The sequence below is a fragment of the Labeo rohita genome, chromosome 17 (assembly GCF_022985175.1).
Source record: "Labeo rohita strain BAU-BD-2019 chromosome 17, IGBB_LRoh.1.0, whole genome shotgun sequence".
Classification (NCBI taxonomy): Eukaryota; Metazoa; Chordata; class Actinopteri; order Cypriniformes; family Cyprinidae; genus Labeo; species Labeo rohita.
Window position 1 is genome coordinate 13,801,106 of NC_066885.1, and position 127,166 is coordinate 13,928,271.

General features: G+C 35.9%; 7 protein-coding genes across 10 annotated transcripts; 4 read left to right on the forward strand and 3 right to left on the reverse strand.

The window, feature by feature from the left end:
• Positions 1-2,947: 2,947 nt before the first annotated feature.
• On the reverse strand, positions 2,948-19,397 carry LOC127179632 (uncharacterized). Its single transcript, XM_051133294.1, has 20 exons — positions 19,287-19,397; positions 16,147-16,533; positions 15,959-16,062; positions 15,593-15,747; positions 14,878-15,046; positions 14,222-14,345; positions 13,607-13,716; positions 13,320-13,534; positions 10,575-10,683; positions 10,283-10,489; positions 7,679-8,069; positions 7,267-7,370; positions 5,616-5,770; positions 5,173-5,341; positions 4,982-5,105; positions 4,784-4,896; positions 4,469-4,683; positions 3,501-3,609; positions 3,211-3,417; positions 2,948-3,039 (listed from the first exon to the last, which is right to left on the reverse strand). Exons 1-20 carry the CDS (start codon positions 19,368-19,370, stop codon positions 2,973-2,975), a joined length of 3,318 nt encoding a protein of 1,105 aa, XP_050989251.1. The 5' UTR covers positions 19,371-19,397; the 3' UTR covers positions 2,948-2,972.
• Positions 19,398-20,295: 898 nt separating this feature from the next.
• Positions 20,296-51,767, reverse strand: ttbk1b (tau tubulin kinase 1b). 2 transcript variants are annotated; one of them, XM_051133632.1, is made up of 16 exons: positions 51,522-51,767; positions 47,748-47,842; positions 46,431-46,574; positions 44,321-44,468; positions 43,282-43,355; positions 43,067-43,207; positions 42,877-42,981; positions 40,579-40,644; positions 40,249-40,341; positions 39,962-40,087; positions 38,438-38,592; positions 38,108-38,315; positions 37,824-37,999; positions 36,137-36,644; positions 23,802-25,132; positions 20,296-22,582 (listed from the first exon to the last, which is right to left on the reverse strand). In XM_051133632.1, the coding sequence occupies exons 3-16, from the start codon at positions 46,536-46,538 to the stop codon at positions 22,153-22,155; spliced, it is 3,669 nt and encodes a 1,222-aa protein (XP_050989589.1). In that variant the 5' UTR covers positions 46,539-46,574; positions 47,748-47,842; positions 51,522-51,767; the 3' UTR covers positions 20,296-22,152. The 2 variants fall into 2 exon arrangements, with proteins under 2 accessions (XP_050989589.1, XP_050989590.1); XM_051133633.1 differs by lacking the exon at positions 47,748-47,842.
• Positions 51,768-53,496: 1,729 nt separating this feature from the next.
• Positions 53,497-54,172, forward strand: LOC127179866 (mitoregulin-like). 2 transcript variants are annotated; one of them, XM_051133643.1, is made up of 2 exons: positions 53,497-53,783; positions 53,865-54,172. In XM_051133643.1, exon 1 carries the CDS (start codon positions 53,583-53,585, stop codon positions 53,751-53,753), a length of 171 nt encoding a protein of 56 aa, XP_050989600.1. In that variant the 5' UTR covers positions 53,497-53,582; the 3' UTR covers positions 53,754-53,783; positions 53,865-54,172. The 2 variants fall into 2 exon arrangements, with proteins under 2 accessions (XP_050989600.1, XP_050989599.1); XM_051133642.1 differs by having other exon boundaries at positions 53,499-53,783; positions 53,881-54,172.
• A 684-nt stretch (positions 54,173-54,856) lies between these two features.
• Positions 54,857-65,743, forward strand: nphp1 (nephronophthisis 1). 2 transcript variants are annotated; one of them, XM_051133638.1, is made up of 20 exons: positions 54,857-55,077; positions 55,160-55,224; positions 55,318-55,378; positions 56,601-56,719; positions 56,861-57,113; positions 57,226-57,327; positions 58,680-58,765; positions 58,929-58,971; positions 59,359-59,443; positions 59,939-60,036; positions 60,766-60,894; positions 61,521-61,595; positions 61,786-61,896; positions 62,375-62,457; positions 62,551-62,627; positions 63,632-63,734; positions 64,180-64,292; positions 64,484-64,557; positions 65,252-65,296; positions 65,398-65,743. In XM_051133638.1, the coding sequence occupies exons 1-20, from the start codon at positions 55,012-55,014 to the stop codon at positions 65,644-65,646; spliced, it is 2,037 nt and encodes a 678-aa protein (XP_050989595.1). In that variant the 5' UTR covers positions 54,857-55,011; the 3' UTR covers positions 65,647-65,743. The 2 variants fall into 2 exon arrangements, with proteins under 2 accessions (XP_050989595.1, XP_050989596.1); XM_051133639.1 differs by having other exon boundaries at positions 59,942-60,036.
• A 10,953-nt stretch (positions 65,744-76,696) lies between these two features.
• LOC127179634 (myelin and lymphocyte protein-like) lies at positions 76,697-82,181 on the forward strand. The gene is made up of 3 exons (XM_051133295.1): positions 76,697-76,777; positions 79,426-79,590; positions 82,107-82,181. Exons 1-3 carry the CDS (start codon positions 76,697-76,699, stop codon positions 82,179-82,181), a joined length of 321 nt encoding a protein of 106 aa, XP_050989252.1.
• A 1,880-nt stretch (positions 82,182-84,061) lies between these two features.
• Positions 84,062-87,293, forward strand: LOC127179865 (myelin and lymphocyte protein-like). Its single transcript, XM_051133641.1, has 4 exons — positions 84,062-84,321; positions 86,229-86,396; positions 86,472-86,612; positions 86,799-87,293. The coding sequence occupies exons 1-4, from the start codon at positions 84,130-84,132 to the stop codon at positions 86,871-86,873; spliced, it is 576 nt and encodes a 191-aa protein (XP_050989598.1). The 5' UTR covers positions 84,062-84,129; the 3' UTR covers positions 86,874-87,293.
• A 513-nt stretch (positions 87,294-87,806) lies between these two features.
• Positions 87,807-110,797, reverse strand: mrps5 (mitochondrial ribosomal protein S5). The gene is made up of 11 exons (XM_051133640.1): positions 110,706-110,797; positions 109,586-109,714; positions 107,793-107,918; positions 104,004-104,237; positions 103,264-103,298; positions 95,565-95,655; positions 92,675-92,721; positions 92,357-92,414; positions 90,994-91,056; positions 88,574-88,710; positions 87,807-88,321 (listed from the first exon to the last, which is right to left on the reverse strand). The coding sequence occupies exons 1-11, from the start codon at positions 110,752-110,754 to the stop codon at positions 88,097-88,099; spliced, it is 1,194 nt and encodes a 397-aa protein (XP_050989597.1). The 5' UTR covers positions 110,755-110,797; the 3' UTR covers positions 87,807-88,096.
• Positions 110,798-127,166: the final 16,369 nt, after the last annotated feature.

Consider the following 127,166-nt stretch of genomic DNA (forward strand, 5'->3'; position numbering starts at 1 on the left):
GTATGTTATAGATTTTACTGTGACAATGCATATGTTTATTTTTTTATTTAAAATTTACTTATTTATTTATTTATTTATTTGACCTTGAGAAAATGTAGCTATACTGTGCCACTGTTAACAGAATATATTGCTGGTATTATAAAATACCATATATTTTTTCACAGGAATTTTAGATTTCCTTCTGGAAATTCAATGAGATTCTCTCACCTCAGGTTTTATTCTGGCAAAAACATCCTTTTTATGGTTCATGACAGCACATTTCTGAAGATAATAATGAGCTTTATCCACTCTCCCACTAGCGATCAGCCACCGCGCTGACTCTGGAACCCACCTATAACAAAAGGCATATTACATGTACAAATAATTTTCAGAGGTTTTTTTATGACCTCTGATTTGCTTTGGTATATTTATACTCACCACCAAGTGATTATGGCAATAACGGTGGGCAGTGAAATGGCAACTGTCAGCCATTGCCAGTCTCGAATCAAATATGCAAACAGTGGAAAGCTAACGAAGCCAAATGTCCAAGCTAGGCTTTCAATCACCCCTACCAGCTTTCTGTGTTCAATGCTCACCCACTCCACATCTGAACAAAAGAACGTATATAACACTGTGACAATTACAATGATACAATGATCTCCATGTGCTAGAGCCACAATAACTATAAAAACAAAAGAGTTTATAAAGAGAGAGAGAGATTCTCACTGAGTACAGCGGAAATGATGACAGTGCCAGTAATGGTGAATCCAGTGAAGAATCTTAGCACTGCAAACATGATGAACGAGGAGGAAAAAACACTACACAATCCAAAACCCATTCCTAATATATGTGACACCAGCAACATTGGCTTCCGGCCAAACCTGTGCAGAAACAGACATGTATCCATTTAGAGACACCAAAAACATTAAGATACCTCTTGCTTATTATTTGGAAATGTGTCCAGTATGTTTCTAATGCAACTGAGATTATTTTAAAGGGACAGTTTACCCAAAAATTAAAATTCTGTTGTTCCAAACCTGTATGACCTTTCGTTCTTCTGTGGAACTTAAAGGAGAAGTCCACTTACAAAACAAAGATTCAGATATAATGTACTCACGCCCTTGTCATCCAAGATGTTCATGTCTTTCTTCAGTCATAAAGAAATTATGTTTTTTTGAGGACAACATTTCAGCATTTTTTTTTTCATATAATGGACTGATATGGTGCCCCGATTTTAAACTTCCAAAAGATCATTTAAATGCGACTTCAGACGATTCCAAATGCGGTTGTAAACGATCCCAGCCAAGGAAGAAGGGTCTTATCTAGCGAAACGATCCGTTTTTTGTAAAAAAATACAATTTAAATACTTTTTATTCTCAAACGCTCGTCTTACCTTGCTCTCGTTGAACTCTGTGTATTCTGGCTCAGGACAGTTAGGGTACGTTGAAAAACTACAATTGTATTTTGCAAAGTAAGACAAGATGAGAATTTGACATTAAAAAGTATATAAATTGTATTAATTGTATGAAAGTAACCGATCGTTTGACTAGATTCGACTTTCTCGGCTGGGATCATTTACAACCGCATTTGGGATCATTTGAAGCCGCATTTTAACTGCTTATTGGAAGTTCAAAATCAGGGCACCATATCATATCAAAATGCTGATTTTTTTTTTCCTCAAAAAACATAATTTTTTTACGACTGAAGAAAAAAATACATGAGCTCTTGGATGACAAGAGGGTGAGTATATTATATCTTAATCTTTGTTTTGGAAGTGGACTTAAAAGAAGAAATGTTTCAAAACTGTTTTTTTCTTTTGTGTTCTGCAGAAGAAAGAAAGTCACATAGGTTTGGAATGACAAGAGGGTGAGTAAATAATTACAGAATTGTCATTTTGGATGAACTATTCCTTAAAGTAATCTTGAGATGGTAAAATGGTAAAAGATGAGATACTAAAAGTACATTTCCATAATTATTTTAAACCTCATGTAAACCAATGTAGTTGCACCAACATTGCACTCAAGCTCCCGAAAGCACCTGCTCCAAACATGACCCCAATAAAGAAGATGGTGGTTGTCAATCTGCTCATTGTTTTTTTGTCACACACTAAATCCCACTAAATTACACACAAAAAAGAGAGGAAGAAAGAGGTCACAACTAGAGAAAAGTACAGTTTATGAATCAGAAATAAATAAATAAAAAAGCAAGAGTCTTCTCACCTGTGTGGCAAGGGTGCTGATGAACGTGCTGTTGTCATACTCCCATCCATTCTGGCACTGGACTACAGCAACCTCTGAGGGGCTGGAGGAGTTTGACAGCAGGTGGAACTGAGGATGGGAGAACATGTGACAGGAAGCAAGAGTCCCGTCTTCCTGTACTGGAATACTGACAGTCAGTCTCTCCTCCTGAGTCAGGTTGGCAAAGATCTCGTCGGCGTCCAGAGAGCTGATGCTGCAGTGGTGAGAGGGGATGACGGCGATAAAATTGCCTAACAAAAAATGACATGCGATACTTAATCGCCCAACGAAATTGATGCACAGGACCATCTTCTGGAAACGTCCAAATCCATTAATTTCTGAGAGAAGATCTTCGAACTTCATCCTTGCGCTCTGTTGTGTTTGTCCCAGTTGAGGATCTGTCTCACCAGGCTCTTGTTTATACCTTACAGTCATAACACTCTAAAGAAAGAAAATGGTTAACAGGGGGATGTCTAAAGCTTTGTGGAACATTTGTAAAAATTAAACCATTTGGTTAAAGCTTTTGGCAATTGAAGTTCATTCTTGCTTTGTCATTCTGCCCTCAAGGCAGCCACATTCTGTCTGAGACTTATTTCAAAAATATAAATAAAATAAAATAAATAAATTACCAACCCTAAACATTTGACAATATATATATATATATATATATATATATAGTAAGTTATTAAATAAAGACCAAGACAATTCAATGATGAATTTGATTTTTATTAGATTCATCTTCTCTACAGTTTAGATTCACTTTGTCTGCTTGTAGGTCTTCGTTCCAAGCTGATATTCAAGTTGTGAACACACAGATCTTTTCCTGAGTAAAACAAATTAAACACAAATATGTTTTTATATTTTTATATCAAGTTCCTTTAGAACACAAGATATTTTAAGCATCAAAATCACAATTTTATTAGCTTAAATATGAAAAGATTAACTGAGCAATTAAAAATAGAAATGATTATTTATGTAGTAAATGTTTATTCACCTAGTCTTCTCAATGTCCTCAATGGTCTCAGGAAGCCGCACATTGTGGGTCTCAGGGAGGAGCAGCGAAAGGAGACCTGCACTGATGGCTACAGTGCCAAACAGGACCTGTGGCAGAGGAAGCCAGACCTCATCCAGGAGGCTCACAAGAGGTGCAAGAGAAACACCAACACGACCAACAAAAGAGCTATAGCCTAATCCATTCTGCCTAAGGTCAGAAGAGAGAGAATTTAGTCAGTTTTTCATTTTATGTACTGACACCAGTAGACTTGCAAATGATAAACAACTGACCTTAACACAGTCGGATAGAGCTCAGTGGTATAGAGGAAAACACATGTGAAGGAGGCCTCTGAGAATCCTTTACCCAGCACAGAAATGACTGTACGAGGCAGCCACAAATCTGAAGACAGGACCACAGATTCAATGACTGAGATGGATGACTAAAATGTGACTAATATCTTCAGAAAATCCACAGAAAATGATTTTATATTTATTTATTATATTTTATTTTAATTATGCAAGTCCTTTTGAATGGCATTAATGGTGGCTGGATGATCTACTTTAAACATTCAATACCAGTCAAAAGTTTTTGAACAGTAAGATTTTAAATGTTTTTTTTTTTTAAAGAAGTCTCTTCTGCTCAGCAAGCCTGCATTTATTTGATCCAAAGTACAGCAAAACCAGTAACATTTTGAAATATTTTTACTATTTAAAATAACTCTTTTCTTGAATATATTTTAAAAAAGATACATTCTGATTTCTGAAAGTACATATTACTTATTATTAAAAGTGGAATCTATCCATAAATGCCCCATTAGTAGGCTTTTCAAAATAAGCTGGGAAAGAATTGAGTATTTTAACACTGAAAAAAATCTACACTTATTTTGATATCAAACATGTGATTTTGACATCAGAAAGCCTTTTAAAAGTTTACATTTAACAATGACAGATATGCTGAACACAGGACTTTGACATCACAATGAATAACTTCTATGAATTTACATTTAGTCTTTCACAACTGTGGCATTCCAGTTAATTATTGTTCATTTATTTAAATGGACTTAAAAGCCAGACAGATGATTGTGATGTCATAATAAATGACTGACAGTAAATACAAAACATTTACATATTAAATTCAATGAAATGCCAGACATATGGTGACAACATTGTAATGAATGGTTGTTGTGTAACAAAATAAACTAAGCAAAACAAACAGTCACATGACTGTTAAATCATAATGACTGTTCTCTGTCTTTTACCTCTGGGAATGAGGACAGTGATGCCAATGCAGACCCCTGTTGTGACCAGAGTGCCCACCTGGCTGTACCTGCGGCCCAGTTTATTAAGACACAAATAGGCCACCAGTTTTGATGGCAGCTCTATGGCACCATAAATAAACTGGGTCAGGTACAAGTTCAGCCCAAAACCAGTGATGTTCAAACTGATGCCGTAGTAAGTGAATGCCACTCCGAACCTGCAAAAACACTTTACTTTAATAACTTATACCTGAATTTGAAGAGTAAACCATGATTTTATCTATTATAAAGTCTGTACTCTAGACAAAACGTTCCCACCAGGTGATTCCAGTAAGCAGAGCCAGTTTCCTCATCTTAGAAGTCCCCACAAGATCCAGACACGAGTACTTCCTTTCACCTCTGTCCTCAGTGATTATAACATTGGCAAGGGTCTGAAAGGCCGCAGTGTCAACAGCTTTAGGAAAATTATTAGAAAAAATTCGATTGCTTCCTCAATATCACGTATTAAAATGTCACCTCTGGTTTGATATCCCTAAGATTGTGTTGTCTGTTATTGGCTGAGGCACATTTGCTCAGGTAAAAATGGGCCTCTTCCAGTCGTCCATTGGCTATGAGCCATCGTGCTGACTCTGGGATCCATCTAGAAAACGGGAATGTAGGTGATTTGGGAAAACTGGACGTCTGAGTCAATCATAGTAATGTCTTACCTCCATGTGAGCACTGCCAGTCCGAGAGGAGCGGTTACTGTGAGGATCAAAGGCCTCCAGTCGTTGACGAGATAGGCAATGCCAGGCAATACCATAGTGCTGATAGACCAATCAAAACTGATTATGACACCAGCAATTGTCCTGTGTGCAATATCAGCCCATTCCACACCTGATGAACAATAATAAGTTTTATTATTTAACATAGAATGTCAGTTTGTGTATTAGTGGTAGGATTTTTAAGTGACTTTAAGTGACTTTCCTAAATCGTTATGATAGTAAAGTGACTTCAGTTCAAAACACTGATTCATGCAGGAATGACACAAGTGAGTGAATGTGTTGTACTGCTGACTGAAAATGTCTACTGCATACTACATTGGGTTTGAAGCATATTAATTATAAAATACATAAATTGCTCAATCCCAGGCATGTCAGAAAGCACTCACATAAGACGATGGAGATGATGCTGATGCCTGTAAGGCCAATTCCAGTGAAGAACCTCATTATAGCAAACATGATAAAGGACTGAGAAAATGCACTGGCCACCCCAAATGAAATGGTAATCAGGTAAGACACCATCAGCATTCGTTTCCTTCCATACCTGGAATAAACAGAATCCATGAGAAATATTAAAATATTAGACATCAACTTTCTTAGCATTCCTCAATCTACTTGTTATAAACAATATATATATATATATATATATATATAAGGATGTCTGTTTTATGATTTTTTTTTTTTAATTTATTTATTTTTTTTATGTGTATAGGGTCACAAGGTACACTACCAGTCAAAAGTTTTTGAACAGTAACATTTTTAATGTTTTTTAAGAAGTAAAAAACTCTGCATTTATTTGTTCCAAGGTACAGCAAAAACTGTAAAAAAATTAAATATTTTTACTACTTAAAATAACTGGTTTCTTTTTGACCAAAATCAACATGTAATTTATTCCTGTGATTTCAAAGCTGAATTTTTTTAGCATTATTACTGCAGTCACATTATCCTTCTTAAATCATTCTAATATTCTGCTCAAAGAACATTTATTATTATTATTATGTTGAAAACAGCTGAGTAGAATTTTTCCGGTTTCATTGATGAATAGAAAGTTCACAAGAACAGCATTTATCTGAAATAGAAATCTTTTGTAACATTGTAAATTTGTTTATCATTACTTAAAAAAAAAAAAATCCATTTAAAGCATTCTTGTTAAATAAAAATATTATTTTCTATAATCCCCCGCCCTCCCCAAAAAATCTGATGGCTCAATAAGTGTATTTCACCTTTATTCCTCAAGGTGGCACTGTTTAGACAATGATGACATTATGTTTCACTCATAATTACCGCAGGCATAAAACAAAAGAATATCATGCACAAAAACTGAACTGGCCTGAATGGCTTTACTGCAGAGCAATTACTGTACGCACTGAAATATTATCTCACTGTCATTTCATGGTGGATGTGGTGAATAAGTTGCCAGCGATCAAAATATTGATTTTGAAATTAATTGAAAAAGGTCTTTGTGACAATGAATCAATTTGTCCTGAATGATTCTCTCTCTCTCAAATGCATGTACCATTGTTTGTTCATTACAGTGAATCGATTCTTCTTAAACAATTCTCTCGTTCATATGCATGTAGCATTGTAAGACTGGTTCATTCTAGTGCATCGATTCATACTAAATGGTCTTTTCTTTTATATGCATGTAGTAGTGTTGGAAGGTAGTTCATTCATCCTAACTATATATATATATATATATATATATATATATATTTTTTTTTTTTTTTTTTTTTTTTCTGATTCATTGTAGTGAATCACTCAAAAAATGAGTCTCTGTACTGTATCTAAATTTTTTATCCAGTTATGTACATTGGAATTTAACTTACTCAAATTTATACTTTAACCATTATTGAGTTGTCCATTTATTCAACACCTCAACACAAAATTTGCTCTCTTATGTAACATCAAAGTTTTGGTGTAGCTAACTAACAGTAAATTGTAGTTTAACTACTTAAACTTATGATTAGCTTATAGCTTGGCATGCTGTTGTAGCATCACTGTTCACTACATCTCTTGAAGGCCCAAATCTTTACGTCTCACCTGTCACTCAGCCAGCCAAAAATGGCTGCTCCTATCATCACACCAACAAAGAAGATGGTGGCTGTGGCTTTATTCAGACCTTTCCTGTCGCACACCAGTTCAAACTGAAAGAGGAAAACATAAGCAGAATTACAGCTATGTTTTATTGAAAACTTTCATATCTTTGTTGCACTGGTCAGTGAAACAAAAAGTCCCGCCCCCAAATATACACCATTGGTTGAGGCAACTGTATGGGGAAATCAACCCCCAATAAGATTACTAATTATTGTCTCTGATTTTTAACATAAAAAAAACTATACACTTCAACTTTAAAACTTCTTCAGGCTAAGTGGAGAGCATATTTTACAGTCTTAAAATTAAATTACATAGTTATAAAAATTGATTTGAATGAAAGACAAATAAAGTGAATTACCTCAGTAGCCAAGGCTGATCTAATCGTGCTGTTGTCATACTCCCATCCATTCTGACACTCCACTACAGGAAGTTCTGTGCTGTTGGAGTAGTTTGTCAACAGGTGAAACTGAGGATGGGAGAACATGTGACAGGAAGCAAGAGTCCCATCTTCCTGTGCAGGAATACTGACAGTCAGTCTCTCTTCTCGACTCAGATTCCCAAGGATCCCGTTAGCATCCAGAGAGCTGATATCACAGTGATGAGATGGGATGGCAGCGATGAAGTTGTTTAACAGGAAGTTAAACGGCAGCGTGACTCTCGGAATCACCAAAAGGGCGATGATACTGATCTGGTATTTTCCAAACCCCCCAACCTCAGCCAGCAGGTTCTCAAACTTCATCTTTGCCGATCAAATCTTCTGATGTGGCTCAAAAGAAGCAATGAGGGCGATATAAACTTGAGTTTGTTCAATCATAAGTCTACTTACACATTCACTGCTCTGATGTAGATCATTAACCTCTCATATACTGACATTAAAGACATTCATACATATTCTTTTTTTCAAACACAGACACACACATGCACACGTAAGTAAGTAAAGCATCTTGACTTAATGTAACTTAACACAGCTAAAGTACCAAAAAAAAAAAAAAAAAAAAAAAAAAAAACTTAAGAAAACTGTTTATATACTTCACAAATGGACAAAGGCTGACACCCTGCACTGTAAGATTGTACTTTAGTGTTTTCTTTGGTTGACCCTAACACAGAGGGTGTTGAAACCATAGTGATTGAAAGCCCTGAGCTTCTGCTAGTCATCTAGATAGACTTCCTGTTTAATAAATGACAGTAGTGTTAGACAGTACATAGTCAAACTAGGGAAAAAGGCTGGTTGAATGAATTATTATTACAATTTGAAACTACTTTTTTCTATTTCTAGTTGAGGTCAAAAGTTTACATACACCTTGCAGAATCTGCAAAATATTAATTATTTTACCAAAATAAAAGGGATCATAGAAAATACGTGTTATTTTTTATTTAGTACTGACTTGAATAAGGTATATTACATAAAAGACATTTACATATAGTCCACGAAAGAAAATAATAGTTGAGTTTATAAAAATGACCTCATTCCAAAGTTCACATACACTTGATTCTTAATACTGTGTTTTTACATGAATGATCCACAGCTGTGATTTTATATATATATTTTTTTAGAGTCCCTTGCTTGTCCTGAACAGAAAAATTCTTCAGGTCCCACAGATTCTTTGGTTTTTCAGCATTTTTGAGTATTTGAACCCTTTCCAGCAATTACTGTATGATTTTGAAATCCATCTTTTCACACTGAGGACAAATGAGGGACTCATATGTAACTATTACAGAAGGTTCAAACGCTCACTGATGTTTCAAAAGGAAACACAATGCATTAAAAGCCGGGGGGGTGAAAACCTTTTGAATGTGAAGCTCAGGGTAAATGTAACTTATTTTGCCTTCTGGGAAACATGTATCTTCTGTAGCTTCTAAAGGGCAGTACTAAATGAAAGAAATAAGATATTTAGGCAAAATAAGAAAAATGTACACATCTTCATTCTGTTCAAAAGTTTACACCCCCTGGCTCTTAAGGCATTGTTTTTCCTTCTGGAGCATCATTTGAACCTTCTGTAATAGTTGCATATGAGTCCCTCAGTTGTCCTCAGTGTGAAAAGATGGATCTCAAAATCATACAGTCATTGTTGAAAAAAAAATGTGGGACCTGAAAAAAAGCTGTTCAAAAACAGCATTCAGGTAACAACACAGTATTAATTGTGTGCTGATTAACATTTTTGTGGAAACCATCATAAATAAAAAATATTTCCAGAATCCTCTTTCCAAGATCCTGGGAAGAGTTCAAGCTGTTAAGCCACATCTAAAGAATAACTTCTCTTCCTCCAAAATCTGTCACTACTGCCATCTAGAGTTTATGTAACATGGTACAATTATTAGAAGGACATCAGGTATGTCTTGGTCAAGCCTTCCACAGCTCATTAACAGAGGTCAGATTCAGGTAAATGTGGAGCTGTCCAGGGTGCTGTCAAACAGAGCTCAGATACTAATATGGAATGCTGGTGCTGTCCATGGTGCTATGTGCAGGGGAAAATGACTATAAGAGAGAGATTAACTATAGAGATTAACTAAATTTGTATCTAAAGTTGCGTAATGCATGAGTAAAAAGACTGAATTTAGATTCCTTGAATACTAAGAAAGCAAGTAAATCAGTACAACAAGACTCCATGACTCAAGAGTTTTATTGCTTATATACTTAAGCAGGATGTGATGTTAAGTACAGCTTATGAAACTCGTCACTATGACAGGATGTCTTTTTGTGCTTGTGAAGTTATTTTGAATATCACTGTGTTGTGTCCTCAGAGATGGGCAACTTTAAAGGGATGTTCTGATCCTCTGTTGTAAAATAAATAGGATTCTTTCTGTGAAAGATAAATAATGAAGCAATTATTGTACATTTAAAAATGAGGTTTCGTGTCAGGTGTAAAAGTTGATGTTTCCAAAAAGAAAACAAAAAACTAAAGCAGAAAACATTTGCAAAGTGCATTCAAGATCTTTTATTTTGTGTCATTTTTTCTTATACCTCATCTCTTCAATATCTTCTATGGTTTCTGGCAATCTTGTGTTGTTTGTTTCAGGGAGAAGCCAAGCGATGAGACCAGAAAAGATGGCCACCGTGCAGAAAATGACCTCTGGAAGGAACTTCCACATGTCTTCTAAGAGCATGATAAGAGGAGAAATGGATGCCCCCAAACGTGCCATAAAACTGGCGTAGCCAAGCCCATTCTGCCTATCGATGTGAAGGAGAGTGAAAGGAAACATTTTCGAAACTGAGTGAGCTTAATAATTAAAAACAGAACATGGCAGACACTAACCTCATGACTGTAGGATAGAGCTCAGTGGTGTACAGGAAGACAGTCGTGAACGAAGCTTCTGAAAGTCCTTTACCCAACACTGCGATCACAGTACGAAACGTCCAGTATTCTTCACCCGTAGACACATTTACAAAGAGGCCAGAGAAAATCATCATATAACACATACTAAAGTACACAATTCATAGAAAGTTAAGGGCAGTGATTGCAACCTGATTCCATGCAGTGGTTGCAACCTGATGTACATCAAAATTAATAGAGTTTGAGGTAACGCTTTAGATTACAACCCGCAAAGAACTACGTAAGTAAACTGAATTTACGGTGTATGTTTCTGTAATTATAGTGTACCTATAAAGAACGTACATGTAGGTATAAGGGACCAATATGTTATATTTGGGTAATAAGGGGATAACAAACCAGATATTTAACCTGCAAAGAACTACATAAGTATACTGAATTTACGGTGTACGTTTCTGTAACTATAGTGTACCTATTAGTACGTATGTGTAGGTATAAGAGAACAATAGGCTATGTTACGTTTTGGTAATTCGGGGGGTAACAAACAGATATACAACCTGCAAAGAACTGCGCTAGTAAACTGAAGTTACAGTGTATGTTTCGTATTTATATTGTACCTACGTGTAAGTATAAGGGAACAATATGTTACGTTTGGGTAATAACGGGGTAGAAAACAGATATACAAATAATTTATAATGGATTAATTTAAAAAAACTTAACAGGTACCTGTTCTATTAAATCGTAAATTTGGTGTATCTATACGTAAGCTTTTTAAAATTACTGGGAAATTATACTCTTGTTCCATGTAGTTACAGGGTAATTGTGCCCTCTGCGGGTTGTAAATTAAAGTGGCGATTGTTCCCCTCTTGTTCAAGGAAGTTACAGGGTAGGTTCAATACATAAACACACAATCTGAAAATATATCTAAAAATATTTTTTTATAGTCGCTAATCCCACTTCTACCTCTAAACCTAAAGTTAACTATGACTGAACAGTTATAAAAATATAAAAAACAGGAAAGTGCAATCACAATCATTTATTTATTGCAAAAATGTCAACAGCCATACAAAAAAGTAATCCAAATAACGATGCGTTTGCAGCCGCAGTCCTCTCTGGCGGAATACAGTAGGTTTGAGGTGCAGTAGGATGAGAGCAGAATTTAAATTGTTAATCGCTGAAAATATTATCCAGATTATTGTCTTGACCCACTCCTCGAAGGCGCCCGCGCGTCATTCCAACACATCTCACCAGAAACACGGCATATCGTAATCTGTGACGAATGCAGGCGAGAGCCAATGAACGTCCGATTTTCCTGTCGCAAAATGCACTTTAGCACGGGTTTATGGCTGTTGCTGCTGGACTCGCTGCTAGAGATGGAGATGAAGATCGCCGGACAAAGCCTTGAACTTGGTTCTGGTCCTCGCAAATCGTATGGATTCTGAAGATCTGGGTTACAGCACACAAATAAAATGGTTTATTTGTAATTATGATGCGTGTTCGGTGTATTTTATGGTTCTATTGTTAGTCACAGCATGTTAGAGAAAACGCCTTTGTGTTCCACCACGGCAAACGAAGTTAATATTACATGAATGATTAAACGATTGCAGAAATATTATTTATTTTAAGGGTTTACCGTGTAGTCATGATAACATTATGTAGACCTATTCTTGGAAACGAGCTGGCAACAGAAATCACACAGAACAGAGTTAAATGTTATAATTTCATATTAAGTAAACGTTAAATGTTTAGATGATGTAAATATGTCAGTATTGTACATTTAATGTTTGTAAAAATGTAAATAAATGTACATTTTGTAGAACCACATTTTACGTCGCGTTGTTATATGTGTTGTACCCTGTAACTTCGTTGAACAAGAGGGGAACAGTCGCCACTTTAATTTACAGCCCGCAGAGGGCACACTTACCCTGTAAATACATGGAACAAGAGTATAATTTCCCAGTAATTTTAAAAAGCTTACGTATAGATACACCGAACTTACGATTTAATAGAAAAGGTACCTGTTAAGTTTTTTAAATTAATCCATTATAAATTATTTGCATATCTGTTTGCTACCCCCTTATTACCCAAAAGTAACCTATTGTTCCCTTATACTTACACGTAGGTACAATATAAATACGAAAAATTCACCGTAACTTTAGTTTACTTACGCAGTTCTTTGCAGGTTGTATATCTGGTTGTTACTCTCTATTACCAAAACGTAACATATTGTTCTCTTATACCTACATGTACGTTCTTTAATAGGTGCACTATAATTACAGAAACGTACACCGTAAATTCAGTATACTTATGTAGTTCTTTGCATATTGAATATCTGGTTTGTTATCCCCTTATTACCCAAATATAACATTTTGTTCCCTTATACCTACATGTACGTTCTTTATAGGTACACTATAATTACAGAAACATACACCGTAAATTCAGTTTACTTACGTAGTTCTTTGCGGGTTGTAATCTAAAGCGTTACCGAGTTTGATTGTATGGCTTTAACAAAACATGGAAAGTGTTTTCTCACCCCTTTTAAAAGCTGATGCACATATGTATTTTTCTATCTTAACTAATTTGCCTTAAGCATTGTTTTTCCTGAAGGCCTTGACTTCAGAACCACTATGATGAAATGGTTTTTCAGTTGAGAACCATTGATTTAAAGTGCATTTGAAACACTTTTGACTGTTTTGTTAGAAATTTAAATAACACATTTGTTATACAAACCTGTAGGTGTGATGATGTTAATGAGTATGCAGAGTCCTGTGAGCACCAGTGTTCCGGTCTGAGTGATTCTACGGCCGACCTTGTTGAGAATAAAGTAGATGAGGATTTTCGCTGGCACTTCTATGGCTGCATAAATGAAGTGTGTCAGGTAAAGATCAAGCCCAAAGCCGGTGATGTTTAAGCTGATGCCATAGTATGTAGAAGCAACTCCGTACCTACAAAAGGGAAAGTGAATGTAGCTTCTCTGAACATAAAATACTTAAATTAGTACACACACAAAAACCTACCACACTATGCCGGTGAAAAGTGTGATTCTTCTCAGATGTGGGGTTTTGAACAGGTCTAAGTAAGTGTAACTGTGATCCTGGTGTTCCATAGTCGTTACAGTGGACAAAGTCTGTGAAGGAAACGGAAAGAAAGGTGTTTTTAACCATTGTTGAAATGTACAGTTGAGGTCAAAAGTTTACATCTCCCTTTCAGAATCTGCAGAATGTTAATTATTTTACCAAAATAAGAGGGATCATACAAAATGCATGTTATTGTTTATTTAGTACTGACCTTTTTAAGATCTAGAACTTCTAAAGTTTTCACTCCCCGGCTCTTAATGCATGGTTTGTTATTAATGCATGGTTATGAAGTATCAAGGGGATGTAAACTTTTGAATGAAGTCATTTTTTTATAAATTCAACTGTTTTTTTCTCTTGTGGACTATATGTAAACATTTTTTATGTGAAATATCTTATTCAGGTCAGTACTAAATAAACAATAACATGCATTTTCTCTTATTTTGATAAAATAATTCATATTTTGTAGATTCTGAAAGGGGGATATAAACGTTTGACCTCAGCTATAGTTTTTTTTTAACTTCATGCTTCATGCAAATAGATGATGTTTATGTTTACCTCTGGTTTAACTCTAGATGTAAAGTCTCGTTTCTTGTTAAAAGCAGCACATTTTTGCAGATACTTGTATGCTGTTTCTGCCTTTCCATTGGCTATTAGCCACCGCGCTGATTCAGGGATCCACCTATCAACATATCAGCCAATCGTTCTTGATTGTTAAAGTTTGAAATGATTTTAAGAATTTTAAATCTCAAGCCAATCTCAGTAACAAACTTTGATTTGAGGCTAAGCCATATATATATATATATTAGAGTATATATGTAAAGTGTAAAATACAAAACATCTAACGCAAAATATATTATTAAAAAAGACAGAGAGACTTGATTTTGTCATTCATTCATGTCATGCATTGACAGCTCTTTTTAATAAAGAACAGAAATATATATGATATAATCTGGTAGAATGTAAAAAGGCTCTTTAAGGTCATTTAAGAGGAAGAACATTTGCTGAAGCTCATGGATGTAGCCAGTACTACACGAGTTTTATTACTGTTGAATTTCCTGATTGGTGTGTGAGAGGAACAAATGAAAAAAAAAAGCTTTCCAGCTGAGAAAAACATGACATGACCTTACATACAGGCCCTGACTGTGAGGAAGACTCAGGATTCTCATAAACAAACACATTTTTTTCTATAAAAACAATAATGGTTTCCTTACCACCACATGGCTGTAGCAAGAAGAAGAGGAGAAGTGACAGTAATAACCAGCATCCTCCAATCAGTGACTAGATAGGCAAGACCGGCCAGCAGCATGTTGCCTATACTCCAGGAAATACTGCCAAACACACCCATAAATGTACGGTGTTTAGTGTCTACCCATTCAATACCTGCAGAACAGATCACATTTATTCATCAAACAGAAACATTAAAGGGTACATCAGATGTCCATTTTCCACAAGTTGGTATGATTCTTTAGGGTCTTTATGAAATTTCTGTAACATACTTTGGTTAAAACTCCATGTCTACCATGTCAAAAACAGCTCTGTTCACAGTGAGCAATTTTGGTGCAAGTCTCTTTAAATGATAATGAGCTACTGGTCACCCCATCCCCTCTCTTCTGTTTTTTTGTGTATTTGGTGGTGCATGACATCATACTACTGAGAAAATCAAAACGGCTTGATAATTGAGACTGTTTAGGTTTTTATCATTGTAGGGTGGTTGTGTCCACACACTGCTAAGACACATTTATATGCAAACACCATGTAAAAGTGAATTTTGCATCTGATGTCCCTTTTGTTTCAAAACAGGCCTTGTTAATTGACTCTTTTTATTTCAGACCCTAAAGTCTTAGACCCTAAAGACTGGACAAACAGTTCAATGCCTCTCAGTCTTGGATAAAGAATAATGGCAGTTAGGCTTCAGAGAAGACTTACTGAGAACAACTGATATGTTGATGATTCCCGTCAGTGCAAATCCAGTCAGAAAGTGAAAGGCGGCAAACATGATGTAGGTGCTTGAGAAAGCACTAACAACACTGAACACTATAGATGACACATAAGACACCAGCAGCATGCTCCTACGACCATACCTGAAAAACAACACACAGATGAACAATGAGCATACAGAACATCAATACTGCATTCATGACATGATTATGTTTCTTGGAACTCTTTCTGTTAAACCCCTTTCTCACTACGTACACTTTAGTAAGATTTTGTACCTTAGGATACCACCCCCTGACAGCTTTGTACCTTTGCTAGAGTCTAAAAGTTTCTAAATGGAGGTTATTGGTGTTTTACTTATCACTGAGCACTCCAAAGAACACAGCTCCAGCCATGACGCCAACAAAAAATATGGTGGCTGATGCTTTGGCCAGTCCCCTCTTCTCACAAACTAAATCAAACTGAAGAAGAAAATAAAGAGGAAAAACTGTGAGCGGTGAGAGGGCTGAGTAGGAACTACAGGATACACCATCATTGGACATTACCTGTGTGGCGAGAGTGCTGATAAACATGCTGTTGTCATACTCCCATCCATTCTGGCACTGGACTACAGCAACCTCTGAGGGGCTGGAGGAGTTTGACAGCAGGTGGAACTGAGGATGGGAGAACATGTGACAGGATGCAGGAGTCCCGTCATCCTGTACTGGAATACTAACAGTCAGTCTCTCCTCCTGACTCAGATTTCCAAAGATTCCCTCAGAGCCCAGAGAGCTGATGTTACAATGGTGAGATGGGATGGCGGCGATAAAGTTGTTCAGCAAGAAGTGACACGGAATTGTGATGCGAGGTATAGACAGCAGCAAGACCAGCGCAATCTGGTATCGCCCAAACCCATCCGTCTCTTCCAGAATGCTCTCAAACTTCATTGTTACCTGGAATGTCAAGGACAGATAAAACATCAACACGGCGTAACTGATATAAAGGTTTACATGATTTGATGACATTTACACTGCTGTTCAAAAATACTAAAGATTTTTATTTTTAAATACAGTTGAGGTCAAAAGTTGAGGTTGTATACACCTTGCAGAATATGCAAAATGTTAATTATTAGATCAAAACATGCATTAAGAGCCAGGGGGTGTAAACTTTTGAACAAAATGAAGATGTGTACATTTTTCTTATTTTGCCTAAATATCATATTTTTTTTTATTTAGCACTACCCTTCAGAAGCTACAGAAGATACTTACATGTTTCCCACAATTCAAATCCAAAAAGTTCTCACCCCCGGCTCTTAATGCATTGTGTTTCCTTCTGAAGCATCAGTGAGCGTTTGAACCTTCTTAATAGTTGCATATGAGCAGGGCCGCAGGAGACATTTTCAAAGTGCGGGGGACCAAACTGTAAGCAAAAGCCCAGATAGTAAGATCAGATTTCCAGATTTCGGACCACCACTTCAGGCTCACTGTGGGACCATCATCATGTATTAAACTTGCCAGATAATTAATAGAATAATTTTGATTATTATTACAATGCAAAGTAAGTGAAATAAGAAGTAATTAAGTTAATTAAAAACTGTACTGTGCTTAAATGTAAAACAAAGAAAAAAAAACTTTTTTTTAACATTAATTTATATTTAGTGATTCCTCTGTGTACCAATAGAAGGAGCCTGAGTACCACACTTTGGGAACCACTGACTTAAACGATTATCTCTTTGATGAACTCGTTTGGAATTTAAGGCCATCACAAATAAACATGGTTTAAAGGCATCTGGGGAAATGATGACAATTGGCATTTCATATAGGGTGGGCATATATAAAATTTATGTCAACTTACCTTATTTGTCTTTTGAAAAAAACGAGGCAATACTTTTCTGTTTCGTTGGCTTCATCTTTCTTGTTGTGCCAGGCGGACTACAAGAAACTCGTGTTGCAGCTGAGACAGGCACAAGTAAGAAAGTTATTAAATTTCCTTCCTGTTTAGGATTGCTATCAGAAGCACCATTGAAAGATGACCAGTGTTGTCAAGTCCTCGGTTTTCCTGCAGAATTGGGCTACTTTATCACTGTTAAGGTCATTGCACACTGAGTCTAAAATTTTCGTATGCATTTTTTCGTGGGTTTTTTTTTTTTTTTCGAATTCGTCATCCTGTCTTATCAAAATGCTTGCTACGGATGCGAAAACGCAGAAAATCTAACCTGATCCGAACTTTTTTTATGACGGCAGTGCGTAAACTCGATTGACACCAATGTGAGGTCATATTTATTTTTTAACGTGTGAAAAATTCGTACGGAAATTTCGGACTCAGTGTGCAGTGACCTTTAAAGTGAGCCCAATAACTTGATATTTATACCCTGGAATGCAAATTTACCAGGGGAAACCCACCAAAACACGCGTATTGACCCAAATCAAACCGTGATTGAGTTAGTTTTGGGCTAGTTTGGAGTAGCAATTTTGCGGGTTTTGTTGTGAAAACCTGGCAACCCTGAAGACAACATGCCGTTCAGTGTAAAATAGGAATAGGCTAACACCAAACGTAATTGTAATTTATTTATTTTATTTTTTTGTAACTAAAGATGTCTGAAATTTACATTTTAAAACTTAACATTGTGTATGGCTTGAATTACAATGAATGTGATGTTTGTTGTCGGAAGTTTTAGGCTATTTTCCCTTATTAAAAGTGCGGGGGTCGATTGCTGTCTTTAAAAAACCTCGGGGGTCAAGACCCCCTGTCCCCCGTTGGAAAGGGTTCAAATACACAAAGATGCTGAAAAAACACAGAATTTGTTCGACGTGAAAGATTTTTCTGAAGGACGGGGCAGTTTAACTGTTCAGGACAAACAAGGGACTCTCCCAACAACTCAGGTAACAACACAGTATTAAGAATCATGTAAACTTTCGAACAGGGTAATTTTTATAAATTCAACTATTATTTTCTCTTGTGGACTATATGTAAATGTCTTGTATGTGAAATATCTTATTCAGGTCAGTACTAAATAAAAAATAACATGCATTTTGTATGATCCCTCTTATTTTGGTAAATTAATTAACAGTTTGCAGATTCTGCAAGGTGTATGGAAACTTTTGACCTCAAATACTGTTCTTTTCAACTTTGAATTTGTAAATCAATTAGTAAATGGTTAGTACTATCTGTGATGCAGCTCAGACTTTTTCAATGATTTTTATAGGACCTTGTATTAAGCTCAAGTGTGCTGATGGACTCTGAAAAAACTCTGTGAACCAGCATGAACTCTTTTTAAGTCCATTCCTTCACCCTACATTAGCCTCATAGCAGGCAATGGACCACAGGCAGTACAGTACTCTGTTTGAACGCTGTGCACAGCTGTGGAGACACACCAGCTGGACTAAAACACGACCCATCTTAATGCATTTTATAGCAGTTTGGATTGATATTTGTCTGATGGAAAAGATTTCATTCCATTATCAATAACAGTGGATACTTTTATTTTCCAGTTACTTCTCTTTTTTACCTTCTGTGCAGATATCCTCAAATAAATCAACAATTTATTCAGCTTCCAGTCAAGACATTAAAAAGTAATCAGTATTAAAAATAAAAAGAAATCACTAAAAAGCAGTCCACAGTGAAACTGTTGACTTTTTTGTTCATTAATTGATCACATGTATTAAAATAGATATATCTATATATCCAAGAGTGAAAAGACACTCACCTCTGCTTTAGCTTGATTTTTGAAATGTGTGATTGATATTTGTCGAGTGCCGTGATGGTCAAGAGCAAACCTAGAGTCAAACATAGACAGAAGGTTACTGGAGGATATGAATGACCAGTACTAGTCATAAATGAGGCTAAATGTAGCCCCTCCCCTAACACCCTTTATCTTTCTTCCCTCTCTGCCTCCTTCAGCCATTGAGAACGATGACGTTTTTGACTAAGTAACTTTATTTCTGTCAGTTCTGGCATTTCTGCTTTCACTATCCATTTGTTTATCGTATACCGTATAGTACATGTCTCTAGTTACTATACTGTCATGATAACAACACCAGAGTTTAGAATCACAGCTTTTGCTGTGCAATCCTCAGAGGAAATGGAGAGAGACATTTCACCATGGGGATTCGCTGTAGAAACCCTTCACACAAAAATTCCAATCAGAATAATCAGTCAGGAGTATGCTGACGAGCGATTAATTTGCAATCACTGTAATGGCCACTGACAGGTATTATACAATCAAATTATTACACAAAACCACTTCAGCAACATGAACTGAACAATTAAAGAACTCGCTAACCCATCATGTTTGACTATACATAATACCTGTTCATCACAGTTGTCAATTAATCGCAATCATGCAGACAGAATCCAAACCTGTAGAGGTAAGATTAGACCAAGTTTTGTTGAAAGTTTGAGAGATTGATGCGGAAGAGAAGTTATTTTTGTTTTCTCTGTGCACAAAAAGTGTTCTCGTAGGTTCATAACATTACGGTTGAAACACTGATGTCACATGGACTATTTTGGCAATGTCCTTACTACCTTTCAGGGCCTTGAATGTCTTTGAAGGGTCAGATAGATCAGATAGATAGAGATTTCATCTGAAGTATCTTAATTTGTGTTCTGAAGATGAACGAAGGTCTTACAGGTTTGGAACGGCATATTGGTGAGTAATTAATGACAGAATTTTCATTTTTGGATGAACTATCCCTTTAATTCATCACATCCACTGAAGTTTTCTGGAAAGAAAGAGACAGAGCATCAACCGAAACAGTGATGGATCTTGCGTTTATTGAATGGCATCATTGATAATTTGCAATAATTTTTAATTGTATAACTCAGAAAGGTTGCTTCATAGTATAAGTTAGTCAATCATGATTCATGAAACACATTCATGCAAATTCTCTCTATCTCAAAGCAACACACTGAAGAGAGATGACCAACCAGGAGGAGATGTCTTTCTTCATATCTCGTCAGTATTAAGAGTAGAGAGAGTCTTTTGGGTTCTTGGCAGATGGAACATTCTGGAACATACCGTAGAGAGTATTTTCCTGTTATTTCATCCAAACAACAGCATGCAATGGTTCTGCAGTGGGTATGGTCCAAATATAGCACTCCCGTTAAGTTAACTCACAAATAACACTGGCTAGGACATTTTTCTCTTCCGTTGATTTGACAGTCTTCATAGATGTTTGGGTTTTAATCCAAGAACAGGACGAAAAAAACACCAATGACTAGCAGGCATGAAGAAACACTCTTTGATAGCACCTTAGTCATTTAAACTCCACGTCAGATTACCAGCCTTTGAACACATGCTGTGAACACCCAGGAGTAGCAGTACTGCATAAAAATAACATCCTAGAGCACATTTACAAACCCCACACATGCTGCCTCAACACACATTATTGGTTCCTGCTGCCTTATCCTTATCCACCTTGGTGTGTCAGATTTTTGAGAAGCTTTCATGTTCTTTTCGACCTTCATTCAGCTTCCTCAAACGTTCTTTGAACTGTAAAGTTTGCATACAGATCAGAATGGGGCATTTTCAGCCTGAGACTGAGACAAATGCAACTAGGTTAGTCCTATTTTATCCATTTTTTTGTTGTTTTTTGGAACAAAAATATAACTTTGTTTTTCAAAAGTACTGCTTACATTATCTACAGTTTTGCAAAAGACAATAAACAGAAAAGCGGACGAGCATTATCAAATGCATGCCGCTGGTCTGGGATCCGGTTACAAATAAATTTAGCAGACGAGTGTCACGGATGGATTGACCCAATCACAGAGAGTAGACGGGGCCAAGATGATTGTATGATTGACATCAAACTGTAGCAGCAGGTTAGTCACTTTATTCCGTGTAGAGATTAAATTTAGGTATTTATACCAGATTTGTGATTTTTTTCTTGATGTTCTGCACAGAACCACCACGTTTTGGTGCATATGACTATTTGAGATAAATACAAATTTTAGCACACACAAATTGACTGCGGAAGTTGATATAAAAGGCCCAAACACAAGCTAGTTGAGTAATCAGTGCATTTGGGATTTTGAAACATTTTAGGTTTTTGTAAGCTTTTTTTTTCCGATTCTGTGAAATCTGTGGTCAAAAATGTGCATTTTAGAAGTTATATTCAATTAAAATAAGTAGCATGTACTGTAACATATTTAAAAGCTTTAAAGCTGCAGTAGAACCCGATTCTAACGTGTACAATGTGATTGGTTGTATTATTGAACATGATGGCGTTTGTGCTGTGAACAGGAGGGTAGAGCCTGTGGAAGCTTTGTTGTGATGGCAGCAATTATTTCCTTTGCAGGTTTAAGGCATATGAGGTGTGTTTATCTGTCCAACACACTTCAATAATGACAACTCGCCCGGACACACACTGTGTGTGTGTAAATGTCAGAGGTTTTCCTCATTAGAGGTATTTTGTAGCTGCTGCAGTCACTTGGCTGAATAACAAACACGTCCATCCATTGTTCGGTTGATTTTGTTGTGTGTAATGAGAAGTACAGTCCAACACTGATGATTTAGAGAGTGATTGTGATGATGATGATGCTGAGGATGAAGATCACCTGCAGTGAAGTCTTAATTATCTTGTTTTAGTCTTTGTCTCCAGTGGATCTTTCTTTGCCTTTTGCGATGATGGGTGGGTTTTGCTCTTCTTGAGGGTGGAATCCTGAGCTTTGGATTTGGACTGCGGCGGGCATGGAGGTTTGGGCTGTCGTTGCGTTTCATTGACGGCAGGCTGGCGGCGAATGCGCTGAGGCGAAGGGCTGTCGGTGCGAGAGGTGGCGTAGCTTCGAGGGGAGGTGCTGATGCTTCGGGTGGCATTGAGAGCTGAGGTACGAGTAGCGGTGCGTGTGGCCGTCCGACTTGCCTGTGCTTGGGAAGGGCCCGAAGATGGAGGACGGGGTGGAAGGGTTTTAGAGGGACGGAGCTGAGGTTTAGGCGGCTGCTGATGGATATTTGTGTGCAGACTTGCAGACTTTTGAATCCTGGGATTGACAGAACTGTTGGTTCTGTTGGCAAGAGAGAGAAGAATGAGTCATATCAATCAGAGGTATTACAGGACAGTCTGCATAAATTTCTTTATATAGTTTGCCAGTAATGGTGCCAAGCAAAATCTGAGGTAGACCATTCCTTGTTCACAATTTTGCAGCAAGAATATTTTATAATGAACACCCAAATGTTTACCAAGTATATATATTTGTTAACTGAACTAAAAACAAAATAGATAAGGTTTAATGCTTTTATCAAATCACAATTTGAGGAAAGATGATTATAGCATTTTACTAGATTTGTAATAAGAATCATTTGTAAACCTGTTGTTACAGAAATGTAGTAGTTTTTCTCCAAAATAAGTTTGTAGGATTAATTCTTGTAAGTGAAGAAATTAAGACAGAAATATAATAATTCTACAACTGTACAGTGAAGTACAATAATTATTCTTAAATATATATATTTTTTTTACAGTGCAGCTGTATTACAATAGTAATGAATATTAACAGGAATATTAATAATAGAATGTTGTTGTTATTATTACTTTATTAAAAATGTTGGGCTTCCTAAAAACATAAATCTAAACACACACACACACACATATATATGTACATAATATACATATATACATAATAAGAGTCAAGTGTGTCCAAACCTCTGGTAGTGTTAATTCAAATAAGTAACATTTAAAAGAATAGTTCACCCAAAAATAAAAATTACCCCATGATTTACTCACCCTCAAGTCATATATAGGTATATATGACTTTCTTTTTTTCAGACAAATACAGTTGGAGTAATATTAAAAAATGTCCTGGCTCTTTCAAACTTTATAATAGCAGTGAATGGCTGCTGATTTTTTTTTAAGTCCAACAGAGCATTCATCGATCATAAAAAGTGCTCCACTTTCCACCGGATGACGTAGGATATCGGTGTAAGCTCAGCTGAGAATACATTATGTTAATATCGATATTTTTTAAACAAATGCATCACTTCAGAAGGCATGTGGAACACTTTTTATCATGGATGGATGCACTTTATTGGACTCAAAAAAACAACAACTGCCATTCACTGCTATTATAAAGCTTGGATGAGCCTGGAGAGTTTTTTTATATAACTCTGATTGTATTTGTTTGAAAGAAGAAAGTCATATATCCCTAGGATAGCTTGAGGGTGAGTACATCATGGTTATTTTTATTTTTGGATGAACTATCCCTTCAAGTTGAATTCCTGTCCACCCACCTGTATTGAATGAAAGACACAGATCTCTGGGTTTGCGGAAGGGTCGTGCCCCCTAGTTGGTCGGATGACCCCCTGATAGGTGTAACTGGACGAGGGATCCTACTCCTAATTCTGCCATCTGCTCCTCTCTCTCCTCTTGCAGAGTCGTCTGATTGGTGGGCTTCATCTTCTGATGCTGTGGCTGAGAGTGTTGGGGAGTGCGAGGAGGCGGAACGAGAGCGAATCAGGTGGGTTTGTTTACGCTCCAGGACGAGGCGGGCCAGCTGTTGCTGTCGGCTTTTGCGAGTTCGCTGAAACTGCTCTTGACTTGTCTGCGATGACTTATCTGAACCTGTTTCCTCCTCCGACATAAGCACAGGAATACGGCTTCGTCTCTGTGGGAGTGGCTTTCTATCAGGTGATTCAGCCTCTGGTGGAGACATATCCTTCTCATCCTCCACCTCTGCATCTCTGGTTTGTTCAGGTGTTACTGGTGGACTCTCTTCCCACTCCTGTTCCCTTTGTTGGTCTTCTTCTGGTGCGACACCGTCTGGTCTGACTTCCAGTTTGGCTTCTTTGGAGACTTCTTCTGTAGTCTCTGGCTGGTCATGTGACTCAGCTAAAAACAAAGCCTCTGGTTCCTCTTTGTCACTCTTTACACTTTCTTCAGCCTCTCTCTCTTTTCCAGCTTCACTTTCTTTCTTTCTTTTCCCCTCATCCTCTTCTCTTTCTAATGTAATCCCCTCACTCTCCTTTTTCTCTCGTTCACTGACCCCTTCCCTCTCCTCTTTCTTTCCACCCATCTCTTCACGCTCAGTAGATATAATCTCATCCAGTCCAGGCAGACGTGGTCTGGCTGTCATGACATTGAGACGTGTCGTCTCAGCAATGTGGATAAAAGTGCGTTCCACCTTGGTGAATGGCGGTGAAGAAGAACCGCCGGTGATCACAGCTGCAGTTGTCATGACAATAGGCCTGGGCTCCGACCTAATTACGGAGGAGAGAGTCCCGGGTTCAGATTCATCCGGCACGGGTCGCTCTCCCTGCGGTGTCAACGCGGCGAGAGTTCCCTGCCCGTCTCCAGGTGAAACCTGGCCATTACCAGCAGACACAAGCACCAGTGTGCGTGAGCCCTCTTCCTGGTCGTGATCCCGGTGGGCTGGGGCGAGTAGGGTGGATGCAGCACCTTCAGGGCTTCCTTCGCTACTGCGAGGGCTTCCATCACTTCCTGAGCCTCCAGTCTTCACACCCTCCTCTCTTAGATCGTCAAACATCAACACACCAGACACGAAGTCGACTCGCTTCAGACGCGTCTGAGAGGAAGAAGGTGAAGGTTCAGCCACTGCGGCCTCCTGTAGCGATGCAAGACAAAGAGAAAAGAAATTGGTGAATTTATGCAACAGTTCTTTCTGGTTCTCGAATCTGATTGGCTGAGAGGAGTGCAATATTCTAGTGATATCAGAACTCCAACCATTTCACTGTTTGTATCACTCCGCGTGTCACAGTGGATGCCCAAATCCACTATAATTTTTCAAATAATACCATTTTTGTGTTACTGAAGGTAGGTGTTAAGAGTTTTTTAGATGAGAATGTACTTGTTTAGACTTCAAATATAAGTTTGTTAGTAAAGATAACGTCTATTTGAAAATTTCGATTTCCAAATGTTTTCAGAGATGTGAGCTCCAGAGTGTCAGCGGCTGACAGCGCTAATGAACCCACCGAGAGCAGCCTTACCTCAGCCAGTTCTTCTGGAATTAGCAGCTGCCTCTGATTTGTCTATAGTGGTTAAACATGAGATGTAATTAGTTTTGGGTAAGTATAAGGTCCCATTAATCTATTATTTGTTCTAGAGCAAATATTTTTGCTGAGGACAAAATCTCATCCCATTATATTTTATGTAAATTTAATGTTGTATAAAACTGCAATTAACTGAATTGCCTAGCTTTTATGATGGCTGTTATTTATTATTAATATTACTATTCAAATAATAATAGTAGTATTTAATAATAGTTTTTAGTATTGGGAAACAGTGTGTCTTTGTGATGATGATTGTTACATTATTCCACCAATAGACGGCAACAAGAGAGAGTGAGTCAGCACTACGACAAAGATATTGCTTTCCTCAGTGGTCATTCAAACTAATGTGTTATGTTGAAGATGAGATTGAGCTGAAGAATGATTGTTGTATCAGATGCAGGTAATCACACTCGCTCAGTCCATCTCTCTCTCATAATACTCTACATAATACAGCAAGCTTTTAATACAGTGATATAATAAGCTTTCATTGAATCAACTCAACATTCCCTTCTTACTAGTTCTAAAATGACGTTTTCGAATTAGTAACGGAGGCTGGGGCTCAACTGTTAAACTGTCAATTTGACATTTGTATCCATGGTGGAAGAAAGTAGTTCGCACCAAAGACCATTTTTAAAGACACTCAGTTGTTGTTTCTTATACATAGAGTGTTTTCACAACACGTCATCAATTGGCATATTGGCATCACTGAACGTACAGTAAACATTGGCAAAGAACGAAACTTGCATATTCTGCTGATTATTGCTGTTGAAAATGATCAATTTTACTCATGTTTTGGGCTGTACTAATCGGTCGGACCAGGAAAAAACATTTGAGGTACTAAAGACTGCCAAACATTATAACATATCAATAAGAAGAGTGCAAAAACTGTCTGATGAACAAAAGGCATTTATGGTTGGCCAAACTAAACCAGGATTTCGAGAGCAAGAATCCAGAGAAAGAACAATTTGTGTTTGTTCTTATCATTTCCAGTCAGGTAGGTGAAATATTAGGCTAATATTTCAGTGGTTCCCAACCACGTTCCTGGAGGCCCCCAAACACTGCACTTTTTTTGGCATCTCTCCTTTGTCTGACACACCCATTTCAAGTCTTGGAGTCCCTACTGATGAGCTGATGATCTGAATCAGGTATGTTTAATTAAGGAGGCATGGGAAACCAGGAACGTGGTTGGGAACCACTGGTTTAGACAGCATAAATTAGCAGAACAATGCATTCAGTAGTACATTAACTGTGCAATCCGTGCTGTTGTTTACATCCGAGTATTGACAGTATGGCTGTGCATCCGGGTAACTGACCAAATCATGACATAAGTGCAAACCCTCTATTTACACACTCGTGCTGTCAAACTGTTGTATAAACGCAATATCACACTTTGTAAGAGAAGAGTCCACTCTTTAGTCATTTTTCAGATTATTTACTTGTGATTTGGTTGTATACAAGCTTTGCAGGATTGTCTTTTAGAATGACATACATGGTTAAAAAGGCACAAAAGTCCATTTTACAGTGTAATATTTTCTCTCTATTTTTTAAATGATTTAGCCCGTTTGTGATTTCAAGTGTAGACTCAAAGACAGTGCTCAGCCAACAGTATGTACAGCGGTGGACACACACAGAGCAATGACACAGAGGAATGTGTTAGTACAGCAGCATGTTCAGCTATCTGTCCGAAGACTTACAATTTTACAAAAGCCTAAATTACATGCTTGTACATATTACAAGTCTAATATACAGTCCCTATAGTGTTTATTGCACTAGCTATTTCGTGAAAGACTCTTGCTGTTAAACGTTGACCCTGATTTACACATGTAATGCTTCTATGAGCAGGTCTGGGATCAGCTGATGAGTAACATTTTTCAGCAATAAAAATCCAGCGTATGATATAAATTTTGACTCATAAAATTCCTTAAAATTGATTCATAACAATACTGATCTGTGAGAAGCCACCTACATGGTTTTAGGTTTTTCTCAATATATTATTAAATACATAAAAGAATACATTTTGACGGTTTTCTATACAAACAGATGTTGTTAAACGCTGTTGCACACTGCTCAGAGCTTAAGGTTTTTTCTCTGGGGAGTTCTGACAAGCTCAAGTTTGACCCAGTTAGAGACAGAGAATGTGAGAGGTTATGAATGTTGAATGGCATGAAGCTGAGTGAATATTGAATTTAGCATAAAATATAGTAGTACATGGAACACCATTTAGATTCAGAAGTAATGGACAATATTATTTACAATCTCTCAGTAAAGCAGAGAAGACATTTGTGAAACTTCCTCTGACCTTCCTCAATCTATCTGAACGTTACCACACATTATAAATCTTCACCAGCTTGGAAACACTACATTTCCTGGTAAATTATTTTCTTCATAAGAAATTTTCAGAATTTAAATATACCAGTAACAAGATATTTGTCAAGATTTGAATGTGATAGAATGCGCATATACACTACTTTTCAAAATTTTGGGGTTAGTAAGATATATATTTTAAAGAAATTAATATATTTAATTACGCAAGGATGTATTAAATTGATCAAAAGTGACAGTTTATAACATTACAAAAGGTTTTTGCTGTTTTTGTCCAGCTTTCTATTCATCAAAAAATCATGGATCACGGTTTCCACAAAAATAATAAGCATGCCTAACTGTTTTCAAAATAATACAATTTTTAAAATTTGAACATTTAAATTTCAAAAATAAATAAATAAATAAAAAATCTTGAAAACCAAATCAGCTTATCACAATAATTTCTGAAGGATCGTGTGGCACTGAAGACTGGAGTAATGGCTGCTGAAAATTCAGCTTTGCCATCATAGGAATAAATGACATTTTACAGTATATTCAAATAGAAAAGAGTTATTTTAAATGGTAATAATATTTCACAATATTACTGTTTTTATTGTTTTTTTGTTTTGTTTTTTTCAGTTAACTACATGTGTCCTTAACAAGCATAGAAGATGCCTTTCGAAAACACAAAAAAAAATATCACAGACCCTAAAATTTTGTATGGTAGTGTATGTGATATAGTTATCTTTGGGATGCAAAAATCTATTTGCTTACTTTTTTCCTGCATTAAAAAATTAAATAAAAAAAGGTTTGGTTCGGTTACAGCCAAGCTTTTGTGTCTCTATCTATAGTCATTCTTTCTAGGCTCATCTTCTCCATTAGGAAGACATTTGGATCAGCTTTCTCACACAGTTCACACTACAAACTCTTCTGAACATACACATTACAGTACATTGGTTATTCCATATAAACAGTGGTTGGTGTAAATTGCATTAAAACACCCAAAGCAGCACAGACACCAGGAGCCAACTGCAACCCATTATGAATGAATGTATTTTTGTATTCATATATGTGTTTTTCAACATTCAGAGTTTGTTGCAGTTGGCCCAGCGAGGCAAATTATAGTAAAAGAAGGAACTCTGCATCTTCAGCATGATTCGCATATGCACTGATCCAGCATTGAGTCGTATAGCATTTTTACAGCATGAATTTCAAGTGAAACATTAATACACTGACAAACAATCAATCTTAATTTCCTCCCACAGATATGTATATATCTCAAATGAACTGAGGAGAACTGCTGGAGGACTTTACAATACAGATAATGCAAAGATTTATGGTATTAATGCTACTTTATGTTTCATAGGAAGTATCTAACACTGAGTCCCAACCAGGCACAACCAAAATATCCATCCATGAAAATGTGACATAATCAACCAATCGTATATAAACATAAAAATATTAGATGAGAAACTTAAATTTAAACACACGTTACCTTGACAAATATAATTAAAAAAAAAGTTTAATTTGAAGTATTAAAATGCTTAAAACTTTAAGACTTTTCTAAACTGATAAAAGTTAATTCAAAACACTAATATATAGAATATATAGTTTCCACCACTGAATAAAAAATAAAAACTTTTTATTTTTATTTTTATTTATACTTCTTTTTTTACTTTTTTCTCAGAATTGTGAAACATAAACTCACAATTTTAACTTTTTTTTCGTGCAGTTGCAAATTTATATATCTTGCAATTCAGACTTTTTTTTCTGCAAATCTGACTTTTTTTCTCAGAACTATGAGATATAAACGCGCAATTGCAAGTTATAAGGTCCAATTTTTAGGGGAAAGATTGATATTTTCTCAGAATTGCGAGTTTATCTTACAATTCTGACTTAACTCCCACTTGCATTATATAAAAAAACAATTTTGAGTTTATGTTTCACAATTCTGACTTTATAACTCGCAGTTTTAAGTTTGTCATGCAATTCTGACTTTTCTCAGAATTGTGAGTTTATATCTCACATTTCTGAGGAAAAAAAGTCTGAATTGTGAGTTCGTATCATGCAATTTGAGAAAAAAGTCAGAATTGCGAGATGTAAAGTCGCAATTTCATAAAAAAGAAAATCAGAATTGTAAGATAAACACTATATAGAATTGTAAGATAAACACTATATTAAACTTTTTTAATTTTTTATTCAGTGGCGAAAATGGGCTTCCATATTAATAGTTAATATGATAGTATATAAATACTAAAATAACACTGATGAGATCATAAGATGTCTAATGTGCAGTTATGCAAAGCATAATTTGGACTAGAAATAAAAACTATGTTACTGACAAAATGTTGTGTTTGTGGCTATTGTCGGTTAGCACAAAAACACTTGTCAGTTTATTGCGTTGTGCCTGGTTATGGCACAGTGTGTGATCTAATTTCTATGACAATGATGCTGCACTTCTGCATTCAAAAGCTTATTATGCACTGATTTATGACTATTATGATTTTAACACTGAAGTAGCATGTCAAGTCTATGGCCATGAATAAAAAAAATGACAACATTCATTTGCCGAATCATAAACTATAGTCAAGTTCAAATATCTGCATATGTGTATCCAACCACTAATGCACGTGTGACAAAACCAAAGAAAGAGGCTCAGTCTTCCTTTTACACACCTATTGCCTTAAGCTCTATTGCACTTCAATATATAATCATTTATTTAATATATCTCTATTCCAGAACTTTAATCGATTCTCAACTCCCTATTATTCAAACGTCTCAACATCGAGGATGTCGTGTTTATGACGTTCTTGCCCTCAGATAAGCACTGCTTAAGTTCACATGGAACCTAACATCATCCGAAAGCAATATGCATATGTTTCTGTAATACTGAAAGACAATAATTACAGTCGAGAAAATTATCTTTTTATAGCTAACATGGAAGACAAAAGTGATATCACAATTAATCTACATAGCCAAAAGTATGTGAACACACACCAAACCCACATTCATTTATTAAGCATATCAAGGCCATTCACCTAAAAATGTCTAAGGAGGTTGTATGGCTGTATATAGATGTTTCTGCACCTGTTAGTAAAGGATGTAACTGAAAATTCATTAATTACTCACCCTCATGTCGTTCCAAACCAGTACGACCTTCGTTTATCTTCATAACGCAAATTAAGATATTTCTGATGAAATCCAAGAGCTTTCTGACCCCAGATTTCATCAGAAATATCTTAATTTGTGTTCCAAAGATGAACAAAGGTCTTACGGGTTTAAAAACAACATGAGGGTGAGTAATTAATGATAGAATTTTCATTTTTTGGGTAAACCATCTTCAAGAAATGTGTGTCTATATACTTTTAGCCATGCGGAGCATTTAATACAGACCTAATACTCACACCTTGGTTACACACAACTCTTTCTCTCCATCTTTGTTTACTCATTTTCTCTTCTACACACTGAAAACACTCTCCTTGAAATGCCAGAGGATCCAAGCAACTAGATTATTTTACAGGTCCAACCCTGTGAGGATACAAACGCTGTATGTGGTTAACATCAAGCTTTCTCTCGGCTACGAAAGGCGGCTATAAGAATCTATATAAAGAAATCCATCACTTCACATTCTGTCATGTTTGCTTGAAAAAGCCATATATCCCGCCTGGAGGTGTGCGTTGTGGCGTTTGACAGGTTCTATATGTGCTGAGACCGTATTGATGCGAATAGACTGTGCAAAAAATAGCTTAGCAAGCACTCACTGTCCTTCTAGTGTCCTCTACTAACACTTAGCAGGGGAACGCATCTGCTTTAAGCCAACATTCACTGTAATACAATGACATTCAACCCTGAAAAACATAATCACACTATCCTGCATCACAACTGTCCTCCTACACAGATGACGACGGTGTTGATGGGAATCTAATAGGCCTAAGCAACAACAAAAGAGAAAAACGATATTCTCGTCACTTTAGTCAAAGTGCCTGTCCCACCAGACACCAGCAGCTCTGCACTAAACATCCTTGATGGAGGTAAAAATGTGTTGTCTTTGTGTTTGTTTTCTCTTTTTTAGAAAAAAATGTAGTGTACAGTGTCTCTATGAGTAAATACATCATACAGCATTGTACAGAATTGCTTTGTTTTGGAGAATACAATATATTTGATGTTTCTCCAATCATCCCAAGTGCTTAAAGGGAAATTCATCCAAAAATGACAATTCTGTCATCATGTCGTTCCAAACCTACATGAATTTCTTGTGTGGAATATAAAAGATAATATTCTGAAGAGCTGTTTTGTCAATGTAATGAAAGTCAATGGAGACATTTTTCAAAATACCTTCTTTTGTGTTCCACAAAAGTCATAAAATGACATGAGGTTGAGTAAATGGTGATAGAATTAAAATTTTCAGGTTAAAAGGTCATTAATTGCTCACCCTCATGTCATTCCAAACCCATAAGACCTTGTTTTCTTTGCGCACAAAAAGTATTCTCATAGCTTCATAAAATTACGGGTAAACCACTGATGTTACATGGACTACTTTAGCAATGTTCTTACTACCTTTCTGGGACGTTGCTGTCTACGCAGGGTCAGAAGGCTCTCGGATTTCATCAAAAATACCTTAATTTGTGTTCTGAAGATGAACGAAGGTCTTACGGGTTTGGAACAACATGAGGGTGAGTATTTAATGATAGAATTTTGATTTTTGGGTCAACTATCCCTTTAACTATCCCTTTAATTGCAAATATCCAATAAAAAAAATTCACTTTAGCTGGATTAGTCTCAAATCTCTCTTACACACACACACACACACACACACACACACACACACACACACACAAAATCTCACAATCACAGACCAAGTTTATTGCCCGTAATAAACTTTGTTCATCTATGGGCACAAAAGTGGGCACCCGTGCTCCCCTTCTACTAAACGGCATCACACGTGTGCGCACTGATGGTGGGGGAATCATGTCTTGTTCATAAGTTTGGCCAGCATTTGCTGAATGTGTAGGCGTGGGAGGTTTAGTACTGAATGCCGGGCTCTGGGATTGCCTGGCAACAGGGGCATGTGTCTGCGATGGGCGTGGCGGTGGGCGGGGCTGCTTTCAGCCGAGCGGCTGCGCTGAATGGCCGCTCCCCCCGAGGGCGGGGTCGTGGGGGAAGGGCTCCGTGTCCATGGTAGCGGAGGAAAACACGTACGACGCCAGTCTTCTCAAATGGGCGGGCCTCGGGAATGAGTGATGTGGGTGTGGCCTGTCCTCCTCCAACTGAAAAAGACCAATAAGAGCGGAGGAAAAGAGGAATCAGGCTGAGGAAAAAACTTAAACGCGAAGTATTGAAAAAAAAAAGCGTGTTTTTTTGTCTAAGATTGTGTGTGATGCACACACAAAAACACACCAATAAAAAACAAGAGAGAAACGAAACATTCTATCAAATGGGTGGTACAAACACATAGATGTGCTGTAGCTCGTTCAGAGGACAAGACCAGCCCACATCTGTCTGAACGCTAGAGACAGGCTTGTTTAAGCTTACGTACGGGTGAATGTATGTTCTATATGTTGTGAAGGAGCCAACGTGTGCACACAGAACCCTGTATGACCAATGAGCAAACTAAGCTTGGTTGTGAATTGTTGAGCATGACTCGCACACACACTCACACACAAACACGCAACCACAAAAACCTAAAACATGCAGCTCAACATGAATGCACAAGATTACATAACACACATACTGTACAGCAAGGATGTATACAAACACTCACATACAAACAACATATGCTAATTATCTTGCAGTACAAGTTATGAAAGGCTTAAATAAGCTTTCTTGTACTGGTGATGTCATTATGTAAAAAATATTCAGCAGCTATGAACAAATGCTAGTAGTATATCATAACAGTACAGCCTTAATGCAACCTAAAGACACACAGAGATATTACAGCACCTAGCACACAGTGATTTTCAAGATGTAAGAAACATCTTAACAGAATCTTATTTAAAGGAGAAGTCAACTTCCAAAACAAAGATTCACATATAATGTGCTCACCCCCTTGTCATCCAAGATGTTCCTGTCTTTTTTTCTTCAGTCGTAAAGAAATTATGTTTTGTAGGGAAAACATTTCAGGATTTTTCTCCATATAATGGACTGATATGGTGCCCCGATTTTGAACTTCCAAAATGCAGTTTAAATGCGGCTTCAAACGATGCCAAATGCGGTTGTAAACAATCCCAGCCGAGGAAGAGGGGTCTTATCTAGCGAAACGATCGGTTATTTTCATTAAAGAAATACAGTTTAAATACTTTTTAGTCTCAAACGCTCGTCTTGCCTTTCTCTCCATGAACTCTGTGTATTCTGACTCAAAACAGTTAGGGTATGTCGAAAAAACTCCAATCGTATTTTCTCGCTCAACTTCATTTCAAAATCATCCTACATTGCTGCAGAAGTACCAACCCAGTCTTTGCAACGTGAACACACAAATAAGATTAAACACACTTAACAAAAAAGGTAAAACAGAGATATAGGTTGATTTCAAAGTTAAGGGAGAACATGAGATGGGAGTTTTTCAACATACCCTAATTGTCACGAACCGGAACAAAAACAGTCCAAGCTGTGTAGGACAAGATATATATATATTATATATATATTGATATATATAAATATATAATTAATTATATATTTAAATGAAAATAACCGATCGTTTCGCTAGATAAGACCTTCCTTCCTCGGCTGGGATCGTTTACAACTGCATTTGGGATCGTTTGAAGCCGCATTTAAACTGCCTTTTGGAAGTTAAAAATCGGGGCACCATAGCAGTCCATTATATGAAGAAAAATGCTGAAATGTTTTCCTCAAAAAACATAATTTCTTTACGACTGAAGAAAGAAAGACGTGAACATCTTGGATGACAAGGAGCTGAGTAAATTATCTGTAAATTGTTGTTCTGGAAGTGGACTTCTCCTTTAAGCAAGATACACTTTGTTAAAATTAGTCAATGCATTAGGTATCATAAACAACAACACTCCTACTCCATTTATTAAAAGGAACCCTGGGTATTAAGACTTGTATGGCTTAATATAACATAAATGATGTATCTTACTAAAATATGTAGTAGAAATCCCATGACAGATTTATGTTATTTAAAAAATCTACATCGTTTTATACATATTTTGGATTATGGGGCGCACCACTATTTTGATGATGTAAAATGGCTGCACCCGGTGAGCTACTGCCACTACCAGTTGCTATTTTTACCTCAATACAACTCGAAAAAAAAAAAAAAATACTGATACAATTACCTCAGCTACTAAAAGTGCTTACAGGTGGTCATGGATAGAAGCGTAGGCTTAAACCACATGCCACACCATCGATTTTTCCCTTTAAGGAGTCTAAACGCCCCCGGACATAGAGTAAAATCAGCCCTAAGAAACAGCGCTTCAGTGACTGCAGTGTCATGAGAAGCGCTGCATCTAGGATTTCTTGACTTTGCTGTTTGTAAGCTCTTTCAGTAGATGTGGTCTACTAAAAGCCTTAAAGACATCAGGGCTAAAGAGGAGAGGACAAAGACGCAGGTCCATGGACATCCTCCCATTCTTTTCTCCTCTTCCTATTACTAGGAAAAGCAGTGAAGATCTACATCGCTTCTCTTGTTGGCTTTCGACTGAAAATTACAACCAAAAGCCGCACAATGTGGCATTGTATCAGTATTTTATTCTTAGAGCTGTGTTGAGGTAAAAATAGCAACAGGTAGCACCAGTAGCTCATCAAGTGCAGCCATTTCACGTCATCGAAATAATGGTGCCCTCCCATAGTACAAATTATGTATAAAACTTTTTTCTAAAATAACGTAAGTCTTTCATGGATTTTCTACTACATATTTCAGTAAGAGACATCATTTACATTATACTAAGCCTTAATACAAGTCTTAATACCTGGGGTTCCCTTTAAGGTTTTTAATTCTAAAAAGTCCTAAATAATTTGCTCTTTCTTAAAAATGCCAATCATTTGATTTAGTTTTTCAGCCTTTTAGCTGATATCCTATTTCACTCAGATATGTCACATTACATTGCCTGCTAAAATTCACACTGACTTTGATGATAACAATGCACTTGCAGACCACTGGTGGGTGATAATGTGATCAAATGTGATAAATTATATTTCAAACTAGAATTAAACAGCTGTGATGCAGCTACCATCAACCATATTAAGTGATCAGGATAACGCATACACACATGCCCACACATACACACTCAGGTGTGTCTTACCGGTCCATCAGGTCCAAACGGCTCCGACTCCCTCCGTCTATGAGGCAACGAGTGACAAGGTGAATGGGCGGGGCTCGGTCCCGCCCCCTCCTCCTCTGCTACAATCATCATCCCACGTTGCGTTTTGGGTCGTACCACAGCCTCAGCTCCGCCCATCCCATGCATATGTCCTCTTCTTCTCCTCTCCTCATGGTCCTCAAGGGGGCGTAATTCCTCTGGTTCCTCATCCGTGGTGCCTGAGGTGGTGGGCTCTGCCCCAGGATGGAAGTCTTTCAACTCTGTTTCTTTATCAATCATCACCCACTCCCTGCTGTCAAAGTCCTCTTCCTCTGCCAGCGGGACTGAGCGGATGAAGGCATTACTGTGGGCTTCCTGGTCACCGTCTGCAGAGACATCATGGTGGCCACCGGCCAGTCGTTCTCCCTGTCCAGCTTCTAAAGAGAGCATCTGAGCAGGCTGGGAAGAGTAGACGTGCCTGGATGGAGAACCCAGCATGTCCAAACGAGAGCTGCCACAAAAGACACAAAGGCTAAGATATAGAATCAACTGGACAATGGCACATTTAACTACAAACTTTAATTTGTAGGAACACTATTGTTCAAAAGCATGGGGTCAGTCAATTTAAATAGCATTAAATTAAAAGTGGCAGTAAAAACATTTATAATGTTACCAAAACTATTTTTAAGCAAATGCTGTTCTTTTGATTGTTCTCTTCATCAAAAAATATTAAGCAGCACAACTGTTCAACATTGATAAGAAATGTTTCTTGAGCACCACATCTGCATATTAGAATGATTTCTGAAAAATCATGTGACAAATGTATTTAATAATTAGTTTAAAAAAGCGCTGTCAAATAGATCCATTGCAATTAATCGCAAAGTAAAAGTTTGTGTTTACATAATATATGTGTGTACTGTGTATATCTATATGTGTATATTTAGGAAATATAATGTTATATATATATATATATATATATATATATATTTTTTGTATATAAAATAAATCATATAAACACACATACACAGTACACACACATTATGTAAACAAACATTTATGTTGGATGTGATTAATCGTGATTAATTGATTTGACAGCAATAGTTTAGAAATTAATAATTATGTTATTATATTAAATATTACAATATTTATAATTCTTATAATTACTTCATAACTTTACTATAATTATAATTACTTTATTAATTTATAATTATTAATAAAAATCCAGTCTGATTAAAAGTCCTATGAAATAAATGAATAACTATTTCATTAATGAAAGATTATAATAAAAAACAGTTATCTCAAGATCATGCAACATTACAATCTAATTATTTATTTAATCTAATAATTTATTTAATTTAATCATTAATCTAATAAAAAAAAATTTAATCTGTTCTTATATATATCCATATAAAATGTTTCTTTAGCATGCCAAGCCATTTTGATCAGAAAAATGCCATTATTACGATAAGAAGAACAACATGCACTTCCCTTTCATTAAATTCACAGATGCCATCCAAAATGTCAGAGCAAAATGCTGTATAAAAACAAAAAATGTATATGCTTTCTTATCAGAAAGCCACTTTTCCACGCTTTTCTTACTAACAAGACACATGCGGTCAAATGACCTTTAGAATAGCTAAATGTCAGCCAGAAGAACAGAGATAAATTTTCAAGCACACGCTCTCCTCACCGTTTATCTGCAGCATCTCCTCTATCCTCTGCAGCAGACAGGCGGTCAGATTCTGGGCTGTTGACTCTCCGGTCTCTTGGAGGGCGGGGCTGAGGTTCTGCTTCTCCACCCCTCGCTGGGGAAACTGACCTTCCTCCTCCTGCAGGCTCCTCCCCATCCTCTGCTGCTACTTGCGTCTGAGAAGAAAAGCAGTATTAAACACTCAACTGAGGTAAAATCATGTTTCATACTTATTAGATTCAAATTAAAGTGAATAATTTAGCATAATACATTACACATAGTACCTTACTGATGCTGATCCTGAGTTTGTTACGGTTGAAGTCAGTTTCATCCCATCCTTCACCAGCAGGTGGGGCTGGAGCAGGTTTGCTAGGCCTGCTGGGTATCAAGGCAGGTGGAGCGTTCTCTTGGTCACTCAGGTGTTCATCTTGCAGAACGTCATCAGTGTTTTCCCTCGGTAATTCACCAGGTACCGGTGTCACATTAACCACCCTGAGAGAGGCAATTCAGAGCCATATCAGAATCACATCAGAGAGTAATTTCAGAGTCCCAAATCCCACCATACTGTGCAAAAGGTCTGATACTGTTGTAAGAGTTTGTGTACATATTCTTACCCCACGATGGCAGCAGTTTGCCTTGTGTTTTGTTGTGGTGGTGTGTGTGTGCTTGTGGGGAGGGCCGTATCTGTTCCAGATTTTTCCCAGTCATAAGGCTCATTTTCTGTTATCACCCTCTCTTTCATGCTGTTCTCAAATACTGACATTAACAGCTACACCAGAGGAAGGAAGAAGAAAAAAAGAAAATTAATTTTTCACTCACAATTGTTGTTTAACATATAAAAGAAATTACATATACATTATAATTATATATATATATATATATATATATATATGTATGTATGCATATATATATATATATATATATATATATATATATATATACACACACACACATTTGCCTTTATTATGGTAGGACAGTGTAGACCTGACAGGAAGCAAAGCATTTTATTCTCAACAAGACTTCATTTATTTATGGAAGCCCTTTTCCGCCACTGCATAAAAAACGTAAAAAATGGTAATTGCAAATTTTTGTCTTACAATTCTGACTTTCTTTCTCGCAATTGTGAGTTTCCTTTTTTTTTTATACAACTTGTTTTCTAAAAGTCAACAACTTTTTTCTCAGAATTGTGAGATATAAACTTGCAATTGCAACTATAAGGTCAGAATTGTGTGATGTAAACTTGCAACTGGGAGAAATAAAGTCAGAATTGCGTGAGTTGTACTCAGAATTGTGAGAAATAAAGTCAAAATTGCAAAATAATAACTTGCATTTCTTACTTTTTTCTCACAATCGCAATTCGGGCTTTTTTTTCTTCCAATTCTGACTTGTTTCCTCAAAAATGTGAGATATAAATTTGCAACTGTGAGTTATAAAATCCAGTTATAAAATACATCTTTATCTCACAATTCTGACTTTATAACTTGCAATTGTGAGTTTATATCACGCAATTTTGAGAAAAAGTCAGATTTGCAAGTTTATATCTCATAATTCTGACTTTTGTGACTCACAATTGCGGGTTTACATCTCACAATTCTGAGAAAAAAGTCAGAATTGTGAGTTTATATCACGCAATTCTAAGAATTGCAAGATGTAAACTTGAAATTGCAATAAAAATTAAAACAATAAAAATTCACAATTACCTTTGTATATTTTATTTAGTGGCGGAAACAGGCTTCCATATTTATGTGATTAAAAATACAGAAAAACAGTAATATTGTGACATGATTACAATTTAAAATAGCTGTTTTCTATTTTATTATATTGTAAAATATAATTTATTCCTGTGATGGCAAAGCTGAATTTTCTCCAGCCTGTACTCCAGTCTTCAGAAATAAACATTTTTTATTATGGATGTTGGAAGCATTTATGCTTGTTATGTTTTTGTAGAAAGCATGTTCATTTTTTCAGGACTATTTAATGAATATAAAGCTTAAAAGAGCAGCATTTATTTGAAGTAAAGATCTTATACATTTCATTTATTTGAAGTAAAAATATTATAAATGTCTTTATTGTCACTTTTGATCAAGTTCTTGTTGAAAAACAAAAGTGGGTGTTTGGAGGTGTGTGAGATGGTTTACCTGATAATCAGGTTTGGTATAGTAATCTAAATCCAGCACATGGTCATAGAAGACATGAAACTCAGCAGGCATGTGTTTCAACAGCATCCTGTGCTCATAACGCTCTTTAATCTGTCCCACCTGCTCCTGTTCATCAGATGCACATTATGGACACAATTAACAGCAAAAATAGCCCTGAAGGCCTTAAATATTTAAAACAAAAGCTCTTAAGACTGAGTACAATGAGGATTAATTCATTCATTTCAGTTCCATTATGTTCATATTCAGTGACTAATGTGATACCTTACCTTATCTTTTATCTTACGCCATGGTAACTGTCCAACAGTAAACTCTACCAGCATATAAAACAACGACCACAAATCATCATGACGACCCATTTCCTGTAAAAAAGAATTAACATTTTTAAAAACTGCTCTTTTTTAAAATACATGGTTCTTAAAGTAACTAATTCCATCCAAGAATCACCACTTAAGATTCATTAGAGTCAATAAATCAAATTCAAACTGGCAAATACAGCCAGCGCTCACCAATTATTATACGTAATATGCTTCAGACAGTCATTGAATAGACTGCGTACAGTCTGTAGGCGTCCTCTTTGAAGACAAGACTACACTTACCTTGTTTTTATGAGCGTTAATGGAAGCATAGCGTACTGTCCCTCTGAACCCAGCCACCGTCCTGGGCTAAAGCAGAACATTTAAAAGAGTCTCATAATAAGAATTCATATCACTTTCATTTTATACTTAGGTTGGAATAAGTAAATGCATAATCAAAACAAAGCAAACAAGGGAAGGAAATATAAGAAATGGTGGAGCGACAGGAATTTGATACATTTTTGCAGGTTTTTATGACCTTTTGACCTCTTTTGGAATTACTAGACTGATTGAGCACAATTAATTGAACACATGTACAGGGAGTCTCTTACACAGAAGAGGATGTAGGATGTGGGTATGAGACACGGGTGTCGATTTCAGGATTTAACATTTAGGGCACAACCATTAGAGAAGAGTGGGTAATTTCTAAGAGCCTTCGGAGGGTAAGGAAGGAGTCTTTTTTAAGATTTTGGAAAACTCACAATATGATTGTCGCTATGGTAACAGGGACAAACATCTTTGGCGGGGGAGCATGCGATTCAACATGAGAGCCAAAACAGAACTGCAAAACAAAACTGAGAAAAGTGAAACATAAAAATGAATTCAAACACACAAATAACAAAATTCATTAGTAAAAGGCAAATAATAAAATAAAATAAATAGGAATGCCTGATACTTTGGTACCATATTGTTTTTTGGCCGCTATTAATTGCTGTAATTTCCTAAGCCTTTACTTTTAGACTATCTTTGTCGCTATTGTACATAAGACTCACATAAAATCTTAAAATATAATTGAATAGCACTGTTGAAAGTAATTTTATATATAAGGATATATAAGATTCTATATATATAGTGCCCTTCACCAAAATTGGCCCTTGGTAAATTTGAGCAAAGGTGGCTGTGAAAATAAATCTGCGCTATTTATCCTTTTGATCTTTTATTCAGAAAATTCACAAAATTCTAATGTTTCATTGAAGTAAAACAATTGAAAGTGGAGGAAACTTACATTATGAAATAAATGTTTTTTAAAAGCATTGAAAACTCCCATTTCCACCATCAGGGCAATAATTTTGTTACAGTTACAATTCTGTCTGGAAGAGGACGTGTCTATATCGTCCTAATGCACGGTGAGGCAGACTTTGAACGACCAAAGACCCTTCAAGGATCACAGCTGGAGAATTGCAGAGATTAGCTAAGTCTTGGGTCAGAAAGCCTAAAAAAATAAAAATAATAAAAATAAAAAAAAATAAGCCCCTACATCACCACATGCTGTTCAGGAGGGTTTCAAGAAAATCCTCCTCACTCATCCAAAACCAAACTCCAGCACATTCAGTTGTCAAAACACAACTGGAACTTCAAACAAGACTGGCTTCTATGTTAAGATTAGACTAAAAAAGAGAGCTTTTTGGCAGCAAACCCACCAATCAGAGATAAAAAGTACCCCATGCCCACGGATACACATACTACTTGATCTTCAATGTTGTGGGCCTAGTTTTCTGCCAGAGGTCCTGGATACATGGCATCATGGATTCTATCAAATTTCAATAGATAAAAAATATAAACCTTACTGCCTCTGTTAGAAATCCTATAATGGGCCGTGGTTGGATCTTCCATCAGGACAATGATCCAAAACAAACATCAACAGAAAAATGTGCCACTGAGGAATGAAGCTTGAAGCTTCTGCCATGACCGTCCCAGTTCCCTGACGTAAACCCTATAGAAAACGAGTGGGATGAACTTAAGTGAAGAGCTGGGAATCTGAAGGATCTGGAGAGATTCTGTATGAAGGAATGTTCTCTGATCTTTTGTCAGGTGTTCTCCAAACTCATCAGGCATTGTAGGAGAAAACTCAGAGCTGTTATCTTGGGAAAAGGACGTTGCGATAATTGGGTGCCAATAATCGCAGCCAACATGAACTAGAGAAAAACATTTATTTCATAATGAAATTTTCCCCGCACTTTTCATTGCTTTACTTAATAGGTTAGAACTTCGTGAATTTTTTGAATGAAAGATCAAACGGATAAAGCATGCAGATTTTGCCACCTTTGCTCATATTTACCAAGGGTGCCAATATTAGTGAAGGACACTGTAAATTATTACTAACTTAAAGGTACTGGCCAGTGACTATAATTTTAATATCAGTGCATCCCTTGAAATAACTCTTCAAACATGAACATCACAACTCAATATAAAAACTGCACATGCATGAAACAGAAATGTGAAAAATGCTGCTTATTAAGCAATTTCCATAAAAAAAATTAAATAAAACAAAAAAAAGAAAAAAGAGTGTATCAGAAAATAAAACAAAAAAGAAATACTTACAGGCCGCACTTCCCCATTCGTATTAGTGTACTGTCGTGCCAAACCAAAATCCAGCATATAACACTTCCTACAGGTAGACGGCAATCGGCCCATGGCAAAATTAGACTAAGAGAAGAAGAGAGATCAGTATCAGCTGACAAAAGCCAGATAAATGAATTGGGAAAGAGAAAAGAAACACAGTAAGACATACAGGTTTAATGTCTCGGTGCAGGAAGCCCACAGAGTGAATGGCTTCAATGGACTCCAGAATTTGTTTCCCCAACCGTAGCGTCGTGCTCATGCTGAACGTCCCTCTAGGCTGACTCCTTCTGAGATCAGCGAGATTCCTTCCCTACAAAAAAAAAGATAAAATGTGCTGCGTTTTTTTCAAACGCATAAAAACAAAAGTAAAAAAAAATACTCTACCTGCAGCTGCATGACAACGTAATTGAACTTGTCATTTCTTCCACATCCAATAAATTTGCAAACATGATTCTTTCCTGCAGAAGAAATGAAAGCAGTAATGTTATAGATATTACAAATAAGTCATGCATATTACGGCTGACATTTTCCTTTCTGTGTGGACTGTGAATACACACACAAACACTCACACATACAAAACACACTCAGCAAGCAGGTAGAGACTGAGGCGGTGACATTTGGAATTCCAGCATGTCCTTTTATGAAGGTTATGAAGACATGAAAGAGCAAAAAAAGAGATGGAGAGAGAAAAAAAGTGTAGTAATCCCACTTTCCTTCAGCTCTTCACGCTCATTACCCTTACAGACTCCCAGTGGTATGTCTGAACTACAGCTGAGGCAAACTGCCTTGACAGGCATGAAAGTCACAGTGTGTCTCTGTGTGCGTTTCATATGTGCACATCCAAAAAAAAAAAAAAAAACGTGATTGGCATTAACAGACAGGTTGTCATGTATCATCACAGATACACCATCCTGCTTGCTGCCTTATTATCTCAAAACAAATATGTACTGTACACTACCATTCAAAAGTTTGGGCGTCGGTACATTTTTTATTTTTGAATGAAATCTCTTAAGCTCAACAAGGCTGCATATTTGATCAAAAACACTGTGAAATATTATTACAAATGAAAATAACTGCTTTCTTTTCTAAAATACTTTAGAAAATGTGATTTATTACTGTAATGGCAAACCTGAATTTTCAGCAGCCATTACTCCAATCTTCAGTGTCACATGACCTTTCAGAAATCTTTCTAATATAGATATTTGTGCCCCAGAAACCATTTTTTATAATTATTATCAATATTGAAAACAGCTGTTCTAACTGGTCAAGTGACATATGCAAGTAAAAATAAACTTTGACTAGTGCATAGTGCAAAATCTTGAACACCAGCCAGTAGCTTTAGAAACAACCACATAATGTTTAAATCGAAATGTAAAAATGATAAAGTATGCAAAATATATCTGCATTCTCTCCATTTCCTCACCTTGTAGTTTCTTTAGCACAGCAACCTCCATCTTTAGCACTTGTTTTGGCTGTTGGGCGGACTCCACCTTAAGAGCCACATTCTCTCGTGTCAACAGATCATAGGCCTCATAGATCTCTCCGAACCCTCCACCCCCAATCTTCTTCAGCTGAATACACAAACAATAGCAAGGTCAGTCATGACAGAGCATTGATTTAACCTGTGTGTCATCTATTCCACACGCTTTTGACTCAAAGCTGGTTTTGCACAATATATGTTGTTTAAAATGGTTCTGAAGGTTCCAAAAGAGGGTTTTCACAGCGATGGCATAGAAGAACTTTTTTTTAGAATCTCCTAAGAACCTTTCAGTAATCAGGTCTAAAAAGAAGCATTTTTTCTTAGTGTGAAGAACAGTTTAAAGGGATGGTTGTGTCATTAATTACTCACCCTCATGTCACTCCAAACCCACAAGACCATAGTTTATCTTCGGAACACAAATTAACATATTATTTATGAAATCCGAGAGCTCTCTGACCCTCCATAGACTGCAAGGGTCCTTTCAATGTTTCTGGACCTTGATTATGGAAGGACCCCTGCTGTCTATGGAGGGTCAGAGAGCGCTCGGATTTCATAAAAAAAAATTGTGTTCTGAAGATCTTATGAAGGACTTATGGTTTTGGAAAAACATGAGGGTGACTAATTAATGACAGAATTTTCATTTTTGGGTGAACTAACCCTTTAATAATCTAAAGAACCTTTTGTCAATCTAAATAATTTTCTGTGCAATAGAAAGCTATTCATGGAAACATAGATGCCAACTAATACAAATAAAGGAATAGTTCACCCAAAAATGAAAATTCTGTCAATAATTATTCAATAACTCATGTTGTTCCAAACCTGTAAGACCTTCGTTCATCTTCAGAACACAAATTAAGATATTTTTGATGAAATCCGAGAGATTTCTGACCCTGCATTGACAGCAACGCAGCTGACGAGTTCAATGCCCAGAAAGGTAGTAAGGACATGGTTAAAATAGTCTAAAAATAGTCAACCTTAATGTTATAAAGCTATGAGAATACTTATTGTGCACATAGAATGCAAAAATAATGATTTGTCCAACAAAAAACAGATTTCAACAGAGAGGATGACTTGCAATTTTTTGCCCAGCCTTACTGAACCAAAATATACAGATGATTAACTAAGAAAGATGGACGTTCTATGTCAGAACGCTGACAAACTGTTGAATAAAGTCATTATTTTTGTTGTTTTTGTGCACAAAAAGTATTCTTGTGGGTTCATAACATTACGGTTGAACTACTGATGTCACAAGGACTATTTAAACGATGTCCTTATTCTGTGCCTTGAATGTGGTAGTTGCGCTGCTGTCTATGCAGGGGCAGAAAGCTCTCGGATTTCATCAAAAATATCTTAATTTGTGTTTTGAAGATGAACGAAGGTCTTACCGGTTTGGAACAACATGACGGTGAGTAATTAATGTCATAATTTTCATTTTTGTGTGAACTAACCCCTTAACAGCATACTGTACATCATAAATAAGATCTGAGAGAGTCCAGTAGCTAAACAGGACAAATACATCAGCTAAGCTAGCTTTTGTAGATTTTCTGGCTAGATTTGTTTGACGTGCAATAAATTGTATGATGTAATTAGATTGGCTGAGGTACTTTAGCTGCTCTAATCACAAAGCATATAACTTAACATGAAAGATTTAATTAAATTCCATGCAATTCAGTTCTAGCATCATGAACTAAGCATATTGATTAATCTTGGCTTAAACATGCTTTATCACATGAGTTATGAAAGAATTAAGTTTAAGCCAGATGAGTCAGACTCTGTTTTAAGGACAGCTACAATCCCCATCAAAGATATTATTACAGTACAACAGCCACAGATCATTTCTAAGGACATCTGCTTGTAGAAGAAATGCTATGAACTGGCTCACAACCAAGTGGTTTGGGCGCATTTTGGAGGGAAGCCAGACTGAGTTGATTTAAGAGCATCTGTTGTCATACGTGGACCATTTTGTCCTGTGTGATGAGACTGCAAAGGCAACAGACAATTTTGGCATCTTTATTTCACAAACACACTCCCACCTAAATATAGACGCACTTACCACTTTCCAACGGTCTTTTACCAAGCAGTTGGAGGGCAGGATGTCGACCTGCTCCCCCGCCCCGTTCATGTTTTCGTCACCTTGGACACCGGGCCCTACGCACTGCATCGGCTGGCCAGCACTTTACCAAACCCTGCCATTTACCTGCAACACAGTGTGCACACAAATGCTAAACCTGCATGCTAAAATATTGAATTTTTATACCTTGCACAGTGGGATCAGATTATAATTTGAGTGAATATTTTAAGAAAAAATATAACTGAAAAATAACATAAGTTTAAGAATGCTGTATTTGTAATGCTATCCTTTGGCTTATATTTAATTAGTTACCATTAGTTATCATGAAATTATATTAAATATTGTTCATATTCTTAAATATAATTATTATTTAAATAATGACTTTTCTATGGTTTTTTATCTTAAACTTTCTGGGTATTTTCAGGTTTAAATATAGTTTTAAATCCCAGATTTTCAAACATGTTTTGCTGGAACATTTACATATTCTAAGACTTCAAAAACAGGCACCCATTAAATTAATAATGAACATTCAGGAAAAAAAAAAAAAAAAAAAAAAACACTTGAAAAAAAAATACAGTAATTAGAAAGTATTTAAGCTCCACAAACCCAACACAAGACAAGACAAGTGAAAAACTGACAACAAAAACAGCATTGTGTCCATCACAATAAGGAATACAATACAGACTTCAGAAGGAACTGACATATGTTTTTCTGGAAGTCATTATCCAGGGCTGGGCTGTTTTGCATAATCAATGATCCCATTTTCAGATCATACAAAGGCATCCACTGCAAAAATGTGGTTGAAATTACATTAATTTATTTCAACAGTCTTAGACCATTGTTGAACGGACTGTTTACAGAAACACAGAATTCTGAAAACAATCATAAATCATTGATTGTCTTAAAATTATTCAAAGACCCTGAAAAGGAAGTAAAGCCTCTGAGATTTCTGTAATGTCTGCAGAGTATCAGGTATCCACAAGAGTCAGTCAGACACAGAGTCCTTGCCTGACAGAAGTAGACTACACCCTTAAGCATGCTCTCATAATGTTACAGTCACTTATCAACCTCAGTAAAATGGAAACGCACCAGATTATTTTTCACATGAGTGTGTCTACATTTGCAGGCTCTGTGTGTGCTTAAGTTAAATCCTTAAAAGAAACATTTCTTTCTGTTTACCATTATAAAGCACAATCACTCTCACCTTCTAAAATGAATCAGCTCTCTAAGGAACGTGATGGGTTATAAATGGGTCTAACTCATTAATAAAACTGATTACACACATTAAAAGACTCTCACCTTAAAACTTCTGTCACCTTCATCTGAGAAAGTGGATGCAGAGACACATAGATATTTCAGGAGATTGCAGGGAATACCTCCTCTCATTCTACACCCTAAAAAAAGGGACAGCCTTAGGAAGGTATCTCAGCATTCATAATTATGCCATAAACCATCAGAACTATTTTTCCCCCTATTTTAGAATACAATGGAAAACGTTGAAATGTGATTGCTAAAAATGTGTGTATGGTAACAGGATAATACTTTAAAACAGATAAGATTAAATATTTATACAAAGAATGTATATGTGACCCTCGTCCACAAAACCAGTCATAACGGTCAGTTTTTGAAATTGAGATTCATACAGCTGAATAAATAAGCTAAATAAATAAACCATTGATGTATGGTTTGTTAGACAATATTTGGCCGAGATGCAACCATTTGAAAATCTGCAAAAAAATCTAAATATTGAGAAAATCACCTTTAGAGTTCTCCAAATGTTGGAGTTATTAGTGATGCATATTACTAAGCAAAAATTAAGTTTTGATTTATTGACAGCAGGAAATTTACTAAATATCTTCATGGAACCTGATCTTTACTTAATATCCTCATGATTTTTGGCATAAAAGAAAAATCGATACTTTTGACCCATACAATGCATTGTTGGCTACTGCTACAAATATACCCATGCTACTTACTTTTGTGGCCCAGGGTCACATATTATTGTGAAATTGTAAAGCTCTTTGCACCATGCTTCTTGAATCTACTTTTCTCTGTTCTCATGCGTTTTTACTACAAACTGCACACTGATTCATTATCAAATGTAATGTTTTAATTGAATGTGCAAAATAATCATTGTATTTTCCATTACTAGAGACGTTTCACCCTTTTGAGATCCAGGGCCCCCACCCAAACTCTTAACAAACTTAGGGGGTCAAATGTACAGTAAAAACTACTGTCACTACATCATATAATGTTTACAATAAACATCAAAGTACTACGAATTAAGTAACAAAAAAGCACAATAAAACATTTTGATTACAAAATAGGCTAACTTTTAAAATAAATTACAAACAAATGTTACATTCATTCAAGGAGTACTGGAAATGCCTATTTGTCCATTACTTTACAAGTTGATTTTTACTTTTCACTAATAAAAACGCAAATTTAACAATATGTTATTGCAAGAATGTAACCTTGTTTTATGTACAGGTGCTGGTCAACGAATTAGAATAATTTGAAATAGTGCAATCATTAAATTCTTTGAATGCATTGTTTGTGCAGAAAGAAAATCAGGTGTTCACCGCACCTGTCCTACTCGTTAGAGTAATCACAGAACTCGTTACCTGTAAACAATTTGCTCAGCTGACCTTTCCAAAAGGCCCATTTAGGCCATTTAACTGTGAGATTGTTGTTTCATTGAATTAGAATAAAGGAGAAACCGTTTCATTGAATTAGAATAAATGCTAGAATTTTTGTTTTCTGTGAAGAGTGTTCACTGTGCAGTATAAAGTCAGGGTTGAGTAGAGTTTCTAAGTAGTAAAATCAATCATGGGTAAGCAGCACGACCTCTCAACCGGAATAGTGGCTCAAATTCAAGCCCTTCGCCAACAAGGCTTGAGGCAAACTAAAATTGCTGAGCAGCTCGGCATCAGCCAGTCTTCCGTCTGCAAAGCTCTCAAGAAAAACTGCAGCAAGCGCACCAACTGTTCCGGCGTCCGAAAAACTTCTGCTCGCGACAACAAGCAGCTGAGAAAGATCGCAGTCAGCAACCGGTTCAAGTCCACTTCTGAGCTCACCTACTTGTGGAACAAGCAGACCGGCGCTGACATCTCCAGATCAACCACTTACCGTCGTCTGCGCGAACTCGGCTTCAAATCTCGCGTTCCAGCAGTAAAACCGATGCTGAACAAGAAACAAATGCAGAAACGGCTGAAGTGGGCCAAACAACACGGCGAGTGGACTGCTGAAGACTGGCAGAAAGTGGTCTTCAGTGACGAATCACGCTTCTGCATCTCCTTCGGTGACCAAGGTCCTCGTGTCTGGCGTCGTGGTGGCGAAACCTACAACCACGAGTGCGTGAAAAGATCCGTCAAGTTTCCCCAGAGCATTATGGTCTGGGGATGCATGTCCGCTCGGGGTGTAGGGAAACTCTGCTTCCTCAAGAAGACTGTCAATGCTGCCGTATATCAAGATGTTCTGGAAACGTTCCTGATTCCGACTGTTGAGGAACAGTTCAGCGAAGAAGACTTCATATTTCAACAGGATCTTGCACCGGCTCATGCAGCAAAGTCGACCAAAGATTGGTTCACTAGAAAACAGCTTGAAGTTTTGCCATGGCCGGCCAACTCGCCTGACCTCAATGTCATTGAAAACCTTTGGGCCATCGTCAAGCGGAAAATTCGCGACAGAAAGCCGACTACGCTGGACCAACTGAAGCAGAACATCGCCACTGCCTGGGAAGCTGTGAGTGCGGAAACTTGCGACAAGCTGGTCAAATCGATGCCGCGGAGACTTAAGGCAGTCATACAAGCCAAGGGGGCAGCCACAAAATACTGAGAAAGTGATGATTCTAATTATAATAAAAATTATTCTAATTCAATGAAACGGTTTCTCCTTTATTCTAATTCAATGAAACAACAATCTCACAGTTAAATGGCCTAAATGGGCCTTTTGGAAAGGTCAGCTGAGCAAATTGTTTACAGGTAACGAGTTCTGTGATTACTCTAACGAGTAGGACAGGTGCGGTGAACACCTGATTTTCTTTCTGCACAAACAATGCATTCAAAGAATTTAATGATTGCACTATTTCAAATTATTCTAATTCGTTGACCAGCACCTGTAATACACATTTCCAATGTAAATTAGAAGATATAAAGCATAGTATTTGTTTAAAAAAACAACCATGTTTTACAGTATTGTACATTAAAACGACATGTATTGTCTATTAGAGTATAAAAACACAAAAAAATATAAACCTGACTTTATTAGATCAAGTGCAGGGACCAAAGGATAAACCTCAGTCGCATGGTGCAGCAGGCTCTTCACCTGTTTGCTGGGAAAACTCGTACACTTTAACAAAATGATAATGAGATTCTGATTACATAAAGCATTTGCTGAGAGCGCTTCATTATTCTGACTTAACTAAATGTCAGGAGCTCAGGGCTGCGTGGGCCCAGTCTCCTGACATCTTCAGCTTTCTCCGCAGTGCCAAAGGATCCGTCGGAACGGACCCCACCCAAACACGCTGTGCTCCAATGAGTAGCCCTGAATGCTAAGCCCCGCCCCAAAAATATCGTTTGATCACCGTCCATTGGGGCAAAGCCTAACAATCAGCAGAACATTCCCCTGCTCGAGCCTAGAGCGAAAAGCACTTTGGGATATGTCGTTCATCCATGAGACAATAGATACAAACGGCATTGGACATAGTCACCTTTAAGAAACTACAACTCCCACTGATAGGCCACGTGAGCTGTTGACGTACAGCTGCATTATGTAGCATGTAATGTAAATTATTCATGATTTTCCTTTAAGCATAAATAATATATAGAAAAATGGGTGAGTTTCTATTTTTGACTCCGGCCCAAGTGCCTCAATAGTTTGTCAAGGCCGTGACAGATTTTGTTTTCGCGTGCCCGGTTGGGCACCTGCACGCGCATCATATTTGGAAGCCTGCGGCTCGCGCCAGCGCAGCATCACTATTGACAAGGTGCCAACATACACGGGACAAGCGGATTGCTACGGCAGCGCTTTGTTTAAAAATATAACTTGACGGACAAAAAACAGTCCACTAACCTGTTCTTCTGTCGTCGGAGTAAAATCTCAAAGTGAGAGTTCAAGCAGAGCCGCATAATTCCGTTGGCGCGACCGCTGCGCCTTGTTCCCTTGTTGATGCTGCACCATTTTCAGCCTCCTCTGCTCCTCCGCTCCTGCACTGATTCAGCATCGCTCGGATACTCCCACTATGCACCGCGCACATGCGTGACAGAAGACGGCTGTTGCGTAGCAACCTGAAAGGCGTGAATCCCCCTCATCTGCAGACTTACACCATTGAGGAAATTCCTTCGGAAATGTCCTATTAATACTACTTATAAACAAGACGAAGAAGAAATAACCGTTGTTAAAGAATAAATAAATGTTATTAAAATAATGATTTTAGTAGGCACCTTGTTTAACTTGTTAACGAAGGGTGATGCTTAAAAATGGCATTTAGATTCCAGAAAATTAACAAAAGGGCAAGACAAATTAGTTTTGTGATGGATTGCTTCTTGAACTGAACTGGGTTACATGTAATCTGGATTAAGTACTTGTAATTAGATTAAATTACATTTTAAAATACTCGTAATTAGACTACAGTTAATCTTTTATGGATTGCATGATTACATAATATTTACATAATAGCGATAAATCATCTATAATTTATTGGTTCCCCCTAATTATGAAATCTTTTTAATCTTTTACATTTTTTCCTAACTACTTTTTTTTTCTAAGTTCTACTGCTTACAGTATATACATTCAAACAGTCTTCAGGTTTTGTGGACATTCACACAAAGGTTGTTAGTCATCAAATCATTTCACGTTTAAGAAATGTTTCAATATTGCATCAACTACTGATGAACACATTAATGTTTATTAGAATTATCACTCTGTAGGTTAACTATTTCCATGTCTTTGGAAGGCGTTTGTCTTTCAAACACATTAAAATGCACAAATTCACACACTTTTTTGTCATCTGGTCTTCTTTCACCTAATATATTTACTTGAAGTACCCCTGAGATTTTAATATAAATATTTTAATAATTAAGTATCACAGCATGTTCATTGGTTCTGAAGTAATGCACCTCATGTTGTTAATAACAATGAATTGAATATATATTTTTTACTGTTTATATTCTATGTCAAGATGGTACAAGACTATCCTATTTAAATCAATGTGATAAACGTGTTAGGGCAAAAGTAATCTAAAAGTAATCTATATTTCCTAAAATGTGTAATGTATTGGATTACGTTACTAACTACAATTTTTCTCATGTGATTTAAAATCAGTAACACATTTGCAAGTTATCTACCCAGCTCAGGTCTTGAATGGTAAGAGAAAAACAATCTTCAACAATTGCCATAAGGGGTCCTTCATCATTCTGCCTAAAATCATCCGGTCCTGCTTCAACATCTCTGATCTCAGCAAGCACAAATTAATTAATGAAACATATTATTATGATCAAATATGGTAGCTTATGGGTTAAACTTCTGATGGCACTTGGCTTTACTTTATTGTTTCAATACAATTTTGGGTTGTGGCGTTACACATTACAAAAACACACAAAGGATGAATGCATTACATTTTTATCAGTTCTCCATAACAAAAACTGTCCCTCCTTTGCAGTTCACCCTACTAGCCATGTCCCTTATCTCTTTTTCTCAGACAAGCTAAAGGCACAGACACTGCACGAATTTAATGATAAAACATACCCTTCCTAACTGAAGGAATGAAACTTTTAAACACTCTAAATTAACAAATATTTCATTGTAGTCCTAGAACCGAAAAACAATTAGCATTTGGGTTTGAGGTGGTTTATAATGATGGTTTATAAAGTCTGTTTTATTCGACAACATTAATGACGCACAGTCGTACCTGAAACATGAGTTTTGCAGCAGCTGTGTTTTTGTCAAGCCAGTAAATTCATATGGTAAATAAATGTGGTAGATGTAGTTTTTATTTAGTTGGCCTACAAATTTACGTCACGGCCGCGCAGCCGGTTACGCCCAAGTCACGTGATACGGCTGCCATTCACACTCGTGGTTCCACCAACAGCAGCGTTCCTTCCAAATTCAAGCTGTGGCCGAACGGAGGTGAACATGGCCGATGTGTCGGAGAGGACGTTACAGGTTGCTATAGTCGTTTCGTTTGCGGCAGGTTTTATCGCCGGCTGGCAGGCAAACAGAATGCGAAGAAGGTTCTTGGACTGGCGGAAAAAGAGGTTACAAGACAAGCTTGCAGAAACACAGAAGAAGCTAGACCTGTCATGACACATACAAAATATCATGCAGCCCGACCTGGTGAGACATGTGTCTTTCATAATGTCATTATTGTACTTAAAATAAATGACTTTCGTTTTGACGCTATAACCGGTTTACTAGTTCTTTCGCTTTCTAGGGTCTCGGTCATCAAGGCCTCATATAGTATTCCTGACTTCACAAACAGAATAAGGAGTCTGTCAGCACCTGTCCAGCGATCAACAGTGATCAGGCGTTCAACCTTGGATCAAGGAAACAATCTACAGGCTGGAGCAAAGCAATACAACTTTCTCAAAGACTTTAAACACTCAGCAGAATGTTGTATTTATAAGATTTTTGCTTCAATGTTTGTTCAAGCCATGAATTATATTACCACGTCTGTGCTTTTTCTTTGTATCTGTCAGTTGAAATAAATGCAAATATTTTATTAACTATTGACTCATACATATAAAAAGTAATCTGCACGTTGTTGTGACATTGAGCTCACGTTTGATCCAACAAAAAAAGCTGAAAAGTGATCAATAGTGTCACTGAGTGACAACCTCAAATCAGGGAATGTGGTTCTGAAACATCTTATTATATTCATATTGTGTTTAAAAGTTTTGCATAGCTTTTCCATGTCAAGAATTTAATACAGAACATTTTTAGAACTGGAATTCACAGATTTGTGTTTTTAAATGTTCTGTATGCATAATTTATTTACTTAAACAGAAGCACTTTTAAGACAAACCTGTTGTTCCAGATTAAACAGCCAAAGCCCAAAACAAAAACAGCGTCAGTCATAACAAAACCGCATAGCAGGAATTAAGAGATATAATATATAAATGAAATGAACAAAAAAGGACAGCAAATTAAACTCGTACTCTTCGATTATTTTAGCAAATAGTGCATTTATATATATATATATTTTTTAAATAAATATATTTAATAGACCCAAACAAAACATTAAAAACATGGTCTGGATTTGCAAAATTTCTTTTATGCATATGTAATTTATCGAATAAAATCATATGGCGCAAAAAAAAAAAAAAAAAAAAAAATCACATCACAGGTACTTGCACTTCAATGGGCTTTCGCGCGCAGTGATGATGTCATAACAGCGTCGCGTAAAAGTATCTTAGCAACCCTGTTCGAAGCGTCTGTCATGGCGCCTCCGTTACATTACGTTTTGCTAAATCTGAGCACGACTGGGACGTTTCATCAGCCCGCACTTTCAAAACACCACGTATGATCAAATTTTCTGTTGCGTCGTGTTGGAGACGACTAGAAGATGCCTCCAAAAAGGAGAGGACCTCTTCAGACGGTCCAGAGAGAGACGGATGACATCAAGAGAAAGGTTGGTTGAATCATGTTTGTTCTTTTGCTAGTGCGCGTTCGATTTGACATTACATCTCTACCTAGTATTATCTGTCCTGCAGGTGGATGCTTTGGTGCAGCAGGCTGCTAAACCAGATGCGTCAGACAGGACAGATACCTTGGAGAGGTAAAGAAGACTTCCGTCGGTTTTGTTTTTGAGCGCGTAGTCTGATTTCTACTGTGCTTTGCGGTGATTTGATGATTTGTGTTTGCATTTCAGGTGCAAAGAGTTACAGCGCGCAATGGAGGAAATTATGAAGACTCTGAAGAAATTATCTAAAGTAATGTTAATTTATGTCTGTGTATTTGTGTTGTCACTTCATCTCACTTAAATTCTCTCATGCTCATGAAAGTTCCATTTATTTGATCAAAATACAGAAAAAAGGATATTATGAAATGTTAGTGCAATTTAAAATAGTTGTTTTCTATTTTAATATGCTTTAAAATATAATTTATTTCTATGATGCAAAGCTGAATTTTCATCAGCCATTTCTCCACTCTTCAGTGTCACATGATCCTTCAGAAATCATTCTAATATGCTCATTTATTATCAATGTTGGAAACAGTTGCAATTGCTGCTTAATATTTTTGGAAGCTGTGATACTTTTTTCACAATTCTTTGATGAATAAAAGGTTTAAGAGAACAGCAGTTATTCAACATAGAAATCTTTTCTAACAATGTAAGTCCTTACTATTACTTTTTATCAATATAACACATCCTTGCTGAATAAAAGTAACATTTTCTTTCAAAGAGAGAAAGAAAACTCCAAACTTTGAACAGAAGCATAAATTGTTACAAAATATTTCTATTTTACACCAGTGCTGATCTTTTTAATGTTTTTTTATTAAATAATCCTGAAAAGAGTATTACAGGTTCCACAAAAAATAAATAAATAAATAAATAATAATAATCATTAAAAATTAAGCAGCACAACTATTTCCAACATTGATACTTAGTCAGCATATTAGAATGTTTTCTGAAAGATCATGTGACATTGAAGACTGGAGTAATGATGCTGCAAATTCAGCTTTGCATCACAGGAATAAATTCTATTTTAAAGTACATACACTATTTTACATTGTAATAATATTTCACAATATTACTGATTTTTCTGTATGTTTAATCAAATAAACACAGCCTAGATGAGCAGAAAAGACTTCTTTAAAAAACATTAAAATCTTACTGATCCCAAACTTTTGGACAATAGTGTGTGTATAGAATTTATACATACACACACATATCAATTGTGTGTCTTTGTTTTTCAATAAAAGTATTATAATATACCTGAAATTGAGTTACATTGCTGTAGCTGCATCATTTTCAGCTATTACTGCTGATGTATTTGAAATGTAATTATTTAATTAAAAAGCCATTTCTAAAATAAATATTTATCTTGCACATAAAGTGTCTTTTTTTATTTAACTTTTACTGAACGCTATAAAATGTATAATGTTAGATCCTACTATTTGTGTACATTTTTATGCTGAATTCCATGTGCGCAGGCAGATGAGCCGGCTCCAGTGGGGAATTATGACCAGTGTAAGAGGGAAGAGGAGAAGCGTTTGTTGACTTTACATGAGCGTCTACAGTCTCTAGCTCTTCAGCTGCAGCCTCATGAAGAGTATGTAACCTTATCCATTCAAACAAATCTTACTCACCTGACCAGCACAGATCCCAGAGACTTTATCATGCATTCAAACCATTGTTAGATCTGCTTTACTATTTTACTATACTATTTACTATTTTTTTCTTGGCCATGTAGGACGGCTGGTCCTAGTTCGTCCCAGACAGAACAAGAGAGCGAGGAGGAAAATAGTGATGAAGAAGACGAGAGCTCTGAGAATGAAGATGCTGAAGAAGTAGTACAGGATGATTATGATGATGATGACGATGATGATGCTGACAGTGGTGATGAGGATACAGATATCAGTCCAGCTGCCACAGAACAGGGTTCTGTCTCTTACATTGCTCTCAGTGCATTTACAGGAGAGGAAGAAGGAGACCTCAGCATCCAGGTAACTGTCTTAACATTTTATTTTAGTTATTGAATTTAGGTTATTTTCTTGCATTAAGTCTATTTGTCTATTTTTTTTTTTTTTTTTTTTTTGTGTGTGTGTGTATTTCCAGAAAGGAGAGGTTTTGAAAGTTCTCTCTAAGAATAAAGATGGATGGTGGCTAGCTCAAAACTCAAAAGGCCAGAAGGGCCTGGTGCCCAAAACCTTCCTGAAGGTCTGTATAATAACACTGGCACTCAATGAGTCCATTTACATGCACAGTGTAAATATCTGATAACATTTAAGTCAAATACACTCTTAAAAAAGTGATTTGTTAGGGAACAGCCATAAACGATTTAAACAAAGCTTAAACAAAACCCTAGATTTTTTTTTTCTTTTAATTCAGTTTTGCATTTTCTATAAGCAAGTTTAACTTTTTTTTTGGTTTTCCTAAGTGAATTTTGACATAAAGCTTGAAGAAAAAAAAAATACATTTAACTACAAATCTCATTTAATCCTTTAACACATTTTTGAACACAGACATAAAAATGCACTATCCAGACTTAAATTTTTATAATTCATGAATGATAACATTTTGTAATATGATTTTAATGTACATATTCCATGGTAATGCAATGTCTGATTTTAAAATGCCTTTAAAAGGATGAATTTTGAGATTTTAAGTTTTAAACTGATATATAATTTCTTATGATTTCTAAAACGATAGGGAAAAAGGCAACGAAGAAAGTCTTTTGTGACAAAGGTCAGAACTCATGTTATGATGTAGATTTTTTTTAAGTTGCACTCGACATATATTAATCTATTACTTTTCCTACAACATTTGTAACACAAAAATATGTTAAAATATCTGTTTAGAAGTCTTAGACCTTTCCAACGATGTATCATGATGTCAGCATATGTGTTATGATTAGATTAGGATTTATTTGTAATATGGTAAAGTAAACTTAGGTGTCCCACAGAGGGGATGGGGACAGTTAAAGGGTTAAACACTATTTTTTTTTTTTTTTGTAGTGTACTTCTTTAATAGTGCTTTACAGTATTATGGTTTTAAATGACATTTTCACATTATGCATTTAAAGTATTTTTATATTATAGTTTGTTTACATTGTCTAAATTGTATTCCAAAGCAGTTAGGGATTGGTGTAGGCTGTGCACTTCTATAAATATGCAAATTAAACTCTTGAATGAATGAAATAAAAAAAAAAGTCTAAGCACTAATTTGCATTCAGACTTGTATTTAGATCATTAACATGGATGAATTACAGGTGTAAATGTGACCCTGGACCATAAAACCAGACATAAGGGTCAATTTTTCGAAATTGAGATTTATACGTCATATGAAAGCTGAATAAATAAGCTTCCCATTGATGTATGATGTATTTGTTAGGATATGACAATATTTGGTCGAGATACAACTATTTGAAAATCATGGAACATGATCATTACTTAATGTCCTAATGATAAAAAAAGAATCAATAATTTTGACTTGGATATTGCTACAAATATACCTGTGCTACTCAAGACTGGTTTTGTGGTCCCAGATGTATTTTACCTGTGTGTTTTCAGATGTCTGCTCCGCAGGATAGTGAGAGAGAGAATGAGGATGATGGGGAGAGTGAAGAGGAAGAAGAGGAACCTGACATCAAGTCCAGGTGATATTTTCTCTCTGTCCACTAGATAGCAGCATTGTTTCTATATTTTGTTGTGTTTTGTGCTCGTTTGTGCTATCTGAAAATAAAAGGAATTACACAGAACCAAATTTGCAGCCTTTATTAAACATTTTAAAATTTATTAAATATTGTCTTTTTCAACTAGCAAAACATCCAACTGGAACACAGTGCGTAAAGCTGTTAATGAGGTATATTTTATGCAGACAGTTACACCCTTAAAAGGATAGTTTACACAAAAATAAAAATTTTGTCATAATTTATTCACCCTCATGTTGTTCCAAGCCTTTGTGAATTTCATTTTTCTGCTGAACACAAAATAAGATTTTCAGAAGAATGTTGGTAAGCAAATAGTTGTCCACATCCATGCTTACCAACATGTATCAACAGAAGAAAGAAACTCATACAGGTTTGAAACAACTTAAGGGTGAGTAAATGGTGACAGAATTTTCATTTTTGGTGTGAACTATCCAATTAATAATCAAAACACTCATTCACATGTTTTATAATACACATTACCATAACTTTCTAACTAGCACTCACACATACTGAAATATGCTTGTGTGTTGTGTCTGCAGATAGATGCTACTGATGTACTTTCAGCGATGGGTGCAATCCCACCAGGCTTCAGACCCTCTACTCTCTCCAGACTGCTAGAGGAAGGTCACTACTTATCCCTATGTTTTTCAAAACCTATCCACCTTATTCTTTAATGTGGAAGTAAGCCTATGGGCAACACTTCCTGTTCATTAGCCGCTACTGGGAAATAGCGAAAAGAATAATAATGTTCAGTAAACGGTAAAACTGTCTGCACTACAAACCAGTGTGTATATATAATACATTAATATGGTAAGACACACCAATTTGCAATTTCATGCAGCAAAATGAGCTGCTTTGTACAGCTACAAATAGCTGGACGCGGATGAAACTGGAAGTCAGATCCATAAACTATACAAATGCCCACATCCGCTCTTACGGCAAAAATAAGGTGGATAGATGAAATTCCATTTTCAGTCTTTAAAGGGCTTAGTTACCTTGAATGCAGTTTGTTTGCTTTGTTCTACATTATAACATCTGACAAGAATTCAGATTTTAAAACTATATTTTACACTTTTATCATACGTGCTGTATACGTTTTCTTCCTGTGTTTGTGTCAAGCAGGGAAATCTTACAGAGCAAGTCACTTCATTCAGCCCAAGCTTAGCCAATCACAACTCTCCTTTAAAGATCTTCATATGGACCCAGACTCAGGCAAGGTACAAAACTGCAAAGCACACACTAGCTACATTTACTAAGATTTTAAAAACAAAGTACATAAATATAATTTATATAAATATATCTTTAAAATCCTGCAATTATTTGATGATACATAATAAAAAACAATAATATTGTGAAGTATAATTACAATTAGTAGTCACAATTAAAAATTGTAAAATGTTTTCAGTTTTCCAGCAGCTGCTAGTCTAGTCTTCAGTGTCACATGATCCTTCAGAAACCATTCTAATACAGAAACCGTGATCCTTTTAATTAGCAGTGACACATTCAATTGTTCAAAAGTGACAGTAAAGATATGTATTATATTAAAAAAGTTTTGATTTCAAATCAGATCTGTTCTATTGAAAAAAATCCATAAAAATATTAAGCAGCAAAAATGTTTTTAATTTTTAACATTATTAATAATTGAGCACCAACAGTAATTGAGCAGCAAATCAGCATATTAGAATGATTTCTGAAGGATCATGTGACACTGAAGACTGGAGTAATGACTGCTGAAAATGTAACACTGCCATCACAGACAATTTAAAATATATTAAAATAGAAAATGGTTATTTTAAATTGTAATAATATTTCACAATTTTCCAGTTTTACTGTATCAAATAAATCTTTGAGACTTCTTTCATAAACATAAAAAAATGCAATTATTCCTAACTTTTGACCAGTAGTATATATAGAAAGACAGAATATGTATGTGTGTATTTGTCCAGGTTCACGGACGCCCATCTAGAGTGAGTTTAACCCTGACCCTGTGGAGCTGTCGAATGATCCCACCCCCTGGGGTCGGGTTACAGGTGCTCAGCAGACACGTTCGGCTCTGTGCATTTAACGGAACCCAGGTAACACATACACATACACAGTGCTGCACCTAAAACCAGAGTGAATGCCCTTTATGATCGTAAAAGTGACATTTGCATACAAATGTTTTGTGGAAAAGCTTGAGTAATGATTTCTGATTAGATTCTGACATCACGTGTTGCTCATGTGGAACAGTAATCAGGGTGGAACCAACCTAAAACAAATAACAAAGCATCATGGGATTAACAGCTGGGGTGTTTGAATGAATACAGTTTCAATCCAAAAGCATGACTGTAAAATACTACAGCATATTTGAGTCCTGAGTGTGAACAGTTTAATGATTTTATTACTTGGTATCTGTACATTATATTTGTCTTTCACAACACTGGATTTTATGTCTACACACTGTTAGATATTAAGTGAAGTGTTATAGTGCAATGCCCAGCGTTTATTGTGCACAGTTCACCTTTCCTTTGACGTTTCTGAATGAGTCACTTAAGTCATTGTAAACGGCTGAACAATTCTAACGCACATTCAAAACCGATTTGTCTTCTCAACGTTTACTGTAAACAGGTGTCGTGTGACACAAATGCAGTGTACATGGTGCCATTTTTTCTCTCAGTCTTTGTTTTACTTGTTAAGTTTACTTTCAAATTTTCCTTGTCAGGTTTTAAGTAACATTCACACAGTCAGAGCTACTTACAACTCCAAGAGCCCAAAGACCTGGAGCTTTTCTCCACGGGTAAGACTAAGACTTAAAAGCTCAAAACGTCACCTGTGGTGAGAACATAAATATTTTTTGACCTTTGGAGACATTTCACAAATTGTGATGCTGATAATATAATTTGTAATAAAAAAATGTGAAATAAAAAATACAACATTTTCAGTAATCTAATAGTTTATCCGTATTTTTCCCTGTGCATGTATTTCAGATGACTGGGATGCTGCCCTGTCTGCTGGATGGAGACTGTTTCCTGCGTTGTGATTCTGAATCTCCTGATCTTGGAATTCTGTTTGAACTGGGTGTAACCTACATAAGAAATGTGAACTATTTCTTGCAATAAAAATTCTTATCATTTAAACAATCATATGAAAGTACCACCCAACTCTGATCAAAGAAGGCACAGCCTTCATCTAACCTCAGAAAGACAAAAGATCACTTATCTATTACCCTCTCACATATATCCATAAACACACCCAGTGATCTCTATTAAAAAAAGTAGCTCACCCAAAAATAAAAATTCTGTGATTTACTCACTCTGGAGTCATTCCAAACCTGTATGGGTTACATTCTTCTGCAGAACACAAAAGAAGACATTTTGAGTAACACTGAAAACAATTATAGAGTTCATTGACGTCCATTGTATTTCTCAAAATAACAACAACAGTAAATGTAAATCATGACACCATGTTCATTTTTGGGTGAACTAATAATGGAAACAAAATTATAGTATCTAGTAAAAATCTTCTTCCGCTGGAGTAAGAGGGTTCTTTGAAAAAAATGTTTGTGCTCTCTTTCAGTCCACAGGAGAGAGAGGAGACCTCAGCTGTGGCTGGGCGTTCCTTAAACTGTTTGATGAAAGCGGAGCCCCCATTGCTCTACGGTACACACTGATTAACTTATTAGATTATAACAGATGCATGCATTGTATTTTTTCTTACATACTTACTCACAAACTATATGCGTGTGTGTGCAGGACACAAGAGCTCACTATCCATGGTGGCACGCCATTTGAGAAAGACACTGATATGGATACCACATCTACCAAAAGAGGTAACATTCTTTTACAAAAATACACACACACACCAGGGCCGTTTCCTACGTGGTGGCAACGGATCAGTGTCTCTACAAAATATAACATTAAAAAGTGTGTAAACACTTGTTTTTCGAAAGAATTTTTGTCCAACAGCGACACTAGCAGGTAAAGTTACAGTTGGAGTCTGCATCTCTCTTGTCTCCCCATTGAGTTTTAACAGACCCCCCTAAGCATACAGTGAGTTTGGTGGGCGGTAAGTGAGAATGAATGGTGGAAAGTCATGTGAGAGGAGGCAGTGCCTCTATCATGATATGATTGGATATGACTGGTTACGATCGGCTATGATTGGTTCATGCAGTTAAATCTTGCCTCTTGCGTTTGCGCACGTTCGCGAATCAGTCTGAATCAGTGTTGCCAAGTCTGCTGTTTTCCCACCAAACTGGGCTACTACTCCACACTGTTGCCACAGGTTGTTTTTGATGTCCACGGGTTAAAGTGACCCCAATAACGTCATTTTTAGCCCCTAAAATGCTAGTTTTGAGTAGCAATTGGGGGGGTTTGTTGTGAAAACCTGGCAACCCTGGTCTGAATGAACAATATAATGCCATTAATGAGAAGACTCATTTTAAAAAGTAAGTGAACAACTCACACACTTAGATATAACCACTTTGTTAAGAAATTATGAAATGGCATGAAAACATGATCTGTGGGAGAATAACTGAACATACGTTCACAAATAATATATATTGTTGAAATGATTACTGCCTTGAGTTATTATTTTGGAATAAATGTAAAATGCTTAAAAACACTAACTTGATGAAATTCATACTTGGGTTTAATAAATAGAATATTGATTACATTGTTAATGTAAAATTATAGTTTTCTTTCTTTCTTTTTCTGATGTCTTTCTTTCTTTCTTTCTTTTTCTAATGTGTGTTTAACCAAGGAAATGTAATCAAATTTTCATTTGATTAAACTCACACACATATATACAAATTGATTTCTTCTGTTCTGTCCTCAGGATATCCCACCGGTGTGTTTCAGCAGATGTTGCTGTCCAGGAAGATCCCTAAACTTGTTGTTAAACTCAAATCAGTAAACACACGCAGCAGAGAGCTTCTGAAGTAAGAATGCCTACACACTACACTAGAGTATACTATTTTTTGAAGTTTGGGTCAGGAAGATTTTTTAAAATATTTTTGAAAAGTCTCTTATGCTCACCAAGGCTGCATTTATTTGACCTTTTTTAGTTTAATTTATTTTAAAATGTAATTTATTCTTGTAATGGCAAAGCTGAATTTTCATCAGCCATTACTCCAGTCTTCAGTGTCACATGATCCTTCAGAAATCATTCTGATATGCTGATTCGGTGCTCAATTATCATTTTTAATGTTGAAAACAGTTATGCTCTCATTTTTGATCAATTTAATGCTTCCTTGCTAAATGTAAATATATATTTTTTTAAAAAAAGATCCCAAACTTTTAAACAGTTGCTTAGATTTTTATTGTCAGCTGTAGGGTTCCAACAGTGTTTTTGTTACTACATTTTTTCCCCCTATATTTTATAAGTTTGCTTCCAGACACTATAGTAGGAAGTCTGTCCACATTACATCTCCTGGCAACATACAGGCAAATACTCGCTGATGCTCTTTTATTGGACAGAGTCACCATGTATAATGCAGGTAACACACACACATTCCATAGGATCTTCCTAGTTTTGTCTTTGTGCTTGATGTGTATGTAATGTGTATCTGTATCACAACACTAAATATAATTGTTTTGGTTAGTAAAGGTCATGAAAGAAAGCAAATGTAAATGTTTAAACATAAACGGAAATGAGAATGTAAATATCTTGGCTCTGTGTTCTACTTAGATCTGATCTGCAGCTCGGTTCTAGCCACTTTCCCTGAGGTTCTAGATCAGCCAGACCTGATGGATGCATTTAGGGTGAGACTGCTCAAACAAAACACAAAACACACATTTTTACTCACCATGTTCTCATTTAGTAAACAATATTTAGTTTCTATATATAAAAATAAGTATAGTTACCACCCTGTACCTGAACCCTACCTTCAAAAGATTTTTTGCATTTTTAGAATGTATTATACTGTTATTAAAACTGATATTATTATTAAATATAAGATTATTTTTGAAATGATTAAACATTAGATTAATATGAATTATTAATTCTTTAACTATAAAATAAATTATTGTTAAAAATATTTTATTTCTACATTGATTTGAGGACATAACCGAAGGGAATTTTTATTTTTGTCTAGTTAAATTAAAGGGATAGTTCACCCAAAAATGAAAATTCTGCCATTAATTGCTCAGCCCTCATGTCGTTCCAAATCCATAAGACCTCGTTCAACTTTGGATCACAAATTAAGATATTTTTAATGAAATCTGAGAGCTTTCTGACCCTGCTTAGACAACAATGCAGCTGACACGTTCAAGGCCCAAGGCCTCATCAAAAATATCTTAAAATATCTAAAATATCTTGAAGGTCTTACTGGTTTGGTACAACATGAGGGTGAGTAATTAATTTCTGAGGGCAAAAACATACCATCATGTACATTGAGGTATAATGTTATAGATGGGGCAGATGTTAAACGTACTTAACTTAAATCTGATTTTACAGAAATCTTGGGCGGAATCAGAAAGTAACCTGAGAAGATCTGATAAGGTACAGTTGAGTGTGTGTTAATGTCACTCGATTGCCTCAGTACTGTTTCAATGTATTTATTCATCCTGTTTACATGCAATGTGTGTTTCTGTGTATTTCAGAGGGATATTAAGGTGTTAAAGCAGATGTTTGTGAGCGTTTATATGGGCAGCGTGTTTCCATTATTGTACTCTGCTGAAATGCCTGCTCCCTGCTGGGCAGATGAGGGAGTGGAATCTCAACGTGCTCGTATCATCTACAGCCCTTCCCAAAAAACCTCAGTGGAGGCTCTGCTGTCCCCTCAATGTTCTCATCAAGCCTTTGACATCACACAGGTGACCTATGACCTCATCAGCACTGCCCAGCCCTGAGTCCAAATAAGTGTCCAAATAAGAGTGTATTTTTTAGTCTTTTAAAAATGTGTATTTAGATAATGAACATATAAATAAAACTTTTTAGTCTCCCATACCCAGCCTAGAAAGCTTATTCAAGCAATGCTGATGAACCGTACTGTACATACAGTATTTGCCCATGTGATTGTTTTCTTCTTCCATGTATTTGTAAAGCATCCCACAACCGCCCGTACCTTATATAATGGTCTATTTTTAAGAACCACACCTCCTAAATACAACTCCTCCCTCTTTCTTTCTCTTATTTTGTTTCTCACACAAATCTATAACTACATGGTTTAAGTACACACCTCTCTGTCTTTAACACAAGCCTCTTATTTGAACATATTCCACTCCTTTAAAACAAGCTGTACACTTAGAAACCTGTTCCCTTTCTTTCCATGTCTGACACACCGCCTCGCCCAGCCATCCCGAGGCGTGGTGTCAGATGCTTATAAAGATGGAGAAATGAATCAGCATTAATTGTTCTGAAAAAAGATCTACCATAGTATCGCTGATGGATAGAGGTGTGACATAATTCCAGCTGAATGTTTAATGTCATACTGCGTTATGTAAGCTACCTGCTCACACATAACATGTTTCTGAATCACAACCAGCACATAGTAGACATTGAGGGGGATATGTTCCTCCAAGATCCAAATAGTGGTTAATCAATATGGGTTACATGGTTGCACTTGGTGAGGTACTGGCACTACCTGTTGCTATTATTACCGCAACACAACTCGTAATACACAACTCAGAAAATAAAATACTGATATGATGCCACATTGTGTAGCTTTTGGTTGTAAGTTTCAGTCTAAGGGCAACAAGAGAAGTGATGTAAGCTTATATCCATCGCAACCTGTAAGCTCTTTCAGTGGCTGAGGTCTTCGTACCAGTAGTTTATTTTCCGAGTTGTGATGCGGTAAAAATAGCAACTGGTAGCGGCATAGAGTGCAACCATTTCACGTCATCAAAATAATGGTGCCCCCCACACTCCAAAATATTTTTTTAAATAACGCAAATCTTTTATAGGGTTTCTACTACATATTTCAGTAAGAGACATCATTTACATTATATTAAGCCATACAAGTCTTAATACCCGGGGTTCCCTTTAAATATTTTTAAACAAGGTATAATTCCAGTCAGAGCAGCTAAAGAATCAGATATGCTGCTTAAAAATTTAAACTAAATGAGCTACTTTTAATTACTCCTTGATACCATCTGTAGTGTTTTGTTGTGTTGGCATGCTTTTGACATGAAGACTGTTAAAAAAAAGTTAGGTAACTTAATTATGCTGACTTATAAGATTTTGTTTTTGGTCAAATTCTAAAGCTGCATCACACTGTATTGTAAAGTTAGCCAATCTGAAAAAACACTGCAAAAAAAGAATCATTCAAGAGAAATGTGTTATATTCATTCAGTACTGCCAAGTAGGGCTGTCACTAATGGTTATTTTGATAATCGAGTAATCTGACGATTATTCTGACGATTAATCGAGTAATCAGATATTTTTTTTGGTAATAAACATAGACCTAAGTGAACAATAGCCTTCAAAATGACTTAAATACATACATAATTACAATGAGGCAATAATAATTAGTTCATAAAGCAAGAAATCATATGGTTTTGTTGAACAAAACTGTTAAAGGGGTCATCGGATGCCCATTTTCCACAAGTTGATATGATTCTTTAGGGTCTTTATGAAAAGTCTCTAATATACTTGGATTAAAAATTCTTAATGCTTTTGTAAAACAACACCCTTTTTACCTTGTCAAAATGAGCTCAGCAAAAATCATCTCATTCTAAGGGGTTGTTCCTTTAAATGCAAATGAGCTCTGCTCACCCCACCCCTCTCTTCTCTCTGTGGAATGACGATCTTGTTTACTTTAGCCGCATTTTAGCCGCTAAACTTCCTAACTACCACGTTATAAGGAAAGGCGATCGCAAAGATTCATTAAAAAAAGGCTTATACACACTAATGCTGTAAGTGAAGCTGGATCATGAATGATTCGCGCGAATATAGACGGACATATGTAGATCGGGAGGCGCATTCCCTTCACAAACAAATGTGATCAACTGCATCTTCAGCAGCTCAGATGTGGGGAGTAAATGACAACCACTATGTTCATTATTACATCCAGCAACACAACACCTCAATCGCTCAGTTGGAGATATTCTTGTCTAACTTACATCCCTGCTTCCAACTATCGTGGGAGCGTCCTCTGTCGGTGTGACGCCACATCGACAGGCATCTGAGAACGGCTCGATTTGAAAAAGGGGATATTATTTTTACAGATTAATTAAAAACCACTGCATGGATTTGTATCATTATAGGGTAGATTTGTACATACACTGACAACACACATTAATGTTCAAACAACATGAAAAAGTGAACTTAGCATCCGATGACCCCTTTAAAACACATAATGTATTATAGACAATAGACCTAATGTACATTATGCATTATAACAAATGCCTGCAGAGGGCGCCAACGGCCTGTCAATTGTTTTTACACTTTACTGCGCGATCTTATCCGTGTTTAATATTGACTCAACAACATTTAATTCAAATGTCCACTTAATCTTTAATATTCAGTCATTTCTTTATGACAGAAAAACTACAGTCACTGTAATTTCTTGAATATGTGGACATAAAAACGTGTAAACTCAGAGTGAGGGTTTAAACTTTTATTTTGACAAAGATCCCTGGTGAAAAAACCAGCATATGCTGGTAGGTATGTTTTGATGCTGGTTTAAGCTGGTCCTTTGCTGGTTTATGCTGGACCTTGACCAGCTAAGGACCAGCATAAACCAGCGGAGGACCAGCTTAAACCAGCATCAAAACATACCTAACCAGCATCTCAGCATCAAAACATACCTACCAGCATATGCTGGTTTTTTCACCAGGGATAATGATGTATTCTCCTGTGCTTGAGTAGGTTTATAAATGATTTACCTTACAAATCTGATGAAATACCGCACGTTGTGTTCCCAGATGCACGTTCATAAACCCAAACTCACAACAACATGCAGAGATGGAGTTTGAGATGCTCCACACTAGTGATAGGAAGTTCGGATCATTTTACCGACTCGGTCCTTTGAGTCTCGTTCAGCAAAATGAACGAATCTTTTTTCGAGTCATTTCGTTCATTTTAGCAAAATATAATTAAAATGTTACGTTTTACCTCCCTAACACATCTACTGCTTACACAAACGTTGATCACACTACAAACAAAACAAAACTATAATGCTATAAGAAACAGAAAAGATTCATTCCTTGTTTACCTGGGTCTTTAGTCTATGATTCGCTCACCTCGCCTCTTATCTGACAAGTTTTCGGGTTTGAGTTGTTCGTTCATTACGTGACAGCCCAATTAGCTAACCAACGCAGTCTGAGCCAGAAAGAGAATTGATTAGTTCATCTTTTGAGTCTTCGGGTTTGAGTCGTTCGTTCATCACGTGACATCCCCGTAATGTTAACCTATGCAGCCTGAGCCGGAAAGAGAATTGATTAGTTCATCTTTTGAGTCTTCGGGTTTGAGTCGTTCGTTCATCACGTGACAGCCCTGTAACGTTAACCTATGCAGCCTGAGCCGGAAGGAGAATTGATTAGTTCATCTTTTGAGTCTTCGGGTTTGAGTTTGAGTTCATCACGTGACATCCCCGTTCATCAGCCTGTGACATCCCGGGTTTGAGTCGTTCGTTCATCACGTGACATCCCCGTTAACCTATGCAGCCTGAGCCGGAAAGAGAATTGATTAGTTCATCTTTTGAGTCTTCGGGTTTGAGTCGTTCGTTCATCACGTGACAGCCCTGTAACGTTAACCTATGCAGCCTGAGCCGGAAAGAGAATTGATTAGTTCATCTTTTGAGTCTTCGGGTTTGAGTCGTTCGTTCATCACGTGACATCCCCGTAATGTTAACCTATGCAGTCTGAGCCGGAAGGAGAATTGATTAGTTCATCTTTTGAGTCTTCGGGTTTGAGTCGTTCGTTCATCACGTGACAGCCCCATAAGGTGAACGAACGACTCTAAAACAGGTGACTAATTCCAGTACAGAACCTAACAGGATGTTGCGCATGCGCGACTGAACGAATCACTCCCCGAGGCGACTCGTTCGTCCCAAGTCACATTAAAGATTCGTTCAAAATGAACGAATCGTTCAAGAACGACCCATCACTACTCCACACATGTAAATGATAACAGCTTGTGTAGCAGCATTTAATTACTGTGAACCTACGGGTATGTAAACAACTAAAGCGCATATATTAAACCTGCATCGCATATATTTATTTAAGTGAATCATAGCGTTTCTGAATTCTTAATACTATTATGCTTTATTATGAATTTTAAAAGGGTTATATTTGGAATGCGCCACTTCCGGTATTGAGCGATTACTCGACGGGCAAAATGAAATCGAGGATTTTTTACAATCCAGTACTCTAATAGAATCGAGAATCGTTGCAGCCCTACTGCCAAGTGATAAAAATTGTTTAGTGTAACTAATTTTAGTATTTTACTCAGTATTTATATGCGCTACGTTTTCTGTGTGGTTAGCTTAGTAACATGCTAATATCTCCACTCCACTATTTGTGCAATAAAAGAATAGTTCGCCCAAAAAAGAAGAGTTTGCATCATTTACTCACCCTCATGTCATTCTAGCATGATTTTCCTTTTTTTTTCCCCTATGGAACAACTAAAACAGAAATAGTTGAAACATTGTTCAAAATATCTTCTTTTTCTCTTTTTGAGAATAAATTATGATAGATTTTTTAATTTAGGTGATCTAATCTAACAAGATGCTTCTGACATGAAACACCAGGACCAAACAAGCTGTTACAATTTCACAACATTATATATATAATTTTAAATTAAAAACCTTATGAAGAAAAAAGCTTTATGTAATATCAAATTATATAATTAATTGTGCAAAAACAGTCTATGTGTGCGGAAAAAGGTAATTGACCGGGAAGGTATTTTTCCCTGCTGGTTTCTGTCTCCACACTCCCAGTGTTTAATAGAAATAATAGAAAACTGGTTTGACAACATTCCATCTTTTAATATCAACCTGTTAGAATTCCACCCTGTCTGTAAGCATAGAGTTTCTTCCCTGGAAGCTCAGTGCTCATCCAGTTATAATTGGCAGTTGCATGCAAAACAATTCAGTCTCCCATACTGTTTTTAATGCAACACAAACAACTTTTAATGAGTTGTTGTATGACGAGTAAACTTCTTCACTTCATTGTTGGGGAAAATTTGAGTATTAACGTGTGTCCGGGTGTGTCTCGGGCCTGTCTGAAGGTGGGATTCCAGACCGTTCATATTTCACCACTGCACAGGAAACCCGAGTTAGTAAGATGACACGCCCGGGTGACCTGCTGCTGTGGTGAAAGAAAAGCATTGGAGCCCAAAGTCAACACACACACATAGACATTGTCTGAACAGAGAAGATAGATGTTCGATAGATAAATTATTCCAGATGAATTCAAAAAGAAATTGTGTAAACTCCTACCTCAAGAATAATACAGACTGCACCCGTCTTAATAGTCACTATAGCTAAAATCAAATTTGCGTTCATTGAAGCAGAACAGTGTGCTTTCAGATCAAAACACATTGGGTCTATTATACCTAAAATCCCCTAAATGTTGTTTAGGATGCATGCTCAATTCCTCAACCCTTAGCAAAATACATTAGGGTGCATTTGCATGCTCAATCGCATGGAGCAGTCAAATTAGCTCAAGGTCAAGAAGTTAATAGGTCATCCCTCCTTGGGACTGAATCATTCACCTTGGTGGCATTAGCTTTATTTTGTGAAATATGAGACATCTTGAATCTGTACTGTTTTCTAGGGCTGTTAAGTTTTATTTAGCATAATTAACAATGTGTAAAATGCCTTTTTCTTCATCAGAGAATGCCTTTAAAATGCCTTTTTCATAATTTCATAATTGTAACCTAATGTCTAGTGATAGTGACTTAATATAACACAATTCCATTATGTATCTAACAACTGCACTCTAAGAAAGGACCATAAAGTGCACTCTACAGAAGTACCCGCATTGATGTTTCACATCCGTCTATCCCATGTTTTGAATTATACATTGATTTGTGTTTTGTTTTAGGGTTGAAGGAAATGTCTCTTTACGGAAAAGGTACTACTTTATATCTTACAGTTATGACTTTACTGCTCACACTGTGATTTTGTTTTAAAGGAGAAGTCCACTTCCGGAACAACAACATACAGATAATGTACTCACCCCCTTGTCATCCAAGATGTCTTTCTTTCTTAAGTCGTAAAGAAATTGTGTTTTTGAGGAAAACATTTTCAGGATTTTTCTCCATATAATGGACTGATATGGTGCCCTGAGTTTGAACTTACAAAATACAGTTTAAAAGAGGCTTCAAACGATCCCAAATGCGGTTGTAAACGATCCCAGCCAAGAAAGAAGAGTCTTATCTAGCGAAACAATCTATTATTTTCATTTAAAAAATACAATTTAAATACTTTTTAATCACAAACGCTCACACCGACCCAGTCTTTGCAAAGTGAACACCCTTAACAAAAAAGGTAAAACAGCAATAAAACACAATTTCTTTACAACTGAAGAAAGAAAGACATGAACATCTTGGATGACAAGGGGGTGAGTACATTATCTGTAAATTGTTGTTCTGGAAGTGAACTTCTTTAAATGTAGGGTTCTACAGTGCAACCATTTCAGTCGCATTTGTGACTGATTACTGTGTGCGACTATGAAAAAACATTTAGGAGCACCAGTGTGACTGACCCGATCAGAAAATTTGCGTTTGCGCTGAGGGGAGCTTCAAAGGTTTCTACGAGTTTTTGCAACATTGAGTAATGTATCACAGACCTATCTCACAAATCCTTTCATAAAGTGTAGAGAAGTGTAGTGTAAATAAGAGATTCATTGTGCAGCGTAAAGAGTTTTGTTGATTATAAAAGAACTTTGTGAGATTGCGATGAACTAAGATGAGTGATAGCTTTTAATGATTTTTAAGGGAGTTTTTAAGTGAGACATTGATTTAATACAACAGCTGAATAAACAAGAAGCTAATATTAAGTGACATACACTGTATTACTATAACACTATTGCTTAGTTTTGCTATTTCATCATCAAAAATTGTTTAAAATAAGTCACAACTGAGCCGCAGGCATCTCCGTTCAAACACAGTGGTGTTTTGTTTATGAATGAACGTGTGTTTTTAAACAAATCTAGTGAGTTTAAATTTCTTATTCATAAAGACAGTCATTTGCTTTATTCTTGAATGAATCAGCTGTTGGAACGAATCAAATGAATGAATGATTCAGTAATTAAATCAGTGACTTGCCACCACCTACTGGCAGTTTTAGTTTCATTTTTAAAGTATCTTTTCAGTTATTTAAATCATTTAATATTTCTATATTCCAAATTCTATATTTAAAACAATAATCTCAACATGAATTTAGGAATTTGATTGCATTCATGCCACCTCTGAGCTTAATTAAACAAATGAAAACACACCTACAAGCCACTTTTGTGTTCTTCTGTGCCACCAGGGTTGCCAGGTTTTCCCAATTTTTCCCAACCCGCCCAATTGCTACTCAAAACTAGCCCAATCGCATTGTGCAGGGGGTCCCCAGGTAAAACTCTGGGGGATAAAATACACATTTTATGGATGATTTTCCCTGGTAAAATTTGCATTTCATGGGCTAAATATCAGTTTTTTAGGTCGCTAATTTGTTGTTTTGTTAATACTTATTTCATTTGATTGGTAACTTCTTATTCTACTTGTTCTTATTCTGTTGTTTTAATTACAACTTTTAATAAGCTTATAAAATGTAATTTTAAAAAAATGACATAAAAGATGACATCTTTTTAATAAAGTTAGAAAAATGCCATTACAACTGTAAAAACAAAATTCCCCTGTAAATCACTTTAGGGAGTCAAATATCACCTCGTAATGGAAAGGCTCATTTTTAATCAGATTTTTTGATTATTGATTAGAAGGTGCTACTGAAATTTTGACTGTATTCCAAATTTTTTAAGTTAAAAGAAATGTAAGCGTAGAGCCCTGTAATGTGTATATACATTTTCATTTTTTTATTTTCATAGTTACTTATTAAGTAAACTGATGAACTGTGCGGCCTGTATGAATTCGGCTTGTATCAATTCGATGCTTGCGTAGGTCAGCATATTGTAATTATTTTGATTCAACGTTTTAATCAACTGTCAGTTCTATTGTTTACACAGCAATGGTGAACCGTGGCTACCAGTAGAAGCAAAAGAAAAACACATCATTCATAAAAATTTCATGTCATTGTTACCTCTGGTAACCAGATCAGAAGAGAAAAACAAACAGGCATTGTTTGGAGCTGTGCAACACTACGAGTGTTCCCATGAGCAACCAGGTGTGTGTATGTGTGTCTTCATCAGACACAAGATCCACCAGCCACTCAGACAAAGGTAAGTTTCTGTAAGAGCCGATCTGTTCGACACACAGCCTCTCACCCTGGGGAAAGAGAGAGAGTGTTTGTGAGTGTTTGTGTGTGTGTGTGTGTGTGTGTTTGCAGACATCTCTCTCCTGGATTGCACAAGCCAGTGAAACCTTACATTTTATCAGTGAAACGCATTATATTTACAATCCACACACACACACACACACAGGCTTGCTGTTGGATGTTTAACAGGCTCTGGTGTAAACTAAGCACTAAGCTCCCTGGATCTGATGGTTAAACATTCACATGAATTGTTATCTGGAACAGAAGCACCTGAAGGGTTTTTGTTTTATTTGTCAATTTTTTCAACTAACTCAGGGGCTGCTTCTAAAGTGTTTTCCCTCTGGGCAAAAGTGTAATATACAATTCTGCTAATGCATCTCAAGTTAACTTTCAAGTTAAAGCACATTATATAAATGTTTTTGAATATCTTTTAGATGCTTAGTTAACCAGTCAGATTAGATCTACACTGAAAATTGCTTTTGCTGCTTGTTTGTTTTACTTAATGAGCTCAACTCATACATTTTGTCCTAACTTAATTTCATTGTGTTTAAATATTTGCAAAAACTGAAGTTTACAAAAACCATTTGTATTGGGATTACATGAATCATTTTGGTTCCATTAAGTGAAACTGGGAAGTGGATTTTTAGTTTCCAGCATGCTTTGCATAGGGCTGCATCAAGAGAGCAAATGTTGAAAATAAGTTGTTTTATTGTTTTTTAGTTGAAGGGAAAGACCAGTTAATGTTTAATGTTCAGTTATGTTTGGTATTTAAAACCATTTTTGCTGTGCAAAAACTGTTTTGTGCTGTTAACGTTTTTTTTTGTGGTTACCATTGTGCTGACTTACAAGTGCTGTTCTAGCCACAGAAACAAAAATGAATGTTAAACACTTAGCTGTTATAACTAAAAAACAGGCTAATTAAAAAAATAAATGTTTCAATTTAAGATAGATACATTTTTGCAACCACTTACCTTAAAGTATTTGTTCACTTACCCCCATGTCATCCAAGATGTTCATGTCTTTCTTTCTTCAGTCGTAAAGAAATTAAGGTTTTAGAGGAAAACATTCCAGGATTTTTCTTCATATAGTGGACTTTTTTTAAAGTTATATTTTGGGGTTTTGTGCCTTTAATGGACAGGAACGTAGACAGGAAAGTACTGGGTGGAAAGAGGGGAGCAGGAGTGGCAAAGGACCTTGAGACGGATTCGAACTCGGGTTGCCACGAGCACAGTTAGTGTGTATGTCGGCACACTAACCACAAGGCTGTTGGCGCTGACCGTATAGTGGACTTTAATGGTGGCCAGGTTGAAGGTCCAAATTGCAGTTTCAATGCAGCTTCAAAAGGCTGTACGCTACGTAATCACGCACATGTGACGCAGGTTGGAATACCAACCCAGTGTTTACAAAGCAAACGTGCAAAGAAAGTCAGACGTCATTTACAAAAAAAGGTAAAACAACGTTGGACGATTTTGAGGTTTGAGGAGAAAATGAGAGTCTTTCCTGCCTTTTTGAACTGAAGTACACAGACGAAGAACTAACCACACGTGCTAGATGAGTATTTGTCATTAGAAAGTATAGAAATTTTAATTTTTTTTAGAAAATGACAGATCATTTCACTAGATAAGACCTTTATTCCTCAGATGGGATTGTGTAGAGCTCTTTGAAGCTGCATTGAAACTGCAACTTGGACCTTCAATCCATTGATCCCCATTGAAGTCCACTATATGAGGAGAAATCCTGGAATGTTTTTCCCAAAAAACTTAATTGCTTTCCAGCTGAAGAAAGAAAGATATGAACATTTCGGATTACTTGGATATGAGTACATTATCAAGATTTGTTTTATTCTGTAAATGAACTAATCCTTTTTATTTTTTAATAGGCTTCCAACATTTTCCTACATCAAGTCAAAAATACATCTCACTTCCTTAAGTTAATGATGTCATCAGTCTGACTTTGCATTATGTCCTGCAGCACCTGGACAGCTCTCACACTTACATTATGCTTAGATACCAACACTATGCTTACAGTTTGTAAATATATACAGATTGTAACTCATTTATTTATTTGAAGTTAAACAAAACATACTTATAGTCTAATATAGTTTCAATAAAAACATCTCTGTGGATTGTGGCTGTATAAATGTAAATACAGCAAGCAAACCAAGCATATTACAATGTTGTTTCCATTTTAAGTTAACCTAAAACATTCTAATATTTATGTACATTTACAGCTTTTTTTGTCTGCACCAGAAAACGTCATCATATAAATGCTCCGTTGAGGAAACACTTAATTTCTAAAGATTTCATTGTTGTACTTTGTTGTTTAAACATTCAGTTTTTAGGGATTTTAAATGTGTAATGCTTTGAGGAAACGTTTCTTTGTCTGAAATCTAATCTGACCAGTTCTACATAACGCAAAAAATTGAATATTTGAATAATGAGAAGTTCAAGTAATGCAGAAAACAGGATAGGGAGGGACGTTATAGAAAAGTTTAAAATGTCTCAGTTCATCTCCATGTTTTTGAAACCACACACACAATGGCTTCTTCAGTGAGCATGATGCCAAGTGGCTGTAAGATTTTCACCACCATGCCTGATATTCTATTCATTCCAGAGTTTGTAATCAGCAAGATCAAATCATACATTCCATTACTACCTTAATTATTTACCACCTAAATGATTTAATCCTGGTGGTCTCAAAGTTTGGATGAGAGACAGAATGAAGCTCAGGGTTAAGAGTATAAAAAGAGACATTGGAGGTGATGGAGAACAACCAGTTTAAATGGTGTATGGTGAAACTGCTGCTTTTTTGACATTCTAGTTCATTTAATGTGAGTCAGATGAGTCAAGGCAGTTATTTCCTAAATGTTTTGGATTAACTTTGCTAATCAAACTTTATTGTGTGACACACCTTGTGACAATTATAGATTTTTTCTTGTAAATGTAGCTATGAAACATTAAGAGACTTACGAGAAATGGCATGTATTGCGTTTTTGACAGTCGCTTAAGCGGATAGCTAAAGATTTGTGTCAAAACTAAACCTCAGTGTCAAGAGCACTAAATCCATTCAGTTGCAAGATGCAAAACAAGCTATGAATACTGAGAAATGAATTACAGTAAAATGAAATGACTTTATTACGTTTTATTTAAGAGAGAACTGAGTCTATTTATAGAGCCTACTGTGCTTTATTACAGGGCTTCTCAACTGGTCTATTGTCGCACGGAGGGGGAAAACAATGTTAAGTGCGAATGATAGACAGCAGCTAACCTTATAAACGAGCATAGTTATGATAGCAAAAAGGGAGGAGAAAACCCTTCCCATATCTTTTGTTGTTGACATCACAAACTATGTATCCAACAAAACTCTACAATATCTTGTGGTATTTTAGTGTAACTTATCTTCCATTTGGTAGAAGCTGAATCAGATAGATGCCTATGGAAAGGTTACATGACAATCCCTCATTCTTAAACCATGAAACAACACAAGAGGCAATGACTCTAAAAATGCAACCAGGAAGTCAAGACCAGAATGAATCATTTTAAGAAAATTATTTTTTGAGTCATTAATGTGTTAGTGTTAATTTGATCTAAATAAAATAATGATACAGTATTATGTAAACCAGCACTTTTTAATACAACCTCTATAGTTACACCACGTCTAGTGTTTTATTTGCCAAAAAAATCCTTAATTTAATGCAACAAGCAAAGACTTGTGCATCTAAGTTATTGTCTGTGTGAACTGCATAGTTATGCATTTTTGAAGAACCTGATAGTGTCACATGACTGATCAACATGTTGACATAAAGGCAGAACATTTCCTCCAGTAAAAAGCTATGCAGTGAAATGCTGCCAGATCAGGTGACATCATTTCATAAGAAATTCCTGGCACGCCCAATAAATTACAAATATCCTGCCTGAGCCGGATGATGAGAGACATTATACATTTAATCCACTCGAATGCTGTATGCAAGCTACTGTGTGAATGAGACAGTTTGAGATTCTTTTATAACATACTGTTTTTAAAGGAGAAGTCCACTTCCAGAACAACAATTTACAGATAATGTACTCACCCCCTTGTCATCCAAGATGTTCATGTCTTTCTTTCTTCAGTCGTAAAGAAATTATGTTTTTGGAGGAAAACATTTCTGCATTTTTCTCCATATAATGGACTGATATGGTGCCCCGAGTTTGAACTTCCAAAATGCAGTTTGAATGCGGCTTCAAATGATCCCAAATGTGGTTGTAAATGATCCCAGCCAAGGAAGAAGGGTCTTTTCTAGCGAAATTATCGGTTATTTTCATTCAAAACAAACAAAAAAAAACAACAACTAAAAAACTAAACTTGAAATTAAAACTAAACTAAAACTATTTAAATACTTTTTAATCTCAAACTCTCGTCTTGTCTTGCTCTGCCTGAACTCTGTGTATTCTGGCTCAAGACAGTTAGGGACTGTCGAAAAACTCGTATTTTCTCCCTCAACTTCAAAAATTATTTCAAAATCATCCTACATCAATGGAGAAGTACCAACAGTCTTTGCAAAGTGAACATGCAAAGAAGATTAAACACCCTTAACAAAAAAGGTAAAACAGCGATATAGGGCGATTTTTGAAGTTGAGGGAGAACATGAGATGGGAGTTTTTCGACATACCCTAACTGTCATGAACAGGAACAAAAACAGAGGTCGGGAAGAGCAAGACGAGATAAGCGTTTGACATTAAAAAGTATATAAATTGGATTATTTGTATGAAAATAACCGATCATTACGCTAGATAAGACCCTTCTTCCTTGGCTGGGATCATTTACAACCGCATTTGAGATCGTCTGAAGCCGCATTTAAACTGCATTTTGGAAGTTCAAACTAGGGGCACCATAGCAGTCCATTATATGAAGAAAAATCCTGAAAAGTTTTCCTCCAAAAACATAATTTCTTAAGGGGGTGAGTACATTATCTGTAAATTGTTGTTCTGGAAGTGGACTTCTCCTTTAATTCCATGAATCAGTGTTGCCAAGTTTAGCCTTTGGAATGCGAATTTTAGCAGGGGAACCCCACCAAAAAAAAAGAAGTGTATTTTACCCCCAGGAATGCATTTTTACCAGGGGACCACCTCTGAAACACGACACCGTGTTATGAAAACCTGGCAACCCTGCCATGAATGTAACCAGCTGTTTAATAATGTGTGCCTAGTGTTTGTAGGCCTATACACATGTATTTGTTTTTATATGAGGGACTTTTTTTTCAGGTGTGCTGTGTGTTTGTTTGTTCCAGGTGTTTGGTGGATTGGTGTGGACCCTAGTGGCCTCCACCAAGGTGGATCCAGCAAATCCTCAGGGCTGGGTCATGTTTGTGTCTCTTTTCTGCTTCCTTATAACAACTCTCTGGTTTATCATATTTATTACCGGCATAAACCAGAGCAGCATCTGGCCTGGCTTGGTAAGAAACATAAGTTTGTCGTTTTACCATGTTTTTTGTTCATAGGTTTTAGATGGTAATAAATACAATATTATTACCATGGTAGTCTCTAAAACCTACGACTAAAAACCATGGTAAAGCCACAAACTTATGTTCCTTTAAAAAAAAAAAAAATTCTTGGATATTACCACATAGCACCACTACAGTACTTTTGTTTACTGTATTATGGAAGATAATATAAATAAATACTGTAAATAGGCATTCATTTACAGGGTATCCTACTAAAAATTGTATTGCACTGAGGGGGACCTTGGGAGTCATTTAAGAGTTCAGTAGGGAGATGGCCTGTGGGGAGAAGCTGTTTTTGTGTTTTGATATTCTAGTGAATAATGTTCTGAGTTGCCACTTAGACAGTAATTGTTCATATAGGTTGTGGCCAGGGTGGGTGGAGTCTGTAATAATTTTCCTGCACCTGGAGGGTGGGCAGGGGAGCACAAATAATCCTTTCAGCAGTCTGGACTGTCTGTTGTAATCTCCTGATGTCTATTTTGATAAGATGAACCAGACAGTTATAGATGACAGTTAATCAAATCAGACAGTTACAGATGACAATTACAATCTCACCTTTAGGCCATCCAAGATGTAGATGAGTTTGGTTCTTCATTGGAACAGAGTTGGAAAAATGTAGAATTACATCGCATGCTCTGCTACAGTCCAAACAGCTGACAAAAACATCACAATTATTTATAATACTACAGTCAATCCATTGAGAAACGAGCAAAAACTAATTCCACTATAACACATTTTTAACTTCAAACTGTTTCTTCCGGATAAAATAAAAGTCCTTAATCCATAATATTGCTTGCTATAGTGAAAAAGACAGCTCAGGAGAGAAATATGCATAGTTCAAGCACTGTCTACAAGTGAAAATAATAGTTGAATTTATAAAAAATGACCCTGTTAAAAAGTTTACATACCTTAATTCTTAATACTGTGTTGTTACCTGAATGATCCACAGCTGTGTTTTTTTGTTTGTTTAGTTATAGTTGTTCATGAGTCCCTTGTTTGTCCTGAACAGTTAAACTGCCTACTGTCCTTTAGAAAAATCCTTCAGGTCCCACAGATGATTTGGTTTTTCAGCATTTTTGTTTATTTGAACCCTTTCCAACAATGACTGTATGATTTTGAGATCCATCTTTTCACACTGCGGACAACTGAGGGACTTAAATGCAACTGAATAAGAAATAAGATTCAACCACTCACAGATGCTCCAGAAGGAAACACAATGCATTAAAAGCAGGGGGGTGAAAACTTTTTGAATTTGAAAATTAGGGTAAATTTAACTTATTTTGTCTTCTGATCAACATGTAAGTATCTTCTGTAGCTTCTGAGGGGCAGTATTAAATGAAAAAAATATGATATTTAGGCAAAATAAGAAAAATGTACGCATCCTCATTCCATTCAAAAGTTTTCACCCCTGGCTCTTAACACGTCGTTTTTCCTTCTGAAGCATCAGTGAGTGTTTAAGCCTTCTGTAATAGTTGCATATGGGTCCCTCAGTTGTCCTCAGAGAGAAAAGATGGATCTCAAAATAATACAGTCATTGTTGGAATGGGTTCAAATACACAAAAATGCTGAAAAACCACAGAATTTTGTGGAAAATGAAAGATTTCACTGAAGAACAGCAGGCAGTTTAACTTTTCAGGACAAGCAAGGGACTCATGAACAACTATCACTTAAAAAAACAGCTGTGGATCATTCAGGTAACAACACAGTATTAGGAATCAAGTGTATGTAAACTTTTAAACAGGGTCATTTTTATAAATTAAACTATTATTTTCTCTTGTGGACTATATGTAAATGTCTATTATGTAAAAGATCTTATTCAGGTCAGTACCAAATAAAAAATAACATGCATTTTGTATGATCCCTCTTATTTTGGTAAAATAATTAACATTTTGCAGAATCTGCAAGGTGTATGTAAACTTTTGACTTCAACTGTATTATTATATTATAGAAAGGACAACAGGGAATGGGCATTTTCATTGGAGGAAGCGTGACTATGTATTATGTGTTCTTTATGTATTATGGACTATTTTAACCAGAAGCAACAGTTTAAAGTAAATGCCTTAATGATTAATTTGTTTATTACAAACATGCATGCATTTCACATGATGTTGGATGGATTACTTGTGGATTATTGTGATATTTTTGTGTTGTAATGCTAAATTTCTCCATATCTGTTCAGATGAAGAAGCAAACTCATCTACATCTTAGATGGGCTGAGAGCAAACTAATTTTCATTTTTACTTTGAACTATTCTTTTAACGTATGCAACGTTTTGTTTGTTTGTTTGTTTGTTTGTTTTGCATGGAACTTACTTTAAACTTTCTGATTGCCACATTACAACTAAAACACATTGTGTTTGGATCTAACATAAGTAGCCAGATTATTTAAGGCCTAAACATAATGATAATGATGGATGTGATTTAAGTGGAGCTTAGCATAAGGCTTGATTACATTTCATTTGTTTGCAGGTGATGGCGTTTATTGTCACATTACTGTACTGGATTCATGCAGTCCTCTCTGCTCACCCATGTAAGTCCTCTTGAATATTTGAAGTCCAATTTAGAGCTACAAAAGAGAAACACTAATTCAACAGAACATCACTGCCAAATCCCAGATGAACCAAATAACAGACCACAGATCAACTGAGATTTTATTTATAAAGCTATGCTGATGTGCAGAACAGATTTTTACTTGTTTTTTTTATTGTTCCATTTCTGCTGTTTTATACAATATCTAAATCATTAATCACTAACATCTGAAGATGATTTTTTTTATATAAATATTAAGTTACTTCCAGTTGAATGCACAGTGGTGTAATGTCATTGTTGGATGCTGTTTTTAAATAATAACCAGATGATGGCATCATCTGTAAACCTGATACAATGTAAAAAAAGTAGTTTTTACAAAATAATTTTGGCAGCTGTGGTTGCCAGAATAATTGTGTACAAGATATGGAAAAACTGTACATTTTATAGTATAAAACTGTCATTTACAAACAAGAAAATTTGAATCTAAGCCAGTAAATTCAACAACACCCACTGCTAATAAAATCTGTTTTGTACCTTTAATACATACTGACATCCACTACAAAAATGCAGGTGGCAAAAGAGGAAGCCACATGAAGATTAAAAATTCATCACAAGCAGCTTTTTCACAAGCTGAAGTAGAAGTGAGTCATTTCCGAAAACACAAAACATCATCATGGTAACACACGACACTTAAATAATGCAAAAGAACATTCATTAAATGACTGAAGATGTAACATAAAACCCAAATGTACATAACTGATAATAAAAACTATTAAGACACATGATTATTTTAACAAAATACTTTTAAATGTGGAGTGTCACACAGTGAATTCTGGGAATATTATTTTACAGTTTTTGACTGTAAATTATTTGTTAATTTGTTTTTTGTTTTTACTTTTAAAACTGTACAATTAACATAATTTTACTGTAAAATTACGTGAAATGTCTGATTAGATCTTTTACAGTATTTCCCTGTATAGTACTTAAATATATAGTTTATAGTACCTATTAGGTTTTTTTTTCTGTAGCGTTTTTACAATATTTTACAGTTAAAAATATTTTTTTTTTTTTTTTTTTTTTTTTTTTTTACAGTGATTTTTACTTTTAGGAACTGATTGAGTGGAAAAAGTGTGAATATCTGTAAAAGATATCAGCCAAACTAATTTTCTCAACAGCAAACCAACCAACGTCAGACCAATCAAGAGAATATTAGAAATAGATCCTTACCTCAACTAGCCATCTAACCAGCAGAATATCAGGAACACACCTCCTACTTTAACCTGCCACCCACCCTAAGCAACCAACAATAGGATTTTTGAGGAGGTGCTCAGTATGAAACTAGGAGGTTTCCAGTGCTTCTGTATGGCCAAATACTTCCATTCTGCAAAAATAAGTAGAAAGAATTAGATCTTCTTTTCTGAACTAAATTTGACCTGAAGTTGGCATTCTGGTCTAATCTGATGTCCATACATGAAATGTAGCTTTGTTTGAGCTGTAAAAACAAACATAAACAACGCAGCAAAAGACGTAATTTCACACGGGTCAAGTTCCTACAAGTTCTAGGCCTACTGATTAATGGACCTTACCCATATTTGATACATGTTTATTTAAAGTTATGATGTCGCCATTTTTTAAAACTATGCTCTTGAAGAAAGAGGACACTCCTTGTCCTTATCGAATATACACCTAAAATGTTGCCACACTGTTAGCCTAACTGTTTTTGACCCCAACTTTATTCACTCGGCAAACATTTTCCCTTTCACAAGTACTTGGTCAGTCGACTGTTTCTCTGTATTTGCGAACACCTGAGCTGACTGACCTGTTCAATATTACTCAACCTGTTGCCACACTGCACCCATATAAACAAAGCACCGGCGTTCCTCAAGCTCACATCCCGCTCAGTGAAAGTGGAACGGCCCGCTGCTCTCCTCACTGAGGGTGTGTCCTTACGGAAGTTTAAGTAATGGGAGAGCAGGTTTTTTCAAGTCTCCAGTGGACATTGAAAAGACGAGCCCGTGGCTCCGTTACTCCACTCATTCTTCTAGAGAATAGCGGAAGCGCGACCATGGCAGCGGCCACCCAGCAGATGTCGAGTCTGCCCAGCGGAGTCCGGATCTGTAGCACCATACCGGACATCTTCTACCTGCCCGAGCTGGTGCGTGAACGGAATATTTTAATGCTCAAAAATGACTATTGGGGTTTAACATAGGTTTATCTGGTTATTGTAGAATAACCTGGTTATTTTGGACCACTTAGAGTATTTGTGTTTTTTTTTTTAGTTTCGTAATCATTTTCATTTTTGGTAATTTTTTTTTCTCTATTTAGATTTCTTCCTGTATTGTAAGTTTTTTGTATTATTAAATTACCATTTAAAGAAAAAAATGGAAATAGGAGAAATGCAAAACGGGCGAAATAGCTAAAAATCACTGTTTTTTCTTTTAACTGTAATAGCATATAATTATGGAAAATTAGAAATGTTTTGAAATGTTAAAACTTTAGACGTTTAGAAATGTTTGTAAAGATACAGTACGTTTATTTGACTAAAATATTTATATTTTGGAGTAACGATTTCTATAGTTCCAGGAAAAAATTGATACGTTACATGTTTTCAAAACATTATGTGTTTGTGTATATACCTACTGGTGGTTCCGCCTCATTTTGTTTTATTTATTTGTATTAAATAGTAGAGTAAAAGAGAAGATGGTTATTATGGTTATTACTCAAAAATATTTTGGATATTATTATTATTTTAAAATATTAGAAATGTATTGTTATTTTTATTATTATTATTATTATTGGATGCAACCGCGGGTTTCTAGTGACAAGAGGTCTCAGTCCAGCACCCCCACAACAGTAGCATTTGACACCGAGGTTAATGAGGGACACACAATACAGTTCACCTACAGAACCCATACGCTTGAATTAACCTGTAAGGATGGATCAAAGAATGGTGTTTGAAAGAAAGAGTTTGTTTTGTGGTTCAGGTTCTTGTCTGAGCTCAGTGTAGGAGCTTTGAAGGGCATGAATGTGAGCTCAGGTCATGTATCAGTAACTCAAATGAAAGGCGAGATGAGTCTATGTGTGTTTGGAGGATTAGTGGAACAGACAGAGAAAACAGAAACGGTGTGTGAGTCTGCGTGCTTTTTCATCAGCTCCTCTCACTGTGTTAGTTTCATTTGGTCATTTAGACTCAATATATTTAAATGATAATATGTCTCTATAAACACACCTGGTCTTTTTAACTCTGTCGGGAAAATTAAGTGTAGCTCTGCACACTGTTGATTTAGAAAGACGTTTTTATTAAACGTTTTCTTTGCTGATTTGTGCACGTGGCTGGTGAAATATTATGACATTTTAATGGCGTATTGCCCGTTTGTGTATAATTGATTCTGGTGGTGAGAGTAAATTAATCCAAGGGTGTGTAAGAGAGAGAGAAATGCATGAATAATGTGTTATCGTAAGAGGAGAGTGATTGTCGCATCGCATGTTGTTTATAATGCACAGTCAGCCTATGTTAATAACATAAACATTATTTAGAGATTAAAAAATAACTCCAAAAAGTGTGCTACAATATAACTGATAATGCAATCATTCTGTCAGCCATGCATTTATTTATTGATTAATATGTGGACATGCATTGATGCGAGTTAACATTATCTTAAAAAAAACTGACCACTTCAGAAAATATGTATTGGATACGGACCAATCAGAATCGAGTATTTGAGAGCGTTGTGTAATAAATTAGTAGGCCTACTATTGGGCAACTTTTGGGCTAGTTTTGAGTAGCAATTAGGCTTTTTTTTTTTTGTTTGTTTTTTTTTTTTTGGAGGAGCTGTTATGTACATTTCAAATAGACTGCGCTTACCTGTGCTGGTGTGATGAGCTGTAATTATCAGGGAAGGTTTGTATTGTTTATATACAGAAACATTATGTGGGGTGAGTTTATCATTAACAGGTGTGTTCAGAAAGGTAAGGTTTGGTTGTGGTTGGTTGCACCATAGATATGCACAAATTACAGTACCACACTGATTTTCCATTTGTGTGTGTGTGTCTGTCCTTCAGGTGTTTGGAGGGCTGGTATGGATCCTGGTGGCGTCTACACATGTGACACCGCCAAACCCTCTAGGATGGGTGATGTTTGTATCAGTCTTCTGCTTTGTGATAACCTCACTCTGGCTCATCATCTTCATCTGCGGAGCGCACAAAAACAGCAGCGCCTGGGCTACAGCGGTGAGCAGAGAATTCTGTGTATATGCGTGTTTGTGTGTGTTATGAACTGGACCTGACAACGTCTTCTGTGTGCAGGACTTTTTTTATCACCTGATTGCTGTTATATTCTATCTGAGTGCCTCAGTGATCCTGGCCTATATCACCATCGGCATGAAAGACATAACGTTACTGCCTCAGATTCCCTTTAAGTACTACCAAATTGACATCGCAGCTGTGGTAAGCCCAAAATACACAAACTTTATTGGTAGGCTATCTGTAGTCCATTTTTCAAGCTCATTTGTCCTGTTTTTACATTAGGATTACATTTGCCATCATCTAATGCTCACTTAATCTCTAAATAGACTAAGTTTTAAACAAACTTTTATAGCTTATTTAACTGAATTTTTACCCTCTCTCCCTCAGGTGTTCTCGTTTGTTACCACATTGCTTTACTTCCTCCATTGCGTCTTTTCTGCTGTGCGGTGGAAATCCTTCTAATCAAACAATCTGAGCAAAAGGAAATCAATTTGATATAAATTGTATAATAAATTGAAAATAATAAACACTGAAAGACCACTGGGACTGAAAGAAGAATGTCAGGGACCAGTCCTGAGTGCCCTCTACACAGAAACACAAACCACAGCAATCCTGATAGAATAAACCCACTTATTTTTTTCGTATTAGATCGTTCCGGCCTTATTACTTTTCTAATGATGATGCATTCTTATATTTGGGGGAAGGGAAACTTTCTGAAATGCTATCTGTACTAGGACAATGACGCTCAGTGTAGATGTGGATGAAGAAATAATGTGGATTTTTGTATACTTCTTGTACCTTTGTAACAGATTAACTAATTTTTGTATATTTAGCTACTAAACACTATGAACAATACAATATTTTAATAAAAGAATATAAACTGGACATAATTCCCTGTCTTCCCTTCTGTTTATGTATTGCCTGTATAAATATGACTACATAAATTATGCATTTTCATACAAATCACGCAATCACAGTATTCACTGATATTGAGCGCATTTCATGATGTTTAGATCCCAGTAAGAAAATATACTACATTAACTACATTAAACCTATGACTGATATTATTGTTTCATTAAAAAAAATTAAATTGTAATTACCTAAAGTCCCAATGAAAATTGATTCACTAGATCAAATGGAGCAATAGGTCTTAAATATTTAAAAAAAAAAAAATCTTGAATAGATCTAAGATTATTTATGTAAAATAAATAATTAAAAATTATAGATAGCCCCAATTTAACCCCCCAATTGTTGCGTGAATTAGCCTTAAAGAGCTAAAGAAAACTGCTAGGATAATAAACAGCAGACCCTTTTGATCACAGTATATAGCTGAAGTTACGCTACTGTGACCGTATACACAAAACATGCATAAGATTAATGAACTGACACTGAAAGTGGGTTTATTGTAGATTTATTGGTGCTCCTCCAGTTATAAGTCATGTGTAGGTATGTGAGAACATAGTTTCTCTTTATACATTCACTTCCACGCTCCTCTTTCATGGGTTACCAACTCATTTCTGGCGTTATGTAGCAGTTTAGGAACTTCACTGTGTGGTGAAATGGTAGTTTAACAGCACGTTTCCAATCCAAGCACGTGCCCCAATACTCTCCCCAGCAAAAGGTTGTCAGTTTTGCACTAAGAGAGTCAGCCCACAGTACGGTTTGGTTGTACGCTGCTGTTCAGATCACCAGATGGTTCTTTTAACCCCTGCCCACACTGATCTCTTAACGCCCTGCGAGGCCTTTACATCAGCCCAGTGTAGACGCGTGTTAGGCACATCATCCTCCACTTCAGGTTCCTTACGGGCACCGAGCTGCGGTTGCGCCACCACAATGGGCAAAGCGCCTTGTTCTGCCCTGAACTCCACCACATTCAGCTGCTTTTTATCAGCTAGATTTTGATGAGTCTCCTGTAATACAACAAAGGAGAGGAAGTCAGCAATAAGCCTGAAAATCGCAGTGACACACAGTTTAGAGGGTCATTATTATGTTTAACTAAAACTAACAATGTATGAACATTAGTTAACACTATGCTTGACAGAAATGTGGTTCCGGGACTACTGTAAGATGCTGATTCCAAAATCATGTTCACTTATCAAATAAGCTACTGAGACGTGTATAAAGACTGATATGATTGGTTATTGTAGAGTGTAATCTCTCACCTGATTGGCCAGGCCGTGAAAGAGAGCCCTAGTGATGTTGAGGAGGTTAACTGAACCATCTACTTTGGCATACATATCCTCTATTCCAATCAGCTTACACAGTGTGATTACTGCCCGATGACAACGCAGACCATAACCTGCAAGAGAGAGAAAATAATGTCTAAAGTAAGAGAAGGTAAAGGGTTTTTTTTGTACTTACAATTTTGATCACAACTTTATATACTGTATGTTTTAAACATTTTTACTTTGTCATATTCATTAACTTGCTTTTGTCAGTGGAACACAACACAAGATATTTCCTGTTTCCATTGATATCAACTGTATTTTTTTTCCAAGTCAAAGGAAAAACTGTTTGGTTACCAATAATTTTCAAAAATCTTGAACTCCTCAGTATTACAGGTTTGAAATCACATGAGGGTAATGAATAAAAATATTCATTTTTGGGTAAACTATCTCGTTAACTAATGATAATATTTGAAAAAAATACCTTGCAGATACACTGCCGTTCAAAAGTTTGGGATCAGTAAGACTTGTATTACTTTTTAAAGAAGAATCTTATGCTCATCAAGGCTGCTTTTATTTGATAAAAAATACAGAAAAAAGACAGTGATATTGCGATATGTTATCACAATATAAAATAATGCCTCCTATTTTAATATACCTTAAAATATAATTTATTCCTGTGATGTAAAACTGAATTTTCATCAGCCATTACTCCAGTCTTTAGTGTCACATGATCCTTCAGAAATCATTTTAATATACTGATTTATTATTAGAATTATCTATGTTGGCAACAGTTGGGATGCCAATTATTTTGTTGGAACCTGTGATACTTTTTGAAAGATTCTTTGGTCAATAAAAAGTTAAAATGAACAGCACTTGTTCAAAACAGAAATCTAAAAATAGAAATAAAAGTCTTTGCTATCACTTTTAATCAATTTAACATCCTTGCTGAATGAAACTATTATTTTCTTTCAAAAACAGCAGTGTATATTGTTAGAAAAGATTTCTATTTTAAATAAATGCTGTTCTTTTTAACTTTTTATTCATCAAAGAATCCTGAAAAAAGGTCCAAAAAAAATGTTAAGCAACACAACTGTTTTCAACATGCATAATAAATTAGAATATTACAATGATTTCTGAAAGATCATGTGACACTGAATACTGGAGTAATGGTGCTGAATTACTGATGCTGATCACAGAAATAAATTAGATTTTAATGTATACTGAAATAGAAAAACATTATTTTACATAGTAATAGTATGTCATAATATAAATTTTTTCTGTACTTTTGATCAAATAAGCGCAGCCTTGAGCATAAGGAAGTTCTTTAAAAAAAAATATTAAGAAAAAAAATAAAAAATAAAATCATCAGCGCTGATAGCCTTGTGGGCAGCGCGCCGACATACAGCGCGGTTGCACTATGGGCGTCGAATGGACCTTTCCCGATCCCGCCCCTTTCTCTCTCCCAATTCACTTCCTGTCACCTATGATCTGTCCTATCATAATAAAGGCCAAAAATAAATTAAAAAACAAAACACAAAAACATTAAAAATCCTCCTGATCCCAAACTTCTGAACGCCAGTGTACACTAAAAAAAGTTGTGGAATTATGAACAAACATTTGTCAATATCATCACAATGCATATTTTTCATCTCGTTTCAAGCTGAAATAAAAAAATCCTGTCAACAAATATTGTTATGAGTGAGATTAACAATGGAGAAAAGAAGGTAAAAGAAAATATGTCCAGGGTAAGTGTGATCCCATGGCTGTGCTCAAGAACAATATTAAACGCACATTACACAACAATGTGACTCTAAATATAGGAAAGGTGAAAGATTATGGTTGCCAGAGTTCTAGGTCCAATCATAACAGCTCCTGCCAGGTTTCATTACTCAATTGTCAGCGGTGAGATGTGGACTCTGAGAATATGAGTCACATCAGAGCTCATAACTCAATTACCATCAGCCCCATCTCAAATCTGAACATCATAATTTCAGCTCTGATGTGAGGAATTAAATAAACCCCATTGTGGCTCAATGGATGTGAAAGGAAATCTGATACTATATGTGGGTACTATTCTGGATATCAGGAAGACTTTTGCTTGACTGTTTGAAATGACTGTTTAATTAGCATTTTTACATTGTCAACTTGCAGTAACACACTGACGTCAAAAGTGATGCATGAAGCCACAAAATTAGAGATATTCCCCCTCAAAATCCAATCCAAGGTGGGCACAGGAAATGTACACTACGAGGATCTGGGGTGTGGTACGTCTATGTGCAAACACACCCCTGCAAATTCTCTTTTAAAACAAATCATATTGCAAAACATTCATGATGAGCTCAGTAACATACTCAGAGCTCTGTTAACAAGCAAACTGTGATAGTTTACAAGCGTGTGTGAGGTCAGCGACTCACCTTTGTTCTGTTTCTTCATTCTGAGTGTGGTCCTTTTAAACTTAGACTCGATGTCATGATATACTGCACATGAAGATAAAAAGATTAGAAAAATTAGAAATTAACAACAAATACGAGGAGGCTGCAAACTCAGCGTCATAAAACATAACACATTTCTACGTGAAACATTTCTTATTGTGCTTAGGAAATAGGGTTCGTGACAAAAAAAAAATATATATACACATATATATATATATATATTTATTTATTTTATTTATTTATATATATATATTAATTTTAAGCTCAATGTATGTCTCTGAAATCAATTAAAAGCTTTTTCTGTAATTAGAGAAACAATCATTTCTTTGCAGTAATGTAAATTTGATCAAAATGTTCAGAATAAAAATCAAATAATAATATTAATGACGCTGCTTAATTTTATACCTCCAGCAAAATCAATGTTATGAAATATTATGAAATTAATAAATTATCACCCAGCCCTAAAAGAGAGGTTCTTAAAAACACAAATAGCAAAACCCATATATTGTGTAAATAATTAAAGGAGTAGTTCACTACAAAAATTTACAGATGATGTACTCACCCCGTTGTCATCAAAGATGTTCATGTCTTTCTTTCTTCAGTCGTAAAGAAATTATGTTTTTCAAGGAAAACATTTCAAGATTTCTCTCCATATAGTGGACTTCTATGGTGCCCGCGAATCTGAACGTCCAAAATGCAGTTTAAATGCAGCTTCAAAGGGCTCTAAATGATCCCAGCCGAGGAAGAAGGGTCTTATCTAGTGATACGATCTGTCATTTTCTTTATAAAAATGTGATGCGCATGTGTACTCTGTGTAATCAATACATTTAGAGTAGGTCGTAAAACTCGATAAAACAGCGATATAGGACGACCTGGATTACACAGAGTACACAAGTGCATCACAAAGCTAGACAAGCATTTGAGGTTAAAACGTATAGAATTTAAAATTTATTAAGAAAATAACTGATTGTTTCACTAGATAAGACACTTATTCCTTGGCTGGGATCGTTTAGAGCCCTCTGAAGCCATTTGAAACTCGCGGGTCCATTGAAGTCCACAATATGGAGATAAAATGTTTTTCTCAAAAAACAATTTCTTTATGACTGAAGAAAGAATAGCATGAACATCTTGGATGACAACGAGATGAATACATTATCTGTAAATTTTTGTTCTAGAAGTAAACTACTCCTTTAATGCTGTGACACAGTAGATTCCTTCTCTGAAACCACACACAAAAGCAGACATATACACAAGATTTACGATGTCTGTTTGTTATATGATAGCCAGTGACGCACGTGTGTAACACTCGCACACAAGAGTACCAAAAGAGTACTGTGTGACTCACTTGTATGGTTGTTGTATCTCTCAATGTAGTAGAGATAATGCATGGCTCGGTTTTTGGCCTGTAAAACAAAGCAGAATGTTTAATGTCAAGATGATTTCATTGCAAACTGATCTGGTAGCTCTAACAGAGGTTCAAATCTTGTAAGTGTGTAATGGGAACTGAGGAATTATTAAGCTCACAGCCCCGTTCTGTCATTATTGTGCCCTTGAGCAAGTCATTTAACCTTAGGTTGCTTCAGGGGGGAATCGTGCCTGCAATTAGAGTCCGGTATGTGACTTTGGGTGCGAGTGAATGATTGTGCATCTGACCGTGGCTTACTTTTCTAAGTGCGGTGTTCTTGTCTGCTGCTTTCCCCAGTGCAAACCCTGCAGAGAAGTGAATAAAACAGCTCATTAACACTGATTATGGGCATTGTATTTTTACCAGCCACATATTAAACTACTGTACTGTTCTAAATACTCCAGAGCGGATATGTGCAAAACTGTATATTTACTAAATCAACTAGTCAGCAAGTTGCATTAACTAGTTGAGCTAGTTTAATAAGGCACACCTGTTTTCAACACACAGAACTTTCTTCTATCTTCAGTTTGCATGTTCGCTCACTTTATGAAGGACAGGAATAAACTGTTATTTAAAAATTACAAACAGATTTTATACTATTAATAATAATGAAAAATAATGTATTATTTATAAAGTGTCTGTCCCAAGCTCAAGGTTGCTGTACAGAATAGCAATAACAGAAACATAATAAAAATACACAAAATACAAAGTAAAAAAAACCCTATAACATAATATACATATAATTATAATTATTATTAGTAGTAATATTATAATAAATTTGTTTTAGACCAATTATTATATAATGTTTTTAAATAAATAAATAAATAAATATTACTTTAAAAAAAAATACTTTTTTTGATATGAATTAATTTCACATATTGCTAAAATATATAACTCGCCAAAAGTTTGGGATCAGTAAGTTTTTAATGTTTTTTTTAAATTCCGTTTATTTGAGCAAAAATACAAAAAAAAAGTAATATGAAATATTATTGCAATTTCTATTCTTTCTATTTTAATATACTTTAAAATATAATTTATTTCTGTGATGCAAAGCTGAATTTTCATCAGCCATTACTCCAGTCTTCAGTGTCTTACAATTCTTCAGAAATCAATCTAATATGCTGATTTATTATTAATGTTGGAAACAGTTGTGCTGCTTAATATTCTTCTGGAACCTGTGATACTTTTTCCAGAATTCTTTGATGAATAAAAAGAACAGCATTTATTAAAAATAGAAATCTTTTCTAACAATATAAGTCTTTACTATCACACTTTATTAATTTAACATCCTCGCTGACCCCAAACTTTAAACGGAAGTGTGTATATTGTTACAAAACATTTCTATTTTAAATACATGCTGTTCTTTTTAATATATTATTCACCAAAAAACATATCACAGGTTCCAAAATAAATTAAGCAGGACAATTTTTTCCAGCATTGATTATAAATCAGCATATTAGAATGATTTCTGAAGGATCATTTGACACTGTAGACTGGAGTAATGATGCTAAAAATTTAGCTTTGCATCATAGGAATAAATTCTATTTTGAAGTATATTAACATAGAAAAACACTATTTTAAACTGAAATCATTTTTCACAATATTAGTATAAGTTTTTTTTCCTGTATTTTTAATCAAACACAACACAACCTTGATAAACAGAAGCCGTCTTTAAAAAACATAAAAAATCTTACTGATCACAAACTTTTCAAGGTGCTGATTAGACAGCATGATTATTGCACAGGTGTGCCTTAGGCTGGCCGCAATAAAAGGCCACTCTAAAATGTAGAGTTTTACTGTATTGGGGGGGTCTGGGGGAGTCCGAAAACCAGTCAGTATCTGGTGTGACCACCATTTGCCTCACACAGTGCAACACATCTCCTTCGCATAGAGTTGATCAGGTTGTTGATTGTGGCCTGTGGAATGTTGGTCCACTCCTCTTCAATGGCTGTGTGAAGTTGCTGGATATTGGCAGGAACAGGAACACGCTGTCATATATGCCGATCCTAAGCATCCCAAACATGCTCAATGGGTGACATGTCCGGTGAGTATGCTGGCCATGCAAGAGCTGGGATGTTTTCAGCTTCCAGGAATTGTGTACAGATCCTTGCAACATGGGGCCATGCATTATCATGTTGCAACATGAGGTGATGGTCGTGGATGAATGGCACAACAACGGGCCTCAGGATCTCATCACGGTATCTCTGCGCATTCAAAATGCCATCAATAAAATGCACCTGTGTTTGCTGTCCATAACATACGCCTGCCCATACTATAACCCAACCGTCACCATGAACAACTCGATCCACAACGTTGACATCAGCAAACCGCTCACCCACACAATGCCATACACGCTGTCTGCCATCTGCCCTGTACAGTGAAAACCGAGATTAATCCGTGAAGAGAACACCTCTCCAAAGTGCCAGACGCCATCTAACGTGAGCATTTGCCCACTCAGTTACAATCACGAACTACAGTCAGGTCGAGACCCCAATAAGGACGAAGAGCGTGCAGATGAGCTTCCCTGAGACGGTTTCTGACAGTTTGTGCAGAAATTCTTTGGTTATGGAAACCAATTGTTGCAGCAGCTATCCGGGTGGCTGGTCTCAGACGATCTTGGAGATGCTGTATGTGGAGGTCCTGGGCTGGTGTGGTTACACATGGTCTGCGGTTGTGAGGCCAGTTGGATGTATTGCCAAATTCTCTGAAACGCCTTTGGAGATGGCTTATGGTAGAGAAATGAACATTCAATTCATGGGCAACAGCTCTGGTGGACATTCCTGCAGTCAGCATTCCAATTGCACGCTCCCTTAAAAATTGCAACATCTGTGGCATTGTGCTGTGTGATAAAACTGCACATTTTATAGTGACTTTTATTGTGACCAGCCTAAGGCACACCTGTACAATAATCATGCTGTCTAATCAGCATCTTGATATGCCACACCTGTGAGGTGGATGAATTATCTTGGCAAAAGAGAAGTGCTCACTAACACAGATTTAGACAGATTTGTGAACAATATTTGAGAGAAATAGGCCTTTTGTGTACATAGAAAAAGCCTTAGATCTTTGACTTCAGCTCATGAAAAATGGGGGCAAAAACAAAAGTGTGGTGTTTATAATTTTGCGTGTATTATGCATCTGTATTCACCTGCAGCTCCATTTCCATTGCCCACAGCGACCAGGGCGCTTATGGATCTCTTCCTGCTCTCTTTGGCTGTGACATTGAACACACTCTTCACCTGTCAATCAATCAAACAAAAAACATCACATATGATGGCCAATAACTGCAGGGAATCAATTTCATGTGTGCTTTCTTCAATCAACCAGCAGGAGGCAGTACAAGCCTAGTGGAAAAGGCTAATACGGATCCCAAATACTGCAGTCGTTGTCACACACTCACTTTCACACACATTCTCTCTCCCCTCAGACTGCAGATGTGTGCGTAATTGCATAGTATAAAGTACTTGTACAGAATAAAAGCATTCTTCCTCCTGCTCCTTACTGCAATCCGTTATGTAACATTTGCCGTAGGAGTATTATTGATATGATGAGATCTTTGTGCTGAAAGAAAAAGCCACCCACTGGCAAGAACTAAACATGTTCAGAGGAAGTTACAAGGTGGATTTCAGCCTATTCAAAGAGCTCAAGCACAAAAGTTACATAGCTGATTATGTCCTAAACCAGCAGTCAGCAACCTTTTGAAGTACCATATCTTGTTTTGTTATAATATCCGTATGGCGAGAGGTACTCCTGCAGAAAGCCTCACTTTAAAACAGTGCCTGTGGTAATGTCTCCTCTTTTAAATAAAGTATTATTCTGACAGCAAAAAAAGACATCACTTAAAGTGTCACAACATATATATATATTATGTATATAAACATTGCTCAGAAAGAAAAAAAAAAAAAAAAAAAGTCACCCACAACCCTATCTGTATCTCTAGTGACCCAGGATGAGAACCTCTATTGTATAAGTGCATCCACTCAGACACAAATGGCTGACTGATCAATACGCTTACAGGAATCGCTAGAGATTGTAGCATGTGACACTCTCTCTAAGATCCTCCGCAATCGTTCCCTCAGTTTCTAAATCACTGAGGTCTCAGTAACGGGACACTGTGTGGTTCACTGAAAGCACTAAACGAAAATGATGATGGGGACAAAAAGAATAAGAATGTTTACTTAAAAACAGAGAGAGAGATGGGTGAGGGACTCCCACCTGCATTCTGTCAGTGTGATGCTGAAACACATGCCATCTGTTCAGACCGCTCACACAAGCGCACACACACACTTCAGTAAAAGCAAACCAATTCTCTTCTGATGGAAAACTGAACACAAACAGTTCCAAACAATGAAAGAGGTTTGTATAGACACACATGCACATCTGCTCATTAGCTGTACTTGGTCTGGGTCATGTCATTATTCAATCACTACAACCGTTGTCTCAACCCCAATTATCATTTAAATGAAATGCAAAAATCTCTGTACGCTGCTCAGGGACAAAAAAAATGTATAGGAGTGTATTTATCTTTGCTGATTAGCTATTATAAATTACATGTACCACAATCTCACAATAAAGATATAATGTCAGACATATTAGTTGGCAGGATTATTAAATCTAACTCTTCAAATCCCCATTGTAATTACAGCAATTTTACTATATTGTTAAATATTGGTGTCGCAGAACTCATTTTGTATCTCATAATACCTACTGAAGAGAACAACACATAATATGTAAACCACTTTGGTGAGAAATTGTTTGTGCAATGGAAAAACAGAGATGATGAGATCTGATTTTGAGATCTGATGCATGTTGTGGGTCTAAGCATAAAGTGAAAATTATGTCTACAAAGTAACCTCGACCACAGTGGAAAATATAATCACACCATGTAACTAAGTACAGTACAGCAACACAATGTAAGTATGGTGTAAAATATACTATCAATTTAACCTTGATTAATGTGAAATATGAAGACATAATGCAACCTTGACTACAGTGTAAAATATGCCAATACAATATAGCTACAGTGTAAAAGATACTGATAGTTTAACCTTGACTAATGTAAAATATGAAGACAATGTAATCTTGGCTACTGTGTGAAATACAACACAATATAACTTAAAATATGAAGACAAATATAAAAAATAAGAAGACAATGTAACATTGACTACAGTGTAAAATATGCTAACACAATGTAACTTAAGTGTAAAATACGCCAACACAATGTAATTACAGTGTAAAACAGGACAACACGATGCAACTACAGTGTAAAATACACCAACACAATGTAACTACAGTGTAAAATATGCAACAATGTAACTACAGTGTAAAATACACCACAATAAAACTACAGTGTAAAACAAGGCAACACAATATAACTACAGTGTAAAACGCACCACCACAATGCAACTACAGTGTAAAATACGCCAACACAATGTAACTACAGTGTAAACCACAGCAACACAATGCAACTATAGTGTAAAATACAGCAACACAATGTAACTACAGTGTAAAACACACCGCCACAATGCAACTACAGTGTAAAATACGGCAACACAATGTAACTTCAGTGTAAAATATGCCACCAATGTAACTAGTGTAAAATACATCAACACAATGTAACTACAGTGTAAAACACTATCACAATGTAACTAGTGTAAAACACACCACCACAATGTACCTACAGTGTAAAATATGCCACAACACTAAAAATAGTGTAAACAAGGCAACACAACATAATTAGTGTAAAACACACCACCACAATGTAACTACAGTGTAAAACAAGCCATTGCTAATCGACATAAATAGAATACAGGTTTAGAAAGGCTTATCATTGCATGTCATTAGAATGGAAGAGGCTCTGCGTGTGTTGCTTTTTCAAATATAAGCAGGGCAGCCTTTCCTCATTTCAGCACGTGAAATCGCAGCCACACTTACAGCAAATTCAGAGAGAAATAAAACAAGGAAGTTATTTAAATACAAAACCGAAAAACCGCAACTCACAAACGCGTATTAAACCGTGGATGTCGTACGGAACAGTTTGATATTATACTGAGAATTGTGACATCCCTAGTAACTAGTATAAAACACAGCAACACATTGTAACTAAAATGTAAAATACGCCACCACAATGTAACAACAGTGTACACATACTGACAATTTAACACTGACTAATGAATAATGCAAAAACATAATGTAACTTTGACTGCTGTGTAAAATATGCCTACACAATGTAACTACTGTGTAATATATACTGACAATTTAACATTGACCACATTGTAAAATATTTACAAATGATAACTTAACTAGAGTATAAAGTAGCGCTACACAAAAAACTTGAAATCGCCATATGGTAATTATCAAACTGTGCTGCACTCTAATTTTGCATAAATATAATTGCTGCATGTTTCACAATGAAGCATGACACTGTTTAGCTCATGATCTAGTGCTTTGTAACTATAACAGAATGACTATACTGTAAAGTGTGCTAACAATGTAGTCAAGTTCACAGTGCATTTTATTTATAATGTAAAACATGCCTGAAGTATAGTGTGACAACAATATCAAACTTAAAAAAAACTTGATTAGACCATTTAAAGTGGGACTATGTGAAATAGTGTGTAAGATACAGAAAAAGAGAATGAGATCATTTAACGATTACAAGACATGATAAACTGCAGATAGGAAGCTAAAAATCTAGAAGTCTTCCTCTTGCTTTAATCCATCTACACAACCATTACATCTTTTTATCACTCTCCTCTAACTATCAGCCATATCTCTTGCCCTGCTCTGTCTGTCTCACTCTCTCAGTCTTGCCCATGTATCATCCACTCTAGAGCACTATGGCTCTCTTCCCTCTCTCTTGGCAGACGTTGTGCGTCCTTGGGAGAAGTTCTTGAGTTTACAAGAAATATTTGGCTTAATTAATGTGGCTTTATAAGTACTTGGGCTCTTTCAGACTTTACTCGTGCATTCTCTAGGACACCCAGGAGACAGCGGGATGGAGGGAGGGAAAAGTGCGGCGCTTTAAATGCAAGCCTGATAATGTCACCAAGCTTTTTCGAAACACTTCAAATTAATCTGCATCCACAGAGAGACGGAAGTCCTGGAGAAGCGCAAATACTCTTCAATTCTGTGTAAGCCCTCTAGTGTATCTGCACTGGGTTATCTCATAAGCTCTGGGGTAATGTGGGGACAACACGCCACCATGTGCCCGATCACATGCGATATATTTGTTGTCCAGACTTAGAGCAAATGTGCTGGACACTGCAAAAGACTAAGGGGGTCTGACTCACAGTCTGTGATGGCTCATTCTAGACGCTACTGCCAGCGGCCCTAAAACGTCAATCAAAATGACAGTACGAGAGAAATGGACAAAGAGTAATAGAATTGTTCAGTTTAAAACCCAGTGAGCCCTATTTGGAGGCTGAGTGGGGGAAAAAATCTAAGGTGGATTTGATTCAGTAATTTAATTAATTTGTGTATTATTTATTTCATATTTTTTATAAAATTACAAAATATTTCTGTAATCAAATAAATGCAAAAGAGTTCTGGGGATTAAAAAAAAAAATATCACGGTTTCCACAAAAATATTTATAAATAATATTTCACAATATTACTGTTTTTACCTTTTTTTTTTGTAAATGCAGACTTGTTTCAAAAACATTTACAAATTGAACCAAACTCAACCTTTTGAGTGGTAGTGAAAAAAAAAAGAAAAAAAAAAAAAGTATTAATTAAAAAAAAAATTAAGAACCTAGAGTCTGTATATATATATATACACGTATATAAACAAATCTGTATTGAAACCCACTGTGAGTCTCCTTTAATGTGTATGATGCATACACTTCCTGAGCGTTCCAAGTCATTTATGAGGTTCATTTTGGTTAAGACTCTGGTCTCTAAGACAAAAGCCTGTGTAGGCAGCAGACAACGAGGCAGCTCACTAGGTTTTGGAACAGAGCTAATGAGAAAGACAAGTAAAGAGATCACCTAAATCATCAGCCTTCCATTTGATTCCTTGCAGTGTTCAGTAACTTTGGCTGTAAACCCGTCCACTACTTTGCCAACAAAGCTTTACGGAAATGAAAGAATCACAGGACAAAAGAAAGACAATATGGAAAACGCAGTAAAGTAAAAGAGAGACGAGGGAAGAGGACCCAATGTGAATTGCTGTACTGATTTCCATTCTAAACTCAGCAACATTTCTGCCAAATGAGTCTTGTGGTGCCAGCCAGGGGCCCTATACAGAGATTTGTTTATCAAACGTTCATTGTTGTGTATAATTAGATAATTCTCCAGACACTCCACACTACATGGTAATTTTGTGCTGAGCAGATTTTGTGCCCCGACTGCCTCCCATTTAGGAGTTCAAGAGAGTGGTTCAGATACTCTGAGATACACACATGCAATCACATACACAAGGAACACACGCACACCAAACAACAAACACGATTCTTTTTCCAATTCAAAACTGATGAGATGCCATATTTCCAAAGCACATCTCTTTGACATCATCACTAGCTCTGTTCCAAACCCAGTTAACTACCTACCTACGCAGCATTTTAAGGTCTTCTCCAAACATAAAAGCTTTTCCCAAAGAGCAGGCAGCAAAATTACCTCATTTCGGCAATTCTAAGGCAACACAGCATGCATCTTTTGTGGATTAAGGAATCCCAAAATGCACTGTGACGACCTCAGTAAAAAGCCGCCAAAGGAAAATGTAAGCATTTAATATAGTTTACATTGTATTTTATTCCCCTGATGGCAATTTTCAGCATCATTATTCCAGTCTTTAATGTCACACGATCCTTCAGAAATCATTGTAATATGCTGATTTACTGCTCAAGAAACACTTCTCATTATTGTCAAAGCTGAAAAGTTTACATACACCTTGTAGAATCTGCAAAATGTTAATTATTTCACCAAAATAAGAGGGATCATACAAAATGCATGTTATTTTTTATTATGCAAAAATTATGCATTTAGAGCCAGGGGTGTAAACTTTCGAACAGAATGAAGATGTGTACATCTTTCTTATTTTGCCTAAATATCTTTTCTTTTTTTTTTTCATTTAGTACTGCCCTTCAGAAGCTACAGAAGACACATGTTTCTCAGATGACAAAATAATTTTAATTTCCCTTCTGGAGCATCAGTGAGCGTTTGAACCTTCTGTAATAGTTGCATATGAGTCCCTCAGTTGTCTTCAGTGTGAAAAGATGGATCTCAAAATCATACAGTCATTGTTGGAAATGGTTTGTATACACTAAAATGCTGGAAAACCAAAGAATTAGTGAGACCTGAAGGATTTTTCTGAAGAACTGCAGGCACTTTGACTGGTTAGGACAAACAAGGGACTCACGAACAACTATTACTAAACAAAAACAAAAAGTAAACTTTTGAACAGAGACAATTTTTATAAATTCAACTTTTATTTTCTCTTGTGGACTATGTAAACATATTTTACATGAAATATCTTATTCAGGTCAGTACTAAATAAAAAATAACATTTATTTTGTATAACCCCTCTTACTTTGGTAAAATAATTAACATTTTGCAGATTCTGCAAGGTGTATGTAAACTTTTGACCTCAACAGTATATTAGTTAGTTTTTTATTATATAATAGCTTTGAAAAGAAAGTTCATAAAAAACATTGTTTACTTGACATACAAGCCTTTACTGTCACTTTTGATTTTTGTGTTATTATTTTGTATTAGTTTAAAAATATATTTAGTCAGAATTAGGGATGTTAACCGATGACCGTTTGACCGGTGGTTGACCGTATCAACGTTAACCGGTCAAAGTTGTCGGTAGTCGGTTAAAAAAAAAAGTGATATCTAAATTAGGCTATTATAGACAGTGGACTATACGCTACTACAGTTAGCCATCTCATTCCTCATCTTTTTGTGTTAAGTGAACAAATTATCCCTCACACTCAATTTTTCATAACTCGCCTGTTTGTACTTAATAAACCAATAAAAACATTTGGCGCGAGGTCACAGCGTTTGGGTTCGCGCGCTCACAAGGTTTGCGAAAAGTAAAGGCAACAGGCTAAAACACTCGAGGTTAGAGCGGCGTCTCTTCGGAGCTGTCATTTTCTTAAATGAGCCGTGGCAATGTTTCAAATGAGCTTCTAACCTAGACAAACGCCTTTATTTTCAAAGCGATCACCTTGTACCCAAACCATTTGAAACTAAGGAGCCATTTGTCCTACGATTACATACAACAAGCTCTTCGGCGCCGCGTTTGCGGGACTCATGTTTCGCGCTGTAGGGGATTTTAAAAAAGTGACGTGAGTGGCAGTGTGTGTGTGTGTGTGCGGGAGGCAGAGCGGCAGAGAGATGCGACAGAGTTGCGAAATTGCAGGCGCGGCTCGAAATGGCTGTTATTTCAAATAGCGTACCATATTTTAAACTAATCGGTTAACCGGTTTCAACCGGCTAATGAGGCTCGGTGGTCGGTCAAGAAATTTTTTAGTTTTCGCCATCCCTAGTCAGAATTCACAACTGCACTGGAATGGCTATTAATGGAAAAACAAGATAAAGCAGATTAAATTAACCCCTTGTCAGATAGGGGAAAATAATAAAAAAAAAAAAAAATAAAATATTAATATAATAATTAAAAAAAGAATATTTTTTTAATTAAATATAATAATTAACAAAAAAAACATACTAAAAATAAATAATAATAATTAACCAATAATAAGATAATGGACTTAATCCAATCAAATCTGAATGAATAAAAAAACTTTTTATGTAGACTATTCACTTCCATCAGAAATTCGAGTCATTATTGAATGTTTTTAATGCAATTTCATGTTAGTAAGATACATGGATCTGTTCGCACTCACCTCTATCACTCGTGAGTCAAAATCTTCATATGTTTCTGAAGGGAAAAAAAAGGACAAAGCAAAGTCACAACTTCTTATAAACAACAAAAACACCAAAGGTCATTAACTCAGGTTGAGATAGCTGAAAATGGCTCGCACAGCCTATTTGTTTTTGATCAGCGACAGGAAATGTGTTAAATGAGATTAGGTGAGCGGTCTCTTATGACCTCTAACCCCAGGGCTCTGCGGTTGCCGCAGTAACTCATTACAGGTGTTTCATTTTGCCTGCGAGAGACAAGCATATTTCCTCGATTCAAAGGAGGGGGTGTTGCTGTGGTGACTCAGGGGTGAGAAGTTGTTGGAGCAGATCTAGACATGATTTAGACTCCAGGCTTCACCGTCGCTGGGCAATCCATCACCACGACTACCAGAGATTGCACCCTCATCCCACTGGCCAATCAGACGACAGGAAATCTATTCGCACGGTAACATGGTAAGCGGCAGAACAGAGATGAACAGCAGTATAAATTACGAGGAGATTGCACTTTCTGCATCTCGTTTCCTGTGTCTGAGTGTGTGAATGTTGAAGCAAACGAAGCGTGTAGATGCAGGTGTTGTGCAATACATCCTGCTACATGTTTTCATCAAACTGTTTGACTATTACAGCTACATATATTATAAATCAACTATACAGCCATGCATCTCCTTAACCAAGCATTTTCAGTAAAATGGGACAAATCAAACAGCTGTCCCACACACACCTCCGTTAGGTCCCGGATCTGGCGGACCCAGGCTGATCCCACCCCAGGAGTAGCCAGTCCAGCCCCTCTCTCTCTTTATCTTAGTCTTCCTGCGTTTGTCCCATTCATCCCTCTGCCGTTCCAGTGTAGCTGTCACCTCCTTCTGCTCTGCCTCTCCTCGCTGCGAGGGTTTCTGGATGGACCCGTCTTTATACACCGGAGTATTCAGACCGGGCCAAAGGTAGCCGGCACGACCTAAAGAGCACACAAGAAATCACAAAAGCGAACATTAAACACATTATTATCAGTTTCTACCTTGTTTCAAGAAAAACCTCCTTGAGAGAGTGTGAGAGAGGAAGAAAAATAAATCGATAGATTCCCCTGAGGTCTTTTTAAGTGAAAGTAAATAACGCCACTCAATAACTGTGGCACTTTGTAAGTGATGTCAGCTTAGGAGAAGGTTAGATTCCAACGGCAGATATAAACCTCTAAACTTGAAGCCGAGCTGTGATTGATATTCATTAACTGGCATAGTGGGTGCAAACACCTCAAGAAACGCTACTGAATAAAATGGCCAGCTAATGGGTCCTGCTGTTAACAGCCGTTTTAATGCAGTGTTGGCCTTAAATCTGTCCAGAGAAAACCAGAACTGGTGAGTAATAAAAGTAGTTTGTTTTAAAACATCATATGATTAAAAACAAACTGCATTTTTCTTAAAGTTTAATTTACTATGTTAACATTCACTACATCATATGCTCACTCCACTCGTTCAAGATTATTTGAACAGGTCATAAAATGCTACATCACCATTTACATGCCCACACTTATATATCAAAACTTATACAGTATTCCTGAACTACGACTGGCAGTTATCCAGCCAAAACAAAGATAATTTACATACTAAAGTCTTAAAGGATTAGCCTAGTTCACTTCCAGAATCCAAAAAATAAAAAGATAATTTACTCATCTCCATGTCATCCAAGATCTTTATGTCTGTCTTTCTTCAGTCGAAAAGAAATTAAGGTTTTTGAGGAAAACATTCCAGGATTTTTCTCCATATAGCAGACTTCAATGGGAGCCAACAGGTTGAAATGAGGTTCTAAACTGTAGTTTCAATGCAGCTGGGTCAAAAAATAGGTTAAGGTGAAAAACTCCATCTCATTTTCTCCAACTTCAAAATCATCCCAACATCATTGATTTACCTTTTTTGTAAAGGGTGTTTGACTTTCTTTGCATGTTCGCTTTGTAAACACTGGGTTGGTACTTCGGCCTACATTTAGGGTTGGGTACCAAACTCTGTATTTTTAAGGGTACCGACCGAACAGCATCGGTACTACTGAGTACCAATTCACATTAAATCAACTGATGCCAAATTTCAGTACCTGAGAATGCATCTGGGCATGTACATTACAGAGAGAGAGAGAGACCTTGTGACGTGATGTCACCCCTGTAACTCCTTCAAACACAACACACCAGCGATGGGTCGTTCTTGAACGATTTGTTCATTTTGAACGAATCTTTAATGTGACTCGGGACGAACGAGTCGTCTCGGGGAGTGATTCGTTCAGTCGCGCATGCGCAACATCCTATTAGGTTCTGTACTGGAATTAGTTCACCTGTTTCGAATCTTCGAGTTTTTAGAGTCGTTCGTTCACCTAATGGGGCTGTCACGTGATGAATGAACGACTTGAACCCGAAGACTCGAGAGATGAACTAATCAATTCTCTTTCCGGCTCAGACTGCATAGGTTGCTTATGGGGCTGTCACGTGATGAACGAACGACTCAAACCCGAAGACTCAAGAGATGAACTAATCAATTCTTTATCCGGCTCAGACTGCGTTGGTTAGCAAATTGGGCTGTCAGGTGATGAACGAACGACTCAAACCCGAAAACTTGTCAAATAAGAGGCGAGGTGAGCGAAGCATAGACTAAAGACCCAGGTAAACAATGAATTAATCTTTTCTGTTTCTTATAGCATTATAGTTTTGTTTTGTCTAAAGTGTGATCAACGCTTGCGTAAGCAGTAGATGTGTTAGGGAGGTAACAGGTAACATTTTAATTATATTTTGCTAAAATGAACAAAATGACTCGAAAAAAGATTCGTTCATTTTGCTGAACGAGACTCAAAGGTCCGAGTCGGTAAAATGATCCGAACTTCCCATCACTACAACACACAGGGCAAACCGAAATGTTGTAAAGTGTGGTTACATTGCTAAGGCCATATGGTTTTCGTTTAGTCATAAAAATTTTACTCTATAGTTCAGAATGCCACTGAATTTGGATGAATAAATCAAAAGTATGTCACTAAATTCGAATCATAGTATGGACTAGTGTCTGTGAATATTAAAATACTAAAAGACTGCTTAAATATGAACGTATTAACGGTGGAGACGTAGTTTTGTTTACTACACAAATACTTACAGTGATTCAGTTGTGGAATTGAGAGTGGATAGAGTGCTGATTATTCACTCCCCCCACCTTCAGTCCCTGCCAGAGCTGGGACTCGAACCTGCAACCTTTCAGTTACAAGTCAGATTCCCTAACCATTAGGCCACAGCTGCCCCTTGAGAGTCCATTCATGAGAATTTTACCATTTCATTTGAGAACTAGCATCATATCATCCTGTATACACACAGAAACGTCACGGAAAACTGTCAAACTAAAAGTACGATTTGACATGTAACAAAAATATATTACTCTTGTACTATATATTGTACTATATATATGTATTACTGTACTATATATTACTTTTGTATAGTTCAATGTGTGTCTTTATACATTTCATTTTATATTCCAAAATTAAATTATGAAAAATTTCAACCAGATTAACCACTTAAATTTTTTTTAAAGGAATATTCGTACAATTATTCTTCCATGTATTAACTTTAACAGTAAACCTCGGTTTGTTTGCCAAAAAATAAAAGGGTTTAATTTTCATTTGATGAAAAATAAATAAATGTTTACGTTTATACGTTTAAATAAATGCAACGTGACTATGTAATGCGTGAGGTCAAGAATTTGTGGTTAGAAAGTACATACATTTATTTGATTTTTTTTTTGGAAAATGGCTGATCATTTCGCTAGGTAATTGTTTCTCTGCTGGGATTGTGTAGAGCCCTTTTAAGCAGCATTTTGGACCTTCAACCCATTTATCCCCGTTGAAGTCTACCATATGGAGAAAAATCCTGGAATGTTTTCCTGAAGAACCTTTTTCTTTTCGACTGAAGAAAGACAGACACAAACATCTTGGATGGCATGGGGGTAAGTAAATTATTAGGAAATTTTTAATCTGGAAGTAAACTAATTCTTTTAAAGTAGCAAACAGGAGCAAAATAGCCAGTTTAAATCTTTGGGTCAGAGAACGATGAGGTGTTTTTTTTTTTTTTGTTTAAAATGAAATGCCTACTTTTATTCAGCAAATACTAAATTGATCAAAAGTTGCAGCAAAGACAAAGTTTTCTATTTCAAATAAATGATGTTCTGTTTGAACTTTCTATTGATCAAAGAAACCTGAAAATAATCCATCATGATTTCCACAAAAACATTAGGCAGCTGTTTTCAACATTAATAACAAGAAAAAAATTTTCTTGAGCCCCAAATTAGCATATTAGAATGATTTCTAAAGAGGTATGTGACACTAAAGACTAAAATAATGGCTGCTGAAAAGTCACCTTTGTCATCACAGGAATAAATTACATTTTAAAATATACTGAAACAAAAGACAGTCATAAATTGTAGTAATATTTCACAATATTGCTGTTTTTACTCTATTTTCACCCCTTTAAAGCTGTAAAGCAGGTAGGATGTACCTTCTCCAAGGTTCTGGCCTCTGTTGAGATCTTTTTTCACTTTACGTTTGGTTCTCTTTCCTCTTCCCTTTCTGGCACCGGCGCCAGACTCGGCTAAGACTCCCCTCCAAAGCTCATCAGCTGTCACTAAAGGAACAAATGGATGTCAATAAATCACACACACCTATAATCACATTACTAATACTGACTCATACACACTCAAATAAGGTACAGAATGAATAATAAAGCCCTTATATGTCAACCTGTGTATTTAGATAAAGACTGCACCATAAAAGTAAATTCCAGCTGTTGGTTTTACTAAGCATTTATGAACTTTCATCTATATTCTGTGTGTGTGTGTGTGCGTGTGTTTAGAGGGGTTGGGTAATCTGGGACGTTGGGAGTTGTTTGATGTTGTTCTGATTTAATTAGGACTTAATTAGAAGAGACCGAGAGGCCTGCCAGGCTTAATGAAGCATCCGATTCTAACAAAAGCAGTTCAAGAAATATCATAATTCCATCTGACAAGCAAAAATCCCCAATACACACTGACGCACACAAAAACAAAGCATTTGAACACACACTCATGTCCGTGCACGCAACCACAGGACATACAAGAGAGATGCTAAAGGCATATCCCTACACAGTTTTAAAAGTTAAAAACTTTTTTTTTTTTTGGATGTACAGATTGTACTATTTTCTAAGCTTGCACTATTTTAATGAAGAGGCTTTTACGTTCGAAGGAGCAAGTCCTTATTACTGGGAAAAGGCTGTTAAGTAAATGTTTTTGTTTAATTCACTCAAATTAAGAGACTTATTTTTAGTCAGATTTCATGGTCCAGCAAAGGTGGTTGATAAAACACTCTCTTCACTTCACTTCTACAATACTCTCCATATTAGCTAGATTCATGTGGAAGCAAAGCATGCACAAACTCATTCCATACAGTATTTACACACATCAATCATAAGATAATTATTTTTAAAAATTACAATTTCTATTGTTATTTTGAATTAGCTTTTATTTTTAATTTTTTTTTTATTTTAATGTAATTTGAAGTCATTTTCCTATGTAGTAGTTTTAGTTTTTATTAATTTCCAGTCCAGTTTTAATAATTTCAGTGCTTCAAGTTATTCCAGTTACATTCCTAAAGTTCACACTTTCTTTATATAAATTATATTTATATTAAATATCTAATATTTATATATTATATCAAATTATTTTTATTTTATTTCAGCTTTTTCAAGTAACAAAAAATGTTTTAAAATATAATAATTTTAGTTCACAATAATAACCCTGGCCTAAATTGTATGCCAGTATTATGCTCCTGTTCAACGACATAGAAATAAAATAATATTGTTTGTTTTTGTATTGTTTCATGAATGCTTTACTCATCTTCCACAGTAATTTAACGTCTTCTGATTATTTTCATTGAATTTAATTAGGGATCCCCATTTAATGTAATTAAACAACATGATGTAATTAATCATTTTTTCATTTGACAGATCATAAAAAAGTTTGGTAAAATTTTGTAAAGCTATGACATGAGAATTGTTAATTTGTCAACTGTCATTGTTTAAAGCAACTCATAGTACAGTATCTGCAGTCATAGTCCCCTTTGGAGCAACCCGAGGTTAAGCACTATGTTCAAGAGTACAATGGAGAAAAGACATCTCATAAATTCTGTGCTCATGATATTGAGAATCAAACCTGTGACATATGGGCTGCCAACCCAGATCCCTCAGCAATAAAGCACCATCACTCCAGGATCTTGACTGCCACTAAAAATCAAACAAAGCATATCATAGCTGCTTACGTTTGTTAAAGAAGCTTGAATGTCTGTTCTGCTGCAGGGCGGCAGTGACTGGAGCATACTGGGAGGGACTGGGTCTTGCCAAACTGGAAAGGTGAGCAGCGCCCCCTAGAGCTCTCAGAACTCCAACACCTGTTAACAAGAGAGACAGAGGACAGGACATTTCTTAAAAGCACAATTAAACATTCTGATCTATGCAAATACTGCATAAAAACAGATGCACAGAATTTACTATCTATTCTACTGGCTGTAAACATGCATGCACAAAATTATTCAACACTCAAAAGTCAAATTTTGAGGTTTACTCTTTATTATATCCAATAAACGTCACCTTTAAGTGCTTAGAAGCTTATGCCACCTCTCTACTGAAATCTTAGTCCACACCTCATGTGCAAAACCTTTCAGATCACTTATAATCTTTGGTTTCCATATATTATATACATGTTTATATAGTATACTTCACTTTGGATGACCAAAACACAAACCAATAAAAACAAAGAGTACATGTACATGTAATGTGCTTAAATATTTGATAAAAGCTTTATCTGCTTCTCTGTTAAAGTAAAAAACAGGCAAAAGCCCCTGAAACAGCAACATTGAATACATTAGTCATTTATAACTTAGTACACTAAACACAAGCAAAAACTGTCATACTTGCAGCTACTTGCAGTTCTTCACACAACATCATGTAATCTCAGAATCCTCATACTTACGTTCTGGAATGACCAAGATACTTAAAACAATAAAAAACAAGATTTTGCGCATAAATGTAACAAAAAATATACACATTAACATGAACGTCACACATGCTTCAAATTTCAGAGGTCAGTGTGACGACTGACTGACAGCTATGGCAGAGATGTCTAGAGTGGTATTTAGGGCAGACGTTTTGTGCCCTCTATATGAGGGATAAATCATTTTAGAGTTAAGTATTTGTTTTTTATGAGGCAAACCATCACGTTTCTTCTCCTCTGACAGGGACCGTTAGCATTCTCACACTAGCTTTATCTTCAAACCTCTTATAATTTACACATTATTGACATGCCGCTCTCACCAAACTCAAAGACAGCCGCTAATAGAGGTAGAAATAAACGTTCATTCAAAAAGAGTTATTAAACTGCACCTTCAAATGACAACCGGAGGACACAGCACAGCCTTGTGACCGCCGCCATGTTCGGATGCTGAGGGGTCCTTGAGCGCCGGGCGTGCTGTCCGAACCAGTGCCTGCGCAAAATTACAGGAGGAATCGTTGATCTTTGAAAAACTACGATAAATAAAAATTATTTTTGATAGCGAATAGCTTTGTCTGATTTTATAGGGCATTTTTAAACACAATAACGACTATATAGGTAATCTGTTGTTTAATTTATTGTTGCAAGGAATTTTATTAAACAAATAATATATGTGCACTTTTATATGTGATCCTGGACCACAAAACCAGTCTTAAGGGTCTATTTTTAAAAACTGATAAATTTCAATAATCTGAAAGCTAAATAAATAAGCTTTCAATTGATGTGTGGTTTGTTAGGATACGACAATATTTGTGAGATACAACAATTTTAAAATCTGGAATCTGAGGGTGCAAAAAAATCAAAATATTGAGAAAATCACCTTTAAATTTGTTCAAATGAAGTTCTTAGCAATGCATATTACTAATCAAAAAATAAGTTTTGATATATTTACAGTAGGAAATGTACAAAATATCTTAATGGAACATGATCTTTACTTAATATCCCAATGATTTTTGGCATTAAATAAAATCCATACAATGTATTGTTGGCTATTTCTACATATATATTCATGCTACTTATTAAACTCAGTCAGTAAGATAACCACAGTTTAGTAATAGCCTATACTATAACATATGATATTTTGTAGAATAACACATACTAGCATTGCTTTTAGACATGTAGTCCTATAAAGAAAAAAAACTGTTTATGAAACATTAAAGTTTGAGTTTTTGGGTGAAGTATTTCTTTAAATCTGTTTTTAGCTATTTTGTCATTCCTATGTTATAAGTAGATCCGCCTGGGCGTAATTTTGGATGTTTAAGCCCACTCATGCAATTGCCCTATCAAAAGATAAAAATGTAACTTTTGCATTGAAATGCTGAGGCCTATAATCTGGAGCTCTCTCAGGGGCACACATTGATGTCTGTGCTGTCTTCTGGGACATTACACCCATCTGCGCTCTGTCAGTGATACAGCACTAGAGTGGAGGAATGACACCTGCATGCTCAGTAGAGCCTGGCCTCATATCCTTTAATCAGCAGCTCCATTAACAGCTGTAGTCAGACTGTGTCCTGTTCACGCTGCGTCAGAATTGCAGGGGAACCTGCCACAAAGAGGTGACTAGAAAACTAGAAAAGTGGTCATAAAGATGAAAAGAGAGAGTGGATTTTAAGAGAAATTAGAGGGGTAAGAGGCTGTGTCACATTCCACTCCCTAGTTCCCTATGATTTAACACAGTATATTATAAACATATATTTGATCACTAAGAAGGGCCTTTTAAAAATTGGGACATTTGTGACGTGGTTACCTGTAGCATGATTATGAGGTTGCACATTAAAATGGCATTCAGACATTACACAAATACAGATACATTACTAAAGCAAGCCTTAAAACATTACAAATATTAGTACTATGGTACAAAAGCGAAATAAAAACAGGGTCTTTTTAATCTTCTATCATCTCTCATTAAGGGTTAAGAAAACGTACTTGAAATGAAATAAATGTTAACTGAAATAAAACTGAAAATAAACCAAAATTAATAAAATTTTTATAAAATAAAAACTAATAAAAATGACGGAAACAACTAAATAACTGCAATTTTAACTAATATTTATTTGGAAAAAAAAAACAGAAAATATAAAACTATAAAATCTAACTTCTATCATTTATCATTCAGGGCAATTATTGTTAAATAAAACAATTTTAAAAAATGTTCACGTACTCGATATAAAATGAATGTTAACTAAAATAAAGTTAAGTGACATATAAAACAAAAATTACACTTATTTTAAGTATAGTTGGCAAGGCAACATTTCTCTTTTTCATTTAGTTTAACCTGAAAAATATTGGAAACAACAAAATTACTAACATTTTAACTAAAATTAAAGACAATATATATATATATATATATATATATATATATATATAAAAATCTAACTTCTACCATTTCTCATTCAGGTAATTGTTAAATAAAAGCATTAAAAACTTTCACATATTCAAAATAAAATAAATGGTAACTGAAATAAAATTAAGTTAAATAGTTGGCAAGCCAACATTTCTCATTTAGCTTAACTTTAAGTATTCAAATAAATGTAAATAAACAAATGAATTAATATTTAATAAATTAATTAAATAAAAATTAATAAAAATGATGGAAGCAACAAAATTACTAAATTTTTAACTAAAATTAAACAGAAAGGAGAAAATATAAAAATAACTTTTATCTTTTCTTATTCTGAGTTATTATTAAATAAAACCCATACAAAACATTTGTGTATTTGAAATAAAATAAATGTTAACTGAAATAAAATTATTGAAATAAAATAAATGTTAACTGAAATAAAATTAAGTAAAATACATTTGAAACTTATTTTAAGTAGTTGGCAAGGCAGCATATCTCATTTTCATTTTGTTTAACTTAAAGTATTAGAATATCTGAAAATAAACCAAAACTAATAAATACAAATTAATATTTAATAAACTAAAAACTAATAAAATGATGGAAATACAACATTTTGAACTTGAACTAAAATTAAAGAGAAAATAGAAAATAAAAAAATAATAAAATCTAATTCAATATATTAACAAATTATTATAATATATCAGTGTACAGTATTAAAAATAACACAGCTCTAATTCTTGGTACCTGTATCATTACACTTGTGCTTTACCTCAGGCAACTTTTTTTAGACAGATATGGCTGACTCCCTAGGTAGTGCACTTGCTACTGGACTAGGGAGCTGCCTAAGACAAACACAGAGAGAGCGAGAAGAGCAAGGGGGCAAGAAGAAGTACAGAGGGTGAAGAAGCACTCAGTCATTTCAGCAGGAGAGAAGGGTGGCGCAAGATAACAGCCAGAAAAAGGCATGAATGACAAGACAGAAGGGAAGGAGGAGAGAACCCATACATAACATGAAGAGTTGCTTCAGTGGAAGTGACAGTGTGAACCAGGCTGTCAGAGAAAGGCAGCTGATGGGAAAAAGCAGTAGAAAGAAAGGTAGAGGACGAGGGCTTGCAGAACTGTCGGGCTGATAAATGCTGTCTAAAATCTTAGCGCGGTGTTCCTGCGTGCATCCAAACACAAGCTTTTCCAATTTCCTGTGTGACAGCCCAAGCTGTCGTCAGTGCGACAGGAAACAGATTAAGGAGCCTCTGGAAGGGCTCTGTCAGCATGCTGTGGATGTTTATTAATCATTATATCTGCAGAAGCTGAATAATCTTGATAGATTATATGGGAGGCAGGAGAGGTGATTGGTTTGGGTAGAGGCGAGCAGCCAATAATAAGCCAACCTGTGGCTTTGATTGCTTTCATCTCTCTGATTCAACAGACCAGCTCTCAAAACTTTTGTTTTATATAAGTGTTAAAGGGGTCATCAGATGCCCATTTTCCACAAGTTGATATGATTCTTTAGGGTTTTAATGAAAAGTCTAAAATATACTTTGGTTAAAATTTCTCAGTGGTTGTGTAAAACAACACCCTTTTTACCTTGTCAAAACGAGCTCTGCAAAAATCATTCCATTCTGAGGGATTGTTCCTTTAAATGCAAATGAGCTCTGCTCACCCCGCCCCTCTCTTCTCTCTGTGGACACACCCATTTAAATTTTTGAATGAGTTTTGGTACTGGCTCTCACAATCGTTTATCTGTAACACAAGCCTTTAGAAACTTTAGCACATTTGAGGTGAAGGTCAAGTAAACACAAGCACAGTTTCTTCATTCAGGAATACATGGTTTCTAAAAGAAAACAAGAAATGTAGAATGTAGAGAAATTAGGTTTTTGCTAGAAGTCTAGTCGTTAAGTTTTGTTAAAATGCAAATTATGAGATAAATTTGATAAATATGTTTAATAAAAAAAGAGGAGATCCTTGTTAACTGCATATTGTTCTGACTAATGATTGGAGAGCTTGTGTAACAATTAATAACACACAACTAATTATGTAACAGTAAATAAACCAACTGTAAATGGCTGTTAGCGGAGGCTGTTTCATAAGCGCCACCTGCTGTCAGAGAGGGAATTTGCGTTCTCATGCAGCACGCCTGCTGTTTTTTTTGTTTTGTGCAGGAATGTTTAATGTATAAAAAGGCACAGTCAGGAAAAAAGCTATGATAAACTTGCAGATGTATGTGTGCTATCTGGGTGTCTTTGTCTGTTTGAAAATAACAGTGAAAGAAGTCTTAATCTTTGACACGGGGCGAGTTGCGCTCAGGAGCTCTGCGCATAAAGTTTTAGTGTTGCCAGACCTTCACAGAAAAAAACACAATAACAACGGACAAGCACAAAAAACACTAAAACACCCAAATGCTTTATGTTTTATAACATCAAAAGAATCATATATCTCATATCTGCAACAGACCATTTTATTAACTCCATAAAGTGCCTAGCTTTATGAACTAAAACTAAAAAATGAGGACATGGCAACACTGCAAGACAGCGCTCTCTAAAGCAGCCTACAGAGCATAAACAAAACACAGCTATCAGCGGTAATTTAGTTAAAATGGGCGGACAAAAAGAGTCTTTAGCCAAAAAATGGCAGATATCAAACGACTAAATACTTATTGAATTTATAGTGACTGCTGTTCCATACACACGCACTTGGTTTTCAAAAAATAGAGGCCCGTGAATGTCTTTGTTCTGGATTTCTTACTATTTTATATGCTGTATTGCACTATAGATTAAGTAGCGTTGAAGTATTATGTATTTTATTTCAGTGTTCTGTCTGCATTGATGCTAGAACACATATGTGACGATCTTTTCCTTTCTAATGGTTCCCAACCATGTACGTGATAAAATTTGGCATAGGGAACCTACTAAAAATAATTATAAGAAATAAATGCCTGATTCTTGACTGGTTTTAAGTAACACTGATTGTTTTTGTTGCTGTTTTCATTTACATCATGACCCAGTGTGTCCTCAGGTAGTGGCTCTTGTGGTGAAGCTTCTCTGCAGGGATCTGGGTCTGCAATCACACACTCACCAGTGCCACCGAACGTAATTGGAGGCCTCTTGGCTACATAATCATCTGAGATGGAGGCCAAAAGCGTGTTCTCTCACCTGTGGGTCCATGCAATCTCTGAAATTATAGTTTACCTGTGAGCAGCAATCAGAGTCTGGGAGACAAACTACAGACCACAGATGGAGAGGATCAAGAGTGTATTTGACAGATCTAGAGAGATTTAATTGAGTTCAAGGCACATGGCAACACACATTTCTCAATCTCACAAACTACATAAATTACCCTTTTTATCAGTCTAATCACACTGATGAGACACATTACAACTTCCTCATTTAGATGGTGCCATTTAATTAAAATGTGTTTTGTTAAACTGTTTTGGAGATTACAGGAATGGGTGTTTTACTGCTTAATGCATTTCACCGACTACATTTATGATCATTTGAGTCTTTTCCCAGTCAATTGTAAAAAAAGAAATATAACTGTGAATTTCCAGGTTGGCCTTCAGAGCAGAGGAGATATTTCTAGGCAAAAGTATTGTGGGGTTTGAGAATGTGTTCTAGCGCGATATTGATGGGCCTTTTGCAGAGCTGCTCTCATCAGCATAAATTCTACAAGGCTGCCATGGAAAAGAACATCCTTGAAAGAGCCAGGGCATCTCGGTGTAAATAAAATCCGACGTTTTCATTCCCAGTGAGTTTTTTGGCCTTTGCAGCTTTTCAATCTCCTACACACATGCACATATATAGATGCTTGACTGTGAGTACATCCATGCATTCACTATTTTATTATGTGTTATACAAATGGTGCTTTCCACAAAGTGCATCTCAGACAGAAATTTGTTTTGAAAACATCAATATATCGAGCGGCTGTAATTCTGTGACTGTATGAGAAAGTGAGAGAGGGATAAAGACAGAGATGTTTGTCCTATACTCAGGAAATAATAGACTGACTTATTTCTATAGCCCCAGAGCAAAACAACCATAACAAACTCAATAGTCTATAAACATCTAGAAACAATGTTCAGTTGCTTATATCAGTAATGGAACAGAGGTCTTGTAAAAACAAAGCACAAACCATTTGTTTTCCTCTATCAGTTTCCAAAAACACATTCATATTTAAGCTGCTGGTTTTTATAGTTTGATTCTGTAGGCCAACGCTAATATTTGAGTCACTACATATAACATACAAGATGCAAATATATTCTTCATTGTAAAAGACTTGGAGAAATTTAGCATTACATGACTTGCTCATCAAAGGATCCTCTGCAGTGAATGGGTGCCGTTAGAATTAGAATTCAAACTGATGATAAAAGCATAACAATAATGTTTCATCAAGACTTTTTAACTTCAAACGCTGTTAAAATACAAGTCCAGTGAAAAAGTCATCTCATCTGAATCAGGAGAGAAATATACACAGATGAAGTGACATTAAATTTACAAGTAAAACAGCCTAAAACAGTTCTAAACAAATATGTCGGTGTATTTTGATGTGATATATGATGTTTTTATCAGATGTTTGGACTCTCATTTTGACGGCACCCAATTACTGCAAAGGATCAGTTTGTGAGCAATTGATGTTATGTTCAATTTCTATAAGTCTTAGCACCCTTGTAGTACTCTTTTCAGATTTTTTAAGATAAATTCTACAAGACTGCAAGTGTATGCTGCAAGTATGTCATCTGGGACAGAGGCCAAGAGAGACTGGTGCACTGACCAAAAAACTTGGCCAAAAAGGTGGTTGTAGACCCTAGTGATTCAACACCAGAGGATAAAGACACAAACGTTTCGGCTCGCAGGCCTTCTTCAGTGTGTTAAACAATATTTTGTATAAAAGTGATTCAATGGATTGACCCACCTAAACAAAAAATTGAATTACGGAAGAGCGCGGTGCAAACAACTTGTAGACCCTAGTGAAAAATAAAATGTATTTGAAATACATTTATTTCATGCTAAGTACACTACAAATAAATTTACATATGTATGTACTTAATAAACATACCCTGCAATTTTACTTTTAGTATACTAAACTGGTATACCTAAAATCTGCAAAATTGGGACATCTCATTTTGTACTTAATGTCAAACTAAAGTTGTGCTAAAGTGAAACTATTGCAAGTATACTTCAGGTACACTTTAAATATCTTGCATTTAAAGTCTGATATTATACAAAGATCATACAATCTGTATCAATAGTGAATTAAAACACATTTTAGGCTTAATATTAAGAAATGTGCATTGCGCACAAGTAGTACCCCACATGGAAATAACCTATATAAACATATATGTTTTAATATAGGTTTTGATATAGGTTTTTAATATATGTGACATATATAAAATTGGCCGGTTTCCTATATTATATGTACATATATGTGCATATATATACATATATGTACATATAATATAGGAAAACATATATGTTTATATAGGTTATTTCCGTGTGGGTAAATTCCATAACATGCCAATTACATGTGATACCAATTTCACGTGTTCGCACATGTTTTTTTTAAGTTAGTTCTTAGTTATTGCCTTGATAATAGAAAATATGAGCTAGGCATCATGTATGACAGTTGCCAAAGTGAGATATGAGCTAAAATGACCAGATCCTGCCATGAGCTATATAGGAGACATATCTTGTATGTACATATAGGGCTTTTTTGTGGATATAAAGAAGCAATACAGGAGACCTATATGGCCTGTATATGCACATATATGCACCTCAATTTTGCCTATATGTGGCATATATACGCATATATGCAGCATATATATTATCATATATGTGCATATATACTGCATATAGGTTTCATATATGCGAATATATCCTCATATAGGTTCTTTCCATGTGGGGTACTCCAGATAAAGTTTAATTATAATTTTTATAAAAGTAAGTCTTGAGTGATATGTCAGTAAATATGTTAACAGATTTCAAATATACTTAGTATGAAATAAATGTGTTTTAAATATATAAATTTTTTACTAGGGGAGGCAGAGCAAATTATACAATTTTGATGAAAGATTACAAAATCTTTTTTTGTAATCACATGCACTGACAAAATAGATAATATGTGTTATAAAAAGTAAATAGTATCATTTTTATTCATGCTGACTTTAATGCCTCAGTCAAACAAAAGTGACAATAACAATTGTAACAATGCACTAAAATAGTACATGGTTCTAAATCATTAAAAAACAGTTTGAGAAAATTGCAGAAGCACATGAATAATGAACAAGATTCAGTGTCAAATGAAATATTCATGAGGTCAGATGATGTAACTTTAATTGGTGGGAGTTTTAAGTGGAAATCTTGACCTCTGAAAGAGGTCAGCTGAGAGAATAGCAGAAGAAAGAGACTTAAAACAAGACCGTTTGAGCATAGAATTGATTGCCAACTGCTTTAACTTAACATGCTTGAAGTAAACTAGATTTAGCATACCGAGCTCTCTCTCCCTCTCTCTGCTGTGTTTACTCTATCAAACCAATTTAAAGTTCCATAGATATGAATTAGGCCAATTAACATTAGACAGACAAGCTCTATTACAGAGAGAAAAATAGACCAAAGAAAATAGACAGAAAGAGAGAAAAGGGGAGGGGGGCAAAGCAAAGCAAAGAGAGAAAAATGGAACCAGACTTGCACTTACAGGCCAGACAGGTGGGAGAGAGGTGACCCTTGCAGAGAGCAAATGAGGGAGCAAAGAAAAGAACGGAGAAGAACAGACCATTACACTAACAGCAGATTTGAAATGACAGCGAGCAGAGCACAGATAAATGAAACAGGAGACGAGGTGACCCTGCAGTGTGCGCACATTCGAGTGTTTGTTTTACTGTCGTGGTGGGGACTTTCCATCGACTTGCTTTGTTTTTTGCTATCGTAATAATAGGCTTACCTCACACAAAAAAACATTTAACATTTTTCATTAAAGGAGAAGTCCACTTCCAGAACAAAAATTGACAGATAATGTACTCACACCTTGGCATCCAAGATGTTCATGTCTTTCTTTCTTCAGTCAGTCGTAAAGTAATATGTGTTTTTTGAGGGAAAAATTTCAGGATTTTTCTCCATATAATGGACTGGTATAGTGCCTTGATTTTTGAACTTCAAAAATGCAATTTAAATGCAGCTTTAAACTATCCTAAATGGGTTTGTAAACGATCCCAGCAGAGGAAGAACGGTCTAATCTAGCAAAACGATCGGTTATCTGCATAAAAATAATGCAATTTATATACTTTTTAATGTCAAACGCTTGTCTTGTCTTACTCTGCCTCGACTGTGTTTTTACGGTTCATGACAGTTAGGGTATGTCGAAAAATTCCCATCTCATGTTCACCCTCAACTTCAAAATCGTCAAAATCTTCTCCTCAAAAGGTCACTGTTTAACCTTTTTTGTTAAGGGTGTTTGATCTTCTTTGCATGTTCACTTTGCAAAGACTGGGTCAGTACTTCTGCAGTGATGTAGGATGATTTTGAAATGATTTTTGAAGTTGACGGAGAAAATACGATTGGAGTTTGTCGACATACCCTAACTGTCTTGAGCCAGAATACACAGTTCAGGGAGAGCAACACAAGATGAGCATTTGAGATTAAAAAAAGAATTTAAATTGTATTTTTTAAATGAAAATAACCAATTGTTTCGCTAGATAAGACCCTACTTCCTCGGCTGGGATCATTTACAACCGCATTTGGGATCGTTTAAAGCTGCATTTAAACTGTATTTTGGAAGTTCAAAATCGGGGCACCATATCAGTCCATTATATGGAGAAAAATCCTAAAAATGTTTTCCTCAAAAAAAAAACAATTTCTTTATGGCTGAAGAAAGAAAGACATGAACATCTTGGATGACAAGGGGTGAGTACATTATCTGTAAATTTTGTTCTGGAAGTGCACTTCCTCTTTAAAGGAATAGTTCACCCAAAAATGGAAATTCTGTCATTAATTACTCACCCTTATGTCGTTCCAAACCCGTAAGACCTTCATTTATCTTCGTTACACAAATTAAGATATTTTTAATGAAATTCAAGATCTTTCTGACCCTGCATAGACAGCAATACAACTGACACATTCAAGGCCCAGAAAGGTAGTAAGGACATTGTTAATATAGTCCATGTGACATCAGTGTTTCAACCGTAATTTTATGTAGCTACGAGAATACTTCTTGCGTGTCTATTAACAATTTCTTTTCTGTCAGAGGAAGATAGAAATCATGTCTTTGTTGTTGATAAGCCATTTTCTTAATATTAGTCCATGTGCTGTATACTGTAAGCGATTTAAGGTTTTACAACTCTTGTTAGGACACTTTGTGCATTACACTGTGAATTACTGATTTGCATGACAAATTTATTTTGCTCCTCCCTGGTTCCCCCTCAAAACATATGTAAAGAGATTACAAAAGGAGGAGAAACTCATAAAGGAGGACTGGGGAGGAGAAAACATCACGTCTAGACTCTAGAGGATGTCAGAGAGAGATAGATTTGTGTGATATATCGGCATATAAATCAGTGTAATTCAGCATGTGGCATAAAGCCTGGAGCAGATGAGCAGTGCGTCCCTCATCTCTCTCTCTGCACTGCTTATGTCATCCCACTTTCTCCACTCCTCTATCAACTCCTCCCGCCCTAACCGTCAATCCAATCTCTTTCTTGCGTTGTAAAACAACTCAAATAACAATACTGTGAATAAACTTAACAACTAATAAAAATCTGGTTTTGACTGATGAAATATATCATGCACCTCTGCCTCCTTTTCATCCATACTTGTCTATTTTTAAACTGGGGCCCAGCCAAACTTGTAACCGGAAAAATGTGCTTGAAACGATTCCCCCTCCATTATTCAAGCTTGCATTCAGAGGTTATTACGTTTTATGAATTATGAATGACGCTTAATAATTTAGCATCACATAAAAATGGTGCAGCATTAACATTGAGCACAATTAGCTAAACGAGTGCTGCATCAAGTGGAGTAAAGACACCACAACAACTCCTTTGAGATTACATGCGTGTGTATCTATGCTTATGAGCACCTTTATGAATGAATCTACATAGCAATGTGGGAGAAGGCGGTGTGTGCGTGTGAAAATGTGTGTGTGAGAGAGGGGGGGAGTATGTGTGAGAAATAGCATGTGCAAATTTGTTTGGATATGCATCTTTGTGAGTGTTTAAATGCATAAGGGGGAAGTGATTTCCTTGTTTCTCTTTCCAAAATCTATAGTTTTTCTCCTTAATCCCTGTGTGAAATATTTACTTGGTTATTCAGCACATCTGTCAACCAGCTGAATAAAATTCATGCATTATTAATCACTGTGATTGCAGTCTTAAAGAGAATTTAAATACATTAAGCCAGATAGCATAATCCTGATGTACGTATCTACAGTACATGTCAATTTATCAGTTTAATGTACATTTTAATGCATTTTCTTCTCAGTCTTTAATTGTTGATGCACAAACAATGCTAATTAGATTCCATTAAATGCATAGGCTTTTAACTGTATGTGTGGGGGTTTGAGCAGATACATGGAGGAAAATAATATTACTGCAGGTTACTGCACAGCTAAATCATAAGTTATTGCATGGTGACCAGGAATATCAGCCCTGTGCATCCGGAAATATGAACGTGTTAGCTCTGTTGACCCATTTAATGTAGCTGATTGTCTAATGTGAATGAACTCTGTAATTTGTATAATACAGTAATCTATGAAACATAATTGCATAATGGCCTATTTTTGTTAGAAAAACATATAAACAATTTGTTATAGGAAGCAATTAGCTTGCTTACTTGGCCAACCGTCAAAGCAAAAATTAGTTTGCAACTAATTAGTGCTAATGCATTAGGGAATTGATCTTGAATTAACGTTATTTTTTCTTACTCTATTGGCATGTGGTTTTTAGTATTGTTTTAATTGTAGAATTAACTAAATTGCAATACATTTAAGCCTAAAACAAATAACTAAAATAGTAAATATTTATAAAATAAAGTTGAAGTCAAAAGTTTAGCAGAATCTTAAAAATGTTAATTATTTTACCAAATTGCTTTTTATTTACTTTTTATTTTATTTACTTTTTATTTAATACTGACCTGAGTAAGATATTTCACAAAAAAGACATTTACATATCGTCCATAAGAGAAACTATTAGTTTAATTTATAAAAATGACCTTGTTCAAAAGTTTACATACACTTTTGTTTACAGCATTCTTAATACTGTGTTATTACCTGAATGATCCACAGCTGTGTTTTTTTGTTTAGTGATAGTTGTTGACAAGTCTCTTGTTTGTCCTGAACAGTTAAACTGCCTGCTGCCCACAAATTCTTTGGTTTTTCAGCATTTTGTGTATTTGAACCCTTTTCAACAATGACTGTATGATTTTGAGATCCATCTTTTCACACTTAATCACACGCATATGCAACTATTACAGAAGCTTCAAACGCTCACTGATGCTCCAGAAGGAAAACCAATGCAATAAGGGGGGTGAAAACTTAGAATTTGAAGATCAGGGTAAATTTAACTTATTTTGTCTTCTGGGAAATATGTAACTATCTTCTGTCGCATCTGAAGGGCAGTACTAAATGAAAAAAAATGTAAATTTTGGCAAAATAAGAAAAAATGTTCAACAAAAATCTTCATTCTGTAAAGTTTTTAATGTGTTTGTGTTTGAACCTTCTGTAATAGTTGCATATGAGTCCCTCAGTTGTCCTATTTTCTCTTGTGGACTGTATGTAAACCTTTTATGTGAAATAAATTATTCAGTACTAAATAAAAAATAACATAACATTTTGTATGATCCCTCTCATTTTGTGGTAGCAGTATGAGCAGATACACAGAGGAAAATGATATTGTTGTCAAGTACATTTTAATGCTTTAAAAACAATAAAAAATACTGATAATAAAATATTGTTGAAGTATACCGTTAGTCTGCTAAGAAGCAGTAACTGAAGTAACTACATAATGTTTGTGCTATTCTCTATCACTTAGTCACCATGGCAATGAATTATCAGACAAACCTACTCCATTATTTACAACACACACACACATACACGCACTTTTCATTAGCATTCACCTTTCACCAGACATGAGGGAAGGCGGGACGTTTGTGTGGGAGAGATAAACAGGGATGGAAGGTGTATTGGAAGGAGAAGTGAGGGGCTTGTGTGTGTTTTAGAGAGAAATCAGAGAGTGCTGCGATTCTCATCCTCAAATAGATGTGTGCGTTTGCTTTAGTCACTTTCATTCATCTATCAGAGCCACAAACAAGCTGCCAAAAGAAAACCAACAGCCATCAAGCACGTCACCAAAGAGACAGTCTTCACTCCACATGACTAGACGAGGACCTTCCACTTACTTTATCACACACACACACATGCGCATACACCCTGAGTACAGATTTTATTACCACACAAAGGAATGGCCCAAGGCCTGTTTTCAGAATCAGATTACGTGTCAAGTACATAAAAACACAAGGAATTTGTTATGTTTTCCAGAAACTCTGGGTACTTGAATTCATATATAACAAAAATACTGAATTAAATAAAGCAATTAACTAAAATGTATTCTTATCTAGATGGTGTGAAGTGCAATGTTGCTACATCGTTAAAGCAGTAGATGGCATCTTGATAAGTAAGCCTTAAAAAGTCTTAAAAAATAAACATTAATAAACAACTGAAGGTATGTGAAAAGAAAGAGTACAACTTACCAAAATCCATATCCTGTCTCATTGCTCAATCAGTGTTTTAACCGCGCAAATACATACGTATAACAGCTTGTAAACAATGTCTCATAACGTACGTTTACCTCAGATACACACACACACATTCGGTGACCAAATTGACCAATAGAGTTTCAGTGAAACTATAGAGAGGAGGATTTTTCTTTATTCTTTTTTTGTTTTTCAATTTTTACTTTATTATTTGGAGAAGAAATATAATTATGTAATTGTAACTTTATTATTATAAAAACTTAATTTGAGTAATTTAAGCGTTTGTATGCAAATCAGTTAATTTTATCCTTAATTATAGTAGTACCAACTAACTCTCATGTATGTTTTACAGCACTAGTTGACAGATTTTTTATTCCTTGAGAAAATTTGGCATGTACTGTACCTGATATCCAAAATAATCAATATTGAATTAAATTGAATTAAATAAGAAATCAAATCGTAATCTTGTAAATCAGAATTGAATCGAATTGTGAAATTTGTGTCAGTTCTTCTAAATAAACTACTGCCGCTGTTGTTCTCAGCAGCTTTGTGACAACTTTTGTAACTTTGTTATAGTCTTGTCTAGCTGGCTATTTTAAAAATCTTGTTTTAGTCCAGTTTTTATATAACATGCCAGCAGATGCTATGCTGCTGACTCTGACAGTCGGCCTACTTCTTGCGGGTCCACATGTTGTTGTAAGCTTTATTACTGTAATTCTGTTGTAATGACAGCTTTGTGAAATGACATATCTGAAAGTACAGTAAATGCTACGGAGAGTAAATTGGTCACCTTTGAGAGTAAATAGGATAAAGCTACTTTCTTACTGCCTTTTCTTTCCGCAACCTCTCTGCTGTTGGACATTTTCTCTTACAGAATAAATTTATCACACATTAAAATAATTGTGTGGAACTTTAAAGTTGACATGAAATTAAAATTCACCCCATCTGTTTTCTAAATGCATTGATATTGTTGTAAATGATTGATCTATTCACCCAGCATCCAATTTTTTTTTACCTCTTAATTTACCTTGATTAATTTGTAATAAAAAAGGTCATACAGTAACTCGATTTTTCAGTGAGATGACAGACTTCTCTCTATAGTGATGTTTGCTGGATTCATGTAATTTGCTTAAACCTGCCCATTACTTACAATCAACCTCAAGCTTGCATTCAGATCTGCCTCCATCCAATTAACAATCAATGAATAGAACCAAGTCTAAAATAATCTGTTTCACTTGGATATGTCACAATATGAAAGAAAAGATCTGTCGCTACTCCCCTTTACATTTCAACTTCAAAGTCTCATTTGCATAACTTGCATCAAAATCCATTGAACTCAATAAAGTGAAGCAAGCTACTGTACAGTGTTACCACCAGCCTTAGAAGAAAGAGACGTGTATCTAGATACACTGAGGTTTATGACACAAATTGAGACAATGTGTGATGCTTTTCATGTGGAAGTCAAAGGCACTGAGAGATTTATTAAAGCTGTGATGTGGTCATGTGAAAGGGTTTTAATGAATATTAAATGAAGATTGTTGACAAAAAAACACATAAAACCCATCTTCCAACCTTCTTCCTTCCTGTTTTTCCGTCCTTTTGTCTTTCATGTTTTGAAGTTCACTCTGAAGACTCTAGGCCATGCAGTTCTGAACTGTTCGATTCTAGATTGAGCTCCGCTTGAGGCGGTAACTTTCTGCTGTGCTGTTTTCTCAGAAATGAAGCTACCACCTAGAAGCCGTTCGGTCCCTATAGGGACACAAAACACAGCAGCTGCGCATTTCATATTCGCTTTATCCTGCCTTATATTTGCTATAAGCACTTGCTAAAGAAGATTTTGACATATACTGTAGCCTCAGATGATGCAATGTACACATTTTGTGCTTGATATAGGCTAACAGAGACGACAGCCACAGGATACACTCTAAAAAGTGCTGGGTTAAAAACCCAACCTTAACCCAGCCGTTGGGTAACTATGGGACAGAACACACGTTGGGTTGTTTTGACCCAAGTGCTGGGTTTAACCATTTGACCCAACCAGTGGGTCAGGTTAACTGTGTTGCTGGGTTAAACATAACCTAATCATTGGGTTATTTGTTGTCGTATTGCCTTGCTACCTTTATATTTACCAATAATAATAAATAATCACAAAAAAAAATGTAAATTATTGCTTTTCTGCAATCCAGTTAGAAAAACACAAAAAAATGCAACTGTAAACATCAATTTTCATCAGTTTTATTTCTTTTTAAAACAATTTTCAAATGGGTGCAGCTGTCACACATTTCATCCAACCATCACAGACACATAAAACAACAACTTTAGAAGATCAGTTAATTTAAAACACAAAACTGTGTAAACTAGGCACTGTAGATTCCAATTCTTTGTCAACACTGCAGCAGCAGAACACTCAAAAATGAATTATTACCACATGAGAATCGTTGCTATTAAAACTAAGCCAAACAAAGTGTCCACCAGACAATACATATGACAATTTAAAACATGTTACAAGTGGCCAGAAAAAACTGTTGGCCTTAAAAAAAAAAATTCACATATGAAGACTTATGTCCATCAATATAACACACTGCAAGCTGGAGAAATTCCCAGGCAACGAGTCCGCTTCAGTGGCACAGCCCGTAACAAAGGCGAAGGTCTGGGATGTTGTTGTCTCGTCCCCAAGACACAAATCCACCATGCTGGTTCCCACCTGTTAAATATAAGACACT

Coding starts and splice junctions, on each gene's coding strand:
- LOC127179632 (XM_051133294.1), bottom strand. CDS start 19,370: ATGTTTGACTCTAGGTTTGCTCTTGACCATCACGGCACTCGACAAATA. Junction 15,047..15,592: donor CAACATATCAGTTGTTCTCA/GTAAGTCTTCTC, acceptor TCTGTTCTGCAG/GTATTGAATGGGTAGACACT. Junction 4,684..4,783: donor CTGCTTACTGGAATCACCTG/GTGGGAACGTTT, acceptor GTGTTTTTGCAG/GTTCGGAGTGGCATTCACTT.
- ttbk1b (XM_051133633.1), bottom strand. CDS start 46,538: ATGCAGTGCGTAGGGCCCGGTGTCCAAGGTGACGAAAACATGAACGGG. Junction 40,645..42,876: donor CGAATGGGGAAGTGCGGCCT/GTAAGTATTTCT, acceptor GTTCTGCTTTAG/CCCAGGACGGTGGCTGGGTT. Junction 36,645..37,823: donor GGAGATGCTGCAGATAAACG/GTGAGGAGAGCG, acceptor CTTTTGTGGCAG/CTCTCGTTTGGACATGCTGG.
- LOC127179866 (XM_051133643.1), top strand. CDS start 53,583: ATGGCCGATGTGTCGGAGAGGACGTTACAGGTTGCTATAGTCGTTTCG.
- nphp1 (XM_051133638.1), top strand. CDS start 55,012: ATGCCTCCAAAAAGGAGAGGACCTCTTCAGACGGTCCAGAGAGAGACG. Junction 56,720..56,860: donor CAGCTGCAGCCTCATGAAGA/GTATGTAACCTT, acceptor TTGGCCATGTAG/GACGGCTGGTCCTAGTTCGT. Junction 64,558..65,251: donor ACCTGATGGATGCATTTAGG/GTGAGACTGCTC, acceptor CTGATTTTACAG/AAATCTTGGGCGGAATCAGA.
- LOC127179634 (XM_051133295.1), top strand. CDS start 76,697: ATGGCTTCTTCAGTGAGCATGATGCCAAGTGGCTGTAAGATTTTCACC. Junction 76,778..79,425: donor TTCTATTCATTCCAGAGTTT/GTAATCAGCAAG, acceptor TGTTTGTTCCAG/GTGTTTGGTGGATTGGTGTG. Junction 79,591..82,106: donor GCAGCATCTGGCCTGGCTTG/GTAAGAAACATA, acceptor ATTTGTTTGCAG/GTGATGGCGTTTATTGTCAC.
- LOC127179865 (XM_051133641.1), top strand. CDS start 84,130: ATGGGAGAGCAGGTTTTTTCAAGTCTCCAGTGGACATTGAAAAGACGA. Junction 84,322..86,228: donor TCTTCTACCTGCCCGAGCTG/GTGCGTGAACGG, acceptor TCTGTCCTTCAG/GTGTTTGGAGGGCTGGTATG. Junction 86,397..86,471: donor GCAGCGCCTGGGCTACAGCG/GTGAGCAGAGAA, acceptor TTCTGTGTGCAG/GACTTTTTTTATCACCTGAT.
- mrps5 (XM_051133640.1), bottom strand. CDS start 110,754: ATGGCGGCGGTCACAAGGCTGTGCTGTGTCCTCCGGTTGTCATTTGAA. Junction 107,919..109,585: donor TTCAAGCTTCTTTAACAAAC/GTAAGCAGCTAT, acceptor TTGTTCCTTTAG/TGACAGCTGATGAGCTTTGG. Junction 91,057..92,356: donor GAGATACAACAACCATACAA/GTGAGTCACACA, acceptor CTTCATGTGCAG/TATATCATGACATCGAGTCT.